Source organism: Crinia signifera, chromosome 6 (genome assembly GCF_055691185.1).
Source record: "Crinia signifera chromosome 6, ASM5569118v1, whole genome shotgun sequence".
NCBI classification, from domain to species: Eukaryota; Metazoa; Chordata; class Amphibia; order Anura; family Myobatrachidae; genus Crinia; species Crinia signifera.
In genome coordinates, this window is record NC_139222.1 from 173,940,173 (window position 1) to 174,084,113 (window position 143,941).

At 41.9% G+C, this 143,941-nt stretch overlaps 1 protein-coding gene across 1 annotated transcript; it reads right to left on the reverse strand.

Moving 5' to 3' along the window:
• Positions 1–3,441: 3,441 nt before the first annotated feature.
• On the reverse strand, positions 3,442–76,398 carry LOC146009678 (uncharacterized). The gene is made up of 75 exons (XM_083150135.1): positions 76,195–76,398; positions 74,371–74,514; positions 71,152–71,308; positions 69,429–69,456; positions 68,174–68,282; positions 67,793–67,885; positions 67,086–67,149; positions 64,966–65,064; positions 60,242–60,345; positions 57,901–58,039; positions 56,192–56,310; positions 55,217–55,366; positions 54,890–55,060; positions 54,466–54,775; positions 52,184–52,254; positions 50,706–50,793; positions 50,250–50,367; positions 49,097–49,220; positions 48,863–48,999; positions 44,690–44,945; positions 44,295–44,537; positions 43,576–43,752; positions 43,349–43,494; positions 42,041–42,131; positions 41,571–41,960; positions 40,457–40,583; positions 40,133–40,251; positions 39,389–39,585; positions 38,145–38,328; positions 37,852–38,017; positions 36,247–36,371; positions 35,613–35,921; positions 35,322–35,525; positions 34,777–34,902; positions 34,155–34,325; positions 33,962–34,066; positions 33,520–33,615; positions 33,027–33,172; positions 23,149–23,365; positions 22,916–23,059; positions 22,498–22,654; positions 21,758–21,785; positions 20,550–20,661; positions 19,642–19,734; positions 19,140–19,203; positions 18,953–19,051; positions 18,047–18,150; positions 17,809–17,947; positions 15,878–15,996; positions 15,629–15,778; positions 15,345–15,515; positions 14,246–14,567; positions 14,061–14,128; positions 13,886–13,973; positions 13,692–13,809; positions 13,217–13,340; positions 12,971–13,107; positions 12,627–12,882; positions 12,283–12,525; positions 11,912–12,088; positions 11,679–11,824; positions 11,155–11,245; positions 10,671–11,060; positions 9,477–9,603; positions 9,266–9,384; positions 8,987–9,183; positions 8,468–8,651; positions 8,150–8,315; positions 7,551–7,984; positions 7,259–7,462; positions 7,045–7,170; positions 6,797–6,967; positions 6,554–6,658; positions 4,544–4,639; positions 3,442–3,615 (listed from the first exon to the last, which is right to left on the reverse strand). Exons 1-75 carry the CDS (start codon positions 76,396–76,398, stop codon positions 3,442–3,444), a joined length of 11,667 nt encoding a protein of 3,888 aa, XP_083006261.1.
• Positions 76,399–143,941: the final 67,543 nt, after the last annotated feature.

Below are 143,941 nucleotides of genomic sequence, written 5' to 3' on the forward strand. Positions count from 1 at the left end.
CCAGAGGTGCTGCACCAGTGGTGCACACCTGGACACCACTGGCGCACACCTTTTCTATATTAGTGGTATGCCCGGAAATTTTCCGGGCATACCACTCAAGGGGTTAATGGATGCTTCCAGAAAGTAAATATTGTAATATTGTAACTACAGAGGGAAAACTACTTTTCTGTTATATAATGTCATTTGGAATTTTGCAAATTAGTATAAACATTCCTGAAATATCCAGCACACATTCTCTTATTACATTTTTAAAGTGATTGCCTGAAAATTGCCGGTAGTCATATTATACATGACAATTGCAAGAGGGCACTGACAAGAATTGCTCCCTTCTTCATTATAGACAACTAGTTACAAGCCCGGAACAGCGGAACAGTAATGTCAGGGTTGGGTACTGCTGGTGCACAAAACACTTGGATTCCCCCATAATGTGTTAACATTTTATTATATAGGATATTAGCCTACTATATAATATTGATGCAGTACTACAGATTTGTATCTAAACATATTAAATCACATAATCAAATTCTTAGTTGTATGACGTTTTTTATTTGCATCTAGAGCTAAACATGATAAATACATAACAATAGTTAATTACATAAGAGTCCATATTATATGAACTTCTTCTGCAAATTTGTCGCTTGTTGTTCTTACTCTTCCGCTTTCTGCAATAAAAAAGTATTCATTTTTAAATTTCATATACAGTAGAACATTTCACACATATACAGTATTTAGTTGTTTCTTTTGTAGTTTGTTAATGTTTATATTGTGACACACTGGTTTCTACTAGAATTCTGTATATTTCAGTACTCTGCTTGGAACAGGTTGTTTCTAGCTCTGGGCCTTAGGGCGGGATGTACTAAAGGGAAAATGCGGTAAAACCCCTGTTTTACCGCATTTTCCTATGTATCATCACCGGTTCGCCCCGTTTTCGCTGCCCAGAGGGTGGCGATACCCTATAGAAGCCTATGGGCTTCTTTCGTCATACGCCGTCCGCGCGCCGCCCCCCCCTCCCGTCCTCTTTTAACCTCCTCCTCCCCCTGGTGTGACAGCCGGGAGGACATCCGGCTTCAGGGGGGAGGAGGAATTAGAGGAATTTGCCTCTAAGAGTGAACCAGAATAAGGCCCCCTGTAAGAACAGCAATGCTTTGATCACACAGGCATTTCTATATTGGGTGAAGGGTTTACACAGGCAGCCAGGTCCAGAGAGGCCCATACACTGCACACACAGCATCCATATAATTATACTTACTGCTCTGTCTGCCCTGCACAAGTCACTGGGAAAAATAGGCACATACAGTTGAGATGTCCCTGTATGACTGCACTTGTTCTATTAATATAATTATTTTTTAGTTGGCTATGGGTAGGTCAAAATTCTGTAAAAATTTCAAATTCTCAAACTAGTTATTAGATTCCTTGTGGAACTATCAAAGTGCATATTTTCACATCTTATAGATCAGGGGTGGCCAAACAGGTCCTCGAGATCTACCAACAGTCCACATTTTTCCAAATCTCTTAGCTGGTGCACAGCTGTAGTCATTGCTAGCTGTCACATTTTCAAACATGCTGCATTCCTACTATAGATCAACAGGTTGCTTGAAACACACAAACTGTTGGTAGATCTTGAGGACAAGCTTGGCCACCCCTGATCTAGATAGAGCACACCGTGTAAAACACCTCATGTCTTGGAGGTTATTGCTGCAGCCTGACCCTTTCCCCCCATCAACATCATTCTGCAGCCTGACCCTTTCCCCCACCACCACCCCTAAAAAATCACTCTGTAGTCTGACCCTTTTCCCCCTCCACCATCACTCCAAGCCTGACTATATACCCCCACCACCATCATCACTCCGCAGCCTGACCCTCTTCCCTCCGCCACCATCACTCCGCAGCCTGATCTAATTCCCCCACCACCATCACCCTGCAGCTTGACCCTATTCACCCCACCACCAAAACTTTATAGCCTGACCCTACACCCCCACCACCATCAGTCCGCAGCCTGACCCTATCCCCCCCACTACCATCCCTCCACAGACTGACCCTATAGCCACACCACAATCACTCAACAGCCTGAGCCTATTCCCCCCCCCCCACCACCACCACCACTCCACAACCTGACCCATTTCCCACACAACCATCAGTCCGCAGCCTGACACTATCCCCCTCCATCACTTCACACCCTCACCCTATTTCCCCACCATCACTCTACAACCTGACCCTGCACTCCCACCACCATCAGTCCACAGCTTGACCCTATTCCCCTCCATCACTTCCCAGCCTCACCCTATTCTCCCTACCATCACTCCACAACCTGACCCTACACCTACACTGCCATCACTCCACAGCCTGACCAAATATCTGCTAGGTGGATATCTCACCCTATATTATTTATTTTACATTTTATTCTATTTTAGTATTCACATTTTCGACTGTTTGAATGAGAAGACTTGTTGTCATTTCTTTGTTTTGCCCTGCATTGTTAAAACTTAATAAACAGAAAATTAAAAAAAGGCTACAATGTATTCTGTGTTTGCAAGTATGCTTAAATCAATCTACTGCAGGGGGAAATGTCTAATTATTGCTCATTATTCTTTTTATACTGCCTTTATTTTTATTTATTTTTAGAAATGTTGAATGTAGAATATAAAACCTTTACTAGTGTTAAAGCTAGAGTCATTAATAATAATAACTAAGAAAAAATTACCCAACGGGTAAATCAGGCGCAAAAATTAATATATGTAATATATATGTATTTTATCTATACGGTAAACAGCTCAAAAAAATGCTGCTCCCAAAAAAAGACAAAGTCTTTTTAACCAAGAAAGAAAAATATAAAAAGAGAGAGAGCGCACTGTGTTGATCAAGTTTATATTTTTACTGGAATAATGAAAATTCATATAAATCATATAAGGTTCATGGTCGGATTTTAAATGAATGTCTAGTGCTTATTGCACATATTTTTAGTAATTTATTGTTTGTCTGTTTTTTTATAATGTATTAAATGAATTTTCATTATTCCAGTAAAAATATAAACTTGATCAACACAGTGCGCTCTCTCTCTTTTTATATTTTTCTTTCTTCAATAATAATAACTACCTGAAAATTGGACTATTCAAATATGCAATGAGAGGACAAAGTAGTTTTTTTATATTTTTTAATCATTTCCCCTGAATACGTTACTGTAGATGTATTTATACCAGTAAAAGTTGTGCATCTCATTAGATTTTTTAGCTCATTTGAGATTAGAAAATAAATTTCACTATGACTTTATATCATATTATTATTATTAATGAACCCATAATATTTTAAACTAACTTACTACTTTCAATAAATCTCAGTGTACTTCTTCTGTTGATTTAATTTCAAATGGAGAATAAAAATATTCAGATTATTGTTCTGTAATTTAAATGTATTGTATGTCCCCATGTTTATAGATTTGAAGCTTTATCTTAGTATTGAAGACTTCTTTGAAAATTTAGACCTCACCTTGCCAATATCACGGCTCTTGGCTCTTAGCTTGTTGACCTGGGATTCTGCAATGTCAGCACGTTCCTCAGCCTCCTCCAGCTCATGTTGAGTCTTCCTAAATCTGGACAGATGCCCGTTTGCTTGTTCCTCCTAAAAATATAAATATACAATATAATAAAAAACTCGGTACTTGTTTCCTAGCACGGCCACCCCGATTTCCATCGGGGTGGTCGTGTCGGAAAAATAGCGACCGACGCGACCGACGCGACCGACCCGATTTTTTAATTGAATCAAATGTGAATAGGGTCCCTGGGACCCGATTTTACATTGGATTCAATGTAAAATATTCCCTAGACCCCCAAATTTTACACCGTAAACCCCACCCCATGATTGACGCCAACCCTGCTATCCACGTCGGCGTGGAGTTGAGAATATAAAGTGTGGCGAGCGCAGCGAGCCACCGAGCCCGAAGCGTGGCGAGCGTAGCGAGCCCCGTGAGGGGACGCGTATAACTTCACAGGTATACACGTGCGCTCGCCACGCTTCGGGCTCGCCACACTTTATATTCTCAACTCCACGCCGACGTGGATAGCAGGGGAATGAAAAGGTCGGAGGACGCGCACCGCCGCCCCTCGCGGGCTCGCTGCGCTCGCCACGCTTCGGGTTCACATCAATTGTGGGGTGACGACGGGGCCATATATAATGTGAAATGGGTCATATTGGCCCATTTCACATTTTTTACTATGTCAGATGGACTTAATCAAGTCCATCTCATCTTGTGCCATTATAATGGCACAAGACCGACGCGATGCTCCCGATTTAAATGTTAAAAATTATTTTAACATTGAAGCCTATGGGGAAATAGCGGGCATCGCGTCGGTGGCGTCGGGGCCAACGTTAATGGTCGCGACCGACGCATCGTGTACCTTAACTTAAAGGTACACGATGCCCAAGATTGTGGCCGTGCTAGGAAACAAGTACCAAAAACTCTTTTGTGGTTTGTGTTTATTGTGCAGCTGAAAATACAAAAAAAAACCTCTAAAATGTTATGACTATTAATGTAATAAGTTCTACTTACAATTTCTTCTGTTTGTCTCTTGTATGCTTTGACTTTTAGCTGCAGTTTGTCAACTAAGTCCTGAAGCCTGATAACATTCTTCCTGTCTTCTTCTGACTGTAATGTTATAAAGAAACAGTGGGAAAGAAAGATTGTTTATCTGTCCCTTTCTTAAATCTAATTAGACAAAATTTCTAACCGAAACTTTTATATACAGTATACATATATATATATATATATATATATATATATATATATATATATATATATAGAGTCACTGTCAGTCCGGCACTCGACCTCTCGTCCAGCAGCAACCTGGGTGCCCTCCGGTGGTTAGATGTAGAGAGCTGTAGCAAGCAAGCAGCGGCACTCAACAGGATTTGCAAAAAAGTCAAAAGTGGTTATTTATTGCTCCAACGTTTCGGGGCTCCAAACTGCCCCTTTGTCAAGGTGTACAAACCAGTTTATACACCTTGACAAAGGGGCAGTTTGGAGCCCCGAAACAGTGGAGCAATAAATAACCACTTTTGACTTTTTTGCAAATCCTGTTGAGTGCCGCTGCTTGCTTGCTACAGCTCTCTCTCTCTCTCTCTCTCTCTCTCTCTCTCTCTCTCTCTCTCTCTCTCTCTCTATATATATATATATATATATATATATATATATATATATATATATATATATATATATATATAGTAAAGTTCTCCCATCCGGGAATGTGCACCCCCCACACTATCAAAGAGACATGCTCTGATAAAATTCAAAGTGGGTCTTTAATTCATAGGAGAATATCAACAGCTTGTGTCAAAATCTGTGAGCCCCTGTGGGGCTCACAGATTTTGACACAAGCTGTTGATATTCTCCTATGAATTAAAGACCCACTTTGAATTTTATCAGAGCATGTCTCTTTGATAGTGTGGCGAGTGCACATTCCCGGATGGGAGAACTTTACTACATTTGACGGCACGGATCCTTCCTGTACCCTCTATGCGCACCCCACCAATACTTTATTCCACAAGTGAGAGTGCGGTCAACCCACGGAACTATATATATATATATATATATATATATATATATATATATGTGTGTGTATCCACAATATTCCAACTCGCGCTGAAGCCTATTTCACAAATATGTTTACAAATATGTTTACAATGTGACACGATTATGTGCTCGGCAGCCTCACCACTAGGTTCCCTGAGGGATAGGGAACAAACAAAGCCCAATATTTTTACCCAATAGTGGTATGGCGCCTAAAATAAAGTCCAAATGCACTCTTGCAAGATCCACATCCAGTGAAGTAAGCAGGAGATGTTTTTCCAATAGTTGTTTATTAATCTTCACAGGATTGTCAGATAGAAACGCTTGTAGAGAAACCAACGCGTTTCATCTCATAAAGACTTCATCAAGGGAATACAACAGTCTTGTGATCATGAATTTGCAAGGTCTGTGGAACACTTCCTTTTTTATAGAGATGTTTCCCAGAATTTTTTATATAAGGACATGGTATTTTTTGAACCTATGTTTAAGAATATGCACCAATACCAATTGATTGGTTTGAAATATGCCAATTCTTGTGGCCTCTAGTATAACAGGTCTTAGTATTGCTGTCAGCCTCCTCTGTGTCGGAGTTAAAAGAAGTTTACCTAAAACGTGGATGACAATCCTTCATCCAAATAAAAAGAGCAAATAAATATCCAATCAGACTTTTGACTGCTTCAGAGAGGCTAGCATATGTGTGTGTGTGTGTCTTCATTTCTATGGATTAGTCATATTTTGCAGTGTTTCCCAGTACAAAAATGTCAATAATTTGCAAATTAATTATTTATATTTACTATTTAGTTTTAAACAAACTCCTCAATAGCCCAAATACATTTACCAAGTTCGTTTTATTATCCATTGGATGTATTTCATTTTTGGATCCTTTACAAATCAAGAATATCAATGTAGCGTAAATACTGTATATTTGTGTGCAATTAGAGTACTTTTCTAATTGTGTCATAATGAAATATGTTAAATGAAATCTGCACTCACCTGGAAAGTCAGCTCTTTAACTCTTCTTTCATACTTGCGTACGCCTTTAATGGCATCAGAACCTCTCCTTTGTTCTGCATCAAGCTCATTTTCAAGTTCCCGTACCTGCAATTTTAAGATAAATTTAAGAGACAAATGTGTATAGTGTACAGTATATAGATTTATCACCTGTCCAGAAATTTCTTAATTGTCTATTGGTAAATAGATTTCAGTAAAAATTCTTCTTAGCCATTGCAGACTCACTCTAGCCTCCAGTTTCTGAAGTTGCTTTTTGCCACCTTTTAAAGCCAACTGCTCAGCCTCATCCAGGCGAAGTTGCAGGTCCTTCACTGACTGCTCAAGGTTCTTTTTCATCCGTTCAAGATGAGCGCTGGTGTCCTGTTCCTTCTTCAGCTCTTCAGCCATCATGGCAGCCTTGTGATATCGGAAAAACACTATTTAGTAAAGAAATGTAATATTTTGTTGGTGTTTACATTGATATAAAATCTTACATCTGTAATGGCCTTCTTAGCTTTATCCTCTGCATTCCTAGACTCTTGGATGGCCTCTTCTACTTCAGTTTGCAATTGAGAGACATCCGTTTCAAGCTTCTTTTTAGTGTTGATAAGACTGGTATTCTGATGAGCAAATAATGGCATACTGAGTTCCACAATTATCAATTAATGCACATAGCGAACAAAATTCATGAGAGCACATATTCCCAACCTGAGAATGGAGCAGTTGAACACGCTCTGTGACATCAAGCAGCTCTTGTTCAGCCACCTTGCGTGCACGATCTGTCTGTTCAAGTGCAGACCTCATCTCTTCAATTTCTGCAGTCATGAGATTGTTTCTTCGCTCAGACATAGCCAGTTGTTCCTTAAGATCTTCAATTCCTCGCAGAGCATCGTCAAGATGCACTTGGACATCCTAGTTAGTGAAAATGTCAAAATAATGTTGTAATCATCAATATTTTTAAATAAAATAAATAGCATTTAAGCATCTTCACATTACATACCTTGAGTATTCCCTGTACATTTCTGAGTTGTTTCTGTGACTCTGCAGCCTGGCGGTTGGCATGGCTCAATTGGATCTCCATTTCATTAAGATCTCCCTCCATCTTCTTCTTCAGTCTTAGTGCATCATTCCTGCTTCTGATCTCAGCATCCAAAGTACTCTGCATTGATTCCAGGGCTCTCTGACTATTCCTCTTAATTTGATCAATCTCTTCATCCTTTTCTGCCAACTTTCTCTCAATATCAGATTTGACTTGTGTAAGCTCAAGTTGTACACGGAGAATCTTAGCTTCTTCATGTTCCAGAGATGCCTCTGCTTCTTCAAGGGCTGATTGCAGGTCAGCCTTCTCCTGCTCAACCAGTTTCTTACCTTTTTCCAACTCGTGAATGGTTTTTCCTGACTCTGATATCTGTTCTGTAAGGTCGGTAATCTCCGCTATAAGAATAGAAAGTTAAAAATACTTTTAAAAAATTGATTTCATCCTATTTGAAAACTCTGAGACATATCAGTCAGAAACTGCAAGTGTTGGGTAAATATAATGTTATCACAATCTCAAACCTAGATAATCTTCAAAATGGTGTTAAAGAAATGTATACTTACATTGGAGATTTTTGTTTTCTCTCTTCAGGGTTTCCAGTTGGTCTAATGCTTCCTCATATGAGTTCTTCATCTTGAAAACCTCAGTGCTCAAAGACCTGGACTCCTTCAGAGAAGATTCTAGTTCAGCCTGGGTTTCCTCATATTTCTGTTTCCATTCAGCCAGAACCTAAACAGTTAAAGTAATATAATAAATCACTGTGCAAGTATGAGTTTTGTGCCACAGGTCAATATTTGGATTAAATATTGTATTTCAAGACCTATGAGTCATTTTCACTGCTCAAGCAGACTATCAATATCAAAGATTTGTTTAACACAAACCTTGTCAAAGTTCTTCTGCTTCTTATCAAGTGCAGCACAGGCTGAGTTTGAACGTTCTACATCAACCATGAGATCCTCAACTTCATTTTGAAGTCTCTGTTTGGTCTTCTCCAGAGAGGCACACTTTGAATTACCAGCCTCAATTTGCTCCTCAGCTTCTTGGAGACGCTGTGCAAGCTTCTTCCTGTTATACAAGTAGTCCATTGTTGAAGGTTGCACTTAATTTATTCTTAATAGTTATATATGTTTATTGTAATTGTTTTATCATATAGTTTCCTAAGTACAGTACTAGCTATATTAAACTAAATTACAGCCCCAATTGCTGCCATACTAAGTAAACACTTAATAGAAATTCATCAAACATACTTTTGTTTAAAACTGCATGCTTCATACATAAGCTACAAAATGATTATTATTTAAACTGCTATTCATTTTTTTCTTTAGGACCCCAATAATATGAAACACAACTATTCCATTCTTTGATCATACAGTAACCAATGTGTTTAATGCGACACCTACTTAGCATCTTCCAGTTCCTCTGTGCGCTGAATGGCATCTGTTTCATATTTTGTTCTCCACTGTGCAACTTCACCATTAGCCTTGGACAGTGCCCTCTGAAGTTCTGCTTTGGCTTCCTGCTCCTCTTCATATTGCTCCCTGAGTAGATCACAGTCATGTCGGGCGGATTGCAGGCCATGAGCCAGCGCATTCTTGGCCTTCAAAAATATCACACAGAAAGCTCTTAAAATGTCTTCAAAGTTAGACAAAAAGGTTAATTGCTTAAAAACATATTTTTACCTTTGTCTCTTCTTCAAGATGCCTCTTCAGCTCTTCAATTTGTTGGGTGAAAGCTTGCTTTCCTCTGGAGAGCTGAGAAATTAATGACTCTTTCTCCTCCAGCTGACGAGAATATTCACCTTTGTGGGGAAATTAAAAGCAGCACAAATGAGGAATTTGGGTTTACAAATATGAAATGAGCTAACAAGATATGTTCATTGTAGATAATTACCATTCTCTGTTTGAAGTCGTGCTTTGTGTGTATTTATGTCATTTATTACTCTCATATGTTCTTCTTCTTTTGTTTTTATCTCACTATATTGGTCCTCTAGAGTCCTGCAAATCTTTTCCAGGTTTGCCTATTAAATAAATACAATGGTTATTTCTTATGTCCTGGTAAAATCTTTCTTCATTTGATGACTTGTTTGCTAAAGTAACAGGGAGCAATCTCAGTGTATTGTCATCTTCAATGTATTGTACTGATACAGATGTGTCCTCATACACCTAGCCTCAATATGCAGTACAGCGTGAGATAGCTGGCACAAGTGAGAAACCAAATCCTTTGCAAGTATGCTAGTGTCTGCTATATTTTATTGCCAGAAAAATGCACCTTAGTCACAACATGATTAGGACTTACCAGGAGACAGTGTTGAATAATTTGATATGTGACACTAGTATATTGAGTGTGTGACTAAGGGGGTTATTCTGGTTCAATTGGTCCTCCGCATGCACGCATTGAGGGCCGATGTTTTGTTTCTAAGCATTTATGTGCATGTGCATGTGCCAGGTGCGTGTGGCCATGGCAAACAGAGTGTTCACCGGGGGCACGCACCCAAGACTGCGGGGGCCAGGGGGGGGCATGGAGCAGTGGGCCAATGGATATGGCCATGGGCACGGCCAGCATTTCATGGACGTTTCTATAAAAACGTTGTGATGGTGACCTGTCGAGGGTGTGCGCATATCTAAGGGTCCTGAGAGTTACTTAGATATGCGTGTATCTTCCACATCATTCGATGGTCGGTGACCATCGAATGATGTGAGTGTCGCCTCTTAGTCTGCGAATGGTTGTTTTGCCAAAACATGCATTTGCGGCCATGCAGGCAACGTGACGTGCACAGAACTTGTATTGGAAAGATGCTGCATCTGCTCCATAATATTATTATTTTAACATTTTCGTTATAAGATGTCACAAGTGGTTTTCAGTGCTGTACATTTGGCACACATTAGACCAATATAGGGTACACAGAACTAGACATTATGGTAACAGAAAATCTAAAACAATGCACAGGTAGCAATAAGAACCACAAGGACTATGACTTCAAAACAACATAGTCCTGGTAGGAGTACAGTACATGTTACATGTAGCATTATTTATATTTTAATGTGATTCAAACAAAATCACCAATAAAATTTCAAATATACTTACTTTGGATTTAGAAACAGATTCCAGGTTACTGGCAAGATCATCCACCTCCATCTTAAGTTCACTCTTTTCTTTCTCCAGTTTCTGTTTGACACGTTGAAGGTTATCAATTTGTTCTCCATACTCAGCTACACTATCAGCATGCTTTTTCCGCAGAACGGCAGCAGTGGCTTCATGCTGTAAGGTTGCCTCTTCCAGGTCACGCCGCATTTTCTGGAAGTCCGCCTCGCGCTTTTTGTTCATCTCAATCTGAGCAGAAGTTGCTCCACCGGCTTCCTCCAGGCGCTCACTGATCTCTTCAAGCTCCCTAGAGAGATCGGAACGTTGCTTCTCTGCCTTGGCACGAGCTGCTCGTTCTGCCTCAATTTCTTCCTCCAGTTCCTCAATACGGGCCTTTAATGTTCAAAATTATAAACAAAAAATGTTAAATATAAAAGGGTACTTTATCAAACTAGAAATGTAGTTCATTTGCAAACTGGAAATGTACCTGGAGCTCCTTAATTTTCTTCTGTAATTGAGCAGCTAATGCCTGTTCATCTTCAATTTTACTCTGTAGCTGGTTTATTTCAAAATCCTTCCTGTTTTTAAAAAAACAGAATTTTGGAAAGCAAAAAGACTTAGGGCACATTAAAGTCAGTGGGCATCGAACTTTTGGGGACCCTATCAAAAAGACGATAAAGTAGCGAAGTTTTAAATAAAGTATAATGCCATATTAAGGACATATGAGCAGTATGATGGCATAAAGGGACATGTGGAAATATTAAACTATTTTATCCTTACAGATATATGTAGCTACAATCATTGTGGCTGCCATATGTCCGTTAGTGTCTGTTTGGTGCAGCAAGTCATACTGGCGACTCAGTGCGCTGCGCTGGGTGGCCAGTTACTGTATTTTCATTGAGTCTTGGAATCGACTTCCAAGAGGCCCTGGGAATTTACCCCATCCCCCCTCCTTTAACCCAGCCCTGATAGTGCTTCAATGGCCACACATGGTTAGTAAAGATAACTAACTTTTTAACTTTTTCATCCAACTGCTGCCTATCATTTTCTAAATCCATTGTAGACTCCTGGGCCAACTTCAAATCACCCTCCAGTTTTCTTTTGGCTCTCTCCATGTCCATGCGAAGTTTCTTTTCTTGTTCCAAAGATCCCTCAAGCTGTAAGGATATTTATTTGATGGGTGATTTGGATTACTAAACTACAATTAAAGTTTTTTTTATAATACTTGTCTTTATTCTACTCACATCATCTACTTGCTGTTCAAGCTTAGTCTTTGCTTTGGTTAAGGTGTTGACTTTGTCTTCCTCAGCTTGCAGATCATCCAAGGTTTGCTGATGGGCTTCTTGTAGAGCTTTCTTCTCCTTGGTCAGTTTGGCTATATTTTCATCAAGCACAGCCATCTCTTCCGTAAGATTTTTAACCTATATTATATGTGTGTGAAACGATATCATGTAGTACTGTATATTTAATGTCACTGACACAGAAAGATACTGTACATTTGGTAAGTTTGTATCAGCACAATGCTAGTTAATCTAATCTAATTGATATGATTAATTTATTAAGTGTAACTTAATAAACATATCAACAAATTATATCTTGCATATAAGTAAAATACCTTGTTTTCTGTTGCATGTTTTTCCTTTTCTACTTTGGCCAAAGTCAGCTCAAGATCATCAATGTCTTTTTTCAATTCAGAGCACTCATCCTCCAGCTTCCTCTTCTTAGCTGTTAGCTCAGCATTTGATTCTTCTTCATCTTCTAGTCTCTCATTAAACTCCTTAATTTTAGCTTCCAGCTGAATCTTGGCTTTGATGAGACCTTCACATCTTTCCTCTGCATCTGCCAGGCCCTCAGATTCCTGTAAAATACATTTATTATATATGTTAATGATACTGAATCACTCATATTTTGCGTTTCATGTTTCAGAAATTATAGTATGTTTATAAGGACCACACTTACAGATGTGACTTGAAGCTGCAGATCATTCTTCTCCTGAAGAATGGAGACCATCTTTTCTTCCAGCTGTTTTCTCTTTGCTTCTGACTTTGCCAGAGCTTCCTTTGTCTTCTCAAACTCCTCCTTCATGTTGGCCATCTCTTTTTCAGATTCAGCACTCTTCAGTAGAGGCTTGATCTTGAAGTACAGTTTCATCCATGGCCAATGTTTAACATTCATGAATGAGCGAACATTGTATTGAATGCAGAAGATAGACTCCCTAAATTAGAACATATTTAGATCTGTTACATTTCTAGCAACTACGGGATATTTTGTAGCTCTTTTAAAATGTAAAAAAAATACTGCACCTCCTTTCCATCATCTTCCTAAACTCAACTCTCATGAGATATCCTCTGCACATAGCCTGAGTACGAGTAATCAACATTGCAAGCTTGTCATCTCGCATCTCTTCAAGGGTACCCAACAGACCAGCTTTGAAGAACACCTTAACAATAATACAATGTATTTACCTAATGGTAACAACTTAAGTGGCTGGTTTAGATAAATTAAAACAAAATGTGGTATCCCAGCTATCCTTTGATTATGTACTATACCTTGGTGTGTCCAAACTTGTACTGTGTATGGTCAACATCGATAGAACCAAGAAGTTTCTCTGAAGCCTTCTTACTGTCAATAAACTGGCCTTCAGGGATTGCACTTGCATTTAGAATCTTGTATCTGAAACAAATTTAAAAAAGAAAAAGAAAATATGTTTTTAAACCTATTACACTAAAAATAATTTGTTCATTTCCAAAATAAATTGTATAAGATTTACGTTTCATGGTTACATTTTTCTAGTATAGTGCATAGAATATGCAAAGTTTCTAAAAGGCTTGTGATCATGGTTATGGTTATCGATGTAAATAAAAGCATATTATTAGAATAGAGGTCCTAGAAGCAGTTAAACTGAATAACTGATTAGCTATTTTACAGAAATTTGGAATAGATTGGTAGAAAATCATGACATACATTAACTCTAATACCTAAAAGGTGCACATTTATAGAGGAGTTGGAGTAAGTGACCCATACCTTTGTTTGAAGTCACCATAAATGATTCTGCTGGGAAATCCTTTCCTGCAAATCCTGATGCCTTCAAGTACACCATTACAACGGAGCTGGTGCATGACCAGATGATGGTCCATAGTACCTAAAGATACAAATTTATTAGCCATTTAAACTAGACTTTCTCGTGACTAAAAGTTAAAATAGTTTAGTTTACTTACCTGGGGTCTTTGTTTCATTGGGGATCAGACAACGTACAAAGTGGGGATGAGTGCTTCTTAAGTTGCTCATCAGCTTGTTCAGATTTTCCTGTACATATATAATTATAAGTATGGATACATACAAGAAAATACATTAAGATATGTACATTTTGGCATGAAAGACAACTACATTTACCCTAAATAGAGCAGACACAGTCTGGAAGGAGGAACCCTTCTTCTTTGCACCCTTCTTGCTTGCAGCATCTACCAAAGAACAAATTATATTTAGTATATTTTATATGGAAATTTAGCAATTGTATTATATGTGTGACTGTTATGACTGTAGCTTAATTTACAATGAAGATTTTATGGTTTGTCTACTGAATATAATACCTGCATCTGTAGCAGCATAGGAAGAATAGAGGAAAGACAAAAGCTTCACTGAAGACTTCTGGTAGAGCCCAATAACGGTTTCATTCAGTGGATCCTTGTTCTTTTCAAGCCAGCCAGTGATGTTGTAATCTACTGTCCCAGCATAGTGGACCAGAGAGAAGTGGGCCTCGGCCTTTCCTTTACCAGGTTTAGGTTTCTGGAAGTTGTTGGACTTGCCGAGATGTTGGTCATACAGCTTGTTCTTGAATGAAGTGTCTGTTGCCTTGGGGAACATGCACTCCTCTTCAAGGATGGAGAAGATGCCCATTGGCTGATCACAGAAAAGCAGTTATTAATTCTTAATATTCATAGTAGTGTGATGAAATTTTGAACAGTATCATTACTACATTATTGTATGTTTACATACATTTTACAATTATGTATTTTGTCATTACATATACAGTATAGTCAGTTTCTAAACTCATGAAACAAACACACACTTGATGTAAATCTAATATATTAACTTTGTATTAACATATTTATCACTGTCAGGAAAATTGCCAACTCTTAGTTCAATAGTATGACATGATATTGAGCTATATTGCTTATTTGAGGGCAGTATAGAAAACACTGCATAGTTTAGGTGAGGCAATTCTACCAGTGTACTGCTCATTTTATTAAAAAGCCTTTTTGATATACATCCTGCAGAAATACATATGGAAGAGCGGAATTCAGGATGCTGTTGGTCAGAAGACAGCAATATGGTGATTAGAATCCGGAACGGGATGGTAAGAATACTTACAGCACCCTCTCTCCCTACCCCCCTAACTCTCCCTATCTGATGCCAAACCCTCCTCCCCCTACAGCCTAACACTTACCATCCCTATTAGTGCCTAACCCTCCACCTCCCAAAGGGTTAGGGTTAGGGTTATAATTGGGATGCCAGCTGTCCGGATTCCATTGTTGGCATCTCCATTGATGTTGGGATTCCTGCACCTGTGTTGTGGTAGTCGCCCGTTTAGATATTTATAACAAAAACGTAAAGTAGCCACATTTGAGGCTAATTTAATGACTGTACTTTGCATCAGTGCCATAATGTATACTGTACCTTCTCAATTAGCTCAATGCAGGCAGCCAAGTCCATGCCGAAGTCAATGAACTCCCACTCAATTCCTTCCTTCTTATACTCCTCTTGCTCCAGTACAAACATGTGATGGTTGAAGAACTGTTGCAGTTTCTCATTGGTGAAGTTGATACAAAGTTGTTCTAAGCTGTTATACTGTCCACAAAAAGGCAATGTACCCGATTAAAGTTACATAAATGTAAAGGATGCACATGTCATAAAACACGTCATATTTCACAATATAAGTTAAAGTACTGTATGTTACTTACATCAAAGATCTCAAAGCCAGCAATATCCAGTACACCAATATAGTGCTGTCTTGGCTGCTTAGTGTCCAGCTGCTGGTTAATACGGATGACCATCCACAAGAACATTTTCTCATAGACGGACTTGCCTAAGGCCCCAACATTGTTATTAACCTTTGCAGAAGATATAACATTGTTATTATTTTGTTAAAGCATAACTTACATTAACTTTACATTAAAACATCCTGTAATACAACCAAGAAAGATATTTACCTGCTGGACAGTTTGACCTTTGGTCACATACTCATTTCCGACTTTGACTCTAGGGTAGCACAAGGCCTTGAGAAGATCAGCGGAGTTGAGACCCATCAGATAGGCGCATTTGTCAGCAACTGTGAAACAGGTGAAATAATTAATAAATAAAGCAGCTATTAAAGATATTTAATCTCCATCCACAGTATTGCATCTATTAACTGCAAGTATGGTAGTCAATATGTGCAATTAACAGCTGGACTTTGCTATTTGTGTGAATGTCGTCCACAACAATCATTCCATCTAATGCTGCTTTACATAAATCACAAACCTCATTTGATATTTTTTTATAACATTGCAGTAAAATACATGTAGAAGAGCACAGTATGCTAATATAAAACATACAAATAACATTTAATTATTTTCAGCAACTATTGGCACATATTTCTTTATTTGTAAACGTGTTGAAAAGAGCAATAGACTTTTTACTTTTTATGAATTATATTTTAAATGTTCTTATAGACAGTTGATTTTTTTTTTATATTATTTAGGCTGTATTTATCATTGTTAGTCTGCAAATGGAATCCTTGAATTCCTTTAAATAACTCAATATGGGGTGGGATGCACTAAACTCCAAAATAGGGGTCAAACCTCCAAATACTGACATTTATGGAGGTTTGCAATTATCCCAATATGTAATAAGGTGTATAACAGTGGATATCAGTTATATGAGCTGTTAACCGCTGACACTGCAGTCCCTATAGAATTTTATGGGGCTGAGAAGTGCTGGTATGCGTCAAGATCCAGAAAGCAAAACTTTCCAGATCTTGTGCATAGGGATGCCAATTCTGTGCCAAAATTGTGGCAATGGCAGGCAGCAGCAGGACTGCATCCATATGTCTCTCCCCTTATCACTCAGTCCTTCTCTCTCACTGTTTCTCTCCTACTTATTTCTCTTTCCCCCAGTCTTACCTATCTCTCTCTCTCCTACCTACAGCTGCCCCTGACAGATTTTTAGCAATTTATCTCCCCCCTACAGCAGCCCATCCCGAGTACCAGCCTCCACTTGTGTCATTATTTAGCATCTGTCTAGTCTGGCTCCCTGAATACTCGGGTGGGTGATCATGGCTGGATGATCATGGGAGGACAGCTTCCAGGCTCTGCTGAAGACTGTAGATGGGTGAGGATGGGAGGTTGCTGCTCAGCACTGCCTGGCATTTAAACACCAACTGTGCATGCACTACCAATACTGAAATCCTAGGATTGCAAACACCAATCCTGGGATTGATATCCCGGTGATTTTTTCACAAAATCCTAGGATCCAGCCAATCCCAGTCACAGGATTTGCCACCCTAATTGTGCCCAATAGGCGATGCCATCTATTGCATGTGCATAAGGTCTCCTGGGCCAAGAAGTTCTTTCTTCACAAGGGACAGCTCATATGTGGGAATAATTCAGGTTTGATCGCATAAGTGATTTAACCCACATTATGGCGGTGTTTTTATTATGAGCATGCATAGGATGGCTCCTACGATCACAGATGATTGACAGACAGGCATTTGCAGGAAGGGCCAAGTGTGAAGTGGCTGCCGTTTTAGTAAAATGGGGCTTGTTGCCCCCATTTTCAGGAGGGCCAGGCCAAGGAGGTATGTACCTTGTCCTGCATTTGCACTTCTTAAGGATCACATATCATAGTCTGCAGCAAGCAGCTTATCATATGGGATCCTATCTGAATCAGGCCCAGTGTGCTATAAGATAAGATGTATTGCATAGAAAAAACAATACATGATACATCCTGCCCTGTAAATGTATGAAAACGATGAATGAATCAATGATTGGTGTTATAATATTATGATATAGCTAGGAGGCGTTACTCACCTCAAATATGTGGTATATTTAATGTATATATCAACAAGGTGACCCTTAAATATGCCACAGGAACCCTTACTCACCTTCTGTGCCATCAGGCTCAGCCTGCTCCTCTCTTTGCTTCTGCTTGAACTTCATGTTACCATAGTGCATTACAGCACCGGTCATTTTGTAGATACCGACCTTCTCATCTGCATTGAAACCCAGGATGTCAATGGCACTCTGTAATCACAAACAGAGCAACTTAGTAACATAATTCCACTACCACCTTTAAAAACAGTGTGTACGTGAAAAAAAAGTATTCCAGTTTTATGAACGTACATCTGTAGCCATCAGTTCCTCTTGGTCATCAATGCTGGCCACAGTAATCTCTCCTTGGCTCACAAAAGGGAAGTCATATGGATTAGTTGTAATCAAAAGCATGTCTAGAGGAAAAATAGAATGGGAAAATTTGATATAGGAAAATTCTTCCAATATAATGGGTTATTCCATAAATACTTTGAGGGAAGGGCTACTTTAGACCTGGGGAATACACAAACAGTAAGTAGTGAAGGCACTTGTAATAATGGGGCAGATGTATTAAGCCTGGTGCAGAAATAAGGTGGAGAAAGTGAAAGGAGATAACACACCAGCCAACTAACTGCCATGTTTCAAACACAGCTGATTGGCTGGTGCATTATCACCTTCCACTTTATCTCCACTTTATCTCTTCACTAGACTTAATACCTCTGCCCCAATGTATGGACAAAGATGTTAACATATCCAAGTTTGTGTTGTATGTCTTTGTGTTGTGTGTCTTTTGCACAGAAAGGAAATACAGTATATACATTGTTATACTATACGTAATTCATATAATAAAAAAATCATGCTGTCCTACTTCCCCATTATTTAAAGGACACTAAGTCTAGTGACCTCTATACAATATAGGGAATGACACTTAACACAGAGAGCTTTCTCACTTTGCATAGTACATACTAGTATCAGGACTAATTTAGTCAGAAGCCAACTAACCTACCAATATGTACAGTATTTAGATGATGTCTGTAAATGACACAGACATAGGTAAAACATGCAATTTGTAAGAATTTTTACCCTGGGTCAGAACATATCCCAAGTGCAATGCTAACCAATGTGCGATTATGCACATTATGGGTAACACAATTACAGCCTTTTAACTCTTTACAAGGCTTAAGTATTGTGGGGAAAATCCTTAAAATAATGAGTTACCAATAAGCTCTGGCCTCTTGTTGGACATGATCTGATAGAAGATGTGGTAGCTCCTTTCTGCAGACAGCTGGAATGTTACTCTGGATTTTTCCAGAAGATCTAAAACAATCAAGAAAAGTGTTCATGATTGGAATTCAGAGTTCCTTCATATGGCTTAACACTTAGCTTAATCACTCTTTAAACTTACATGTTTCAATATCAGCTGAGGAAAGTTTTCCTGTTGTGCCAAAATGGATTCTGATGAATTTCCCCTAAATGTCATACAAGATGTATTACTGTTGTATTGCTGTTTAGGAGATGACATTGTGCTCTCAAAAAGTGAGATACTAACAGTGGCAGCTCCAGAGGTGTGACTGCAGCACAATCCAAAATTCAAATAGGAGAGCCACACCTACTGCTAGTGAGTCAATCTGGAATGGCAGTATTTGAATTTTGAACTGTGCTACGGCCCCACATCTGGAGCCTCACCTGGATATTAATGTTCCATGTACAACTGACCCCACACCCAATGAAAGACAACAATAAATTAGCAATAAGCAATGAATAATAATAATAATAATAAAGAACATTTGTCAATAAAACTCATTCATAAGTTCATTCATAATAAGATTCATATAGGTAACTCATTCAATGCTGCTAACATGTTCCGCAAAACCCATTTGTCTGCCCAAAAATATAGAAAAACTTACAAAACGTGAGGAATTGTCATTCCTGACAGTCTTGGCATTGCCAAAGGCCTCCAGCAAAGGGTTGGCAGAGATAATTTGATCCTCCAGATTGCCCTAAAATGTTTTAAAATACAACTTATGACTCATGACAGGTTGATAAATATTTACTTATCGTACATTTTAGACTTTATTTGAATATAATATATAGCAAAACAGGACTTGAGTGCCAAAGTTGCTGTGAGAGATGTGCAAAATATCTGTTAAAAATGGCAGCCTCACCCACAGCAACTGTTTTATTGGCTTGCAATATTTAACCAAATTTGAATTAATTGACTTCAGATCATTTGCCAGCAATAACTTGACTACGGCCCTGGCATTTTTAGAGGATATTTTGCACATCTCTTACAGCATCATTGGCACTCAATGGGTTAAACTGCAAGGAAGGTTACAAAATGTAGGGATATGATGAATAATCTACCTTGCCTCCATTAAAGTATCTAAATTAGGATCTTTTCCCTTGTTTATTCGTCTTATAAAGACTAAAATTACAATACAGTATGTGTCTCTAGTAATATGAACAACACTTATACTAGTATAAATGTATATTTGCATTTGTGTTAGAGTTGAGTTGTACAGTATATATATATATATATATGCTTCACATACTTTTTGTGCTACATCTCATCTCATTGCATTGCAAAACCTATGCAATGCGATGAGATGCGATATTTTATACAATAATTGTAACTTGTATGGGCACCTTAAGAGACATCAGAAGACCCACTAGATCTGAAATTTTGGTAAGATTGGATAAATAATATCTTATTGTTTTATCCCAAACAAAAAATGAACTTAAATTATGTTAGTATGGTTCACACAGCTATATATACTGCCTTAATCAGGGTGTAGTAAATAGTTTTAACACTCACCTGAATCTTTCCAGGAGCTTGCTCTTTCTTCTTATCACCAATAGCTGCAATTGTAGCAAAGTACTGGATGACACGTTTCGTGTTCACAGTCTTCCCGGCACCAGACTCTCCCCTGGGACACATAGAATACATTAGCCTTGTATTCCAGAGGTACATTTTTATTTTCTGTTCAATCTGATTAATTCATATAACTGAATTTTAATTTGCTTTCCCACTATGGAAGGTATTCAATCCCCGCCGCTTTTTCTGATGGGGGAAATAGTGGTGGGCTCCTATTCAATACTGTCTTTCCCGACAGCATTGAAGCCACAGTTTACACAACTTTAAAAGCAGTCGGGCTGTTTTGCTGAAAACAGCCGTGGATTGTCGAGACAAAAGCCAGATCTTGACAACCCATAGCTGTTTTCACAGACACACCCCTTTTTTGCAGATAGGAAGGCGGGACATCCCGTCTGCCGATAAACCGATGAGCAGACTGAAAACGAACCAGGGTTCTGACTGTCAGGACATCCCGACAGTCAGGACCCGGAATTGAGTACCCCCCTATGCCTGTATTTATATTTATCATACAAATATTGGCTTTCTAAACTGTCCCCTATCCAATAATCACATCTCATACACAGATAACGCTATATATTCAACACTTTTAGTATACAACATGACAGAATACTGTTACCTTACACAAATTATCCCACCAATGCCATACCAACACCCTTTGTAGTATCTCCATAATTTCCGTACTTCATGCAAAGCTAAACTATATTGTGTTTATTGTTTTTATATTATATAATGTAGTATGTTCCTTTTATCTGTTAAGCATCTTGTGATCTATTCCAGAAAGAGCACTATATAAATGTAATTATTATTATTTATTTATAAAAATATGGGCATAATGGTAATTTGAATATGGCTTGAGGATTGAGGCTATTTCAGTTGCCTCCTGAAGATGTGAGCCAGGTTAGGGGATCATTTCCCACTATGTCTACATACATACATGTAGCCAGACTGGACAAAATGAATCCACTAGTGAAGAACCTGAATAATTTGGCCACAATTAGGGTCTATTACTGTGGTCTGGGAATACCCACACCCACAGACGAATAGGCAATATCTGTCAATAACTATTGCCTCCCAGTTGAATATTACAGCATATGACACTTCTTAATAGAGATTTATAAGCATTTTGTGAATATGGTTGTTTTACTCACGTGATCAATATAGACTGGTTTTCCCGATCTAAATATAAAAAAATTGAATATTTCATATTAAATAATACCCTACGACAATAAAGTTCTCAGGACAGTTCCCACCATAATAAATATTTTTTAGTTGAATAAAATACTAAGGTGACACTACACAGACTTTTTTTATAATTAGATTTTTTTTTCTTTAATTATTGGTATATGTTTAGACGAATTTTACCTCTTTACAGAAAAGTAAAATGTATTAATCTAAATATATATAAATATATATATATATATGCAAAAAAAATAGTCACTTACTAATAAGATTGCAATTCAAGCTGGGTACACACTGGACAATGCTTGCACCCAGCCAATATCATAACTGATCAAACAATAGATCTGCCATGCTGTGCGCACTGAATGATTTATAATGCAATATATCATTCAATTCCTTATTTGCTGAGTCATCCTATTGGCTACACGGGACATCCAACAGGACAACCTGGCAAATGAACCATGTGAGCATGCAAACATGGGTACACATTGGACAATGTGCCCGATATGTCACCGTGTACCCAGCTTTGGTAAATAATTTCCCTGCAAACTATATGTGCTGGCCTAGGTGACTTTATGATACCAATAGATTCAGCTATACTTCATTGCTGTTTTGTATGTTGTTAATCATTGTCGCCAAGTGTTCTGAAGCTTATTGCTGTATTATGCATGACATAATACATACTGTATTAACACTTGGGTAAACTCACCAGTTAACATGGCCTGATAGGCATTATCAGAGATGGAGAAGATGTGTGGTGGGGCCTCCTGACGCTTCTTCCCTCTGTATCCAGCCACCACCTCGGGGTTGTACACAGGCAGCCACTTATAAGGGTTGACTGTGGCACAAAAGAGGCCAGAGTAGGTCTGTGAGATACAAATCATGCATCATTTAGAGAGCTGTGCTCTATTTTGACCCAGTAATACAGACATAAGACAATAAAGAAAGTATCATAACAGTAGAGGAAATATTGCTGTTGCAATTGGAAAGAATTGATTTAATGGCAATAAATAATAATAATAAAAAAAATAAGCTTATATAACAACTTCAGGGTACCTTGTAAATTTAGGAATATATTTATGATAGACCTGTTATATATTGTACATTTAAAGTGCATATGAACTTACGTAGATCATCCAGGCTGCATAACGCTCTTTGAGGTTATACAGGACAGCTGGTTCATTCAAATGGGTCATCATCGCCATGTCTTCAATTTTATCATACTTGGGTGGGTTCATGGGGAAAACTTCATCTTCTTTCACTGTTACAGTCTGGAAATAACAGGGATGTACTTTATGATAAGATGCTAATGCTCTGTAAATCCTTTTAAGAAAAGCATTCATTCCAATTGTAAACTCACGGTGTTGTCTTCCTTCTTTACGGTTACTTTGCCCCCCTCTCTAGCTGTGATGGATCCCTTTACATACATTTCCTTTTGGTCAATCACAAAATAAGATGTTTTGGCATCAAAGGGGCGATTTTGTGCCTCAATCCTCTCTTTCTCTGATTTTCGGAGGAAAGGGGCTGCGACCCCAAAAATGGCCATCTCAGCGTCACTACTCATGATTGCTGATTTTCTGTGAACAAAGGAAAATGGCTGTTAATAAGTGACATTAAAGGACACCTATCCTCAGTGGCATGATCTTTCAATCCTACTGAAACTAATCCTGTCAACTTAATGTTATGAGAATTATTAGTATGGCAACAATCAGAGTCCCATATTGATATTCTAAATCAATACAGGATCGTACTGTGTATATACAAAAATATGCATACATTTTCTTTTAACTTGTGTATAATATTGATATTCTTGACTATCATTAGTCTATACCTCACGGGGGGATGTAAGTGCAAGAACCAGCAATTGAAAGAGTTTGTAGAAGATTTAAATCAGATATCAGATATAGAGCAAAAACAACCTTATTTTGCCATGTAACTGATTGGCGCTTTAACAATAATTGAGAACTTCCTGGTTCTCACACTCTATTGCATCCCCCCCTCATGGCCAGTAGCAGTCAAAACCAGGCCCCGTGCTTGGGAGCTACTGCTCTGAGATTCTCAGAAGACACTAAAAAGTTCTGTAAAACATTCTGTCTGCAACTATTAATTTGATCTTTCTAAATATACTAACACAAAATTAAAGGGAAACTACAAGCAAATGTTTCAAATATAGAATGCTTTGCTTATGACAGAGACACTCTTTAATGATCTTACTGTACATTCATTTTGCAATGAATATTGCTGTCTTATGCCTTATTGTACAGTACAATTTCATAATAAATAATTTTACTCTAGACTAGTCACTCACCTCTAGTCCTCCTTCAAGATGTAAAAATGAAGCCAAGAAAATGTCAAGAAAAAGAAGCTGAAGAGAAACAAGATACATGAGTACAGATTCTTACTTTAATCTTCCAGGGGGCTAAAAACTTCATCACATAGATTGTCTTACAATACATGAATATAATCACTTTACAAAAGCGAGTAGAGTTTAGAAAACATATCCAGACTAGGGTCTTAATATTCAGTAAGGACTTTTTTTTTCCTGTTGGGAGCTAATTTTAGGTGCTGAGGCCTGACAGCTGGATCTTCATTCTATCTATGCTATTTCTGTATTGCTAATTAAATCATTTAAGAGTAAGTGGTCTTTGCGTAATTGCAGAGTAGAGAATAAAGAAAATGACAGACAAATGGAGCTTATTTAATGTCATGGTATACTGGTATTTTAGCCCAATACAGTATAGTAGCACAGGGAGAGGATACCCTTTACCTGAGATAAGACTTCTACTCAATACCTAGCCCCGCAGGCAATGATAACATTTGGCTGTTAGTGGCCATATCTGGTGCTCTCCTGCAATATCTTCCCTATGCAAGTAGGGAGAAGCTACTTTTTGCATATATAAGTAAAACCAGATGTCCTCCTATGCTATCGCCATTTATGATACGGAGGAAAATACTTTAATATTCAAATAAATCCTTTTTTTTTTGTGAAAATGCAAATTTACAAGATTACAACTAGATCGCCCAAATGTAAAAAGCCTCCAAGTATGGCGGCCTTGTGGGATACTGGCTGAACTTGGATTTTTTTTTAAAGGGGCAGTCATTTGCAATGCATGGGTTTGCCTTGTAAATGACTGCCCCTTTAAAAAACCCTATCTAGGCTATTTACATTTGGCTGGAAATGTCATACACACAGTTATAGGTAGTGTACTAGGAGCACATAAGAAAAAATAGCTCCATACAGACAAATGAGACAGCTCTGTGGGTGCTTGAGCACCTCCATTATTTGTGCTGCCCCCAGCCATAAGTTTGCAGTCATATAGTGGATGTAGAATAAACACCTCCATTCATTTTAAAAGGTTGGAGCCTTTCAATACAGATGCATTCATGGAAGTAGCCAATCAGATTTTTACTCATTCATCTAAGAGTAATCTTGTTGGTTGCTTGCTATGAGCAAGATAACAAGAACTTATTCATCTTTAGAGGTACCATATTTTACCCATCTGCACCAGATTTGGCTTCAAGCCCATATATCTGGTAATCATTAAACAAAGTTCCAGGATTTCTTTTATCTAATTTTGATGTTATTATTAAAAAATGTAATTCCCAAAAATGAGTATTCCACGACCTATTGCACTGTGACAAAATTGGCTGCCAGGAGCATTTCTATAATCCAGGAGTACATCCACACAGGTCTGTTGTCTCAGTGGCATTCTGGGACCTGTGATACACGCTTACCTCCAGATGCAGAGCCAGTGAAGGATAGGTGTTACCTTCAAGCCAAGTACTTTTATATTCACACAATTGCTAACACAGCAAATTCAATCTCTATATTTGGAAAATCAAACTCGACCACAGCTGTAAAAATGTGTTGAGGCTATGATTTCCCGTCTGTTTAGGATGGGTAGGATATAATTGGCTGTCAGTTTACACACAGCCATATGGTCAAAACATTTTGCAGGGATTTGATGTTAGTCTGTGTTACAGCATCCTAGATAGACAGCCCCTGAAACAGGAGAGGGCAACGAAAGCAGCACTGAAGTCAGTACAGAATCCATTCAGTGGGAGACTTTACACACCGGCTGCAATGGTAATTCCCAGCAACAACTGCAAATATGCTTATATTACTAACATTACTTTACACATTAACTCAAGATATATATTAAGTGGTAGAAGCATTACAGTTTAATTAGAACAACATCATTTAAAGTAGATAAGAGACAGGTCAATAGTTTATAGATAGATAGATAGATAGATAGATAGATAGATAGATAGATAGATAGATAGATAGACAGACAGATAGATAGATATGTATCATGAAGGGACTTGATGGTTATGCATATTAAACTTTTTTCTGTAAATCTTGATGAAGAGCACAGCAAAGTCTTTCATTAAGTCTATGATATGCTTAGCCAATAATGATATCATCAGTTGATTTCTATCATATATATTATTTCTAAAAGGGGATTTTTGGTGTTGATCCCTTTTTCTCCCTTCATACTTAACCAAAATGAGGTACCATTTTAAAGATTAAGTTCTCTGCTTCTGAGGAATTGTTCATTTAGAACTGCAGCTATAAAATTAGTTGTATTTTATTCACATGCAATATTTTCCCACGGACCACCTAGTAATAGTATATTTAAGATGACAAACCAAAATAAAAAAACTCAAAGAAAAAAAAATGAAAACATGGCCAGTGCAGTGAAATAGGAATTAGAATATTAATACAGACTCTCTTATCTACTCCCTTTTCTCTTTCTTGCTCACTTTCCTTGAATTCACTCTCTCTAACCTGTGCTCTCTTTCAGTGTATTTTTCTACTCTCTTCCTTCTACTTCCTCCCTCCCTCCCTATGCCCTCTATCTCCTTTCTTTTCATTTCTGTCTAGCCCTTCTTTTCATCTCTCTACCTTTTTCAATACCCTCTCTCTCTTACTCCCATCTCTATCCCGTTTCACTCCTTAATCTCTCTATCTTGGATTATCTCATCCTCGGCAGTGGGACCAAGAGTTCCCCCAAGGTGCAGAACTGCAGTTTGATTTGCTGTCCCAGTATTTTGTGTTCATCTCTTCCAGTATGTGCACTGCTGCTTGAGGACTGGTCAAGTTTATCCTGTGTATCTGTACTAATGTGTGCCTGTTTGTGGGATAACAATCCGCTGAATATTTGTGGCGTAAAGTATGACAGTAAAAGGTGCTTGAGGTGAAACCAGATTCATATATTCTTTTTATATGGTCATATACATTTCTGTGCATATGTAGTACATTTATATTGAACTAGAGGTACCTGTTTCCTATAGGGTTTATTTTTTTGTACAATTCCTCCTCTCCATGTTCTAAGGGGGTTATTCTGATTAACTCGGAAAGGCACAATCACTCTCTAATGGGCAAAACCATATGCACTGCAGGTGGGGCTGATGTGCAGAGTGAGTTACATTTGGGTGTTTTATTGTTTCTGTGCAGGGTAAATACTGGCTGCTGTATTTTTACACTGCAATATAGATATCAGTTTGAAGTACAAACCCCTCCCAAAGCTAACTCTCTCTGCACATGTTACATCTGCCCCAACTGCATATGGTTTTGTCCATTAGAGAGTGATTGTGCCTTTCCGAGCGAAACAGAATAACCCCCTAAGTTAGGAGATCCTTATAACCAACACTGCAAAGATGTCTCCAAACAATGGTAAATGGCTCAGTCACATTGACCAACTTTACACATCAATATTAGAACTTCTGGGGCCATATGTAATTGGGTACGAATTTGCCGTGGGTGCAGGATCCCAGAAAGTTTCTAAAGTGGAAATCATTTACAAGGCAAAGCCATGCCTTGCACTGATTGCCTCTTAAAACAAAAGAAGCAGAGATCAGCAAGTATCCTGCACCTCTGGAGAACTTGGACCATATTGCATATGCTCCTTAACATTTATCATATAAGTGACTTCAATTATGTACACCATGTATTCACACCAGATGCTTTAAGTAAACTGGTGTTACACTGGTACATGCTTTCAGTGCAGAAAATAGTAATAGTTACAGAGCACATAATACATTTTTTATCTGGAAATACATTAAATGCTAAATAATAAGTTTGTAGTCATAAAGTTTTGTGCAGCTATAAAGATCTATTTCATAGCGTACCTGAGAAGTACATTTTGCCAACCTGGATGTATTAAACACTAGTAAGCAAATGCTTCGAAAGCTAGTCTGCTACCTAGTGATTGCGTCTGTGTTTGTGCATGTGTGAGAGAGAAAGAGATGTAGTTTCACTCGCTGCCAACAGATGGCAGTGTTTCGGAGACACACAATCAGACACTAGACATATATAGATAATAATAATAATAATAATAATAATAATAATAATAATAATAATAATAATATTTTGTACCATGGAATAAATAAAATATCCCTTATTTAAAAATATCACTCCTGTCTCCCCATTTAGGCCCATATTCAGTGAGAGGATTAAACTGTGGGGATCGCCGAAAACAAGCGACCCTTCCCACTTAACCCCTGTGCCGGCCGCTCACCCTATTCTCTATTCCCTGGGAATCCTCGCTGTCAGAGGACGGCGAGGATTCCCCCAAACAACGAGGTTTGCGGCTATTGCAGGGAGCCCGCTGCATTTAGCTGCGAGCCTCGCTGTTCTGGCGGCCGCACACGCTGTTTCCCCACTGCTGCAAAAACCTAACGAGGGAAAACAGGCGCATGCAGGGGGTCAGTTAAATACTGACCTTGCAAGCAGTGACAGCGAGCAGGCAGCCCTGCTCACTGTCACAGCTTGCAAAAATCATTGAATATACCCCTATCTCTTATGGCTACAGTTATTTTCTATTTGTTCTACTTGGTTTCTAGAATTGTATGGATGACAGGTTTCTAGATTACATATCCAACTCTATGTTTGTAATTCTTATTGCGTTTGTTGTATGTATATATTAACATATTTTTTCTATCTTCCCAGACTAATCTGGAAACCTGCTACAATTGCAATACAACAGCTAAAATGTTTTGCACCTTGGTACGTCTAATACAGTATCTTGCTAGAGTTAATGGTGATACAGTAATAGATTGTGGCACTGTTTATATACAGTTACAGTAATGTACAGCTTTTAAAGTAACAACTGGCAGAGCTTATGTGGTATTATATTTGGTCCGTAAGTTAAACTTTGGTTCTCCTTCTACCCATCTATTAATAATATACCTTCTAATATGACAAGTCCTGGCACAGAGGAACATCGCTCACCCTTAATGCTTCATTCTCACCTTGGGTAACATGGACTGCAGATGCAAATCACTGTGCCCAATATTACACCTGGCTTTATCACTAGATAATATCTTTATGCTGAACATTTATATTCTTCTTGATTGAAGTTTACTGTACAGTCTTAAATAAAAACATGTCTGAAATCAATGTGTCATGTTTTTTTTTTTTTTGGGGGGGGGGGGGGCATAGAGGGCTTTGGGAATAATTTTATATGTAACCATTGCTATTTTATGGCCGATATTGGGATTTGTCAGCAGACAATAATTTTTCATTATGACTCATGACTATGTTTAGTTACATGAGTAATCCCATTCTGACATAATTGCGTGCTAAAAAGTGGCGTAAGTTCATATTAGTTGCCTGGAGGCAAAATATAATATATATATATTTTCTATCAAAGTCACAAAAAATTGTGAGAGATAAAGTTCCAGTCAATCAGTTTCTGCTTTTTTGAAAAATTACAATTAGGAGCTGAATGAATAGTACATTATCTCTCACACTTTTGTCTCCAAACATTAATTAAAAAAAAAAAGTTTTTTTTTAATTAATGCATTTCCTTTCGACATCAGCTCTTTGTTCTTTAAGATACAACAGCAGAGCTGTAGCTCACTATATAAACACTTTGATCTGTTCACATTCCGGGACTCTTTAGCTCAAGGGTACTTCAAAGAGGGTTTGTGAGTCAGCAGTAAATGTAGCAAATCTCTATGAAATGAGTGGAGAGAGGTCTGTCCTATTTCAACTGGAGCTCGGTGAACAATGCCTCCAATGTTTTTGGGAGTAATGCCCACTGGATGTATACATAGTACATAAACACACTACAATGATCAACTTGATTACAATTCTTTACAGAATTTTTGACAAAAATATGAACAAGCTCAGTTACAGAAAATATGACAAATACTTTGTTCTAGATCTATGTTTCCCAAGCTCTGGCTTGCAGAATATCCATGCTTGAGAACAGGTCACTTAATTAGTATCTCAATAAGGTGTAGATTTATTAAGCTCGGTGAAGTGATAAACTCTCTGGTTTTTATCACCGGCCAATCTGCTCCTACCTATAATTCTTTATACCAAGCCTGTAACTTCACAGGTAGGAGCTGATTGGCCGGTGATAAAAACCAGAAACTTTATCCCTTCACCGAGCTTAATAAATCTACCCCTTATTTTGATAAAACCACCTGTGCTAAAGAGTGGATTTCCTTAAAGCCTGGACTTTCAGGCACTTTTTAGGTTAAAACTTTTGAATCACTGTTCTAGACTATACACTAAACAACATATTTGTTATTTGAATTGTTGGTTTATTAAATTGGGAGGTCAAAATGTGTATTACTGTAAACAAGTAATGGTCTATCACTGTACAGATACACAATAACACAAATTGCATTGCTGAGATCAAGGGACATCTACTTATAGTAAAATATTTAACACCACAGATCCGGTAACATAATATTCCTTGAGTCAATGAAGACTGACATACTATACAGCATTTGACATTATGTGTTGGTGAAATCACCCTTGTAATTAAAGAGTATTAGGTGGTATAAGACACCTCCAGATATGTAGAATATATATATATATATATATAAATATGTTGTCATTATGTGTATATATATTTGAGTGCCGATGTTTAGTGTATATATTATATATATATATATATATATATATATATATATATATACCCAATGGACCTGTCATTCAGGACTTGTTTAAATAGCCACAGATAGCCGGCTCCGGTGCCCTCACTGTCGAGGTGGTAAAGACTCCTTTGTATATTAGAGAAAATAAGGTGGCACTCGGAAACTTGGAACAGGTGAAAACTCAGGGATTACTTTTAATCCATGTGCTCAGGATATATATATATATATATATATATATATATATATATACACAGATCCACAAAGCCTGCACTCGCACTTTTACCAAAAGACAATTGGTGGGGTGCCTCAATGGAGCACAGGTGTGGCCTGTGTCCAAAAAATAAGAACAAAAGTCTTACTGTGAGGTAAGACAAAAGCACTCTCCACAATATAAATATTTAGGGTAATAATCAGGAAAAAAATGTCTGATAAACCAAAACAATGTTAAGCACAATCCTGAGCTCTTAAGCTCCAACGTTTCGGTCACTAACCGTGACCGTTGTGAAGGAGTCTTTTAAAGTCCAGCAGCAATCAAAGGTGGTCACCAGAATAAATGTTGAGAAAACAGGGTAATATCCACAGGATCAGGGCCTGTGGCCGTGGCCCTGATCCTGTGGATATTACCCTGTTGTCTCAACATTTATTCTGGTGACCACCTTTGATTGCTGCTGGACTTTAAAAGACTCCTTGTCAAAGGTCACGGTTAGTGACCGAAACGTTGGAGCTTAAGAGCTCAGGATTGTGCTTAACATTGTTGTTTTGGTTTATCAGACGTTTTTTTCCTGATTATTACCCTAAATATTTATATTGTGGAGAGTGCTTTTGTCTTACCTCACAGTAAGACTTTTATTCATATATGTATATATATATATATATATATATCTATATAGATATATAGATATATAGATATATACACATATACACATATACACAGCAACAAATCAGGTGGCAGAAAAGCAGAGAGGGGAGGGCACCTGGTAAGTTATGTTTGCAGATTTCTAAATGCCGGATTGAAAGCTTTTATATATATATATATATATATATATATATATATATATATATATATATATATATATATATATATATATATATAAATGTCCGATATGGCACAGCACAACCGATAACAAAAGTGACCTTTGCCCGGTGCCAGCTGTAAGCCCCAGGTAGGGCTGATATAATATACTCACGCTGCCTTAGGAAGCAGCTACAGCAGCACCCGGGATTCAATAGACGCAGATAGGCAGGTACACTTGCAAGTGTACCTGCCTATCTGCGTCTATTGAATCCCGGGTGCTGCTGTAGCTGCTTCCTATATATATATATATATATATATATATATATATAGGAAGGTGAATGAGGCGGCACTCAAATGGGTTTTTTCAAAGCGTGTATTTGGCAAAAAATAGGACCAAATACACGCTTTGAAAAAACCCGTTTGAGTGCCGCCTCATTCACCTTCCTATCCATTTGACCTGGAGGGCACCGGGGTAGTTGGACCCAGCTGCGGGAGTGCCAGGCCATCACCTGAACCTATATATATATATATATATATATATATATATATATATATATATAAAGGTTCAGAGGGCGCTATGAAGTAGTTAATGGGAAAACAACTGTAGTAAAAAGTATTTATATAAATTATTTATTTTCATGTAATAGGCAAAACCAGTGGCACCATTCATAAAATTTGTGGACAAACAGTACTGAATCTTGTTCCTCACCACATAACTAACATACCAACACAATTAAATTATATAATATTTTTTTCTACATTTTTCAATAAGAATCTTTTGGCTTAAAGCTTCTGTGAAAAAAACTGATACTCTAAATCGTCTTAAATCAAAACATTTGGGAACCAGTGATTTATGTAGTTGAATTTTGAATTATTACATTTAAGCTTGTAGAGGTTATATTTTTCTTGTGCATAACGTGGATCACACAAAAAAAAACTACATTTTTATTTGTTTGTCCTAACAAATAACTGCTTTGTAACATTGGGGCAACACATTAATCAATAGAATATAGTTCTAAACATAAAGTAATCATTTAAATGTAAGTAATTACCAAGAATGAAACATCTGTGCAGCAGTATTACTCCATGATGTGCTTCAGTCATTTCAATTGTCTACCCATATTGTATCGCAGAAGGACCCAGGCTATCTACTATATTTATATGTTTTTTTTTAAAGTGTACAAATGTTGATAAAAGACAGAAACTTCCAGGTTCTTGCAAAGGACTAAATATTTATTATTACTACAAACTTAAGACATCATTTAGTGACAAAGATTTCACATTATGTGCATTTCTTCATTCACCATCTGGCTCAGTTGCCACTTCATTCGCTCTTTGAGATCTTGGTGACTTCTCGTGTTTTAGCCCGAAGTTTGTTGACCTGGGACTCTGCGATATCGGCCCTCTCTTCAGCTTCCTCCAACTCATGCTGGATTTTGCGATACTTGCTCAGGTTGACATTTGATTGCTCCTCCTACGATTTTGAACACAAAAAATAAGTACAGTATGTCTTTATTTCATGACATTATCTAAGCTGTACCTAAGATCTAACATACTGTATAAGGATCTAAACGTAGTTAGTTTTACCATATATGGTCTGATTACATAATACATTTCAAATGAAAAGAAGAATAGAATGAGTGTCCAAACTATACTCATATATTTTCTAAACTAATAATAAATATACAGTATTAAAAGTTACCACAGATCTCTATGAACATATAAACTCATTGTTCAAAATAAATAATTACATAAACTTACTATAGTCATATTAATTACATTATTAAGATTATTATAAAGATATTATTTATAGTTACTTACAATCTCCTCAGTCTGTCTCTTGTAGGCTTTCACCTTCAGTTGGAGTTTGTCTACAAGATCTTGGAGTCGGAAGATATTCTTCTTGTCTTCTTCAGACTATAGACAAATGTGACAGATTGTCAATTGCAGCTAAAGTGCATGAAAGATTGAAATTAAAGGGTCTCTTTAATACACCAGTGATTTCAATTAACATTTATATAAAGACATTAAGGATCATTTATTAACTATGGTTTTAGGTACATAAATTGCACAGCAGCTATTCAGATATTAGACATATAAGAGATACGCGCTTTATGCAGTGTTAGTAACAGTGTGTTTGTAGGGAGTTTTCACTTAGAGCTATGATGAGGATGATATTATAATTCAAAAAGGCTGTAATTAAGGGAAAATACATCAGGATGTTATATAATTTATACCTAATATTGTTACAAAAGATACACACCTGATATGTGAGCTCCTTTACCCGTCTTTCATATTTACGAACACCCTTAATGGCTTCTGTGCTGCGTTTCTGCTCAGAATCAACTTCATTTTCAAGTTCCCTCACCTAATAATAAAGTTTAAAATTATATACTGTACAGTTAATGTTAAAGTTGGGTTTACATACACAACGTGTCTCATATCGAGCTACACACCCTGGCCTCCAATTTCTGGAGCTGTTTCTTTCCACCTTTAAGTGCCAATTGTTCAGCTTCATCAAGACGAAGCTGAAGATCCTTCACAGTCTGATCAAGATTCTTCTTCATCCTTTCCAGATGAGCACTGGTGTCCTGCTCTTTCTTCAGCTCTTCAGCCATCATTGCAGCCTAGAAGTTCAAAAGAAAGGTCATGTTTCAATTTTATTATTTTGGAAGGTGGAGCTGTTCAACCAAAATTGTATTATAAAAATGTTCTAGATCATTATAGGTAATATATGACAATGGCCTTTATTTTTAAAAGAAATAAAGACCTTTTTTTATGCTTTTTAGCAAAAGAAAATGTTTCCTGCTATTTAAGTCTATGTCGGATTGCCACTATTTTCCCCCAGTGTCTTTAGAAGTACCAGCTCCGTCGCTGGCCACTTCTGCAATTTAAGCCTGAAGATGGTGTTACAGGTACAGTATGTGCACTAATTCCAGAGAATTGCAGGAAACGACCATTGCCTTCACAATATCTCCCATGGTACTTCAGGTATATGAATGTATTTTTATGTCACTTTTCATTTTTACGTGTCATGCAGAAAATTGGGTTAAATTCCCCTAAAATGATTTCACTTACATCAGTAATTGCCTTCTTGGCTTTCTCTTCTGCATTGCGAGCTTCTTGTATGGCTTCCTCCACTTCTGTCTGTAGCTGACCAAATTCAGTTTCTAGCTTCTTTTTAGTGTTGATCAGGCTAGTGTTCTGTAATGAAATTGTGGATTGGTTCAAAGTTAACAAACATTCTTATAGGGGCATTCAATCTGTGCCGATATTTCCGACAGATGGAAATATCGGCACTCTCCTATTCAATAAGGCCATTTCAGGCAGCATTGAAGCCTGACAGATTTGACTTTTTGTTTTAAAGTTGAATCTGTTTTGTCGAAAATGGCCGCTGGATTGTCAAATACTTTCCACAATCCGCCACCATTTTCAAGTAATTCACGGCCATTCTCACACTCAACGGTGGAAAATACTGTGACTACCAACTGTAGTTAGCGGCGGAAGCCGGCAAAAAAAAGCTGTGATTCTGTCGAGAGCGTCCCAACAGTCAGAATCCAGATTGAATACCTCCCTTAATTTGACACCTGTTCCAGCCATGTGAGTGAGGATGTGATTGTTACCTGTGAGTGTAAGAGTTGGACACGCTCATTTACATCCAGCAACTCTTGCTCTGCCACCTTACGGCTCCTGTCTGTTTGTTCTAAAGCTGCCCTGATCTCCTCTATTTCAGACTGCATGAGGTTTGCTCTGCGCTCAACCATCGCCAGCTGTTCTTTCAGATCTTCTTGGGTTCTAAGGGAGTCATCTAGATGAATTTGTACATCCTGTGGGAAGTAAACATAATGGAATATGAAATAAGAAGATGGGTGGTCCCACTAACATCTAACCCCTATTTAGAAACATATGTCTACCTTAAGCAAACCTTGAACATATCTCAGCTGCTTCTGTGACTCTGCAGCTTGGCGGTTGGCATGGCTTAGCTGAACCTCCATTTCATTAAGATCTCCCTCCATTTTCTTCTTCAACCTCAGAGCATCATTTCTGCTCCTGATTTCTGCATCCAATGTGCTCTGCATGGACTCAACTATCCTGATATGGTTCCTCTTCAGCTGGTCAATTTCTTCATCCTTCTCTGCAATCTTCCTGTCGATTTCTGATTTTATTTGGTTGAGCTCCAGCTGAATTCGGAGGATCTTTCCTTCCTCATGTTCAAGAGATGCCTGTGGGATGGGAGGAAATTAGGACACAGTGTGGGTTATGTCTGATGTTCATTTCCTGCTTATTATATGTAACATTTAGAAGCTGCTTTTTATTTATCAGAATTGATATCATACAGCTTATTCTTGTGTAGAACTTATTCCATTATACAGTTGTTCATAAAACGAAAACACATAGAAACATAGAATTTGAGGACAGACAAGAATGATTTGGCTCATCTAGTCTGCCCGTGTACATGCACACAGTTGCACACAATTGTGTTATTGTAAAAGAAAACTTAAAATTAAAATGAATCAAACAGGAACACAACATGAACTAAATAAGTACCTCAGCTTCTTCCAATGCTGTCTGAATTTCAATCTTTTCTTGCTCAAGCTGCTTTTTGGCCTTTTCCACTTCATGGAGGGTCTTTGTGGTTTCTGATACTTGCTCAGTGAGGTCAGAGATCTCCTCTGGAGAAAATAAAAATGATGATTTATATTAGTGGTAGTAGTGTTATTTATGCTATGTAAACAAAGGAAATTACTTTGAATTACACATAAGGCACGTTTGCATCAGGTATGTGTAACATCTGAATAGTTAATGTCATATATTGTGGTCAGTGATGGAACTTGTGATTGGTGGACCCAGTTGCAAAAATATAATTTGGGACCACTTATGGTTGGAGCAAGTGGGGAATAGGCTTTTGCTGGGTTCCCAATGTTGCATCGGGGAATGTTGTGCTGTCAACATCTATAGATGGCATTAGAGGTACAGTCATAAACAGCAGTAAGCAAAGTGTACCACTGTTTACTAAATGCTGAATAGATGTGATAATATCTTTAGCCAGTGCTAAAGGGGTTATGACGCAATGTTAAATGGCGGTCACACTATTTTATGAACAAATCTCTAGGGCTTATTTGCAGGATTTAAATGTAAGACCAGCATATAGATCAAACAGACATTTTTTATGCTCTAAGGGGTGAATTCAGGACTGATCACATTTGTGATCAGCTGCACAGTTTCACAATAGTCTGGAAATTGTGAAAGCGTGGGACGGTTCCTGCAATCACATTGCATTTTTGCAAACGCCTCTGCCTGTCAAATAGGCAGAGGCGTTCAGATGGCGAGACAGATGTGGGGGAGGCTGGCATTTCCAGAAATGGGGCATGTTGCCCTTGTTTTCCGGGAGTAGCCAGGCCAAGGACTGTGCATCAATTTGCAGTTTCCTTAGCCTCATTAGCCCCCCCAGTGATGGCCAGCCTAAGTAAGGTCAGACAGGCATCACAGAGCAGCATTGTGACCGATGGTCATGATTTTCCTCTAGAACTTTGATCGCATCGCCGTTTTCAGCTATAGCAAATGCAGGCAGGAGGTGGTATTGCTATGGACTGCATATGATAAGCTGCTGCAAGCAAGTTATCATATGCAATCTATGCTGAATCAGGCCCTGAAGTATAGGTAAGGCAATGACTGATAATTGGTTACTTTGGTTCAGTTTACATTTTGCAACTAAGTTTATGAGACCTGACCAATGTAGCTGTAATTAGCATAGAATAATGTTAATATGGTGAACACCTATGTTTATGTATTTTTTGGTATTATTATGAAAGACTATAAAGCTGCCCTCTTAACAGGTCTGATGTAAATCATTCTCAGTGAACTTTAAACTCTTACAAAGTTATTTCTGTTACATTCTGCTCCATTATTAGTTAGCCAAACTGGTCACAGAAGTTAATTTAACACAAGCAGAACTTTAGATTGGACTTTTGCCTGCCTTATATATTATTCTAAACATAAAAATAAGGCTAATACAATAAAGAAATGTAATACTTTAAAACAAATCTTTTTTAGACAAAATAATAGAACAATTGTATATGGAAACAAATCTAAGAATGATAATGAATTATTATGGGAAAAAACAGTGGCACATCAAAAAAATAAAGTTATTACGTTGTAGATTCTTGTTCTCCCGCTTGACGGTTTCTAAGTGATCCAGGGATTCTTCATAAGCATTCTTCATCTTGAACAGTTCAGTGCTCAAAGACCGGGATTCCTTCAGAGAAGCCTCCAGCTCAGCTTGTGACTCCTCAAACTTCTGCTTCCATTCAGCTAGAACCTATAGCACATGTCACCAAGGACACCACAAATTTATTAATTTAATAACAGTCAAAACACAAAATACACAAAATAGCAACACAAATACTGTAGTCCAGGTTTATGGTTTATGGGGTTTATGGTCTCACCTTGTCAAAGTTCTTCTGCTTCTTGTCCAGAGCAGCACATGCACTGTTTGACCTTTCCACATCAACCATGAGATCCTCAACTTCATTTTGCAGCCTAAGTTTGGTCTTCTCAAGGGAAGCACACTTAGAATTCACAGCCTCGATCTGTTCCTCGGCCTCTTGTAATCTCTGTGCCAGTTTTTTCCTGGTTTTAAAAACATATGTACATACATATGGGATCTATGCAACCATGAAATTAACCTTTATTTTAATTTATTTTAAATATATATTTTTGAACTTGTCAAAGCTATAGACATATTTTTATATCATATAAATATATATGTGTGTCAAAAAACACCATTGTCATCTCCTTACACGTTAAAACAGTATTATTGTGGTGGTCTCAGGGTACACCAGCAACTTCTCTTTGGTCTGATTTTGAATTCTTCTAACTAACTAGTTCAAAAATATTTTAAAAATGTATAAAATAAGCATCTACTATACACACTTATACGGAATATGGAAGCTACTACAATATCTTCTATCAACTTGGGGAGTACCAGCACCTTTTTTTCAAGTCATTTTTTTTTAAAGAAAGAGAAGCACTGCTGTATGGTATTGAATGAATTTGTATTGCATTTGCTGCGAAATTGTATCAAACAAATAAAAGCAGCCCTTTTGTGGGTTAAACCAATGTTTTGGAGAATGCTAATTAATCTGGTCCAGTGGCATCACTGTGGTATAGGACACAAAGGGGGAAATTTACTAAAGGAAATTTGTAAAAAATAGGTGTATTTGTATCCAGAAATATACTTATTTTTGACATTTACTATCCTGAAAATACGGCAATTCGTATTCGTATTGATAGCACATCAATACGAATACGAATTGCCGTATTTTCGGTATAGCAAATGTCAAAAATAAGTGTATTTCTGGATACAAATACACCTATTTTTTTACAAATTTCCTTTAGTAAATTTCAAAGTGACAAGTAGGTGATGGGAAGACTTTAAGGTGGCAGTTAACACCTCTATGGTAAACATCTCGCAAGGTAAAATGTGCAGTAGTCAAATCATTTCTCAGGCAACCAGTGCCATAAACTGAATGAAAACTTTATTTTTTTTAATGTTTTTAACTGTTTTCCCACTAATAGATGCAAACGCTGTAAAAACATCTATCTATCTATCTATCTATCTATCTATCTATCTATCTATCTATCTATCTATCTATCTATCTTTGCTTTCAAATAACATAATAGCACATACTTGGCATCTTCCAGCTCTTCTGTTCGCTGAATGGCATCTGTCTCATATTTTGTTCTCCATTGAGCAACCTCACCATTGGCCTTGGACAGTGCTCTTTGAAGCTCAGCTTTAGCTTCCTGCTCCTCTTCATATTGCTCCCTCAGTAAGTCACAGTCATGGCGGGAGGACTGCAAGCCATGTGCGAGGGCATTCTTGGCCTAACAAATAAGTATTTTTTTATTATTATTTTGGTTTCACACTGAAAAGAACATGAATATGAGTTATTAACCCTTTGAGAAACAAAATATAATACATTAAATTGCTTGCTATAGGTTCAGTATCCCTGTCATTTGCAATGAATTTCAAATCTATATGTATATCCTTTAGCAGAGTGCAAGTGGCTGTGCAAGTGTTCCAATTTTACAAATGTTATAAATGGGTGCCGGACGGGGTCCCAACAGTCTGGATCCCGACAGGCATTAACCCAACGTCGGGATCCCGACTGTCAAAACACTGACAGCCGGGTTCCCGACGGCCACCTGCTATTTTCCCTCGTGGGGGTCCACGACCCCCATAGAGGGAGAATAGAATAGGTGGCGAGCGTAGCAAGCCACCGTGCCCGCAGCGAGCCCGCAAGGGGCTTAGTTGCGCTCACCATGCGACATCGGGATCCCGATGTCGGGCTAATGACTGTCGGGATCCCGACTGTCGGACCCCTGTACCACACCCATTATTAATATCCCAGCTTTTTGCTATATTACACACCTTTACTTCCTCCTCCAGTTGTCTCTTCAACTCTTCAATTTGCTGCGTGAAAGCCTGTTTGCCTCTGGAAAGCTGAGAGATAAGGGCGTCCCGTTCATCCAGTTGACGGGCGTATTCACCTGTTGAAAACATTTATCCATTGCTTACACTTAGTGCATTGCTTACACTTAGCAAATAATGTATATCATTTAAATTTTGTAATAAACTATCCAGCGGGTAAACTAAACTTCCTAGCTTCAATGTAGTTATCTGTTATTCTATTTAACCTAGAAATAGTGGAACTTGGTAATATACCCAATACTCTGAAGAGTTACTTATACTTACCATTTTCAGTTTGTAGACGGGCTTTTTGAGCACTGATGTCATTAATTTTTCTTTGATGTTCTTCTTCTTTAGTCTTAACTTCACTCAGCTGGTCTTCTAGTGTGCGGCAAATTTTCTCATAATTGGCCTGTACATGACATAAAGCTTCTAATAACACTGCAGTACAGCAGAACAACGTATTTGCAGGATAATAAAAAGATGCTATATTTATTTAACTAAATCATTTTTTTCAAAATACTTGATTTTTTCCCCTCTTGTTTAATACTGGCCTTACCATTTTTGGTTTTAATGACAGATGTCTATTTATGTGATAAACAGTTTACAGTCTCTAACTGAAAATAGGAGTTACATTCCACCACATAGTAGTGTTCCTTATTCGGTTTTGGTCACGCAATAGTGCCCCATATACATGGTATGCTACACAATTATCTGTCCAATATCAGCACAGTCTCTGTGATGGTCCATGCAGTGCTGCCGGTGTGACCTCCGTAGTGCGAGTTGATCTACAACAGGCCTGGCCAACCTGTGGCTCTCCAGCTGTTGGGAAACAACACTTCCCAGCATGCATTGTCACAGTTTTAGCATTCTCTAATAGAAAAACTGTGGCAAGGCATGCTGGGGCATATAGTTTCACAACAGCTGGAGAGCCACAAGTTGGCCACACCTGATCTACAGGGTGTGCACTGATGTTCTCAGTCACTGGTCTGTGACTTACTGATGGGATTAGAAGTTAAGAGTTCTGCTGTATTCAACATACTGGCCAGGTACCCTCAGTGCTAGCAACTTCCTCAATGTCATCCAGGGGCATGGCTTAACGTGTTTTTTATCTCTCAGATCTAGCCTTCCCATTCCTCCTTGCTAGGTAAGTGTCAGTTGTCCTCTCAAATCTGGGCTCCTCCTACCGCTCAACATATTTGTGGCCCTAGCAACACTTACATATATTAGTAGTTTTGCCTGCATCAAAAAAAAAAGCACTATTGGAGGAACACTATAAAAAGTGTCTGTCACCAGAGGCATTCTTAAAGTGGTCAATTACTATTCACAAGAATAAAACAAACTATCTATAATATTGTTAACACTGTGACTGACATCTCTAAAAAAATCTCTGACATACTTTTGCTTTGGAAACTGACTCCAAGTTGCTGGCAAGATCATCAATCTCCATCTTAAATTCACTTTTTTCTTTCTCCAGTTTCTGCTTGACCCGCTGGAGGCTTTCGATTTGCTCTCCAAGCTCAGCTACACTATCAGCATGCTTCTTTCGGAGAGCCGCAGCAGTGGCTTCATAGTGTAAGGTGGCCTCTTCAAGATCACGTCGCATCTTCTGGAATTCTGCCTCACGCTTTTTGTTCATCTCAATTTGAACAGAGGTTGCTCCACCGGCTTCCTCCAGGCGCTCACTGATCTCTTCAAGCTCCCTAGAGAGATCGGAACGTTGCTTCTCTGCCTTGGCACGAGCTGTACGTTCTGCCTCAATTTCCTCTTCAAGCTCCTCAATCCGAGCCTTGGTTTAACAATATGGACAATGAGTAAAATTATTTTATGGTGACTGTAAGTGACTAATACTATTGAAGTGAATTATACCTGCAGCTCTTTAATTTTCTTCTGTAGCTGAGCGCCAAGTGCTTGTTCATCCTCAATTTTGCTCAGAAATTGGCTAATTTCAAAATCCTTCCTGTGGAAACATTAGGTATATGTTAGTTAGTTAGTTAGTTAATTGAAAAGTTGCAAAATATGCACACTGTCAGGTGTCCATAACACAAAAGCATTCAATAATAACAGCAATGAATCTCTGCAACAAGGTACTGCTGTCACTGACTAATTGGGGATCTACCAGCTGGGGAAAACAGTGCAGCATGGAGGAGACACATTGTCTCTGGCTGTGGCGGGGGATAGTCCAAAAGCAGCAGGACCAGCAGCAGTGGGCACCGGCAGGCCCCAATAAATGGTATGGGACCTAGGGTCATGGCTGACATAGGCGGCTTTAAGGAAGAAGGACAGGACTAACACTTGGAGAAGGGGGACAGGGCTGACCCTGAGGAGAAGGGGGGCAGCGCTGACACTGGGGAAAGGGGGACATGGCGGACATTGAGGGTAATGAGGAAAGAGCTTACATTGAGGGTAATTGGGACAGGGCTGACACTGGGGATTTGATGTTTTGCAGAAATTTCACTTATGGTGGTCCTAACAAAGTCAATGTCCATGGGCCCCCTCCTGTCTTGATCTGGCTCTGGATAAGGACTTAATATTCATTCCCTCTGTACAGAGTTGAATTTTGGAATCCTATAATATTCCACACAGCAGTGCTCCCAATGGGAGCTTATTATGCTGTGACATGAAATGTATAATGCAACTACATGTTGTGAGTCACCATGTGACTCACTCACTGACAGCTAACAAGAGATGGCACCCAACATCATAGTGTACTCAGGAACATTGGTACAAAGGGGTTTATTCTAGTTCATTCTTTCTGACAAAATCCTTCTTAGATGGACAAAACCATGTGCACTGCAGGGGGGCAGATGTAACATGTGCAGAGAGAATTAGATTTGGGTGAGTTATTTTGTTTCTGTGCAGGGAAAATACTGACTGCATGATTTTACACTTCAATATAGATCTCACTTTGAAGAAAAACCCCACCCAAATCTAATTCTCTCTGCACAAGTTACATCTGCCCCACCCGCAGTGCACATGGTTTTGTCCATCTAAGAAGGATTTTGTCAGAAAGAATGGACTAGAATAACCCCCAAAATGTGATCACTCCTATGCTGAAGATGTGTATGAGCTCACAAAATATTTTTTTTATAAATCTGCAGTAAAAACTTTTTCAAGTGTTGCTGCATATAAGATTTAAGATGTGTTTTATTTTGGCATGCCTGTACATATACTTACTTTTTAAGTTTTTCATCAATCTGTTGCTTATCATTTTCTATATCCATGACAGTTTCCTGGGCTAATTTGAGATCACCTTCAAGTTTTCTCCTAATTCTTTCAAGGTCCATGCGTAGTTTCTTTTCTTGCTCCAGAGATCCCTCAAGCTACAAGCAATTTTGGTAAATTTTTTTAATCTGACTATAGAGCTTTAAGTAAATTATATTAAGTCCCACTTATCTACTCACATCATCAACTTGCTGTTCAAGCTTGATCTTGGCTTTGGTTAATGTGTTCACTTTATCTTCTTCAGCCTGGAGGTCATCTAGTGTTTGCTGGTGAGCTTCTTGAAGAGCTTTCTTCTCCTTTGTTAGTTTAACAATGTTCTCATCCAAAACAGCCATCTCCTCTGTGAGGTTTTTAACCTATTTTGGAAAAGAAACATGACTAAAGGCCCATATACACTGGGTGACTTTCATGTGAAAGCCACACAGTTTTCTCGTCTGTGCGGCTGTCAGCATCAAAGCCGCCCAGTGTGTACAGGGTAGCGATGAGCGGTACTGCACACTCCTGCATCATCGTTGCCGATGAGAGGCTTTGTGGACGGCTTTCCATAGTGCTGCACTATGGAAAGCCATCCGCCCCCCTGCTGACAGTGCCGGGCAGGGGGAAAGCCGCTCAGTGTGTATGCACTGAGCGGCTTTCCCCCGCAGCGATGACAGTGATCATCGCTGTCGATACATGCTGGGCATAATGTAATCAGTGTTTTTTACCTTATTTAAACTCTATTGAAACCACAATGGTATGAGATTACTTTAGCTGGTACAGATATTCTACAATGTCCATAAAACAAATCTTGTTTAGCTATAGTAAAAGTGTCCACCATGTTTTATATCATATGTTATTTCTTTTGTACAAAAACTTAAAAGCATCATACGTAATTGTTTGGTGTAGTAAATGTACATGCCTTATTTTCAGTAGCATGTTTCTCCTTCTCAACCTTGGCCAAAGTCAACTCAAGGTCATCAATATCTTTTTTCAACTCTGAGCACTCATCCTCTAGTTTCCTCTTCTTGGCGGTTAGCTCAGCATTTGATTCTTCCTCATCCTCCAGCCTCTCATTAAACTCTTTGATCTTTGCCTCCAACTGGATTTTGGTTTTGATCAACTGATCACATCTTTCTTCTGCATCTGTTAAGTTTTCAGATTCCTTAATGGTAAAAAAAATATATTGTGTTTACAAATTATTGTTTATTTTAGTACCCTTCCCTTGTGACATTTATTGTGCCAAAACTTCCTTTTCATTGTGCACATGTTAAATATTCAGTATCACATTCAAATAAAAATGTAGTGAAAACTCACAGACTGCACTTGGATCTGCAGATCATTTTTTTCTTGGACAATTTTAACCATTTTCTCCTCCAGCTCTTTCCTTTTTGCCTCTGACTTGGTCAGAGCCTCCTTTGTCTTTGTAAACTCTTCCTTCATATTCTGCATTTCTTTCTCCGACTCAGCGCTCTTCAGTAGAGGTTTGATCTTGAAGAATAGTTTCATCCATGGCCAATGTTTGACATTCATGAATGCCCGGATGTTATATTGGATAGAAAATATTGCTTCTCTATAAAGCAAGGCAAGATTATTGTTTACCATAGTAATTTTTTTTTAAACGTAATGAGATTTACAATTATTTAAGTTCCCTTAATATTTTTGTAGGGCAAGGCAGAGCTAGTTATTACAAAAAAAAAAATATTCAAAATCTCAAAAATCTTTCATCACAACCAAACAGAAAAATGTACATGGAAAACAGTATTCTTTTTTCTATTTATATTGGGTATAAGTAACATCCATTAATTATTTTTAACAATAAAAAGAGATGTTTTTACAGAACAAAAATAACTGCCACCTACAGAGGTAAGTTGTTAGGGTTGGGGCAAGTTGTTACTGTTAAGTTAATCAATCCAAAATCTTAATATAAAAAAGTGTTCATTAAAAAACTTCTTTGGTACTTGTTTCCTAGCACGGCCACAACGATCATAATCGCGGTCATCAGGGGTAAAATCGGGGCCATCGCGGGCATCGCGGCCGCTAAAAAATCGGGTGCGATGGGCCAGACGCGATGCCCGCGATTTCCCCATAGAGAACAATGTTAAATGGCTCAATTTACCCGCGATGACCCCGATTTCCCATAGGAAACAATGTGAAATGGATCAATTTACCCAAATTATCATAGGGAACAATGGTAAATGGGCCAAAAACACCCCTGAACATAAAAATGTCCCCCCAAAAGTACTATACGCCACCCCGCAATCAACGTGAACCCGAAGCGTGGCGAGGGCAGCGAGCCCGCGAGGGGCGGCGGTACGCGTCCTCCGACCTTTTCATGCCCTACTATCCACGTCGGCGTGAAGTCGAGAATAGAATAGTGTGGCGAGCGCAGCGAGCCACCGAGCCCGAAGCGTGGCGAGCGCAGCGTGCCCCGCGAGGGGACGCGGATACCTTCACAGTTATACGTGTCCCCTCGCGGGCTTCCCAGGTGTCCATGGCGACGCGGACACCTGGGAAGCCCGCGAAGGGACGCGTTTACCTGTGAAGGTATCCGCGTCCCCGCGCGGGGCTCGCTGCGCTCGCCACGCTTCGGGCTCGGTGGCTCGCTGCGCTCGCCACACTATTCTATTCTCAACTCCACGCCGACGTGGATAGTAGGGCATGAAAAGGTCGGAGGACGCGTACCGCCGCCCCTCGCGGGCTCGCTGTGCTCGCCACGCTTCGGGTTCACGTTGATGGCGGGGTGGCGTCAACTACTTTTGGGGGGACATTCCACTGCTCTGTGGGTTTTTTTGGGGTTTCTGGCCCATTTACCATTCTTCCCTATGCTGATTTGGGTAAATTGATCCATTTAACATTGTTTCCTATGGGAAATCGTGGTCATCGCGGGTAAATTGAGGCATTTAACATTGTTCCCTATGGGGAAATCGGGGGCATCGCGTCTGGACCATTTAAGCATTTTTAGGTGCACACGACGCGACCGACCCGATTTTTCACTGTTTTCAATGCATTTCAATGGAAAAATCGGGGGCATCGCGTCGGTCGCGTCGCAGGCCACTCAAATTACCCCCGATGGCCAAGATTTGTGGCCGTGCTAGGAAACAAGTACCAAAACTTTTTATAATTTCTAACCATGGCGAACCTACAGTATATAGAAAAGAGAAAACCTACCTGTGGGTAGCAGTTTTACGTGATGGTGGGCAGTTGGGAGACCCCCTGTCACTCACTTGCACACAACATCTATTCACAACAGACAGATATAATGGAGGCATGCCAGCAGTTTACAGATTGCTGGGCATGCCCCCATAGTAATGACAAATGGGCATGTATTTTGTGAATGTACCATTATTGTGGTGAAGCCACGCCCCATTTGCCAAGGCCACACCCGCTTTTGGAAGCACACGCAAGCCAGGTGCAGGAGTCCCAATTCCATCATTCTAGGGCCTTTGTCAAGAAAGGCCCTAGTGGCTGAAACGCGTTGGGCCACTTAATTCTTATCCAGGACGTCAGCAACACACCCCCCATCATCACCCCCGCTCTGCCGCAGCCTCCTCCCAGCCGGGAGTCAGAGCCCGCAGCACACTGTAAGCCTGACCAAGGAAGCCGCGATCTCTCGAGAGCGGAACCCGGAAGTCACGGATGACAGAGACTGTGGAGCCGGGTGACAGCGCACGGCTGTGTGTTCACCCGTGCACCAAGCAGCAACAACACGGCGGCAGCACCTGAACTTCATCCCGTAAGAGACTATAGCGGGATGCCGCTCACTGCCCTCCACGACGGCTACATTTATTTTGTTTCATCACACGTTACTGGACATTCATCCATTCCTGTTACAGTTCTGCAATACGTGACTATTACAGAGATCCATAGGATCACTCCCCAAATTACCCACCCTGTTGTGGATATTAACTATTTGACATTGCAGGAGTCCATTCCCTGACCCCTTTGCCCACTACAGACCGCTGCGGTCACCCACGCAGTGACATACTGTAGGTTCCTTATAGGGACCTATGGTTTTAAAGGGACCTACATAGGTCATACTTATACCTCAGCAATAGGCCTCATGGAGTGATACCCCGCTGGCCTATTCCTGTTTAATCAGGACTCCATACATTCTCCCACTGCTACAATACTTACTTTATTGTGACAAATAATAAATTCCCTTGAACTTTTACACCATCTCTCTATCTTCATTTATTCATTCACTAACTTGTCTCTAGATTGCTAGTCTCACACACACCACAAGTGCCTCACAGGTGAGCGCAGTATAATCCATCTTTTTTCTAAGATGACCATAGTTCAATATCCATACTGTACTTCAATTTACAATTATAACAATAATAAAAAATAAACTAATGGTCTGTGATTCTAACACTGTGAATGATAAACCATTACCTTTAGCAGTCCAGACAAGATATGTCTTCAAATATAGGTAAAAAATATTATTTTGGAACAAGAAAAATTAGTTTTTTTAAGTACCTACTATATGTACATCTGTGTTTTGCTGAGCACTGATGGTTACATATTCAAACTTGTTCCTAGTTGCATGAGCCACTGCATGACATGGGTGTGGTTTGAGATTCATTGTAACAATTTACCTCTGTAACAACTAACCCCACCTTCCCCTACTATAAATAAGGTATTCATTATGGGGCTGATGAACAATTAAATGCAATTTAGATGTTATTGCTGACACAATGCCTGCACATAATTAAATATACAGTATACTGTATGTTTCACTGTATGCAGAGATGTGCATATCTCTGCATACATGACCACCCATATCAGTATGTTTGATTTTATAACCATTACACTGTATATAAGATCTATAAAAAAAAAAAGACATAATTATGTACAATGCTGTGTAGACTGCAGTTCCAAATATTTTGCATCGCAGATACTTGCATATACTCATATCACATGTGTACTGCAAAAACGCATAACACACAGTCAGGGGTGTAATTTGCACCTACAGTATAACAAGCGGTGCAGCACTCACAAATCTATAAACCAATGCATAAAGGGGTGTGATTTCATGGAAGGGTGCATGGTCTCATTGAGGGGGCATGGCCTCGTGTCACAAACCTCCATTATTCATAACTCTGAGGGTCTGGGAGGAGTGGGCTGCCTGTGGACAATGCTGAGGCTGCTGTGTCAGTTCCTACACAGTGGCAGGAGCCGGGTGCTGTTAATGTTATAGTGCAGCACCCAGATCCTGCCACTGAGTAGGAGCTGCCACTTTGGTGTCAGCCCTCAGTGTGTGACACCGGGGTGCAGTCCGCATCCCACTTGTGCCGGTTCTGCACATAGTACATCATCAAACTCTGCATCAGCCCCTGAATGTTTGCTAGTAACTAATCTTACAGTATTATTCATTGTAAAATACTGGGACAATCACTTATTTGAAAAAAATATATATATATATATATATATATATATATATATATATATATATATATATGTCCAGTATATCCTTAGGTAATGTAATACCTCCTATCCATCATCTTCTTGAATTCCACTCTCGCAAGATATCCCCTGCACTGAGCTTGAGTACGAGTGATGATCTGTGCCAGTCGGTCATCTCGCATCTCCTCCAGGGTCCCCAGCAGACCAGCTTTAAAGAACACCTTAAAATGTTGTAGATATAACATGGTTTTTAGAACTAAGTTTTTATGTAGTTAATTACGCTATAAAATATACACATGCGGAGCTACAAATATATACCTTTGTATGTCCAAATCTGTACTGTGTGTGGTCAATGTCGATGGATCCAAGAAGCTTTTCTGAAGCCTTTTTGCTGTCAATAAACTGGCCTTCGGGTATAGCACTGGCATTTAAGATTTTGTATCTGGAAAAGCAGGTACAAATGTCGGATTGTTGAGTTACAGATGTGTCCTTATACATCATTGCTGCATTTGCACCAAATAAACCCTCGTGATGTGCCAGGTCATGTGAGACTGCTAGCGTCACATGTCTTTTTTTTGTGTGACAGCCCTACAATGTGACAATGTACTGTAAGCTAGAGCACTACTATGGGGGAAAATTACTAAGATGGGAGTTCTATTTCAGATGGGATAATGCTATGGGAAACAATCAGAAGCTACTTCTTATTTATTTAGCACCTACTAGAAGATAATAGACTCTGATTGGATGATATGGGCAGCATTCCATCTTAAATAGGACTCCCATTTTGTAAATTTACCTCTATGATTCAATACATAAACTTGGTCCTTACTATGAGGCATAACATTAACTGGGGTGCTACTATGGTTCAGAAATAAACTTGCCGCCTACTATGAGGCATAACATTAACTGGGGTGCTACTATGGTTCATAAATAAACTTGGCGCCTACTATGAGGCATAACATTAACTGGGGTGCCACTATGGTTCAGAAATAAACTTGGCACCTACTATGAGGCATAACATTAACTGGGGTGCCACTATGGTTCAGAAATAAACTTGGCGCCTACTATGAGGCATAACATTAACTGGGGTGCCACTATGGTTCAGAAATAAACTTGGCGCCTACTATGAGGCATAACATTAACTGGGGTGCTACTATGGTTCAGAAATAAACTTGGCGCCTACTATGAGGCATAACATTAACTGGGGTGCTACTATGGTTCAGAAATAAACTTGGCGCCTACTATGAGGCATAACATTAACTGGGGTGCCACTATGGTTCAGAACCAAACTAGGCCACCACTATGGGGCATAGCATTAATTACTGCTTGTGACAGCATAGGGACAGGGACCACTTTGCATTTCTATCCTTCTTTTATACATGTCCGATTTCATCTTTGCATTTCTATTGCTGCACTATTTTTGCATGACACATCTGTTTTCTACATTACCAGAACTTCTGATGTAGAGTACCTCTGCTTGAAGTCACCATACTGGATTCTGCTGGGGAAACCTTTTCGGCAAATCCTGATTCCCTCTAGCACACCATTGCACCTCAGCTGATGCAATACCAGATCATGTTCCATTGCACCTTTAGGAAAATATATTACAGACTTTAGATACATTTCTAGAGGCCTAATCATCCTGCTTTGCTAAATTTCCTCATAAACTATCATTTTTATCAGTGCATAAAATGTAGCCTATTGGCATTAGCCATCAAAGCAATGATTGTAAATTGTCCATTTTTGCATACATTGCAAACAGAAAGCTATGTGGCTGTTTTTACAACCTAAAACCGAGAGTATGGTATCTCCAGGAGTACCCTCAACATGAATAAATGCTGCATAAAATTACCATTGGAGGATTGACTGCAAATTTATCTGAATAAATAGACCTCCCAGTATACTTGTATGTGACTGAGGCTCTTACCTGGAGTTTTGGTCTCATTGGGAATAAGGCAGCGTACAAAGTGAGGGTGAGTTGTCCTAAGATTAGTCATCAATTTATTTAAATTCTCCTGCAACAAATGGGAACAAGCATTACTTATAGGCATGGTCTTTTAGCAATTCAATTCTCGATATTTTACCCACATATGGTAGAGGAGCAGCACAGATTGTCCTGTGCATCTCTATGGCCTGCTAAGGGAAATCTGTGATTTGTGGGGAAATGTTCCTAAGACCAGCAACTCACAGACATAGCTTTTAATGGTTTAATGGAACTGCCCCAATAGAAAACTGGGTACTTGTGTACTTTCACGGCGGCAGCCTAAGCTAGGTTATCAGCGTAGGCTGCTGCTGTGAAACTACACAAGTAACTACCGTACTGTTGCCGGGAACTGCATCTCGGTCCCCAGCATCCCTGGCAAGCCTAGTCAGTGCCTCTCTCACACCACCGGCACCAGCATGATCCCCTCTCTTTGGCGGAGAGGGGATCATGCTGGCGCCAGCGGAGAGGCGCTCCATCTATTTGACACGCAGGAGCATCTCAGACGCTCAAGCAATGAGACGCGTCTGAGTAGCTATTGCAGCAGGATACAGCAACCCTGCCGACAGGGTTAGGGGTTCTGTAGCGCGTGCGTCTCCTGTCCAAAGAGGGAGTACAGACGCAAGTCCATGTTACATACTGGCAAATGCCTCCTTTTCGAACCCCCACTATCCACGGCAGCCCAAAGTGTGGGGAGCGGGCTCGTTACGCGTCCTCCCAGCCTTTTCATACCCCCACTATCCATGTCAGTGTGAAGTTGACTTTATATAGTGTGGCGAGCGCAGCCAGCCACCGAGCCCGAAGTGTGGCGAACGCAGCGAGGACCGCGAGGAGACGCGGATTACATGCTGCGCACGCCATGCTTCTGGCTCGGTGGCGCCGCTCTCGCCACACTATATAAAATCAACTCCACACCGACGTGGATAGTGGGGGTATGAAAAGGTTGGGAGGACGCGTAACGCGTCTGCTCGCCACACTTCAGGCTGCAGTGGGGGATTGAAAAGGCGGCAGGTTAATTAAAGTTAATTTGTCGGCAGCCATAACTCATATAATGTACTGCTGACTGACTACAATACCGCTGACTGACTACGCTGGATTTGACAGGGACGCTTAAGCGGCCGCGGGAACACTATTTCCTTCTTACCACTATTTACTTCCTACTTCTGACTGACTACGCTAACTATGCTGGCCGCGGGAACACTACGCTGATTCTGACAGGGACGCTACGCGGGCGGCGTAATTGCCGCCGTGAAACTACACAAGTACCGAAAACTGTTTCTCTGGTACTTTTTGACCATCATGGGCGAAGCAAATATGCTAATATACTCCATAGTAACCAAGTAAAGCTTAGTATTTAGAATGCCCGAGGAAGCAATGTAGTTTATATTATACATGTAATAGTGTATTTTGCAGTGCTGACTTACCCGGAAAAGGGCAGATACTGTCTGGAAAGAGGAACCCTTCTTTTTACTACCTTTCTTTGCACCAGCACCATCTGAAGTATAAAAATAAATGTTATATATATAGTCCATAGAGCAAACGCACACGCTGACTGTTATTAGAGACCGTGCCAGGTCATGAAGGGATATAGGTTAAAGTCCTGTGTGTGATCCCCAAAGGGTAACAGAACTGACAGCACCAGTAATGAAAGAGATCCAATCCACCAGATAAATAAATGACCCAAGAAATCAGTGATCAGATAAATAAATGCAGGTTTTAATAGATCCAAGCTCACAATCATCCGGAGCATAAATGGACACCCAACAGGCTGATACAATGCTTAAACAACTGATACATTGAGGAGACGTGTAATGTATCAGTTGTTTAAGCATTGTATCAGCCTGTTGGGTGTCCATTTATGCTCCGGATGATTGTGAGCTTGGATCTATTAAAACCTGCATTTATTTATCTGGTGGATTGGATCTCTTTCATGACTGGTGCTGTCAGTTCTGTTACCCTTTGGGGATCACACACAGGACTTTAACCTATATATATATATATATATATATATATATATATATATATATATAGTGTTGCATTTAATGGAGACTAGGAGCTCATTCTGTCATTTTAATGCTGTTTTATCACTGATTTCTTGGGTCATATTTATCACAATTCACATTTTAAATGTGATTGTGGCATGAACATTTCAGGCCATATATATTAAGTTTCAAAAAGTGATAAAGTGGAGAGTGATAAACAACCAGCCAATCAGCTCCTGCCTGTCATTTTTCAGACCCAGCTGTACAATGGCAGATAGGAGCTGATTGGCTTGCTGTTTATCACTCTCCACTTTATCACTTTTTGTAGCTTGATACATTTGGCACTCTGTCCCAACTCGCAAAGCGGGCCTCCTATGTGCTGCCAGAAATGATCATAGTTGTAGTGCTGGGACAGAGATCGCCAGAGAGTATGGAGATTTTCTCACCTATAGTCAGTCACATTTGTCTTTCACAATTTCAAAAGCCTTGATACTGTATGTACATAGGCCAATATCACTCCGGCCATGCACAACAGCTGATACCTTACAATATAACAATGAGATAGATCATATAAATAATATTATATATAGGAATATACATTCCTTAAATATGTGTGGAAAGAAAATGATATGATACATATAGACAAACATCATATCTATAACATTTATAACAATAAATACATAAATAAATAGATTAGTTAAAGATGTACCCCGGATCGGTAAGCAGCTGAGTCGGCTGCAGAATTAGTCGGTGCAGCTTGCTGGTGTTGGCTGTGCTGGGGGATGGGGGGGGGGGGGGGGAACAGGCAGAGGAGGTGCATTCGGGGGGGATCTGAATAAAGCCTTCTCTGAAATTAGTTGAAAGCCTCTACTAATGCTACTGTATTTGAGGATGGTAAATTCATGCTGACAACATTTCCCATTAGAACTATAGGAAATAATTTCAGCAAGCGGCACTGATGCATGTTTTTGGTGCATAGAAGAGATTTTTGCGAAATTTCCTCCAAATTACTATGATGCATCCTGGCAATACTTCATTGTAATTAAAACAATGTGAACACATTGGTTTTGACAAAATACTGGTGTTAAATTGAATGGAAAAAAGTGATCCTTTAATGGTAGCATAAATTGTCATTATCGAATTGAATTCAATACTGCATCCAATAAAACTTCTCCCAAATGATATACAGGTTGAGTATCCCGTATCCGAATATCCATTATCCGAATTATTCCGAAAACCATACATTTCAGAAAGTGTACAAAAAAAATTTTTTTTTGCTAAAAACTTACTGGGGACATCTGTAACAGCACTAATGAGGGAATGATATGTAACTGGCACTATATATGTGCAAGACAATGATTGCTTGGCATTTAAATTCAGTGCCTGAGATTGTACACAAACTTTGTTTCATGTTTTGAAACCTTGTTTTATGCACAAATAAAATATATTTGTGTTTATTTCATGTGTTTGATGTATATGTACATTATAAATGCAAGAAACCTCAAGATACATCATTGAAATATTAAAATATTCCGAAATACGGAATAATCCGTTATCCAAAATTCTCCTGGTCCCGAGCATTTTGGATAAGGGATACTCAACCTGTACAGTACACACTACGTCATAAATCATTGTAAAGCCAAGCCAATCACTACTGAAAATAAAGCCGTTAGACAGTAAACTGTATATCATACTCAATGTAAAAGCATGCAGAATATTTTAACCTGCATCAGTTGCGGAATAGCTGGAAAAAAGATAGGCCAAGGTTTTCAGAGAAGACTTCTGGTAGAGCCCAATGACTGTTTCATTCAGTGGGTCCTTGTTCTTGTCTAGCCATCCACTGATGTTGTAGTCTACTGTCCCAGCATAGTGGATAAGAGAGAAGTGGGCCTCAGCTTTGCCTTTGGTTGGTTTTGGTTTCTGGAAGTTGTTGGACTTGCCAAGATGCTGATCATACAGCTTGTTTTTAAATGAAGTGTCTGTTGCCTTAGGGAACATGCACTCCTCTTCAAGGATGGAGAAGATGCCCATTGGCTATGGGGAAAAATAAAATTGAAGTTTTTTAATAATACAATCATAACTAGTTCAATATATTTAGTAACACATGAGAGGAACAATAATCATATTTACAAAGGACACATACAGTACCTTTTCAATAAGCTCAATGCAGGCAGCCAAGTCCATGCCAAAGTCAATGAACTCCCACTCAATTCCTTCCTTCTTATACTCCTCTTGTTCAAGCACAAACATGTGATGATTGAAGAACTGTTGCAGCTTCTCATTGGTAAAGTTAATGCAAAGTTGTTCTAAGCTGTTGTACTAAAGAAACAGATGACATTTAGTTGATGATGATCAATATCATTTAACCAGGTATTCAAGACACTGACTGTGCAAAACAGTATCAATATCAGAGTTTTTATTTTGTGTTGATATCACTAAGGTTCATTGGGTTAATGTAACAAAACGATCACTTACATCAAATATTTCGAATCCAGCGATATCCAGTACACCAATGAAAAACTGTCTTGGCTGCTTTGTGTCCAATTGCTCATTGATTCTTGTGACCATCCATAAAAACATTTTCTCATAGACTGCTTTTGCCAGGGCCCCAACATTGTTGTTTACCTGGTTAAAGAATCAAAGGCTCAATTAACTCCCTTGTCATGATGCAAATACTATACAGGTTGAACATCCCTTCTCCAAAATGCTCGGGACCAAAAGAATTTTGTATAATGGATAATTCCGTATTTTGGAATATTTTTATAATTGAATGAGGTATCTTGCATTTATGTTGTATAAGCACATCAAACACATGAAATACTGCACATCCAAATATATTTTATTTGTGCATGAAACAAGGTTTGTGTACAATCTCAGACAATGAATTTGAATGCCAAACTATCATTTTCTAGTACATATTTAGTGCCAGTTACATATCAATTCCCCAGTAGTGCCAGTTATAGATGTAGCCAGTAGGTTTTTAGCAAAATAATTAATAAAAATACATTTTGGAGACACTATGGTTTTCAGAATAATTTGGATAACAGATATTTGGATAAGGGGTACTAAACCTGTATTTACACAAAAATATTAATATGGCTTTGTGTATATATATATATATATATATATATATATATATATATATATATATATATATATGACCCAGCATTAAATAAACTTTCTGAGTGTTCCTAGTCACAATATTTATTCAATTCCTGTTCAAGAATACAAAGTATTCCCAATATTACAGCTGGGTACAGCTATTGTTTCAGCAAATGTTTCCAACTGCTTTTTACAGACCCAGTAGTTAGCCACACACACTCCAATCCGGTCATAGGGACAACTTAATCTCCTTAAAATATGGACTGTCATACCAAAAGTGGGACAGCAGGGAGTGATGGTTTGGTGCTACTTACTAAAAGAGATTATACTAGTAAATTGAATACTTGCCTGTTGCACAGTCTGGCCTTTAGTGACATATTCATTTCCAACTTTGACTCTGGGGTAGCAAAGTGCCTTAAGAAGCTCAGAGGAGTTTAGATTCATCAGATAGGCAATCTTGTCGGCAACTAAAAGGAAAATAAACACCTTTATCTACAGCACAAGAAAGATTCACTGAGACCTAAAACACAACTTTACTGAACAAATGACTAAATGCAGGGAAAATCCATTACAAAAATATTTTCTCCTAGTTAAAGACAACAACATGGAAAAAGATTATACAATACATTATGGGCTGTGCATGAAAATATGTACAGCTAATTCATGGTAATGTCATGTACCTAGATATCTGTGAATACATTCACTACGAGGTGAATCACTGTAAACACTCTTGTTTGGAAATGTGAAAAAACTTTAATAAACATATAAAAAAAAAAATATGTACAGCTAAATAGAATGGAAACAAAAATGCAGAATTTGGATATATTTTTTTAGCTTAGTTAATCACCACTGAACTGAACCGTTCTGACATCGAGAGCTCCAGGATTAATCCATATCTGTCTGGTCTCCTGTGATGATCTCGTTTGTGAGGTGAACCCGTCAATCGAAAACTAAGGGATTACGTTACCCGATTGGATTATATGCTTGTTTTTATATTCCATTGTAAGTGTATTTAATACATTTTAGTGTTTTGTTATGCAACAATATTGCACTTTAGATTTCTCTATCAAGTCCCTTTAGGAATTTAAGGACTTTTATTGATTGGAGGAGCAAAAGAAAAACAGGAGGAAAAGAATTCAGTTGATATGCGCTCTTATCTCGTTTTAATCCGAGTGGATTGTATGAAATTAAACCATCTCCAATAACAAGACAATATTGCACTACGGTCCTTGTCTTTGTTCTGAGTTATTCAGATAATGATTTTCTATATCCATGAACTCCCAATCATTTTTATTGTTGTGTAAGTGCTATACCAGCATATAACTTTCGCCAGTGGGTACACATAAATTCCTTATCTGTTCATGAGACCATACCACCTAATTTTAAGCAGCTGTCCCTCTTTCAGCGTGGCCAGTGGTTACCCAAATTTCCCTCCCAATCCGCTGTTCAAATATTGTGATTAGCAGGTCTTCGGGGAGGGGCTGAAATTATGTAAATTGGCATTTTAGCCATGCCCCTCCTTGTAGAAATGTGCTGGGGGTGGAGCTTGATGACATCAAGATCAGTACCTTCCCCCATGGTGCTGCTGACAGTCTCCTCTCCAGGCTTCTCCCAGAGAGGAGACAGAAATATTAGGTAAGTATGTGGTTACCGATTTCTGTTGTAGAATAACAAATATCCAGTTTAAAATTTATAAAGTGAAACTACATAGATCCTAATTAACACTTGAAAATGTAATTTGTTCTCTTTATCTATGTTATGTGTAGTATTACTCCTCCCCTTACATGGTACAAATGGGTTCCGGATGACCTCCCGACAGTCAGGATTCTGAGGGTCAGTAGATACCGAGTGTTAAAAGCACGAAAGTCGGGATCCTGACCTACAGGGGCTATTCTCCCTCATGAGCAAGGGGCTTCTTTGTGCTCGTCAGAGTATTGGCAGTCAGGACTCCAGCATCGGTCTAATGACTGTCGGAATTCCGACTGTCATACCCCCATACCAAACCCGTACAAACTCTTCATCTATACTGTGCATGCATTCTGCTAGAATCTCCTAACCTTCTGTGCCGTCAGGCTCGGCTTGCTCCTCTCTTTGCCTCTGCTTGAACCTCATGTTACCATAGTGCATTACAGCACCTGTCAGCTTGTAAATGGATACTTTTTCATCAGCGGAGAATCCCAGGATATCAATGGCACTCTATGGATTAAAATAACATATCACAAACTCAGCCCCATTCATTTAGAGTCTATCCATGTTGAGTTTAAAATCTACATGCAAAGATTAAGGTTGAAGGTGTAGGAGGGTGAAAGAGCAAGAAAAACATCTAATGCACAATTTATTATATACAACTGGCGAAAGCATCATGTTTAATGCTGTATAATTAGGAAGTGTTTCCCTATCTTGCACTACCAATGGGATAAACAGGAAAAAAGGAAGTGTCGACCTTTTGACTGTCGCCCTTCGCATTGTTGACCTAATGCTTGTGTCAACTTTTGACCCTGTCGACTCTAGCCATGTAGACCTTTTGCATGTGTCAACCTAAGGCCTGTCAACCTTCAGTGGTTGACCCAATGCATGTCGACCTTAATGGTGTCCACCGAACTACTGAATACCACATTCCGCACCTCTCCCAGTCCTGCCATTTTCATCTCAAAAATATATTCAGGATCAGACTCTCTCCCCCAGGATGCTACTAAGACACTTATTACCTCACTGGTCATCTCCAGATTGGGCTACTGTAATCTCCTCCTACTGTATTTGGTCTCCCTGACAACTGCCTCTCTCCAATCCAATCAATCCTCCATTCTGCTGCCTGGCTCATCTTCCTCTCCAAACGTGCTATGAGCCTGATTCAGACCTGATCGCTGTGCTGCAAAATTTCGGAGCCCAGCTATCATGTAAACACTGCCCCGTCTGCATTTCCCCAGCCCATGTGCATGACTGCGAATGCAAATGCAGCCATGCACATGAGGGGAAAACCATTCAAAACTACTCACCATCGAATGGTTTCCCCTCTCGACGCAGCGACTTATTCAGCGCTGCGATTGTCATGGGCAGAAGGAGGCTGCCGTAGAGTGAGAGAGGCCGATGGGGATGAGCAGGCCATGGGGAGAAGGAGGCTGCTGCTGATATCAGCAGTCCTCCTTCCCAATGGCCAGTGAACACCTGCAGTTTCCGTGCCACTCCTGGGAAACACTGCGTGTCCGCCCACAAATGCCGGCAGGGTGTCAATCACCATGTGGGAAGTGTGCTCCAGGAAGTGTGCTCCATGGAACGCACATCCATTTTGTGAAGTCTTGTACAATTGTTAAAGCGTTCCATGGAACGCACATCCATTTTGGATTCGGGTCCGTATATAATATTATAATCCAACATGAAATATAAAGTAAAGTAAGACTTGACCAAAATGGAGGTGTGTTCCATGGAGCACACTTCCTGATTCTAAACAGGATAGAATGCCAAAAGAATGAACTATAGTTACCCGGGAACCCTAGGAGCACCAAGCATCACTTCCGCCCTAGCGGCTCCCAACTTCAGAATGACGAATTACGGGCGTATACAGCTGTAGCCGTTTGTATATGATATGTGGGGTTTAAAAAGGACCCCGCTCGGCATCACTGAATATGCTTCTGATGAAGGGCTATTTGCCTGAAAGCACACTCAAGCCTATCACTGCTGCAGACCGGACCCCTCTGGGCTGGATGGAATAAAGATTGCTGCCACTTCTGTTGGTGTTCATCTGCTCCCAAGAGGGATTCCTATACCCCATTGTGAGTTATATGCGATTTTATTTAGATGGAAATGTGATTTTGTTTAATAAATGTATTTTCAGATTTTGTCTACAATGTTGCACTAGATGTCGTTTCTTTAAGCCTTCCTAGAACATCTTTGGATCGCTCTGTGAATTTAATGACCCTTGACATGCTATTGAAATTTTACTCCCATGTGAGTGCATTTATTAACCATTACATTTCCCAATTGTGGATATGATATTTGCACTATGGTCTTTTTTCTTTTTTAAGTTTTAAGGTTACTTGGAAATTAAAGTGACTCATTTACAAAACTGTGTAAGTGTGTTTGATGTGTATTATCGCCAGGGCTGCATAATATATTTGTTGTCTAACTGGTCAATGAAAAACCATTTTGAATTTTTTGTTTTCTGTAAATATTTAGCGAACTACTGCAAGTTTACATTTATTTTAACACATTTTGCAAGTCTCTTCAAAATAATTAGCATAAAGAGGTTTGCACTTTATTTATGGACAATTCTGAAACTTGCTTAGAGTGATTTATAATACTATAATTTATAGGTGGTATAAATTGTAGCAAGTGCTACATTTTATAATAGCGAATGTACTGGAAATGCTGCGGAATTCCTATTATAGTTCTCATACTTACATCGGTAGCCAACAGTTCCTCAGAGTCATCAATGCTTGCCACTGAAATCTCCCCCATGCTTACAAATGGGTAGTCATACGGGTTAGTGGTGATCAGAAGCATATCTGGAACAACATTAAATATAGGAACAATGTTAGAGTTGTTGCTGGTGATGCTGGATTCCTGTAAAAGAAAACACTTTATTTTAAGTCAGGTTTATGAACAAACAAACAACAAACAAGTGACCTTAAAAAAAGGCTCTATCACAGAGCCGAGTCAGTGGTGGGCAGTAAAAAATGGCCACCTTCCCTGTAGGAGGGCTGCTTTGCATGCACAGCTGCAGCAGATCCCCACATGGCCATTTGTGGAGTCCAGCAGAATGATCTTGCACTGACTGACTCTCTGCAGCCAACCCAGGCTTTAATATCTGCAGAGTCCAGGCCAGGTAATTGCTGCAATTTGGTGGAGGAGGGGGTTATTGGGTTGCAATAATATGTGACTTATGTATAAGCGGCATTCCTGTGTGGCATTATGTGTTTAAGGATATTACTATTGTGTGGTATAATGTGTAAGGGGCAGTACTGTGTCATTATCTGTATAAGGGTCGCTATTTCTGTGTGGCATTTTGTGTAAAAGGTGCACTACTGTGTGGCATAACATGTATAAAGGACATTCATGAAGTGTGAATAAGGAGCACTTCAGTGTGGTCAGATGTAATTAAGGAGCAATATGGTGTGGTGCAATGTGAACAATGAGCAATGAGTCAGGGGTGGAACTAGTGACAATGCATCAAATTAGCTAGGGCTGGCTAGGCTGTATCATTATTATTATTATTATTATTATTATTATTATTATATTTTATGTATATGTGAAACTACAGATGGAGCGCCTCTCGCTCTTGCAGGGGATGGCGGAAGATTCGCCAGCCGCCATCCCCCGCCAGCTACCGTAAGGGGACACACGCGCATGAGATGCGCGTGCATCGCCTTACAACGGGGCTCCCCCCGGGTCCCGCCGCCTCGCCTAGGTTCACCCGGGGTCCCCACCGCCTTGCCGCCCCCCCCCCCTCACCCCTCAACCCTGTCCGTCTCCCTGAAGCGGAGACGGACAGGGTTCCCATCCCCCAGCCACCGGGAAACTGAGACACGCGCGTCTCAGTCAGATGGGGCGCCTCTCCACCAGATTCTGGCGCTTGCGCTGGCCCAGCAATAATGAGAGGTGCTCCATCTGTAGGTGCAGTATAGAGATTAAATAACATAATTATAGATTTACATTAATACATGCAGGTTTGAACTGTCCCACAGGGAAACCACCAGTTAGCCCCACTGCCAGGGGGTCAACACCCTCATCTATCAATCAGGTTCAATACTGTGTACAAGAATTAAATATTATACTGTACATGTACCCTTATACTGCACAGATCTATGGTGTATTCTCTACAGTGCATGACTAGTTGATCTGGTGTATACTGTATGAGTATTATCACACCTTTCAACTATCCTGATTACAGCAGGACAGTTCCACTAATTTAACACTGTCCTGCTGTCCCACCAGCAGATCAGTGTCCCGCGGGCAGGGGGGCAGGATGTGGTGCGCCTTTGATAAACCGCAGCACTGCAGAGCAGCCAGTAATAACTGAATAGATGCCGTGTGCATGCGCATGACATCCATCAGTGCAGGGAGGGGGGTCACAGGTTGCCCAGCTGTTCAGGGAGTGCTGGGCATGTCCCCAAAATGATGAAAATGGGGGTTGAGGTGCTAGACCAGGCCCCTTATATGAAGCCATGCCCACCCTTCTTGTGGCCCCACTCTTCTTTTGAGCTGGCCATGCCTCCAGCTGGACAGGTCCAAAATCAAAGAGGCCTAAAGTTTAGAGGTATGTATTATAAATGCATTAGTAGTATTTACTATACATATCTTTATCAAGGGGTCCAGCATATGCTCTCTTTAATGGTTACCCAAGTCTCTGTGGTGAATGGTCATAAACCTAAACAAGAGCTTTTACATTCCACAGTGTACTCTTCATGCCACAGACTGACATGAATACATAAAATAAAATAACAAAACTATTAAACCCCCCAGGAAGAGCTCAAGGCCAGATTAAGGGGGAGGGGTTTAGATGGTCAGTTCCCTTGGGCCCCCTCTATTTAGGGCCTCCTGTGGAGCTAAAGGGGTACTTGTTTATTATCACGGCTCCCACGATTTCCATCTTATGGGATCTTATACAATTTAAAATTGTATACCATTGTATATGGCATACAATGGCATACAATGAGATGAGATGAGATTTTAAATTGTATAAGCACACTAATGGGTTCTTTCAAGGTCAATTGGCCCCCTATAAGATTTTTAATTGTATAAGCACCCTAATTGGTGCTTACAATGTTAAATGCACCCCCACCCCACCCCCACTATCAACGCCAACCCGAAGCGTGGCGAGCGCAGCGAGCCGGCGAGGGGCGGCGGTACGCGTCCTCCAACCTTTTCATACCCTCACTATCCATGTCGGCGTGGAGTTGATTTTATATAGTGTGGTGAGCGCAACGAGCCACCGAGCCCGAAGCATGGCGAGCGCAGCGAGCCCCGCGAGGGGACGCGTAATACTTTACATGTATTACGCGTCCGCTCGCCACGCTTCAGGCTCGGTGGTTTGCTGCTCTCGCCACACTATATAAAATCAACTCCACGCCAACATGGATAGTGGGGGTATGAAAAGGTCGGAGGACGCGTACCGCCGCCCCTTGCTGGCTCGCCACGCTTCGGGTTGGCGTTGATAGTGGGGGTGGCGTGGGAGTGCATTTAACATTGTAAGCACCCATTAGGGTGCTTATACAATTAAAAATCTTATAGGGGGGCCAATTGACCTTGAAAGCACCCATTAGTGTGCTTATACAATTTAAAATCTCATCTCATCTCATCGTATGCCATATACAATGGTATACAATTTTAAATTGTATAAAGGAGCCCATACACGGTCCGTTGTGTATGGCTCCGTTCTGTACTATGCGATGCGCGCTCCCGCGCATCACATAGTACGGTACAAAAAGTATGTGCTGCACATACTTTTTGTACTAGCTATACATCGGATCGGATCGCAGTGCATGCACACTGCATGCACTAGGCATGCGATCCGATCCGATGTGTGCTGTTTAAGCACACAACGGATCCGATTACTGGACCGTGTATGGGGGGCATAAGATCGGGTCCCATCGCAGCACATCTCATCTCATTGCATACCATCTTAAGCCTTATGGTATGCAATGAGATGGGATGAGATGGGAGCCGTGATAGTACACAAGTACCGCTAAAAGGTTTTGTGCATGGGAGTGGGGTAGTGCTGCAGCTTCACTTATCTGCTGATGTGACAATAATTAATGGTGCTGAGCATCGGGAGCTGAGGCACACTGAGTGCACAAGTGTGTAATGCATTACTGGAAGTTGAGAGGCTTGTGCTGAGCTCTGATTGGTGGAGCTCATCACACGCTTCTCAGGCCCGTGGAGGACAGCAGCAGCAGCCTTGGCATGGCAATTTTTTATCAGAGGCAGTGCTGAGCCTGTGAGGTCTCCTACAGAGCAAGGTACAGAGGGACAAACACAGACTTTTCATGTGGTGTGTGTATATATATTTATTTATATAGTTACCCATTGACCATTGATCCTTTAACCTGAGACCATTATGGGCACTTCCCCATTAGAGCTTTCAGATTATCAGCCTGTTGTATATTCTAGATCCCGCAAGACATCTAATACCAGTAAGTTTGTATGTACTCTCCCACATCATTTTCCCTATTCTTTCTGACCACCTCCAGTTGTAGACCACATCTATTATGGGTGCAACTCTCTGATAATCCAGATGCCCTGACTAGCACGCTTACCCATGGGGTTTACATATACTCCTCCAATAACTTTGGAGTTTACATGTACTCTCTTAGCACAATGTTCCTACCTTTGCTTTATAACATGTCCTTACATTTGAACTTGCCTCTTAGTTTATTTGAACTAGTCAGTAACATTATGCATATGTATGATCTACATACAAGGCTTTGCTGCTAATATTGTCACTTGCTTTTATCTGCTATTTTAGCCACTTTATGGTCTTTAAGTTTATACTGCCTTTGCTCTCTGTTTTAACAATGTAATATTCTCCCATGCCGTTTACGGCCAGTAAGATGAGATGGAGAGGGCCCCCCTGTCTAAAGTGACTCAGGCCCCCCTGTCTAAAGTGACTCAGGCCCCCAAAGGCTTAATAAAGCTCTGGAGGAGCTATGTTTTTCAGGACACTATGGTCCAAAAACATCAGATTTTATGTGCTGTGCAACCCCTTTTTGCAGTGCATCTTAATGACATGATTACAGGGATCTTTTGTTAAACTGCACGAGTCAATGGTGACAGAAAGTCAAGTCATTCATAAAATATCACTGGAGTAGCTGAGTGACACTGGCTGCCTTATAACATTTTTTGGATGTCAGTGGATCTAGACAGGTGTGACCAAGCTTTGCACAGATAAAAATAAAATGATATGGTCTCCCAAATAGAGAAAATGCCTTTCTTAAATACAAAAATAAAAAATGTTTTCTTCTAAAATCATCTATCTTCATTTTATGATGGCAATTGCAAATTAACTGTGTTAGTACATTTATACCACATTACTTGTTAAATAGGCTTCTAGAAGAGATAGCACTAGATGGGGATAGGATTTAAAAGTTCCCATCAACTGAGAATTGATGAAGGCTAATGTTCCTTACCAATCAATTCTGGCTTCTTGTTGGACGTGATCTGGTAGAAGATGTGATAACTCCTCTCAGCTCTGAGCTGAAACGTTACTCTGGATTTCTCAAGCAGATCTAACAAAACCAAAAAGTTATGGGTAACATGAACATTTCATTGAAATGTATTTTACGTGAAAAACAATATATCTGATTATTAGGATACCAGCTAGTATTTGGTATGTTTGAGAGATATTTTGTTTGCTATTCTTTGGCATATATTTTGCCAATTTAAATGCACTATAGCTCTAATTTAACATCCAGATTTGAACAAATAAACCAAAAATGTGTAGTTATTAACATCACACAATAAAATTATTATCCACTCTAACTACTATGTGGGGCAATTCCCCAATGCTGATGCAATCTACTGACCGGCTGACATTGATGATCAGTGAAATCAGGGAAATTCAGCATGTTAAAAGTCCCTGACTCCCCAATTCCAATCATTTTTTTGGCTAGACTCAGTGAATTGTGGTTTTCTGTACAACATGTTCGGTGTCTCTGATTCCCCAGTGATGGCTATGGTAGAACAGGGATTGGGGCAATCTGTTGCAGATATATGTGCACCATTACACAAATACATGCAGAAGTAGTAGCTAAACTTACATTTTTAGGAAAATATAGTGACAAAAAAATATTTCAATTAGTTATGCTTTTACCATTAATGTCACGAGCCACCGCTGTGTCTCATTATTATTATGTCAGTTTCTGTGAGCTTTCCAAGAGTCTGTTTTTGGTATGGGACTCTCTGGTGGACTTCTGTGGTGAGTCTGTGCTATTGCAACTCAATCCTGTGTGTGTGTTGCTCTGTGCATAAGGCTGTCGCTTAATTAGCTCGTTATCTTTGGTCTCAGCTGCAGTAATTTGTGCTTCAGGAGGCTGGTTCCTGTCCAGCAGTGCTATTGGTGCTTGCTCCTGTTAGAGTCACTGCAGGCACAGACTCTGATGCCGGGTATAGCTTCAGCTTCAGCTACTGTGTCTTGTTCCCAGCTTCTAGTTCCAGCTTCTTGCTCACAGTCTAGTTCCACCTTGGTGGTATTCACTTGCCCTCCAGTTTGTTCCAGTTTCCTTCAGCAGTTTTTGGTCTCGTTTGCTCCTGGAATTTCCTGCCTGCTTCCAGTCCCAGTCCTGCGACACTCTAAGTGCTTCACCTGGAGCCCTAATTTATTCCTTTCCTACTTGTTTTTGCCTTGTGGACAGTATTGTTATATCTCTCTGGTCCATATTGGTACATACAGAGGATTGCCGCAGGTCTGCGCTACCTATTGGTTTATTTCTCAATAAATTGGTTGGTACTTGTGTACAATCACGGCTCCCACGATGTGCATTGTACAGGGAAAATCGATGTGCATTGTACAGGCAAAAATCACATCGCATGCCATCGCATGCCACGACATAAGTACCAATTGGTTTATTGGTTTATTTCTCACCACTGCAGGGTGGTTTCCTTGGTATTGCGAATACCTGACTCTTTGTGGTCGCTTATACGTTTTGTTTACTCATTTCCCTTGGATTGGCTCAGGAGCAGTTAGTGTTTTTCCCAGTCATGCACATGTTAGTCAGTTTCACCTAATTTGCCCCCGCAAACATGGCGATTATAGGTGTAGTCTTAGTTATTGTAGGTGCAGCCAACTATCAGGGGAGGCCAACAGAGGCAGCATAGGGTTCGCTCTGGCCGTCCTAAACAGTGATCACGGCTGCGGGATTACACACAAACCGTAACAATTAAAGCAATGATATACAACTACACACTCATTGATGCTACGATGCATACGGATGAGAGCACGTTGCAGGGTGCACCGAGCTGCCACTATAGGCACTCAGTGACCGCCAATGCATTTCTATGGATGTTCGCACATGGCCCATTCTTGGACACACTAATCGTGCCATCTATGCGCATCTTGTCATGGATAAGCATTGCTACATCTGTATGTAATGGAAAGTTAGCTTGTAGCTCGCCAGATGATGGGAATACAAGTTCCAGTGTGTGTGTGTGTAAAAAAGTTCATATCTGGCTGATACTGGGATTTAAATTTCCACAGCATTTGGTAAAACAAAGGTCTGCTATAAAACAATTTCCATTTAATGTTGCTTACATGTTTCAATATCAGCAGAAGAAAGTTTTCCAGTTGTGCCAAAATGGATTCTAATGAATTTACCCTATAAAATAAAGAAGGGAAAAAAAATCAGAATAAACGGGTCAGGACTGAAATCCCCCTTAAGCAACAATACTGGTTGGCAAAAAGAAACACAGTGCAATGCCATCTGTGGGCAAGAGCTGGGAATATAAGTGCAAATAATTCTTCAATTGTTCATTTATAATATACTGTTAGCCAGCTGTAGGCTATTTTAGGGCAGAATGAGCATACAATTTTAACTAAAATGTGTTCATTTATGTTTGCATTCAATTTCAGGGGAAGCAGAGGATTGGTTTCCATTTTATTGAATTTATTTCAATATACAATATGTATTGTGGCCTTTAAAAACACAAAGGGGAAAGGGGTGTTGGATAGAGAGCTTTTGTTTATTGGGAGTTCTATCAACAAGTTAGAGACTATCTGCCTACAATGCTGTGTCAGCACTAATGTCGCCCTTTCTACATGCCGTTATATATTTCAAGAAAACAAATTGTTTTTTCAATAAAGAAACTTGAGATCTCTTTAGCACTTCAAATGGATATAACATCTTTTAAACATGTAATCCACAAGAAATATTTGTTTGGGGGGTTTTATTTTGTTCATTTGATTGTTTTTCCTACCCCACACTATAAAATACGTATGGTTTTTATGAAAATCCAACTTACGAAACGGGATGAATTGTCATTCCTCACAGTCTTGGCATTACCAAAGGCTTCCAGCAGAGGGTTGGCAGAGATAATCTGATCCTCCAGAGTGCCCTATAATAGAGCAATTGAGTTAGATGGCAATGATATAAACAGTCAATGACCAATGAAGCTACAGTAACTTCTATGTCATTGTTGAGCAACTACAGCAGATGGTACTACTCTACAGACGTGGAAAACTATGATCACTGGAGATACAGTAATTCGTTGGAAAGTTTTCTACCTAATACTGTGCCAAAAAAAGCCATTTATGGAAAATAAGTACAATACTGTAACACTGTTCTACAAAATATCGTATTTTTTGGTGGGTTAGGTGTGATTAAAGATGCAGCATAGCTATACCTTGCTTTTGGCAGCCTCTTCTTTCTTTTTGTCAGCCACAGTTGCAATTGTTGCAAAATACTGGATGACACGCTTCGTGTTCACAGTCTTCCCTGCTCCAGATTCTCCGCTGGGGAATGAAAATGAAATGACATCAATAAAAAGTAAACTATGGCAAAACTGGTAAAAAACCTGGACTTGTCCCCCCTGAATAATCAGCACCAGGCACATAACTTGGTCCTGGTTCCCAAAATAGTGGGGACAAGACAAGAACCTGGTGCTGGTTACCGAAATATGGGTGACCCCTGCTCGTTCCCCATATTTTGGGAACCAAGACCAGGCCATGAGCCTGGTACTGGTTATAGAAATTCAGCAGGACTCCATCTTCTCCCCCCCCCCCCCCCTCCCTGTATTTCTGCAACCAGGATCAGCTCAATGAGCATGGGGCTGGTTATTGCAGGGCGGGGGGACCGCAGTCTGGTTTTTAAAATGTAATTATTTTTTTTTTCTACTTTTTTACAAGTAAAAAAAGGGGAGCAAGAAGAATTGCAAAAAGTGGTTGCACAGGTTGAATGCACACCTTCTTATTATGATCATCATAATAAGAAGGTGTGCATTAAACCTGTGCAACCACTTTTTGCAATACTTCTTGCTCCCCTTTTTCCTTGTGACCAAAAGAGTTGCCCTGAAAAGCACCCCCGCTTACAAATTAAAATCAGCGGACTATAGGTCTATAAAGTAAAAGACCTCTAACTTGAGTGTGCAGACTTGTATCCTCCCTGTCCTTCCTGTTTCATTACCGATTCTACTTTTTAAACTAAGAAGCCTGAATGGATCAGTCAGATCCGTACAGGCTTCTTAGTGTAAAAAAGTAGAAACATAAATAATTTAGCCAAATACGCCATGAAAATGAGGAGTATTTTCCAGTCGTATTTTCGGACAAATTCAGCCTTGCAAATGATAGTTAATTAGCACACCACTGTAGAAATCATGGCCATATATGGCCGTATCCTATAAATGGAGTATTCATTCATAAAGCCGAATTTGCCTGACCTTGCTATATATATGCTTAAATACGGCAAATTAGCCAAATTCGGTTGATAGTAAATTAGCAAAGGCTAAATTACCAGCCGTATATCACATAGAATTGCTACGAATATGTGCATTCGTAGCCATTCAATCTTAGTAAATTTTGCCCTTAATGGTTTTATGGACAAATTCTAAACTGTAATGTAGAAAAAAATTAAATAAGTAAATAAACTAGAATTATACATACGTGATCAGGATTGACTGGTTTTCACGATCTGAAATAAAAAAAGTATGTGAAATATTTTTGGGTCTATTCATTAAATTATTTTAACTATAGAGTAAGTACTTTTCTCATTCTCTATAACACTACAATACATAGCATTGCGCAGTAGCATAGCAATAGCCCCTCAGACTCCACAATGGCTTGGAGGTGCTGGGTGGCTTATGGACACTAGGGGTCTGCAATGGCTATTGCTAGACCACTGCCTCGTTATGCAGATCCTTGTCTGTGGTACCATTGTGCCTGCCTCCACTGAAAATGTCCCTCCAAAAATGGCCACTGTCACAGTTATTAAGTATGTGAAATATTCCTTAGTGACTTCCCTAGTGACTAAAAGGAAACGGCAGATATTTTTTGAGGGGCATTTTAGACACAACAGACCGGTGGCAGCACAGAATCTCCTGACAGTTGCAGGACAAAAAGCAGACCCACGGCCGAGGTAGGGGGGAATCCCCTGACAAGGAGTAGGACAACAAGCAGACCCACATCAGCTGGAGGAAAGGGGGAATCCCCTGACAACATGAAAGTACCATGTGGTGGAGGAGGTGCCTGAAACTTTTTGGTGTGGGGAGGCGCCTATAAATTAACATCAGTATAAATTAACATTCAAAGTATTCAAGCACTCATATCTCCATCTTCATCTCAATCACGGCTACTTGACCTTTCTGCTCATAGGCGTGCGCAGCCCATTTTCTTAGGGGGTGCACCTTTTTAGGGGCGTGGCCATCACCACCTACTGGGCGTGTCCATCACCGCCTAATGGGTGTGCCCATCACCAATGGGCACACCCATCACCAATGGGCTACACTGCAATGTCCATTACACATAGTGACATACACGCAATAACCATTACACATAATGCCCTCTCTTCCCTAATAGATGCCTGCAGCACACACTCAGTGACTACTGCTGCAGCAGCTCCTTCCCACCACAGTTAAATCAGTATGTCATATTTATCACATTTACTCACTTTTTTTTTATTATCACCAAGCAAAGCATGACTGTATCTTGCTTCCTCTTAGGAGGAGCACTTGTTGTGGCTCAGGCTGGCTCCTGCCTGGTGTGCTGACGATGGCAGTGTGGCGTGTGCTTCCCCGCTCAGCACTGGAGGCGGGATGGAGTGCGGGCGGGAGGACAAGTGTGCCCGCTGTGGTTGGTGTCACCGCAATACGCTGTGTGCAGTGACGTCTATAGAGGCAGGGACTGACATATGAAGTCAGGTCCACAGCGACAGTCACAACATCCGGTCTGCTGCCTGCAGCTTCAGGAAGGTGAAGAAGTCCTGACCGCCGCCGGCCAGTAACCGGGTGCTGCTGTTACGGGGCTGGAAGCCACCTATTGCGTGCCATTGTGTGGGGGGTGCCAGCGGTCATTAGAAGGTGCCTGTGCACCCCTGGCACCCCCCTTGCGCACGCTATTACTCTAATTGTGGGCTTTCATCTGCACTGATTACCTCTTCCAATTTTTACAACTAATACTTCTCTATTGCTGCTTCACTGGCAGTCCCATGTAAATACAATATAATAACAATTGCCCATCTTTAGTTACCTCTACTATGTGTATTTATATCTACAGCCATTTGGCATAAAATTCAGTAAACCTTATCTACTGTATGAATCTGACAGATAATACTGTACATCACATAGATACAACATGATCTCTGTACAGGTGTAATGTTTAATTGGCTCACCAGTTAACATGGCCTGATAGGCATTATCAGAGATGGAGAAGATGTGTGGTGGAGCCTCTTGACGCTTCTTCCCTCTGTATCCAGCCACCACCTCGGGGTTGTACACAGGAAGCCACTTATATGGGTTGACAGTGACACAGAACAGGCCTGAATATGTCTGTGTGGGAAACATAATGAATACAGATTCAAGAAATTACCTGTTGATCGTTTGATATTGGATGATGAAGTATATCTATTATACTGTATATGGAATATAAGGAAATACAACCTTTTTCACATGGCACCTATTTTATTTCAACACAGACATAATTAAGCCAGACTTTGGGGGTTATTCTGGTTCACTTTTTCTGACAAATTTCTTCTTAGATGGACAAAACCATGTGCACTGCAGGGGGACAGACGTAACTTGTGCAGAGAGAATTAGATTTGGGTGAGTTATTTTGTTTCTGTGCAGGGAAAATACTGACTGCTTTATTTTTACACTGCAATATAGATCTCACTTTGAAGTAAAACCCCACCCAAATCTAACTTTCCCTGCACAAGTAACATCTGCCCCACCTGCAGTGCACATGGTTTTGTCCATCTAAGAAGGAATTTGTCAGAAAGAGTGAACCAAAATAACTCCCTTTATTCTGACACTACTGGATAACATAGGCGTGTGCACATTCAGTGTCAGGGGTGCACTGGCATACCCTTATGAACACCCCCCTGTCGCTAGCAATAACAGCAATAGCTTTCATCAAAGACTTTGCTTTTTAAAACTGTATTCCATTAAAAGAAGCACCCATCAATCAATTATGTGTTTTTTGCATTGTTAATTGTACTAGATCATTGTCATATAACTACATATCTGCTATATCCATATATATTTTTTCCTTTTTTGTATTTTATTTATGTACTGTTACACAGAGTAATTAGAAGATTTAAACTGAAATAGGCAGGAGATTATGGTGTGGCTGAGAGATGTTTTTTATTGTAGCGAGTGCCAATAGATGATTGTAGACACGCCTGATTGGCAGTGTTAAACACACCCAGTGGGTGGTGTTAGACACACCCAATGGGTGGTGTTAGACACACCCAATGGGTAGTGCTAGACACACCACTTTGACGGTGCACCCCAGAATAAAATGCCTATGCTGGATAATATAAGGTTACTGCAACTGACCAAAGTGTCTTCATATCAGATTATGGAACTCAAACATAACATTAAGTTATGTAGCCTTATAGTATTTCTACAAGACCATATTAAGATACCCAACATTAAATAGTTAATGTGTGATTGTAACACTTAGGAGGAGATGTACAATTTCAAGCCTTCTAAAGATTGGAGACGTGGACAAGTGAATTAGTTGCCCATAACAACCATCAGTTTCTACCTATCATTTTAGAGAATATGCTTGATAAAGGGTTGAGTATGATATCCTGGTAGTTAAAATCCCATTATTCAGAATATCAACAGTGGCATCCCGATGGTCAAGATTCTGATAGATCCCTGGAAGTGTTTTAACCCTTTCCCTAATTTTAATTCTTACCCTAACCCACCCCTCCTGCAGCATAACCTTAACTGTCATACCCTCCTTGCAGCTTATTCCAAACCCTTCCCTAGTGACTAACCCTAACCCCCTATACTTGCCACCGATATTCTGTCTGTTGGGATACCGCTGTCGATATTGTGACTATCGGGATCCCGACTGCATTCTTTGATAAATGCTAGCTAGAAACTGATGATTTGCTATGGGCAACATATCCACTCTTTACAAGACTTGAGACATGTCCCCCTTAATTCTAATCTTACCGATAAGTAGCATGTACTGTACAGTATGTTCTCTACATGGTCTTGAAGATAATAGTGAAGGGTAAAACTTAAATGAGAAGCTCTTTTTATATGCTGGCTACATTAATCAACTTTTGCTAACACTCCTTTGTCAAGAGTTAATAATGTAAATTAATAAACAATCTAAGTTCTTGATTAAAATTAATTTCGCATCATATTCATTCAGTATGAATTCAGCTCATTTTCCTTTATAGAAGGCTAAGTTACCAGGGTACTTGTGTAATTTCATGGCGCCAGTATGGCGCCGTGCGTCTGAGTCCCCTTGCGGGGCTCGCTTCGCTCGCCCGCGCTGCAGGCTCTGTGGCTCGCTACGCTCGCCATGCTATTTAAAATCAACTCCATGCCAACATGGATAGTGGAGGTATGAACTATCCATATTGGCATGGAGTTAAGTTACTTTTTTTAACATAGTTTGTGGCGAGCGTAGAACCCGGAAGTAGCACTACACGAAACTACACAAGTACCGTTACCAGCTCTACATTAAAAAGGGTGAAGCTAAGTGATTGACCCCTGAGAGGAAATGTGTACTGGAAATAAATATCACGTGTGTGCGTGTTATGAAGTCCTTTTCAAGGGAATCTTTTGGTTGGTACAAAACCAATGCTTTATCTTTTTAGCTTCTTTTGACTTAAAATTTTCTTGGAATTTGATCCAAAGCTGTTGTGCACAATGTAAATACTGTAGCACAAGTTGTGTTGTGTTATACAAAGCAACACAAATAACTGTGATAATCTGACTGAAAATCCGAATTACAGTCACCCAACCTTCACATCTTTGCCATCTCTATCGTACTTACTTCCTGCCCTCCTGTCCCCATCCAAATGCTCAGTCCTCATCTGTCTCCCCTCTAGATTGTAAGCTCCTATGGGCAGTCTTGTCCTCCCATTTGCTCTTACAGCCCTACTCTTTAGCACTTCAATAACAGTTTTCACCTACTCTCTGGCCATGTATCTTAGAATTCCTCCCACTCATAGCCATTCGTCTCTTCCGGCGGCTCTACATCTAGTCATGCTGTCACTCTTGGAGACAGGATCAACCCTTTGCCGATTACTCGCTTGCTCACCTTACTTCCTAGCTGTATTGTGAACTAAGAATTTTAGTGCTAATTGTTAGGTGTTTATGTTTTGGTTACAGTAAATGAATATTCTATTTTCCCAGTACCATTGTTCTCTTTTTGGCTCCTCAAACAAGTGTTATATTGTAGTAATAATCATATGTGAATATCACAAATAGTTTGATAAAAGTTACAGGAGGAGTAAATAAGCTAAGAACGTTGACAGAATGTTAAAAATAGAAAACCCCATTTACTGATATACAGTAGTTTTTATTCGTACAACATTCCTTTGCCACATTTTCCCTTTGCCCTTCCCAAGCAGTGAACTTACGTAGATCATCCAAGCTGCGTAACGCTCTTTGAGGTTATACAGGACAGCCGGCTCATTCAGGTGAGTCATCATCGCCATGTCTTCAATTTTATCATATTTAGGAGGATTCATGGGGAAGATTTGGTCATCCTTCACTGTTAAAGTCTTCATAGAATGTTTTACAAGTACATTGTCAATTAGAAAGTAAAGTATAGTTTTTTGTTTTTTTTTCAGAGTACAATATAATATTTACACAGTCAGTACTATAGAATTAGTGGCAGCATAATTAGTCTATAATATCTAAAACAAAGTAATGTTTATAATTCAGACTACCTAGATAATAATATATACACAAATATGTCAAAGAAATAACTATATCTAATTTGGTAAAATATTTACTTTTGCCAAATTTTAAGCAAGTATTGCACCACTAGTCAATATATGTATAAGCAATGAATCTGGCTCTGGAGTCATCTCTTGAAAATGAAATGAAATGGAGGATGGACTGTGCAAACTTTGTGGTGTTCCCTTAATATGCAAACAGAAGCAAACATTTGGGGTTATTTGTGTAATCTGGCATACGGGATTCAATGAGAACAATATTTTATGGCCAAATGAGTATTGAGAATCGGGGCCTAATTACAAAGCCTAGGAAGTAGATAAAGTGGAGAGCTAGTACCAGGCAACTCACTCCTAACTGCCAAGTTAAAGGCCTTGTTTGAAAAATGACAGAAGGTGATTGGCTGATATTTTGGGGGAAATTTAATAGGATGAGAGTTTAAGAAAGTGGGCCAGATGCACTAAGTTGCAAAAGTGATAAAATGGAGAGTGATAAACAGCCAGCCAATCAGCTCCTACCTGCCATGTCACATACTGTATTTTAAAAATGTCAGGCACGAGCTGATTGGTTGGTTGTTTATCACTCTCCATTTTATCACTTTTAAAGCTTAGTGCATCTGGCCCAGTGAGAGATTTGGTAAGAAATCTCCAGTTTTTTTTAAAGCGGAAATCATTTACACTGCGAAACCAGTCTGATATTGCAGTGTAAATGATTGCCGCTTAAAAAAAACCTGATATTTTCTTACCAAATCTCTCACTTTCTGAATCTCTCATCCTATTAAATCCTATTAAATTTCCCCCTTTATGTCTCTCCATGGCTTAGTAAATCAGGGAATAGATCCATTAGTTTAAAATCCATGTATGGACAATCATCTTACATTACAGTGCCTCTGATTCCATAAGCTATATAAAAGCTTAAGCTGTCTGAGGCTCTATTGCCACAGTTGTACGGATACAGTAGTAGGCACATTATCCTGCATATATTCCATTTTCCTTCTCATTGCATGCCTATTCTTGTTGTTATCATAAAAACAAATGTATTAATGGTTTTTGCTATTGTTTTCAAATAATAAAATAGGTCTTAAGGTGTCCATACATCATTGAGGGCAATCCTTCAATCCGCCAACTAGAAGCCCCGGCCCACCCACAGGATGCGCCAGTCGGCAGGCATCGATAATCGGCGATCCATTGAATGATCAAGGAAACTAAACATGTTAAAAATGTCTTAAGTACAGATGAGTAACTCAAATTGACTGAGGTACTAATTAAGTCACTTAAATGGAAATCCTTAGAACCTGTAATAGTGTAATTTGGAAAACTCTGCAATAGAGTGAGTAAAACAAATATCTTCAATATCCCTTAGTTAATGTTCTGTTTATCAAGAAGAACACCTTATTGGAAACAATTATAACTCTAGGTAACATTTAATACTTAATTTACATTTTTTTCAGTTTTAGAACTTGATCCTATACCTGAAATATGCATTGAGAGACCTACAGCACTTACCTGCCCGTCCTCTGTCTTTACAGTTGCCTTCCCTCCTTCCTTGCTCTGAAGCGTACCCTTTACATAAGCTTCTTTAGCTTCTGCCACAAACACGGATTTCTTTGCATCAAATGGTTTGTTTTGGGCCTCAATTCGTTCCTTCTCCGATTTTCTGAGAAACTGAGCAGCCACCCCAAAAATCGACATCTCCTGGTCCGAACTCATGGTGGTGGCTCACAAGATAGAGTTTTGTGATAAGAGAAGATGCTTTGCCTGTTTAAAGAAGAAAAGGGAAAATTATTTAATTGAGCAGCTGCTCCTTTATATGTTCCAGTTCTGACGTGGGCAGGATAGAACAACTTGCAGTCTTATCACACTTTAAACGCATTGCAGAGAATTTCAGGAGAAGAGAGGTTGTTATCTGTCAAACCATGTGTTTATGTTATTGTGGTCAGGACTAAAAGTGACAGGGGCAATGTCACAGTGTCAGAAGGAACATGGAGACTGTGAGTATCATGACAAAAGAAGCAAGGTCTCCCAACAGCACAGAGGCCCTTATTCTGGTTGGTGCGGCCAGAGCCGCACACGGTGCTCTGGCCGCACAAACCAATCCCCGCCCACGAGACGGATCGCCACGGCCGTCCGTACACGGACGGCTGGCGATCCGCATAAAAATGGTGGAGGCGTACGCCTCCACCATGGTGGGAGCTGCCCCCTGCATTCGATGGTCGTCGACCATCGAAGGCAGGTCCGCACGCCCCAGCAGCTCCCGCAAGCTGAGACCACACGGACAATCGTCCGTGTGCTAGCTTGTATGGGGGCTGAGAGCTGACATCCGGCGACGTCAGCTTTCCGCCCCCATGAGTTGCGTCATACCCTCATTACCATGCATACGCCCCGCGTTTGCATGGGAACGCCCATGAAACGCGGGGCGTACACATAGGGAAATGAGGGTATGAAGCCCCTCACGCCCCTATACGCCCCCTTTGCGGCGGACGAAATACATCTGCGGCGAAGGGGGCTGCACATGCGCAGATTGACCTCTGCGCATGTGCAGAATAAAAACATCGGCGGTACGGCCGCACGCGGGCCGTACCGTCCGAATTAGAATAAGGGCCAGAGTACTTTCACACCTGCAAGGTGGGTTAATGGTGCTGTGGAGATGCAGTGTGAAAGCACCAAAGCTTATAACCCAGTTCAACCAACCCAGCAACTTGACAGGTTATTTGAAGGGTTAAACCTGAGTCACCCTCTTTATAGAGGATGACCCAGGTTTAGTGTGCAAGCACCAGATCCGTCAAGAGAAGGAAGTAGGCAGGGAGAAGAACAGGGGTTGACAGGGAAGAAGTGAATGAAAGGGTAGTTAATAAAAGCTACAATAGTTGCAGATGGATAAGTAAAGGAGAGGAGTAAGAGTGTTACATAGGATGAAGGGAGGGGTGGGGCCCTCACTTCAAATCCCCCCCCCACACACACACACACTTCTGAGTTCCCACTTCAAGCACTGATCGGGCAGATTTGGGGCAATGAAAATAAACACCTCTACCTAATATAATTGGGTAGTAGAAATTGGGAGAAGTAATCTAGAAAGATCAAGGTAGTCGACTTATAAAATGGTACAGGAAGGCAATATATTAAATTAGATTTGATGAAATCATCTCAGGATGGAGAATACTTTGAAGCATTTTCTTCAATGGCCTATGAAGGAGCCGAGTTATGGAATGTTGCTTGGAATGTTGTCATGTGTCAGCTGCTGGATCTGTAGCTGATCCCCATCCTTTAAGTATAAGCAGCAGTCTATTTTATTTAATAACAAAGTATATACAGACAAACAATTCTATAATCTTTATGGGAGGTTACTTTCTAATGAAGCATACTGATACATATGTTCTATTTTACACCCTCCACCAGGAATTCCATGTATTTCCTCTGCAATAGACAGGGAACACTTAAGATTCTATTCTCTCTACTGAGAATTCTACTTTCTAGCTCTTCTGAGATACTGTAGGACAGATAAGTTTCCATTCCTCTTTTCACAAATGCGCTTAACAAAGAATCCAGTTTGTTTGCAAGTCAGCTAAATTAGATGTTTCTATAATTTTAAATGTGCTGATATATTTTTTTTTTTTTACATGAATATATCATAACTAAACTATGCTAGTGCTTTCACTCCAAGTGGTGTACTGACTAAAGCTAAAGGATAAAAAAATACAATTGTGGCCAAGCAGTAATCATACATTATAAAAGGTTAATTCTGCTCCACATCTCTATGGGGGGAATCAAGTTGTGTGTACACCAGTGGCCACTAGATAGCGCCTGACAGAGGAAGTCACGTGTTGCTCCGTTTCAGCTCGCAGGGACACTGGTGCTGATATTACTTTTATTTCTATATAAATAATTATATATTGTTGTACTTATAAGTATGGACTGTAAATGCTGATCCCATTGATGTGATTTTAGGCAACCTTTATATCTCCGGCTTTTGTAAACTACCAGTTCCAGAATGTTTCCCGCATTGTATTATTTCATAGATCCACAACAGGTGCAAAGATACAAGTAGCTTATATCTGCCTGTTATACTTTTCTCCCTAGTCCAAAATCACTTAATTATTAATTATTTAACCAGGTTTTGTCCTTGCTTACTGCAGGTATTAATATCTTCTGACATATTGAAAGTAAGCCCTACATTTAAAGGGATTTTATTTGCATAATAATTAGTATATATGTATGTCATATCACCATCTAGCTATTTATTTTAAAATTCCCTTTTTTAGTGAGTAATAGCCTGATTCTGTGTTGTGCATAAAGGCACACTGCAGCATTTATTGGTGGTCGCCCCTCTGCGAGTTTATGCAGAGGACCTCTCCTTCTTTTGTGTAAATCCATGCAGCTGAATGTGCAATGACTGGGAGGTCCATGCATGCTGCATCCTTGTACACCACCATTGGTCACACCATTGAAACTTTCCTTATGTTGCCCTATGTGCAGTTTCTCAGTCTTCCCACGGCCTCATATGCCTATGGCTGTGCCGCTGTGAATGCAGCTGCTTGCATTGACACACCCACGACACTCACATAACATGCCCACTAAATGGACCATTTTACATGCATTGGCTGTGCATCCACAGCCAAGGATGTCCATCACTTTTCCACCACATGTCTGATGCTGTCTGTATCCATTGTGACTTTGTGTGTAACCTTTGTAACATCCCAAACTCAGTGCAAACACTTTGCAATGTAAAGTAATACCTGCAGATTTATAAATTCTCTTGGAATATGCAGATCATTTGCCTTGTTTCAATAAACCCTTATAAATGTACAGATACTATAATAGTTATCCCAAAAACTGTAATTATTCAGTATCATGAGACATTTTCATCTAATTAATTTAAAACATAGGAATACAGCTAAACATAAGGTTCCAGAGATACTGTAGTAAGGCTGAAAAATCAGTTTGGGATAACTCGTGTTTTATTGTACACTAAATCTCACCTAGTACTGTCAAACCGGGAATAGTCCTAAAGCTAATTTTATAAACCCTTACCCATACACTAGTGCAATTTGGCCACTTATACCCCTTTCAGACAAAAAAAGTCTGAAAATACTGCGTCATTTTGCCGGGAGCAGCCTGACCCCCCTTCATGCAGAGGAACAAATTACCGGGTTGAATATTTCTGAATAACACGGGTATTTCTTCTGTGTGAAAGGGTCAACTCGGGTCATAAATCTAGTGTCCTCGACCCCAGTCAATTCCAGGGTCGGAGACACGGGATTTACGACACAGGTGTGCCCTTTCACACAGAAAAAGGACCCGTGTATTTAATGAAATTCCCAGGTGCAACTGCTTCACCCGGGTATTTCATTTTCTGTGTGAAAGGGGTATTAATAATTCTGGCAGATCTGGCAGAGAAATCAGATAAAAAGTGCCTATCGCAGGTAAAAGGACCGCATGCGATAATGCGATCCTTCCATCCAAGAAGCTCCTGGCCGGTTCAAGGGAAATCTTGTGTATGATGAGCTGAACACCCTTCTCATCTGCAACTGCATTGCTACATTGAATTCCTTTTGTGATCTCCACCCCAACATAAACTAGAAACAGTTTCCAGGGCAACCAGGTGTCTCTTACCTGTGATGGTTCCAGATACGCAGACAGCTGGCCAGTCCTGTAAATAAAAAGTGTATATATCAGTAAAACTCTGACCATTTACTTTTGATCATTCAATAGAAATGATATGATCACAGTTCTGATCCCTGATACATACCTGAGTATCAGAACAGGAAGGACACAGACCAGAGACATCAGCTACTGATACTTTTATAATTGAGGTAGTCTGCAATGCCACAGAAGAATACACCCCTATTCTTAATAAGGGTAAAACAATGTTGGCAATCTTGTCCTGTAGCATCATCCCTATGTCTAGAATATGGATATGGATATAATTAGATTTCATTTTTTTTTTCTTTCATCTGCCTATCTGAAGTTATCCCCTAAAAATAATTCCACAAGGTGAACGTCAAGGGACTCTTTGATTGTGCCCTTTAATAAGCAATCCCAGACAATCTTTTACTGTTGCCCAGATACCATAGTATGCATACCAGGGACACAAGATACTCTCATTATGCAAAGCACAAGGCACTGTCTTTTTCTCCTATGAAACACTGGAGGAGATGTGTTTGTACATGAAGGGTCCATACAATCTATCTTTATGGGAAAATCTCATAAAAAATCATACACTTTCTCAATGGAAATCTTTAAATTACACTGCAGAAAGCTCTTTAAGGTACAGTTCATCAGCTTTAAGCCTGGGGTAACCTGTCTGTAACTGATAACCCACTAACAGCTCTTCCTAATTACTGATTTAATGTACTTTATTGTGTATATGAGGTGCCAGAGTGTGAAGGAAACAGGATCATGACCTTACAAACTTATTGATAGCTTGTGGTAAACAAATCTTTTGCGAGAGCCTCACATTACACTGCTGCTGCTTGCAGGGAGAGCAGTGGGTCTGGGAAGTCCATTAGCACCCAATTAATGCTTGCGCATTCAATAACTTACACTGTGCTCGCTAAGTAAAAGCCCTTGTGTGTTGTCATTACCCATTCCTCGAAGTCTAATTGAATAAAAAAACTTTATTTGTGCAGATGTCAGATGGAATTCTTATTACAGGTTTCCTCATGATGTCTCCTCCAGCTGATTGTTTTACTAAATAACTGGTACACAATAAACCATGTTATGTTTATCTCTCCTACTGAAGCTTTTACTAAAGCTGTGCTATAATAACATTAATATTATTATTATTATGACTATTAATTCTAGATTGTAAAATGACATTTATGACATTTATAATATATGTACTTTTAGGTATTTGGGAATTGGCATTTCTTTTCTAATTTAATTAGTAGAACAAACAGTAAAGAATGTTTTTTCACTGTGATTGTTACCTGTTCGCGCCCCCCCCCCCCCCCCCCCCAATATACACAATCTATTCTTACAAGGGCTGCATTGAGAATCTGCTGTTCAGTGCAACCTTACAGTATATTATAGTTTTTGCCTACATGTTCAGCTTTTTAAAACGGCATTAACAGAACATTTTGCATGGAGAGAGTAGTTAACCCTTTATTCCATGGAATGATTTTCCCACTTTTTAATTACAATATCTAGGGAAGTAACAATATTTAATTTAACATGAATAACTTTCTGAAATTCTCCTGTACAGTGTGTATTGTAGTTTGAAGGAAATGAAGACAGTGGGATCCAGTCTATTATTACAATATAAGGAGTCAGGTTAGAAAGTTGGCATATGATCATATTATTGACAGTAAAATGAACATAAATACATAGGGTCTACCAATAGGTATAACAAACTCGTGTTATATGTTCCAAGTTATAAACTACAACATGGAAAAAACATGGATACATGATTACACTCACACATTACTCCTCATACACTGGGGAAAATTTACTAAAATACGAATGGCTATGAATGGCCGTATTCCTAGCCATCCCAACCCGGCATCGGCCGTGTCCCGGGATGTTGTTAAATTTCCTCAACTATGGGGGTTATTCTGGTTGATTTGTTTGGATGCATATACGCATCCTTGCGAGTCAAACTAATGCCGCTGTCATGTGATTTGGAATAGCCAATAAGATCTGCTTTCAAATCAGAGTAAATCAGAGTAAATCAGAACCTGCACATCTCTAGAATAAACTCAAGTCTATACTGTAGCCAAACAAAGTGAGTAAACGCCCTAAAGGCTACTTCCTAAAGACCTAGGTCCAATTACGATTTGTACTCAATATTGATGTTCATGCGACTGAGCATTTATCAGTAGACTGTGCATGTGCCAAGGTACTCTTGCAATGTCAATCAAAATCTAGAATGACAATGTAGTGTTTTGGGTTGTTTGAGGGAGGGGTCCCCAAACCGGTATCTTTTCTCAGGCCCCATGAGATCTAAATCCAACTCTGATTTCACTTTACTGCCTTACAATACAGTACTTACAGTTATCTTTCTGGGTTAGTTTATTTCTACTGCACTATACAAAGTCCTGACTTTGAAGTGTCTAAGTAGACTAACCTTCAGAGGAAACCGCCATTCACAGCAGTGGAGAAACGTGTAAGGGGGATCTCTGAACCCGACACTCCGTACCTGCCAGCGTCCATCAAGATTCCAGCTTTATTTGGTGCCCTCCCTCCACACCTGGGACATTGAGACTGAGCCACACACTGTTGAAAATCCCTAGGCGGCTGTAGCCATGGGATACAGTCATATTGTCGACCAGACTCAGGACGACAGTCATTAGGTCGACACCTTTGGGTCGACAGGCAACTAGGTCGACAGGGTTCTAGGTCGACATGGATGATGGTCGACAGGTGTCTAGGTCAACATGGGACTAGGTCGACATGGTTTTAGGTCGAAAAATGTGTTAGGTCGACAGGTCGCGATGTCGACATGGGGTTTTTCACAGTTCTTTTGAGCCGACATGTGCCAACAGGCGGTAATTCATGCCCTACCATCAACTAGGGGGTGGTGGGAGAGTAAAATAGTGCGATGAGCACAGCGAGGCACCGTGCCCGAAGCATTGCGAGCGAAGCGGGCGATGCGAGGGCCTGCTGTTGACTTCCAACTGTATCCATGTCGACATTCGTGTAAAAAAACAGTGAAAAACCCATGTCGACCTCGCAACCTGTTGACCTAACGCATTTGTCAACCTAAACCCATGTTGACCTTGTCCCATGTCGACCTAGACACCTGTCGACCTTCACCCATGTCGACCTTGCTTCCTGTCGACCCAACGGTATCGACCTAATGACTCGACCTAAGCCTGGTTGCGCAGGTTCGCCCACAAGGGCTGCGAATGGATGTTTAGCATAAACATCCATTTGTATGCCGTGGGTAACCTCCCACATCTTTCGATGGTTGCTGACCATCAAAAGATGTGGAAGGTACATGCATATAAAAGTGACTTTCAAGTCACTTCCATATGCATGCACACTGGGTCATATATGGGCGGCAGCTGACATCCGGTGATGTCAGCTGCCAGCCCGCCTCACCCACGTCACAGTGGTACAGAAAATATTTTTGTATTTTTGATACACTGGACTCGTATGGATATTTTCTGTACCACTGTGTATCAGTTTGTTATGTATTTTTGTTCTTATACAATACCTTATTTGTTTCTATGTATTTAGTTGGATAAGGGGGCTTGCTCTGGGAACGTTCCATAATTGGTCTGTTTCCAGAGGGTGGGCCTCACTGACACGTTGGTGCGTGAGTGGGCGGTTCATTGGACCAACCCACTGACGCATAAGACACCTGCACGCTATAAATGTTGTTTGCATCACTTGTATTTTTGAGCCTGAAGATAATACACCCGTATTGAAACGTTGCTAATAAAAGAGCCTTTTTTCACTGGTTACATTGGTTGGAGTGCCGCTTCATTCTACAAGTCTATATATATATATATATATATATATATATATATATATATATATATATATATATATATATCATGAAGCATGACTGGTAATGTTTTTTATCAGTAAGTAGTAGTAAGCAAATAAATTTAATGTAGTTATCAGGACATTTATGTTATCCATACACACTCAGGTCAATAACAACTAAAACTTTACTGTGGTACAGTTGATGCTCGCAATTGCACGTATAATTATAGCAGAAACGCCATAGATCATATAAGGCATGTGGTATAAAGAGGGCAATATAGCTCAATCCATATCTGTGCCCTTGAATCTACTGTATATTACAGAGACAAAGTGAAGCTGTATATTTATTTCATGAATTCATACATGACTGGCTACAAGATCATAAGGGTATAGGGGGTATGGATAAAAACCGGACCAAACAGAACCATGGAAAGTCAGACCGGACAGGCTCCATTCATCAATTTCTGTCATTCCTGAGCTTGTAGTGTCCCGTCCGGGGGGTGTCCTGTCTGGGGGGCTGCCTGTGTCACCTGTCACCAGGGAGAGTAGGAGGGGAAGAATAAAGCCTCCCTGTATGGTCTGGGTATGTAGCAAAATCCGGAACGGTCCGGACCACACAGGAGGCTGTAATCTCCCCTTCCAAGTCCCAAGAAAAAGCTAGCACAGGGACATCACCGAACGGGACAACCCCCGGACACTACAAGCTCTGGGATGCAGAGTTTGATGTCCGGTCCGGTGTTCCAGGATCTTGTCTGGGTCCGGTTTTCACTGAGTCCTGGGTAAAGGTATAATAAATGTTACTATCTCTATTTAATTAGTATAATAAACAGAATTAAATCACATGGACAATATGAGCTGACGGGTGCTGGGTTTAGTTCCATACCTCCCAACATGACCCTCTCCAGGAGGAACACAATGCTCTGTTTCTGGATTTTCCTCTGAATGTACGATTGCCGTCACCTGTGCCAAACAGGGTAATTGATAAGAAAGGTGTTTTTAAACACCAGAGATGGCAGTTATTCATTCAGAGGGAAGTGCAGGAGCAGAGCATTGTGTCCGTCCTGGAGAGGGTCATGTTGGGAGGTATGGAATTCCCTTTGATCAGTCCTGCACTATCTATCTGACTGGGAGCATACAGAGTGTATAGTTTGCCTACCAGTTTGTGCTTAACTCAAATAGATCAAATAGACAGTCTGTGTCTGGAACTGATCACTGGCCAAGTACGTGCTGAGATAAATCACGTTAAACAGTTCTGCGCTGCCTGTCACTGAAGCTGGAGATATGCGACATATATACAGTATGTAGGAGTGCCTGTCAGTTGGTATCGGTCCTAATGAGGTCTAATAAATAATGTAAAGGTGCCCATACATGTTACAATTATTGTATACAATATCGCATCTCATTGCATCTTGGTTTTGCGATGAGATGAGATCTAGTACAAAAAGTTTATGCTGCACATACTGTACTTGTTGCATTAGATCTCATCTCATCGCAAACCCGAGATGCGATGAGAGGTGATATTGTATACAATATTGTATACAATAATTGTAAGGTGTATGGGCACCTTTAGTTTAGCAATAGTCTCTAGTCTTGTGGGTACTGGAATATATTCGCATTACTCAGCCCTGCACTGTCATTCAGGCTGAGATAGGGTTACCACCTAGTCCCTTTAATTCCGGACACATGTTAATTACACAGGTTCTGTGGCAGTTTAAAATCAGGTGAAGTGGAGTCTTGAAGTCAGCCAGCCACAGAACCTGTGTAATTAATATGTGTCCGGAATTAAAGGGACTAGGTGGTAACCCTAGGCTGAGAGCAAGCAGCGCATAGAATATTCCTGCCCTGTTAGATGAAATTGACAGTCTGAGTTTAGCGCTATTAACTTTGCCCAGTAGATACTGGGTTAAAATCCCATTAGTCAGACCTACACTATCTCGCTGGCAGGGAATATTCACCATATATATAGTATGCCTGCCAGTTCATATTTTCAAAATGAGAGCACTTAAATGATCTGAGTTTAGCGCTAATTAGCCTGGCAGGTGCTGCAATGGATTCTCATTAATCAGCCTTGCACTATTCCCCAGGCTGAATATACACAGCGAGTATAGTGAATCTGCCCATCAGGTGCTAGTCACTTTATAAAGTGCTGGTATAGATTCCTAATAATCAGCTCTGTGCTGTCACTCAGATTCAAAGCTGGCCTAATAACATCGTACAGACAGCGACATATTACTACTATCAGGTCAGACTGGTCACCCTCTCACTGTGTCCCATGTCTGCCTGTCCCTAACGCACGGTAATCACAAGTCCAGGTTCAGGTGCCGGAAGCTGGAATTTAGGGCCTTATTCTGGTTCGGTCGGTGCAACGTATGTATGGTCCATTTCACCGTACGTTTTTCCGTACGCGGACGGTGAGTGTAAGTCCACCCACAAAACATCCGCATACGGACGGTCACAAACACCGACAATGGGGAGTGGCGTACACTTGATCGTACGCCACCGTATACGGACGGGTCTCCTCTTAGACACCATTAACTGGCGTACAACAGAGCGTACGCCACCGTATACGGACGGGTCTCCTCTTAGACACCATTAACTGGCGTACAACAGAGCGTACGCCACCGTATACGGACGGGTCTCGTCCGTTTTCACACCGACATCTTCCATATATCTGAGCGTACGCCACAGTGCATGGACGGGTCTCGCCTTTTTTCAATGGAAAACAAAAAATATGTAAGCAGGTCTTAGAATGATTCTTACCTAAAATTAAAACAACCTTTACATGTAGAGAAGTGTAGAAAGATAAGCTTCCAATGTGTTTGAGGGCTGTGTGTGGCTTGCAGGTAGTGAAATCATGGTTTTCACTTAATAGGCTGCAGCATTGCTTATTACATTCAGGTGTAGTAATCAGCGTTAATTAGCAGACCCAGGCATTCGCTCTCATGCGGTATCTCTAGGGGTGGTCTGGAGCTATCTTTGGCGTCTGCCTGTTTTTGTCCCAAAATGCACAGTGCGTTCGCCGATCGAGCGGTTGTAGCAACGTACATTTTTGGTGCACACCCCCGTGTACGCCCATGTTTACGCCCAGTTTTCCTCATTATTACGGCCGCTCCCCTAAAAACGCCCCCATGCCGCCCACAATGACCGTACTCTTGCGGACAGGTTTTTTTGCATGGAGAGACCCGTCCGTGAGCGGTGTGAGGTCGCCGCACCTGCGCATTGTGAAAGCTACGCATGCGCAGTTGAAAAAAAACCCCGATCCACCCGTATACGGTCCCACCGTATCGAACAGAATAAGGCCCACAGAATGTAGCGGTCTCGCGAGATCTGACGCAAGCTGATGACGTTTTAGCCTCGTTTTTGGACCGGATTTTCGGCGGGATAGATGCGAACGGCTCGAGAACGCCAAGTTCGGGGGGTATGTATATATATATATATATATATATATATATAAAGTTGCTGTGGGGGTTGCTGCGGCACAACGGAGACTGGCAGTTTAGCAAAAAAACTATTTTAATGTGAAATACACACACATCTCAATGTCCGACATTTCGGGGTCTAGTGTGCCCCGTTTTCAAGGTGATATATATATAGAGAGAGAGAGAGAGAGAGAGAGATATAAATAGACAGCGGCAACTAATTATTGTATACAAGAATAATTAAAAGGATATTTAATAGGATGACAATAAAAGAGTATGACAGTAATAAAAAAAACAATAGGTGTATACAAATGGACATATAGTAAAAGGTTACATAGTAAAAATGAGCGGACGGTAAAAGTATATATAAAAAACGATAGTAGTATAATGAGTAGTAATAACAAAAAAGTTCTAGAAAGTGCTTAACTTAAGAGATGGTAGGAGGTAGGTTTCCAACGCGTTTCGTCGGTGTGACTTCATGAAGGGGCCCCTTGATGAAGTCACACCGACGAAATGCATTTGGAAACCTACAACCTTTTCATACCCCCACTATCCACGTCAGCGTGGAGTTGATTTTATAAAGTGTGGCGACATGGATAGTGGGGGTATGAAAAGGTCATAGGTTCCAACCAGTTCCAAGCATGCCACTTGTGGGTCAGTGAGATTGTGTATACAGATGATTATATGGGTGATATGTTTCTTGATATTTCTCATGTTTGAGAGTAAGCAAAACATATGTGGCTAGTTAGAGTTGGTGATTGATGAGGTAGAAGTCAGATGGCCACATATATTATATACAGGGATCGTCCATTTCTCAATGAGTGATAAAACTCATCGGGGCAGATGTATTAAGCCTTAAAAAGAGATACATGTGAGGGTGATAAAGAAAGATAAACGTCCAGCCAATCAGATCCTACAGTAACTGTCATATTATAGGCTGTGTGTGAGAATGACAGTAAGGAGCTGATTGGCTGGATGTTTATCACTTTTTATCACCATTGCTCCAGCCAATCAGCTCATAACTGTCATTGGCAGGAGTTGAACACATGATAGTTAAGAGCTGCCTTGGCTGATTACCAATTTATCATACACAATGAGTATTATCCTTCACAATGAGTTATATCACTCACTAGCTGAAGGACTGGCTTTGTCCAGGTTTACATTTTTCAGTTATCAATGAGGATGTAACTGTCCACATATTAGTAGCTTAGTAGCTTTTCCTACACACCCGTGAGGTGGCTGTCCAGTGTCATTATTGTTTTTGGGGCCTCACCAGTAGCACTGATACACAGCGTTTCCATTGCAAGATGGGTCTAATGCATGTAACCCCTTCTGGCAATGTGCATGTAACCCCCCTTGGCAACAAGAATGTAAGCAGCACTTCAGAGGGAATTATGTGTGTAAGCAGCACTAGTGGGAGGCATTATATGTTTAAACGGCACTACAATGGGGCATTAAATGTGTAAATGGCACTACAAGGGGGCATTATATGTGAAAACAGCACTACTGGGAGAATTACGATGTGTGGCATAAAGCAAATTAAGCCTTATGGTATGTGGCATGTGCAGTGGGCATTACCTTGTGTGGCATAATGTGAAATGGACATTATGGTGTGAGGCAGAATGCGTAACGTCCATTATGGTGTGTGCCATAATGTGTTACAATGTGGCATAATGTGTAAGGGGCCTTACAGAGATTGGCTAAATGTGTACTGGGCATTACGGTGTGTGGCATAATGTGTAATGGGCATTACAGTGTGTTATAATGTGCAATGGACATTACAGTGTGTGGCATAATGTGTAATAGGCATTCAGGTTTTTGTATCATAATGTGTTAGAGGCATTTCTATAAGAAGGAAAAATGACTGGGGAAAAGGGGCGCAAACACATACCCTTGCTCAAGTCACCATGTGCAATGGGAATTACGTGTGTGGCATAATGTGTAATATGCATTACGGTGTGTGTCATAATGTGCAACGGGTATTACAGTGTGTGGCATAATGTGTAAGAGGCGTTCAGGTTTGTGTATCATAATGTGTTAAAGGCATTTCTATAAGAAGGAAAAAGGACTTGGGGGAAGGGGGGAGGGGGGGTGCCGAAGCATACCTTGCTCAGGGCACCATGTCACCTAGCTACTCCTCTGGTTCTCTGGTTACAGTGGTGTATATTTGGCAGCTATAATATTTTCAATGATAGGGGGTGACTTTTAAAGAGATGTCTCAAATACTTTGTACAGTAAATGAAGTCCATTATGTGTAGAATATAGGTACACCTTAACAAATAGAGACAGTGGAGTACTGTTCTCTTCTTAAGATTATGTGTCTAGAACTCTAATCATTCTTCTTCCCATATGCTGTAGATTTCAGTAAACTGCTTAATTTTTACTATTTTGTCTTTATATCAGCCCCAAACTACTGTACACTAGCAATCAGACACAATTGGTATTAAATGTATCATTACCATTAGAACCTGTGTCATAAGGAGACAGGAAAACAGTGTACGTACAGTATTGCTTGCTATATTCTATATGGTGGTACTTCCTGCTATCACACTGTAAACACACACTAATTAAAATATCAATATGCTGTGTTGAACATTTGAATGGAATGTGTCCCTTTAAACATGATACGGAGTGAGAAGCATGTTTCTTGACCCGCAGACCTTACAGTGTCAAGTACCAATTTCACACTCAACACCTAACCGCAGCGTGTGTCCCATCTTCTACAGCATGTGCTGTAGTACTGTACATGGCACATTCATTTTATCTGTACAGAATACAACTTATTAATGGATTTGTAATGTCTTTAAAAAAAAAAAAATTGTTTACAATACAATACATTAGTCAGTGTGCAGTACTGTAGGTCAGATGTGATGTTACATTATTTCATACTGTTACATAGTTACATAATATTTAAGGCTGAATAAAGACTCACGTCCATCCAGTTCAACCTTGGTGTATTAGCTTCATCCCTTGTTATACGTTGTGTAGGATTCAGTATTGAATCCCGGCGGTCGGGATCCCGGCGTTCAGAATCCCGACGCCGGAATCCCGACAGCCGAAATGCCGACAAGGGGGGGACGTGGATCGCCCCCCCTTGCGGGCTCGCTGCGCTCGCCACGCAGCGGGCCCGGTGCCTCGCTACGCTCGGCACACTAATTTATTCTCCCTCCAGGGGTGTCGTGGACACCCCAGGAGGGAGAATGTGTCGGCATTTCGGCGGTCGGGATTCCGGCATCGGGATTCTGAATGCCGGGATCCCGACCGCCGGGATTTTAACTGCATCCCGTTGTGTATACTGATATATTTGAGAATAGATTATGATTATTGCTTGTACCCCTGTATGTTTTTATCCAATAGATGTTTGTCCAACCTTATTTTAAACGTATTTATAGTGTCTGCCGACACCACATCTCCAGGAAGAGCGTTCCATAGTTTGGCTGCCTAACTGTAAAAATAGTTTTCTTCTAACTGAATGAAATCTTCTTTCCTCTAATCCAGTGGTTCTCAAACCCAGTCCTCAGGACTTCACATTTTCCAGGTCACCCAACAGGTGCACTCATTACTGACTGACACATTTTAAAAGATCCACAGGTGGAGCTAATTACTTAATTTGTGATTCTGTGAGGAGACCTGCAAAACATGTACTGTGTGGGGTCCTGAGGACCGACTTTGAGAACCTGTGCTCTAATCTAAACTCATGACCCTGTGTCCTTCCTTACAGTAAAGAGGGCTGACAGTTCCATATATTAGCCCCTGATATATTTGTACATGTTAAGCATGTCCCCCCTTAAACGTTTCTTTTCTAGCGTAAACAGTTCTAAATGGTTCAATCTATCATAGCTCAAATTCTCTAATACCTTGCTCTTCTTTGGACTTTTTCCAGTTCTAAAATGTCCTTTTTACAGTGTGGGGCCCATAATTGTACCCCATATTCTAGATGTGGTCTAACTAATGCCTTGTACAGTGGCATCGTTACCTTTGAGTTCCTAGTCTCCATTCCCCTTTTTATGCATGCAAGTATCCTGTTGGCCTTATTTGTTGCTATATGACATTGAGCACTACACCCCAGTTTGTTATCTATTTGGACTCCTAGATCCTTTTTGAGTTCTGAATTACCCAGTGCCTCCCTGCTTAGGTTATAACTAGCACATTGGTTATGTTTCCCAAAATGCTAAACCTTGCATTTATCTACACTGAACCTCATTTTCCACTTTTCCGCCCATTCGTCTACTTTATTAAGATCGCTTTGAAGTGTGGAGAAATCTTCGATTGATCGAAATACTCAGCTCAGTTTTGTGTCATCAGCAAAGATTGAAACTTTGCTGAGTATACCCACCCCAATACCGTTAATAAATATATTAAATAAATGGGGCCCTAGCACCGACCCCTGTAGGCACTCCACTTAGTAACGGTATCATATTTGATACTGCGCAGTTTAAAACCACTCTCTGTTCTCTATTGCTCAGCCAATTCATTAGTCATATACAAATTCTTACCCCTAGTCCCAGATCTTCCATTTTATTTATCAACCTCTTATGTGGAACCTTGTCGAAAGCCTTAGCAGAATCCAGGAAGACCACGTCTACTGCATTTCCATTATATTTATTATTTATTTATTAACAGTTTCTTATATAGCGCACACAGATTCCGCGACACTTTACAGAGCATAGTTATAATCAAAAACACATAACAAATTACAGTACAAGACAGTTTAGGACAAGTACATGGTTAATATGGATAGTTGCACCAGGGGACAGGACACTGAAGCAATTATCAGGGTGGCAGAGGTTTATATATTCTAAGAAAGGCACATAAGGAGAGAGGGCCCTGAACGTGAGAGCTTACATTGTAAAGGGGAGGGTTAGGCAGACTGGGGTGACACAGAAGGGAAAGAAGTGAGCTTAAACAGGTTAGGTTGAGAGATTGTCAGGTTTTATGCAGGAGGGTGGGAAGAGGTCAGCTTAGTCTTTAATATTTTAAGTCTAAAAAAGCGCTGGGTCATCCAAGAGTAGACAGCAGAGAGACAGTTGGAGATATGAGTGAGGATATAGGGAGAGAGATCAGGAAAGGATCGGTAGATTTTAGTATTATCAGCATATAGGTGATAGTGGAAGTTAAGTGAGCAAATAATCTCACCCAGAGAGGACGTATAGAGATAGAGAAGAAGAGGGCCAAGAATAAAATGTTGGGGGACACATATTATCAATGGAAGAGCAGGAGAGGTGAAGTCATTAGAGGTACAGCTGTGCATTTTCAAATCAGACAGTGCATATGCAAGTAGAAAGAGTAATATTCAAAGTTTTAGCAGTTAAGAGTTGCACTTATGTTGATTGTAGTTTCCTTCAGTTTCTGTCCAGTTTAATTCCAGGCTAAGTCTAGGCTGACAGTATGCGGTTGTATATTCCTACTTAGAATCTTACTACTTTGAATTCTGACTAAATTTCTAAAGCCAGATTTCTATAGCCAGCCAAGGCTTAGTCAGCCTCCTATACTCTAATAAGTAGGTCTGAAAAAGCTGTTTCTAACTTCAGTAATTAAAGGCCCCCATACACTATGCGATTTTGGGACGATTTCATCCGATTTCGGCACTTTGTGCCGATAATCGGGTGAAATCGGCCCAAAATCGTAGGTGTGTGATATCTGATCCGATGCGCGGTTCTGTACATACGATCACGTCCGACCTCCCTGTATGCATATGCCTGCCACCTGACAGGCATATGCATGCAGACACCGGGGCAGCGGGTCCCTGAGCACCGGCGAGTGCTGCTGACTGACCTGGCCGGGCGGTGGTGGGGGCGGGCGGTGGGTGCGGTGAGCGCTGCTGACCTGGCCGGGCAGTGTACTTACACATAGCAGCAGCGGGGACGGGCAGCGCAGTGGCGGCTATTATACTTTTAAAATACTTGTCAAATGACCGGCCGCTCTCTGATTGGCCGGAGAGCTCTCAGCCAATCAGAGAGCGGCCGGTCATTTGACAAATATTTTAAAAATATAATAGCCGCCACTGCGCTGCCCATCCCCGATGCTGCTATGTGTAAGTACATTGCCCGGCCAGGTCAGCAGCGTTCACCGCACCCGCCGGCAGCCCCCACCACCGCCGGCCGCCCCCACCACCGCCGCCGCTGCCCGCCCCCACTACTCCTCACCGCCCTGCAGCTCCCCGGGGTTTTTTTGACATGGGATAAATCGCATACTTTTAACTAGACAATGCAGTATACTAATCACAGCGATGCTAGTTCAAATATGACTGTTGCATGAATGGTATTTAATTATACAAGGTTGTTGCTGCCCACTATTTAACAATTTAACAATTGAGACAACACTCCGCATTGGTGGAGTTTGTTGCTCATGCATCATACTGCAACAATGCAGAACAGGAAACGGCAATACTGAGTTATGTAGGTATTAATAAATGTTACGTACAGATGTACTTACAACATACAGGAATATGAAAACAATAAGTTTTTCCCTATTTACATAATTTTGCCCTGCTGATAAAATAAGGTGCATAGTGCGTGTGTACAGCTTGTGTCCACATTCTTAGCAGCAAATATCAGATACAGATACAGAACAAGCTGATAAGGGTGATCACATGCATGTGCAGGATCATCATTAAGGCAATGCAGATAAAAATCACCACTTTGCGATTTTATTTGTCTTGCAAGGTGGTTCCAGGGGAATACATACGAAATCCCGGCGGTCAGAATCCCGGCGTTCAAAATCCAGACGCCGGAATCCCGACCGCCGAAATCCCGACAAGGGGGGGCGATCCATGTCCCCCCCTTGCTGTCCCCCCTACGCTCGGCACGCTAATTTATTCTCCCTCTATGGGTGTCGTGGACACCCATGGAGGGAGAAAGTGTCGGGATTTCGGCGGTCGGGATTCCGGCGTCGGGGTTTTGAACACTGGGATTCCGACCGCCGGGATTTCAACTGCATCCTGTTCCAGGGCCTCTTAAATCTCTGGGCCCAATAGCATTGGCACCCTTGCACCCACTATACAGTAGTTACATATCTGTAATAAACAGCTATCTTTATTAGCAGAAATTTGTAACTAAATTAATATTAAACTGAAAATAAATAAATATATTAGATCTGTGCACTCATACAACTGACATCCAGAACATCAAGTAGATGCACAGAATAATTGTTTGTTATAAGATTATTTGTTATCCATAAAAAAAAAAAAACATAATCTGCATAAAACAACTAGTAGAGGAAACACATACAGTTCATTGTATTATACAATCCGGCTAGTTCCACAACGTCCACTTATATATACTTAATCTCTTACAATGTATTATCAATTAGCATAGTAACGAATACCTGTCACAATCCGGGTTATCAAACAGAAATAATTTACAATTACAGTGTCTCCTCAGGCTGTCTCTGTGCTCCAGACCTGGCTTCTGTCTCGAATATCGAATGACAGAATCGTATATGGCGCTATGCAGCCAAAATGTTACAGCTCCCACAAGTGTCACCAATACTTCATTATCATACAGACAAAAAAGAGAATATGGAACTGATATACACTGAGGCGCAAAAAATACTCAGAGATTTTATAGGATGTGATCCTCCTTTTTGATATCTTGAGAAAGGTCCAATGACCGAAACGCGTTGATGCCACTGGAGAGGAGTGAACAGCCACCACCCCTTGGATGTATGTATTGGACTTTGTTCTGTCTTTGTCGTTTTTGTTTTTAATTGTTTTTACACCTTTGGGTGTCATATTGGACCTGTTTTTAAAAAAAAATAGTTTGGAGCCCTTGATGGGTCAGATGTTTTCTATGGATTGCCTGGATTAAAGCTTTTTTTCTAAAACTTTTTAATACTGACTTGCATAAAAGTCCCTTTTTCCGGAATTAATAGTAAAGAAACAGCTACAAGCTTTGTGCCGCCACCTAAAGCGGTGAGTAAGGTACGCCATTATCCTTTGGCCTACCCCACAATAAGATTAATGTCAAGGAGTTATCTATACATTAGACATATCTTCTTTTTATATGTATTCTGGACAAGGCAAATTAACTTGAAGAGCCTTTGAGGTCCAACTTCTAGAATGAAACCTTGATGAGTGCATTACCGACACACAAGTGTGAGTTGGGGTACGCCCACTTTTTTTGGTTATTTTGGCTGTTTAGAAATTATCTTTGAAAATTATTTATGGTGAGTGAGGAATACCACTAATATTGTGAAAACCTCACCACTACTACTAAAAATCTAAGTATCTGATATATGCTATATCAATCTTGTTCCGAGAATATCTGGAAGATTGACATGTGAGGACAAGAGATACACAAAAGAAACCTTTATGAGCTTGAAAACCGTTAAAATTACCGTGAGTTGGGGTACGCCCATACTATAAAGATTGTATAAACATTTATCACATTTATATTCTTGATGAGTGAGGTACACTATCTCAGCCCCTCACATAGCACTAAACACACTGTGTATTACAAATCTTCACATGTATATTTTCTTCTTTTCCAAGTGTACCTGAGATGACATTTTCACCTTCAAGTTATCACGAAATATCACTAAAGATACCTTTATGAGTTTTACACCAGCTTACATAAACGTAAGTCTGGCTTCTATCTCGGCTGTTTGCATGCAGTACGCTGCCCAACATCTCCACAGTCTCTCCTCAGTGATCCCAGCTCCACTAACATGACAGCAACTCAGCATATCTATTCTTTCCTGACAGATGGAGTGTACAGCCCTCCGCAGCCTCTGGCACCGCCGCCATTACTGCAGGCCTTTCACCAACCAGATTTTCACACCAGAATCCAAATATGAGCGCAGTCAGGCTGGCCCAGCCCACCTGGGCCCCATCCGGGCCCACCAATTTGGTGTACTACGCACAAGATTAAGGCTCTATAGTAATCAGGGGGCATTACCATAGCGCCTTACTGTGCACTCGCAGTAACCGTCAGGGCAGTTGTACAGTGAGCGGCGTGCTTGCTGTAACACCGGTACAGCCAGGAAAGTGGAGGGCAACATGGATGTATCAGAGGCTCAGAGCAGGTCCTCAGCTATTTCAGAGCTCATGGTCCGGCAGCCAATCAGGAGCGGCAGTGGTGACTCCTGATTGGCTGCAGGGCTGCAAGCTCCAATGGGCTTGCAAGCTGGCATGGCATTTGAAATAGCTGCGCACCTGCTCTGAGGCTCTGTTACAGACGTGTTGCCCTCTGCTCTCTAACTGTACCCAGGTTACATCGAGCGCACTGCTCACTAATGGGCTGAGCTTTGTAATCCCCCATGGCAACGCACATTGTGTTCCCCATGGCAATGAGCATTGTAATGCCCCTGGCATCAAGCATGAAAACCAGTGTCATCTATGTGTACTATGGTTGTCTAACACATTGTTGGATGTCTCTGCTGTCTGTGGTTGTTTTCTGTCTTGCAGTTCCAGGGTTCCCGCTTTTGTGATATTGCTCTGCTGTATTTAAAGAGACCTGCACCAGTTTTCATCCACCAGTGTTGCCTGACACCATCAATGTTCTAGCATTGTTCCTGAGACCATCTGTGTTCCATGGATTCCTGCATTCATCGGTCTGTCTTCATCGATTCCTGTTACCCTCAGTGGTTCAGCCATCGATTCAGGATTCTCTGGGGTAAATTTACTAAGTTCGGAATAAGACTTCACATGTGATGTTGCTATGGGCAACCAATCAGAATCTACTTCTTAATCTATTTATTTAGCACCCTCTAGAAGATAATAGACAGGATCTGATTGGTTGCCCATAGCAACATCACATGTGAAGTCTAATTCACTTCTTAGTAAATGTCCCACTCTGTGTCTCTGTGTCTCTGCCTTCCTCGGTGCTCTGCCATCGGGCGAGATTCACCAAACTAAAAATGCCGTAAAAATCCTGTTTTCTGGGTTTTTACTGCATTTTCATATACAGCAAAGTCCCACCGCTGGGACTTCGCTGCGGGGGGTTACGCCAGTTCTATATGGCGTAACCCCATGGAAGCCTATTGGCTCCCCTTCGCGTCCCCCACTGCCCCACGCGCCCCCGTCGATCTGCGCTGCCCTCCCCTCACCTGTGTCCGGGCAGCCTCCTGCTGTGCTGCCCGGACCAGTGACCTCGTCCTCCCTGCACAGCTTCCGGGTGCAGGGAGGAGGAAATGGAGCTCTTACAGCCGGGTAAGGGTGCAGGGAGGGAGGGGGGAACCCGCTGCACATCGCCGGCCATCACCTTTGAGTTAATAATTGCATATGTTACTGCATATGCGATTATTAAAAATGTGAATGCCGGCGATGTGCGGCGGGGGTTATTGGAGAATCCCGCTCATCGACTTCACACTTCCAGTAATACCATCTACTGGTCAATATCGGCTAATCACCTCAGTGCAGTTGTATGCGTCTTTGGATTTTATAATATCACTGTTCCATATTGATGCCATATCACATCTACAGCAACTTCTTTACTTCTGTGCATGAAGGACTTATACTGAATTGTCATTACGGATACTGTGTAATACTATCAGGGTTTCCTGACTGCTTAACATTTAATTCTGATACCATCTCCCGCTGTGAAATAAGTGTAATAAAAGACTTACCTTTTACAAAACCTCTGTCATTCTGGTCATGCGTTCAGGTACATGCTCCAGAGGTATCTTGCATGTCTAGGAACCCTATTCAGCCACCAAGGTTTAACTTCACGTCTGACCCTATGCCTGAAGGCTTCCCCAGTTCAGCCTCTAAACTTGGGCGTGACAATACCTTTTTGGTTGTGGAGGCTTCTGAGGAATGATGCATGTCTGAACTGCTTTAAGCCAGTGAGATTGTGGCAAGAGGAAGAGACGCAGGAGTAAGGCTGATCATGTGCAAGTGGCAACCCCACTCTGGGTGGCAGGGACCTAGAAGGATAGAACCATTTGCCTGGTGAGATCGTAGACTCTAAAACACCAAAAGCCTCTTCATATACTACAGTATATCATGTGTTGGTGATGATAAGTTGTTTTTTATCTTTAGAAATGTGAGAGCATTGTGAAAAAAAATCCTGTTTCTAGTCTAGAAGCTTTTGCACTACTATTATTTATTTTCTTCACATATCGCCTGACCCTTTATGAAAGAAAAAAATAACTGATGAAAAACACTAGTATAAAAGTACCAAAGAACAGTATAAGTGCCCCCCGCCATCCAATCCCCTCGGTAACATGCAGGGGATGTGTAACGAAAACACATCCCCTTGCATGCCTCTGATGCAGGAGAACTCATTCGATAGTCGCCGACCAAATAGAAGTCAATCTGAACTGACTTTTATTAGATTGTGCCTGGCCAAAGACGGGGCGGGCGGCTGATGTCCTGTGACTGCGTAAGCACGTAAAATGCTTGGCGTTCCCATGGGCGATCCCTGTCCCCGCCGCTATCTGCCTTCGGCCCTCCCCGATTCTTGTGAACAGCTCGGCGACTATGTAAGTGGCCAAAGCCATTCGCAAAGTGGCATATGCATATGTGCATAATAGTATGTGCAGTTCCCAAAACATCGGGACAGGGACAAACTCGCTATAATGCGAGTGAACCAGAATGAACCCCTTACGGAGATCCTGTGATTTACACTGGTGTGCCAACAAAAGCAGTGTTGTGCTGTGTATTTTTGTTTATATCGAATGTTGTGGGTAGGTTTTGGTGAAGTCCCCAACACTTGCATTAACTGCATTTGTATTTTGCACAATTAGTATTCACTGTTTATAGGAGGTTAATCTAGTTAACACGCAGCGAATCGAAATTCACAGTGCTGCGTGTGGTTCTAACACTGCCCGGCACCCGTACAGCCACCTGCCCTCCCCCCTTCCCCTCGTCTAAGATGGGCGTTCTATTTTAGATGTTATGTTGCTATGGTCAACCAATCAAAATCAACTTCTTATATATTTAGCACCTTCTAGAAGATAATCGATTGGATCTGATTGGATGCCCATAGCAACATCCTATCTGAAATAGAACTCTCAGCAAATTTCCCCCAGAGAGAGAAGTAAGGGAGACCATGTCTGAGAGAGAGAGAGAGAGAGAGAGAGAGAGAGAGAGAGGTCAGAGACATAACTAAACATTTTTTTGCCCTGTGGCAGAAAGAGAATTGGTCCCCTCTCCCCCATATTCCAAATTATCGTGTGAGAAGGGGCATGGTTCGAATTCATGTTACACAGCACCAAAGTTTCCATTATTTAAATTATGCCACACAGTGGTTGCACTTATACATTACACCAGTTAGAGCCGCTCATATACATTACACCAGTTAGAGCCGCTCATATACATTACACCAGGAAGAGCCCCTCATATACATTATTCCAGGCCGATCCTCCTTTTACACATTATGGCATGTAGAACCTACTTTTAAACATTACTCAAGGTAGAGAGTCACAGAATTAGGACTCATCGCCCCCCAGCCCTAACACTGCTAAATGCTATGTGCAGTGTGCAGCTGCAGCTTGATGCAAGGTAGGAGGGTTTATACTACCAACAGCGGCAGCGGCGTTCTTTATGTGGTGGCTGTTGGGGAGCAGAGCTACAGACTTTGGAGACTGTCGGTGACTGGGTGCAGGAGGAATAGTGTGCCTTTGAAGCTGCCAAGGCCCAATAGCAGCTGCACCCCTTGCACCCTTGGTAGTTATTCCATTGTATTTAAGATGGGGTTGATCTGAAAGAATCGTTAAAAATGACCACCTAATTGTAATTTTCATTCTAGTGATTAAGGAATCCATGATTTTAGGTTTACACCTTAGGGACCCCTGTTTTAAGACTCCAATTCCCAATCCAGCTCTGCCAACTGGCCAATGTCAGTCATCTAGTGGCTTATGGCACCCAGAAGTGTGTGCTTGCTGTATTAGCTGACAGCTTCCAGCTTGTGTCCCACAGTTGAATACAAATTCTGAAAGTCTGCCAGCTAGTGTGAATGGCCTGGCAGGGAGGGGAGAGCCAGGAGCTGTAAGCCTCTGCAATGAGCATAGGACTGGACCAGAGGGACCTGCAGCTATAGTATCCCTGTGGCAGTTAGAGATCTCACCGGTTGCCAGTACTGTCTGCAGGGCATCCTGCCTTAGGGCCTTATTCTAGTTCACTCATTCTGACAAAATCCTTCTTAGATGGACAAAACCATGTGCACTGCAACTGTAAAATGTACAGAGAGAATTAGATTTGGGTGAGTTATTTTGTTTCTGTGCAGGGTAAATACTGGCTGCATTGTTTTTACACTGCAATATAGATCTCACTTTGAAGTAAAACCCCACCCAAATCTAATTCTCAAGATGTGTCCATCTCTGGAAGGGAGTCATATCACCCGCTTTGTGCATGAGCAAACAATAACAGGATGCTTTATACCGCAGATGTAGATTTATAGAATACTTGCAATCCTTTCCTTTAATAATTCTGGGAGATCTGTCAAAGGGGAGGTACAGGTGGGAGACTTGCAGCATGCCGCTACAATATGCTTCATTGCCGCACCACACCTGTGATGTTATGCTATTATTCACAGCATTATAGCTGGCGCTGTGATATACCAAACTATGTCTTCATTCCCCTTGTCCTACCCATTTAATGGGCGGGATGAACTAAACTGAAAATACTGTAAAAACCCTGTTACTTCATTTACAGATGCACCAAAGCCCCACCACCAGGGCTTCGCTGTGGAGGGTTATGCCAGCTCTATCTCTAGTAACCCCATAGAACCCTATGGGTTTCTATTCATGACCCCGCCGCCCCACACTGCTGCCCCACTTCGGCCCGCACCGCAATCCCTCCCCCCCCCCCCAACCTGATGTCCAGTCAGCCTTCTGCTGTGCTGCCCGGACCGGTAACAACCTCCTCCCTAGCACCTTCCAGGTGCAGGGAGATGGAGGAGGAGCCCAGCAATCCCTGCAGCAGTCTGAGGCACAGGAATAGGGGGAAAGCCGCAGGAGGCTGACATCAGGTGACAGGGGGCGGCACTGGCTGGGGTGTTGGGGGTCGGTGTCGGACGAAAAGAAGCCCATAGGCCAGTGGTTCCCAAACTTTTTGGAATCATGGCACCCTTGAGTATCAGATTTTTTTCACGCCACCCCTAGGCCAAAAGGTTGTTACCGACAACATCAGAAAAAAATTATAATAATTAAATAAGTTGCACTTATATTTCATTCTTAGCTCCAGTTATTTGAAGAGGAACATTATTCACTTCTGTTTATCCATATATTTTATATGTGGAGTCACGTGCACTTATATTCCTTATTACATTGACCACAATCAAATTGAACTGGTCCTGGACCACCAACCAAGGGCACCTCAAGTGCTCAGCAGCACCCCTGGGAGCCATGGCACACAGTTTAGGAACCACCGCCATAGGCTATAGCTTTGGTGCATCTGAAAATGCGATAAAAACCCAGATAATGGGTTTTTACTGAATTTTCAGTTTAGTACATCCCGTCCAATGGGAGAAGTGTGCAGCATGCGTCAGTATTGACCACTATACTAAGATGCAGCAAAATGCCTCCAGACATAGGGGGTTATTCTGGTTGGTGCGGTGGGGCCGTTCGCGCACGTATCAGGTTTTTTTTTTATCTGCGCATGCGTATCTTTCGCAATGCGGAGGCGTGGCGACTTCACACCGCTCACGGACGGGTCTTTCCGTGCAAAAAAACCTGTCCGCAAGAGTACGGTCATTGTGGGCGGCATAAGGGCGTGTTGAGGGGAGCGGCCGAAATAATGAGGAAAACTGGGCGTAAACATGGGCATACACGGGGGTGTGCACCAAAAATGTACGGTGCTACAACCGCTCGATCGGTGAAAGCACCGTGCATTTTGGACAGAAAACAGGCCAACGATACCTCCAGACCACCCCTAGAGATACTGTATGAGAGCGGACGCCTGGGTCTGCTAATTAACGCTGATTACTACTCAAACTCATGCAGCTGAATGTAATAAGCAATGCTGCAGCCTATTAAGTCACAACCATTATTTCACTACCTGCAAGCCACACACAGCCCACAAACACATTGGAAGCTTATCTTTCTACACTTCTCTACATGTAAAGGTTGTTTAATTTTAAGACCTGCTTATATATGCCAAGGTAGTTAGTTTATAACCATTTACACACATTCAGTAAGTGTTTTTATATACTTTAAACAGCAGAACACTCAATTTACAGAAGTCAACGTGTCAACTTTTAACTCTAACACAAACAGCATTTTTTTTTATTTTAATATAATAAATATACATGTAAGGAGGGGTAAAATGTATTTTTATTAGGCTGTTCATTAAGGTAGACAATTGAGGTAATAGAAAACAATAATTGATTAACAATTAGAATAATTCATTTAATTGACTTAATCATAGTTGAAAGGCTAGATTAGCAGGGTCATATATGTGAAGGGTATGCCAGCGTGCACGGACGTACGCTCACTCTCACGATCGGTGACATACGCTGAGTTTTCCATTGAAAACAGGCGAGACCCGTCCGTGCAAGGTGGCTTTACGCTCAGATAGCCGTAACATGTCGGTGTGATAGGGGACGAGACCTGTCCTTTTACGGTGATGTACGCTCTGTTGTACGCCAGTTATCGGTGTCTAAGAGGAGATCCGTCCGTGTACGGTGGCATACACTCAAGTGTACGCCACTCCCCTTTGTCGGTCTTTGTGACCGTCCGTATGCGGATGTTTTGTGGGTGGACTTTCGCTCACCGTCCGCGTACGGGAAATGTACGGTGAAATGGAATGTACGCACGTTTGGCCGACCGAACCAGAATAAGGCCCATAGTTCATATACTGTACATCCCAAAATATGCATCATCTTTCAAAAACGTAAAAACAGGTACTTACAATCCCTTCAACATTCTGAACTCTAATTGCTGGTAATGATTGTATAACTTAATTGGAAGCATGATTTGCTTGTAAAGGGTTATATATTTTTTAACATATGTTAGTAAATTACCCCATCTTATTTATCTGGCATCTTCACAAAAAATGTCAGGTATTTAGATCCCAGTAAATCTACTTGTGACAGGTGAGACAAATTCCCTTTGGTTTGGCTGCCTTCCCAGAGGGAGAATCTGACACCCATAGTAAAATCCTCCAACCATTGCATCTCTTGGCAATTCTCCATGCCAGAGACCATCATTTCTCAAGATGATCAGAAACAAGTTTTTTCAGAGTATGCCACTCTAGTTCTGAAATTATGATATTAATTGAATTATGATTTTCAATTTACTGTGGTTTCTAAGATAGCTCAAATAGTGCAAATGTCAAGGAATCACAATGACACCAAGACAAATGAAAAAGTCTGTATATGAAGACTTCTTGCATAAGTGCTTGCATAAGTACTCAACCCCCATACTGTTGACCAGGTCACTGCCTACAGTATTCTGCCTTGTCAACATTGTCATTGTTTTGTTTTGTTTTCTTCATTTTAGATATTTTCACATTCCCATCTCCCCACCCCTCGCTCTCTCGCTCTCTCGCTCTCTCACGCCCTCTCGCTCTCTCGCGCTCTCTCTCCTTAAGGCCCCCATACACTGAGGTGATTTGGTCCAATTCGGCCGATTTCGACCAATCGGGCCGTTAAATCGGACCAAATCGGCTATCCCTGACATGCCGTCGGGTCTGATGAGCGTTCCCGGTCGGACTTGCTGCGCGTATGACCACCCGTCCTGGGACCTCCCTACTGGCCGCGAGACGGGCTGGAAGCAGGGACGCATGGGAACCATCACAACAAATTGTGATGGATCGCATGAATCCCTGCTTCCATGAGCACAAAAGAAGGTCTGCAGTGACCAGAGCTCCAGACAGTGGATTTCTGGTGGAGCAGAGAAACAGTTTTGATGGTGCTGGGGCCTAGCCAGGTCACTGTAAAGGGGTCCATATACTGCTGCGATGTCTCGCTGCATTGTACGGATACCCTGCGATCCACCCGGGATCTTCCCAATCGCATGAGTCCCTGCCGTTGGGAAGATCCCATCCCACTTTCTCGGACTGCAGCTCCCCTCCAATGATCCCAATTCCTGCGGGGTCTTTTTACAACATCTCCTTCGACAACAAAATAGAGGGGGCGCCTAATAGTGTAATATCGTTTTATTAAAACGTGTATTTCAAATCTTTAAAATGCTATTGCAAACAGTAGTGCCCGTACCGATATAATCATCTGGTGTGGGCTGACTACCACAAGAGATAAAAGATCAACCACTGGCAAGACAGCATACGTGGATACACTCACGGGACCCTCAGGTTTCTCTTTGGTATTCCCGGCTCACGACGGCGTTCCAGACACAGTTGCGGGTGTTAGCTCCGTGTACAGCAACATCTCCAGCATGGTAGCATCACACATGCCATGCCCCTTTGTGCCCCCTTACAACGGAGCTCGCCCCGCAGTTGAGTCAAATGTTAGGACAATTGGGCATTTAGGAACAGATGCACCACAACAGAGACAGCTGACACAAAAGGAACCCCAGGGTTCACAATTTTCACAAAAACAAATATTATTTGAGTTATTGAATGTGGGTACCCCATGGAAAGAAATAGACAGGGTTGGGACTGATGTCTTGTTAAAAATGTGGTTAGAAATTAAGAGGAAGGGTGGTGGTTCAACACCCACCAAGCAGTTAGCAATGAGTGATGTGGATGAGGAAGTAGCAGAGCAAGTAATTCTAACTGCACCTCCACAAAGCCCCTCCTCCTGGTCATCACCCAATGCTGAGGTGAGGGCAGAGTTAGACCCATTTCTGGGGCGCCCTCCAATGGATGCCCAACGGATGCCCAGAAAAGGGAGGGTGGATTGTACCACAGCCTTTATGAGAGGAAGGCAAGTCTCTGGATGCACAAGCACAGAAAACACAGCCTGTGAAATACCAGATCTGCACATTACAACCCAGAGACAAATGCCCTTATGTGAAATGTGCAATTTCCAGTGATAACAGGGCTACTGTTACACACACATCTCTGTTAGATACAGGGCAGAGGAACCATTATTTTACAAGTCCCACCTTCCCTCATGGTATACTAGATGGGTAGATAAGTTTACACAGCCATGGGCAGCTCAGGTTTACTGCAGAATGTGGATTGGGCACTGCCCATGGTTCCATGTTAAAGTGTTGGTCTATGAGTCACCAGACAATATAATTGGTACAAACAAATGGAAGGGACAGTCCATAGACAGCCTGTCCAGCAATTATATGTTTGGCTACTCTGTAAGAAACTTCACAACTTCTGCAATAAGACTGATAGTTAGCCTGGGAATCAGTTTACATACCTCTGCAAGCAGAACCCATGAACTTGAAGTCACATTGCACCCATGATGGTCATAAAGAAACAATGCAGATCATGGAAGAACCTATCCAAGTGAGGGTGTTCAGAGACACATGCAGCCCTTACTACAATGTGACCAGAAAGAAAGCTGAAATTGGTTTGACAGCTGAACAAGAAGATGCCATTCAAGCTGCAAACCAAGATATTCAGGAGCATAATGCCCTGGGCCCCATCCAGGGAGACAAGGCATTCTTCCTGGATGTGACAGTAACAGACCAGTGGCTGAACTACCGTGGGTGCAGGGGATGTAGCTGCTATGGGGCCCGGGGGCTGGGGGGGTCCAGTGGAGAGCAAGCAGTCCCCTGCACCCTCTGTAGTTTCATTACTTTATTATAGAGCCTGGCGGGGGTAGCAGCTACGCGCACCATGCAGTATGAGCCAGGGAAGGAGGAGAGGCAGCGTGCAGAAGGGGCTGGAAGGGGGGTGACGTCACAGTGTAGGAGAAGTCTAACAGGGCGAGTGATGCACAGTGCGCGGGTCGGCGCTACAAGCGCACTCTCCCTGCATTTGCTAGCTAACCTGCAGCTGCTGCCAGGTGACGCTGAGCCTGACAAGCTATAAGGCAGTCAGCGGGGTTAGTGAAGCACGGCTCCTCACTCCTCCCCCCGCTCCCCTATATCAGGTACTCTGGTTCTCCGTTCTCTCACCTCCCCTCTGCTCCCCAGCATCCAGGGTCCCCCCCCCCATTCCCCTGTATCAGGTACTCTGGTTCTCCGTCCTCTCACCTCCCCCCTCCTCCTCAGCATTCCGGGTCCCCCTCCCCCCCAGCACTCCCCTGTATCAGGTACTCTGGTTCTCTGTCCTCTCACCTCCCCCCTCCTCATCAGCATCCAGGGTCCCCCTCCCCCCGCTCCCCTGTATCAGGTACTCCTTGTTCTCCGTCCTCTCACCTCCCCCCTCCTCCCCAGCATCCAGGGTCCCCCTCCCCCCTCTCCCCTGTATCAGGTACTCTGGTTCTCCGTCCTCTCACCTCCCTCTCCTCCCCAGCATCCAGGGTCCCGCTCCCCTGTATCAGGTAATCTGGTTCTCTGTCCTCTCACCTCCCCCCTCCTCCCCAGCATCCAGGGTCCCCCTCCCCCCTCTCCCCTGTATCAGGTACTCTGGTTCTCCATCCTCTCACCTCCCTCTCCTCCCCAGCATCCAGGGTCCCGCTCCCCTGTATCAGGTACTCTGGTTCTCTGTCCTCTCACCTCCCCCTCATCCCCAGCATCCATGGTCCCCCTCACCCAGCTCCCCTGTATCAGGTACTCTGGTTCTCCGTCCTCTCACCTCCCCCTCCTCCCCAGCATCCAGGCATCCTGCCAGAAACAGGCTTCGGACGGCGGCTCTGTTCCCGTTGCCAGTAGCAACTGCCACTGTATACTCCCTTTACAGCTCCTATTCCTTGCAGTAGCTAGTGCTGTATTTCTGTCCATCTACTGTACACATGCATTCACATTTATATATCTGCAGTATATATTTATATATAGGGGGAGCCGCGCTTCACTAACCCTGCTGACTGCCTTATAGCTTTGTGTAGATATATATCTATATCTATATCTATATATATATATATATATATATATATATATATATATCTACAGTGTATGTGTAAATATAAATATATATATAGATAGATAGATAGATAGATAGATAGATAGATAGATAGATAGATAGATAGAAAATGTGTGTGTGTGCACATATACTGTATACATCTATATTTGTCAATTTGGAGAGGCACAAAGTAACTCCCCCTGGCAATGAGCTTGTAAACGGCCATGGCAACTAGATGGTAATCCCCCTGTGCAATGAGTTTGTAAACCCCCTTCCCCCTGTGGCGGAGATCATGAAGCACCTGGAAAGGAGCATGTGACTCTTGAGAGCAATATTACCTGTCATCGAGCAATTAACCCCTGGCAAGGAGCATGTATACTCCTGGCAACAAGCATATAGGTAAGCAGAACTTATGTGGCATAATATGTAATTGTTATTACGTTTGTGCCATAATGTGTAATGGGCATTAAGGTGTGTGGTATAATATGTAATGGACATAACGGTGTGTGGTATAATGTGCAATAGGCATTATGGTTTCTGGTATAATGTGTAATAATCATTATGGTATGCAGCATAATATGTTAAGGGGATCGCGATGGCGGCATAATGTGTAATGGGCATTTCCAGGGGGGCCCCATTATAAATTTTGCTATGGGGCCCACAAAGTTCTAGTTACGCCTCTGTAACAGACTATATTTTTCCTTGGGGTCTATGGCAGAAGAGCTCACAAAGTAGTGAACTGAAAATTCCTATTGAACTTTGGACAAAGCAGTTACCACACCCACATACATGGTACTCCACTTTAGAGAAGATCTTTCTCACAGCATATACTGCAATCCAGTATATGAAAAGCATCATCATGCAAGGGCCCGTCACTATACGATCTGACTTACCAGTAGCAGGGTGGATGAGGCAAGAGGGTCTAGGCACACACTTAGCCATGACCTAAAAGCAGATGCTGCAGGAATGGAAGTGGTACTTGTCGGAAAGAGGTAGAGTGTCCAGACAAGATACTGTCCAAGCAATCCACAGCATCAAGTTCACAGAGGTGTCAGCAACAGTTGTCTCCAGAGGAAGTACCCAAGAACTGATACCTGGGGGTGCTACATGCTGTAGTCATGCTGCTCGAAGAAACCAAAAGCCCTCCCATCATCATCAACACCAACAGCTGTACTGTAATCCAAGGGTGGACAACATGGATGCACCTTGTTGCAGATCCAAGCTGGAAATTGAAATAGGTATTTGTTTCCTACCACGGTGCCCCCTGATTTTGATCGAAGTGCATCTTATCGCATTGCATCGCATGCAATATAGCGGCATGCGATGCATGTGATGCGATTTTTAATTGTACAAGCACCCTGATGGGTGCTTACAATGTTAAATGCACCCCCATTGTCAACGCCACCCCCACTATCAACGCCAACCCGAAGCGTGGCGAGCGCAGCGAGCCAGCGAGGGGCGGCGGTATGCATCCTCTGACCTTTTCATACCCCCACTATCCACGTCGGCATGGAGTTGATGTTAGATAGCGTGGCGAGCGCAGCGAGCCACCAAGCCCGAAGCGTGGCAAGCGCAGCGTGCCCTGCGTGCCCCGCAAGGGGACACAAATTACTTTACATGTATTACGCAGCCACTCGCCTCACTTCAGCCTCACTCAATTCTGCGTCCGCTCGCCACGCTTCAGGCTCGGTGGCTCGCTGCGCTCGCAACACTATCTGAAATCAACTCCGCGCCGACTTGGATAGTGGGGGTATGAAAAGGTTGGAGGACGCGTACCGCCGCCGCTCACCATGCTTTGGGTTGGCGTTGATAGTGGGGGTGGTGTTGACAATGGGGGTGCATTTAACATTGTAAGCACCCATTAGGGTGCTTGTACAATTAAAAATCGCATCGCATGGCATTTGCTGGCATGCAATGCTATGCGATATTTCATTGTACAAGCACTCCTGTTAATTTATCGAGAAGATGGCATTGCATCGCACGCATCGCACGCATCGCACACCACTAAATATGGTATGCGATGTTATGCGATGGGCGCCGTGCTAGGAAACAAGTACCTTGAAATATATAACCAGAGTATTATCAACGGCCATGTCAATTCTCACACTGGAATAGAAGGCAATAAAAATTGCAGATGCCCTGGTGCAATGCAGAAAAACAGAGGTCACCCCACAAGAGATAATGGAACACTTGCAAGCAAGTCAAATATTGGGTAGCTGAGCAGGGGTAGCTGAGCTGGATGTACCAGGTTGCCTATTATAGACACTACAAAGTTAATTGAACATGTAAATGAGCTCCTGAAGGATTAGGAAGATACGCCCATGCAGACTTTGAGGGGTTGGGAAGAAGTCCTTCAGGGGGCTGTGTGCTGTTTGAATGTGAGGTTTCTCTGGGGAGCTATGTCACCCATTTTAGATCATTTTGACCCCAGTACCACCACCTGCACAATGTTATCACATGTGTCAAAAGGAGAAAAAAGTGCCTGCAGGGTTAGGTAGGATTTAGAAAGAGGAGAGACTAACCTAATATATTTTCCTACCCACAGACTATATCCAAGAACGGTACTTGTGAGTTATCCGGGCTGCCGATTTTTTGATTGTATGCCTTAAGTTAAGGCATACAATCAGATGCGATGCGATGCGATATCGCATCGCATCACATCGCATCGCATGCGACCATCGGATGCGATGACCCGATTTTTCCATAGGAATCAATGTTAAAATTGACTGAGTCCATTTTAACATGGAATTCAATGGGAAAAAGGGGTCCTTTTCATACCCCTACTATCCAAGTGGGCATGGAGTTGGATATAAACCTGTGGCGAGCGTAGCGAGCCACCGAGCCCGAAGCGTGGCGAGCGAAGCGAGCCCAGCGAGGGGACGGTATTCTGTGTCCCCTCGCGGGGCTCGCTACGCTCGCCACGCTTCGGGCTCGGTGGCTCGCTACGCTCGCCACAGGTTTATATCCAACTCCATGCCCACTTGGATAGTAGGGGTATGAAAAGGACCCCTTTTTCCCATTGAATTCCATGTTAAAATGGACTCAGTCCATTTTAACATTGATTCCTATGGAAAAATCGGGTCATCGCATCGCATCGCATTGCATCCGATGGTCGCATGCGATGCGATGCGATGTGCCCGATCCGACCCGATTTAGAAATCGGCAGCCCGGATAACTCACAAGTACCCCAAGAACTACATAGAGCTGCAAGATGCCTCTCTTCAATCTGCTGGATCCAAGACCAGATCAAGGCCTTTGGGAATGGTTCAAGGCATCATCTCTATTGGCAGTGGGAGTGATTTTATTTTTGACAATTGTGCAAGAAATGGATGCACATCAACATGGAAATGAGCAAGAAATGAGCACGAAAATCAAGCAGTATTATATTTGAAATGACTGATAATCATTTTAATCAGCTCCATTTTGTGTTTTAGAAAAAGTTAGATCATAACTGACACAAAAGATACTTGGAAGGTGTGTGGTGCAAAACTACCTGAGGTCTAGGGTGGTGTGTAGAAGGACTGATGAAAATATAAAATATATGCAGTATATTTCATTAGTCTGATTTGAGTGATCTCAGTGTCATGGATCTGCTTATTCAAGCTTAAATGACCGAGGGGTCTGCCATGCACAAAACACTCATGTGCCTGTCTTGTCTGAGGCTTCCGTGGTTCCAGTTTTTCCTAAAAGGTCCAAGATTCTTGATCAGCCGAAGCCTTCCAAAACTCCAATTCCATCAAAACCATTTAAAGATTCAAGCAGAGACTATTCGCCCATCTATTTTGATGGGGATCTTGTCCATTATGAAGCCCTGGTGAACCCATATTTGTCCGTATTGAATATCGAACCTTCATCTGGTCTCACGCTAGCCAACATCATCAGTTACTTGTTTTTGGCGTTTAAAGGAGAAGCTTTGGAGTGGGCTAGTCCGCTTTCTGAATCTAACGACTCCAGACTTCGAGATCTGACATCCTTCTCCAAGTCGAAAGGTTTGGTTCAAAGACTCCATGTAAAAATTCTTCTACTACTATAGTTAAAAAGTCGGCTGGTGGCTAAAACCGACCATTCTTTGCCAGCCATCCAAGATTGCGAGCCGTCTCAACAATGCATTAGAACCTCCAAGGTTTAAAAAAATTGTCTATCGATGCCCGAAGCTATGTATGTTAGAATTGGCTACACATCCATGTCCACCCATTGTGTTGGTTCCTCTGGACTGCCCAGTTCTCCAGGATCATCTTCTGAAAAGCAATCTGCCCCGTCAATACCCACCATATCTATTGGATCTTCCGCTTCATGCTACCTCGGTGGTCCTTCAGGGAGTTTCAATTCAACTAAGAGGTCTACAATCCTGACCTTAGACGAAGACTCAATTTCAGAGTATGATTCTGATTATGATGCCACTCCCTTCCTGGGAGGTCCTGTGCTCTCTCGTGCCGGTGTCCGGAGTCAGTGGCGCACGCAGGGGGGGTTCTGAGTACCCAGAAACCTCCCAGCAATCTAAGGGCCCAAGACTGAAAGCTGAGGGTACCCTCTTTCCATGGGTACAAGAAATTAAAAAATCGGCCCTGGGGAACCAGAGAGATATGACTTCAAAGCAGTGGTCTCCATCCAAGCCTGTTAATTGCTATTCCCAGTCAGTTATTTCAGGTTTTGTCTGACTTAGAGTTTTTCTAAGGGTATATTCCAAAAGCTGGGACTCTCCTCCTTTGATGGACACTAGTAGCTTGTCTCTACTGTGCCCAGAACCAGTGATATCAGCCTTCCAGCAGTTGGTTACAGCTCCAGCTCCACACACCTGGTATGTAGTTTTATATTCTCGTTAGCAGATTGCTCTGCCTCCTGAACTCTGATCCCCTAGTCCCTAATACCATTTGGTAGGTGGGATTCTCTAGTTAATTCCATTCCAAATCTAGTTCCGGGAACTGGAGATATCTGCAGTCAAGCAAGCTGTCCTCCCACCAGAAAATTATGAATAATAAGCCCACTCCACTATACACCCCTCCTCTGCATATTAAACATCCTCTACCACCCTGGAAGTTATGTATCAGGGCCCCTTCATTCAGCCCAATACCCCCTTCTCCCACCCCATCTCCCACCATTTGTGCAGTAAAGGGGTAATTAGTGGAAATTAGGCCCTACATGCTGAGCGGTGGATATAATACCCTCTACCACCCGCGGGACATCAAATCTTCCACTCATAGCAACCCCCAGATACTTTATCTGACCCGGCATAAACTGGGTCACCTAAGTGTCCATCTCCGTGCTTTGCTCCGCCCCTCTCTGGAAACCCCCTTCAGAAATTCCTGCGTTTGCCCCTGTCGGGAGTTTACCCTGAAGGAGGGGGTACTGTCATGGATCTGCTTATTCAAGCTTACATGACTTGTGATTCTGCTGTTTCTCAGTCTGAATCAGTTTTGTCTGCATTCATGCTGCAATTCAGTCTATACATTGCTGGCTCCTTGATTGTGCACCTGAGTAGAATCCAGTCTGAAGCTGAAATCACCTGTAACCCTTTGCTGTCCTGCTCCACCTTTTAAATTCAGACTGAAGTCTCCTGGATTCATGCCTCAGTTTGCAGATTGCCCTCTGTCCTTTGCTCCAATCAATGCAAGGCATGGGGGGTTAAATATCCTGCTCACAGACTCAGAAACTGCCTTCAGCAACTTGTCTTCCTGCTGCATGTGCTGGATGCGCCATGCTCTTCAAGCTTGCTTCCTGGAGTCCCTGCGTGAGTCTTCAGCGTTCAGTTCCCAGAGGCTCTGTTTGTCCAGCTGGTCCAGCGCTCCCGGTCCACAAACAGTCCTACTCCTGCTCCGGTTCCTGCTCCTCTAGTTCTTGTGTTTATCCTCTATATTCTTCAGTTACCGTTATATGCCAAGTGGGCCATCCTTAGTTGCTGTTTTCTTCAGTTATCTGTTATATGCCAAGTTGGCCATTTCAGTTTGGTTATCTCCGTCACCTGTTCCTGTATCAACGTCAAGTCGGTCATTTCAGTTGTTATCTCCGTCACCTGTTCCTGTGTCAACGCCTAGTCAGCCATTTCTGTCCAGTTATTTCCGTGACCTGTTCCTGTGTTAAAGCCAAGGCGGCCTTTGGTTTCCATTATACAGTCGAAGTGTTAACACCAAGTCGGCAAGTTTGGTTCCGTTATTTCCTGTGTTCATTCTACGGAGGCCTACCCGGTCATCCCAGTTATACTCCAGCCTGTCGCAGCCAGTCGGCCTTTCATTTGTCCCACTTGCCATCTGACCAGAAACTCCTACATCAAATCCTCAACTGCGCAACCTCTCACCGTCAGTGAACACTTCTAGCGAGGGGCCGCGACCAGCTGTCCAGACGCAGCGAAATCCAAACCTCCTTGCGGGGGTCCTTGGCGAAGACCGCTGGCCAGTTAGACTCATCACCCCTCATCAAGAAGTTCAGCCAAGTCTCACATCCAGGGGGTTTATGCGCAGGTCCTATATCCAATCCACCACGCTTCCAGCTCCCCAAGCGCAGCCCGTCCCGGGACCGCAGCCTGTGACTGATCCACAATAACCATCCAGTGTGACAGTTTGCACCAGCCACCAGAACACAAAGGTCACGACTGAGTCCACAAATCCATGTGGCGGCTATGACAATCTCCGGATACAAATTCCAATATGCATGAGACCAGGTATCAGATTGGAATCAGAAGTAAATGTCATATGATATATCCTTTTTTACACTATTTATCGGCCTTATATGTCAAAATTGTGTAAAAAAGGGCCATATACAGTAATAGTGTATGCACTCATAGAGGCAAGGTCTATTGAGGGGGTAGAGTCTATTGAAGGGGCAAGATCACTCCTCATATGGCCTGATTCTGAGATGGGAACAGTTGTGTCTTGTACTGCAGTTGTCATGGGTGGATTGGGAATTTAAAGTGGCCTTGGAAAAATGTCCAAATATTGGTCCCCTTACATGCCTACATCTCCAGCTTGCCACCTTCTACCCCCCCCCCAACACACCCACACAAGAATGGTACCCCCTAACATAACCAATCTGACACTCTCTACCCTCTCCTGGTCACAGGCAGTACCACAGGTATGCTGGCACACCGAAAATCTTCCCTGTGGCTTCTACTGCCAATGCACCCCTGTATGGGACATTTACCCTTTATTTTAGCCTCCAATACAACATTTTCAATAAAATCTGTAACCTTTTTGTTGTCATAAGTCTCATGTCTTGTCTTGTATGGGTTATATTTGTATGTGATACAGAGCCCCAGGTGGACGGGAGTGCATTGGCAGATCATTGTTTGATTCCTTCATGCAACCAAATTTTCATCAAGCTTCCAAGGCTTTAAGTAGGTAAGAATCATATAACTGGAAGGAGCATCACATGATTGCTCTTAGTCTTCGCACTGAATACATTTGATGTGATATATATCTCCATGCCTGACAATTAATAAACACCTGAGAACAAAGCATGACCTCTACAGGAGACTAAATAAAATCCAGACCCGGACAGACCCCGGAACACCAGACATCAAACTCATCATTCCATAGCTTGTAGTGTCTGGTCCAGGTGATAGCTTTCACCAGGGACATGGGAAAAGGGGAGATTACAGCCACCCCATGTGGTCCGGACTGTCTTGTATTTGCTACATGCCTGGACCATACAGGGAGGCTTTATTCTTTCCCTCCTCCTCTTCCTGGTGACAACTGTCACAGGCACTCCCCAGGGCAGAACACCCCCCAGACCGGACACTGCAAGCTCCGGGAAGGAAGAGTTTGATGTCCGGCATTCCGGGGTCCTATCCGGGTCCGGTTTTTACCCATAACCCCTCTACATTTTGCTGTATCTACTACTGGACCTACTGCTGGACCTTAGTTCCAATGCTTGATGTTTCTAATTACATGGTTGCCTCTGTCTGCCAGGTTCGAGCTTCAGCAACAAGTAACAGGTGATAGCGCACAGACTAACCCCATAAGAGATACGTGACAAGAACTGTAAGTATAAAAAAAATGTGTCAGTTTATTCCAATGAGTGTGTGAACTGATTAGACCATGTGTTCAAAGACAAAGAATCCGGTTAAAGCATGGTCTGCTTTATTCAATTTAGATTCCTCATAACGCTCATAAACTCTTTGTCCATTCAGATTAAAAAAAATATTTGATAGTGGGGGGACATCATTTCAGGTGTCACCCAGTGCTCTCTCTTTATAGCATAATAATTAAATTACACCGTCAGCTGTGTGAATAGAACTTGATTCAATGTAGCTGCAAAGCTCTGGGAAGTTCCATTCACATAACAAAGTGTGGTGTTAGTGATTCAGTCATGCACAGATCACAGGGATGTAATCTAATTGCAATCAAAGTCTCATTAAGCTTAAGCACATAAATGCTAGTAAGTTTTCAATACCAATAACTCTTTCCTCTCACGCCTCAGTGTGTTAGATAGGACGCATTAACTGCTCACCACAGAGGAGAATTACTTGCCCACATAAGACATGGATCAATTCCAGTTCCAGACTTTATAGTTGAGAGGCTACATAACGAGCCATATTAGGGAGAGGTTTATTAAGAGAATTCACTTCGGTCAGCAATTCATCTGTTGTCCGACATATGGTCAGGCATAGATGTGGATGCTCTTTATCAGAACTTATTTTTAATTGCCGTAAACACCCCTCCTTTCTCTATGCAGGTTCTGTTTCAAGCCATGGAAAGACAGTTAGCACTTGCAGCTTATGGCCAGACCAGAGATGTCAGAGGAATAGCTCAGCTAACTGGGGAGGAAACCTGACCCTCTCTAAATATAAAGACATCGGATGAACTTTTATCTCATATATTAGCCAGTGATGTTCCCTTTCCTTGTCTTTACCCCAATAGCAGAGTCTATTTTTTTTTAAAAGCTTTAGAACATCATGTGATAAAGTAATCTACTGTACTTCTGTGTCGTACAGATTTTTTTTTAGCAGACTTAGAAATACTGTGTGTTACTAAACACAGCTCAGACCTTTCAATGACTTTATAAACCCATTCAAGTGGGCTGTCTTCGCATATCTGTCCTTTAAGCCAGAACTCACTTAAGGTTACAGGTTGAGCCAAGATTCATGGAGCCTGAGTCTTAAGGTCCATACACACTGGGCGACTATGCCCAGCGTGTATGGACAGCGATGATCACTATCATCGCTGTGGGGAAAGCCGCTCAGTGCATACACACTTAGCGGCTTTCCCCCTGCCCGGCGCTGACGGAGGGGGGGAGGACGGCGTTGCATAGCGGATCGCTATGGAAAGCCGTCCTGAATGCCGCTCATCTGCTGGTATAACCAGCAGATGAACGGCTTTCCCGGCGATGTTGCGGGAGCACGCAGCAGCGCTCATCGCCGGGCCATACACACTGGGCAGATTTGAGCTGAAAGCCGCTGAAACCTGCTGTTTTGAGCGACTTTCAGCTCAAAGTCACCCAGTGTGTATGGGCCTTTAGGACTCAATGCCGCTATTCAAAAATAGTTGATGTTTTATAAATATACATAGAACAAAGTAACTAAAAAGTTGCACCGTGCATGCATTCCATGGGACCAATCCTATTCGGTGCGGATGATTCGCACTTGCAAATCATCATGGCACCGAGCGCACTTTACAGACTGAATTCGCTTAAAACTTCTCGCACCTCCATAAGGCTGCAAGCAGTTTTAAGCGGATTCGGCTCAGCAAAGGCTTAATTTTGGTGCAGTTTTCAGCGTTTAAACGGCACCCGAATGGCCCCCTTGGGCACTAAAAGGATAAACCCCCATGTGTCCCCATATACATTGGGCAAATTTAACCTTCAATTTGGGTTCTTTTACTGTGATTACGGCAATCAATCACAGTAAACAACCCAAATTGCAGATGACTGACAGAGGGTCCAATGCAATGTGTGGTCCCATGCGCATTGCACCAGACCCTCCGAGTCACCCCTGCAAAAAGACCGTATCCCAAGCACCTCAAGGGAGCACTGCATGCAACTTCTCAGAGGGGAGAAGTCGCCGCAGTGTATGGGGGGCCTTTAGTTACATAACTGTTTGTTAATGACAGCTACTTATTTGCTTACATTAAAGGCCATGCTCTGATCATCTGTAACTAGCATGGGGCAGGTGAAGCTTCAACAGTGTGTCCAATGGTAGCATTTAAAGACATAGCAAGTGGGATTGCTGTATCTAAAGATGCATAAAATGGACAGTCCTTGCACATTCAGTGCCAAAGGTCCTTAGCCTTGAAATGTGATAAAGTGGAGAGTTATAAACTACCAATCCACCAGCACCTAACTGTCCTTTTTCAAACACAGACAGAGAGCTGATTAGCTGGTACTTTGTCTCTCTACGTTTTTATCACTTTTTAAGCTCAGTTCTTAAAGCCCTCAGACTCATACTTGTACACCAGGTGAATGGCATTAATTAACTAGCAATATCATGACCTTTCTAAATGAATGTACACACGGGGGCTATATATTGCTCAGCAATATATTGCTCAGTGTCTTCTTTTCATCAGCGACCAGAGATGGTCGCTGATGAAAGGGAACCTCTGCCGGGGATGCCGCAGAGGGAATCAGCTGGTCGCAGGAGCAAACTCCTGCGACCAGCGATCATAAGGGGGCTAAAAACGGGAGCGCACACCCGGCGACTTATTCCCTGCAATATATGCTGAAATCGCCCCTGTGTGTACACAGCTTAAGGTGACTAGTGCAAAAGGTGGTGCAGTAGCACGTGACCCAGAATCAGCCCTGGCAGCTTCCATAGCTCCGAAAAAAAAGTTGGATGCTTGATTTATTCATTTCTAAAAGCATTTCACTGATTTTTTATTGTTTCCAGAAAGAGTTTTAAAAATTAAAAATTATACCCAAAAACAGCCTACCTTTGAATGTCATAAAAAGAATAAAAAAAGGTCTTCATAAACAAAATCGAATTGAGCTCAATCATTTGGTGTCTTTGGCAACTAATTGAATTAATCAGAGCCCAATGCGACAGGTACATCAAGTCAACATTGTAGAAATGTTGACATGTTTAAAGTTGACATTTAAATTGCCAACATAGGATTTTTTTATAAATATAGATGTTTATAAACCCTTTGAGTGACAATGGGCCTTATTTTGGTTCACTCTTTCTGACAAAATCCTTCTTAGATGGACAAAACCATGTGCACTGCAGGGGGGCAGATGTAAAATGTGCAGAGAGAATTACATTTGGGTGAGTTATTTTGTTTCTGTGAAGGGAAAATACTGGCTGCTTTATTTTTACACTGCAATATAGATCTCACTTTGAAGTAAAACCCCACCCAAATCTAATTATATCTGCACAAGTTACATCTGCCCCACCTGCAGTGCACATGGTTTTGCCCATCTAAGAAGGATTTTGTCAGAAAGAGTGAACTAAAATAAGGCCCAATATCTCTGCGAGAGATGTGCAAAATATTTGCTAAAAATCCCAGCGTCGCTCACATTTGTTATACAAATTCAAATTAAAAATGTTGTATAAAAAAAGATTATATTCTCTATATACAGTAAGGTAAACATTACAGGTGATTATGCTGAATAAAAATGTTTGCTTTCCAATTTTCACACCTTTTTTGACAAATTCCCTTGGCACTCAAAGAGTTAAGATAGAATAGTACATTTCATACATAGCGATGAAAATAAACAAATGCAGTCCGAAGCTGAACAAAGACCATCCAACTATATAAAACAGTGTTAAGACAAGTACATGACAAATCATAAAATATTTAAGTATCAAAAAAAGATATAATAAAATATATAGAATAAAAGTAACACATTAATATATTAAATAAAAATAACACAGCATATAGTATAATGTAGTAAAATAGAAGTGGAGTGGAGCAATAGGTTAGGGGGGGGGAGAAAAGAGTGGGGAGTTGGGGAGTTGGGGAAAGGGGGCTCCATGGGACACTGATAGATTCTATGTAAGGGCTCCACTGTTTATAAGACAGAGGAGCTCCCATCTCTACATCCTTTGAGGTAGATTTCTTATCAAAGTGATGTCTTGGGATGACTGGCTTGTTCTGATCTTTAGGGCCCAATGCCCTATACATGAATCTTAGTGCTAGGGAACCACCAGATGAGATAACAGTTTTTAGGCTCATGTTGTTGGCCACACGTATCCTAAGGACCTCAAATTTTACTATATGTTAAAGTATTTTGTTGATTTTATTTAAATTATTCAGATTCATAGTGTTTAGTGCTCAACTTTTTTTGTGTGGGTGGCGCTACAAGTCTCAGCATGGTAACACCTCTTGTTATGTTTAGAAGTAGGGAATGAGAAAATATATAGAGATTATCAAGATCAGGGATACTAAATATTACTAAATGTTTTATAGGAGAACTCAAAACCTTAATTTGGGAAGAAAGAAAGAAAGGAGAGAACGCAAAGACAAAGAGGGAGGATCTATGATTAATCATAATCAAAAATAGGGCCAGATGTATCAAGCTTCTAAAAAAGGAATAAAATGGAGAGTGATAAACAGCCAGCCAATCAGCTCCTAACTGCCATGTTACAGGCTGGGTTTGAAAAATGACAGGCAGGAGCTGATTGGCTTCTTGTTTATTACTCTCCACTTTATCACTTTTTGAAGCTTTATACATCTGGCCCTTTATCCAATATCCTGAGAAGGATTACAAATTCTACATAAATTGTAAGCGGCTGATATGGAAATTAAAGGGTTAAATTAAAACTTAAAACTTGAGTATGAGGATTCATGTACAGAGTTTGTAAAATGTAAATAAAGTTACTATTGTAAAGCACAACGGAATCTATATAAAAAACTGTAAATAAATAAATAAGTGCCATACCACATTCAGACATGCGACCTGGCAATTACCTGGCCTTTTGAATGCTGGATCATTTTGCCAGGTGCAGTTTGACCCCCTTTCACACTGAGCAGCAAATTACCAGTTTAAAAATGTCAACTCCGGAATTTACTGAATTAAACTAGTATGTCTTCAGTGAGAAAGGATCAACCCGGATAAAGAACAGGGTCGGCAACCCGAGATTTAAGACCAAGGTAGACCTTTTAATACCCCGTTCTCACTGCAGCCAAATTCCCGGGTCTAGCATGTGGACCTGGGAATTTGCCTTTTAACGCTGGATTTTTGGCAGTGTGAACGGGTCGCATATCCGGATCTCAGACACGGGTAAAACCCTTCTTTTTACCCGTGTCTGAGATCCGGGTATGCAGACACAGGTTGACCCGTTCACACTGCCGAAAAACCCGTGTTTAAAGGCACTTCTTCATCCGGGAATTTGCCTTGCAGTGAGAACGGGGGACCAGTGCGGCAGTCCCCGCCATTTTAATGCCGGGTAAAAGCCGTGTCTTTCTCACTCGCAGTGAGAACACGGCTTTACACTGAACAAATTACCGGGTAGAACTGCTTCACTCTGTAATTTGATGTTCAGTGTAAAAGGGGTATTACTCATATTTGTGCATAAATCCAATACTTTGGACAGGGCAGTACGGACGGTGTAATGGTTAGTATTACTGTCTCACAGCACTGAGGTCATGGGTTCGATTCCCACCATGGTCCTTACTGTGCAGAGTTTGTATATTCGCCCCGTGCTTGCCTGGATTTATTCTTTTCCTACCACAACCCAAAAATATACTGGTAGGTTGTTTGTCTTCCAACAAAATTAACCCTAGAATGAACATGTGTGCATGTACATGTGGTAGGGAATATAGATTGTAAGAGCCACTGGGGCAGGGACTTATGTGACTCTTTTATCTAGTAGCCTAAATAACTTTAGTTTGATACACTTGGGTATACAGATGGAGCCGCTCTCTTCTAGCGGGGGTCTGGCCGTCAGATTGTCAGCCGCCAAAAGGAGACGCGCGCACGTCCCCTTACAGCGGAGCTCCCCGCCAGTCCCCACCGCCTTGCTGCCAGTCCCTGCTGCTCGATCCCACCTTCCCACTCCCCCCATAACTCTGCCCATCTCCCTGAAGCAGAGATGGTCATGGTTTGTGTCCCCCGCCACCCGGAAACTGGGACGCTTGTGTGTTCCAGTCAGATGGAGCGCCATCTCACCAGCTGAGGCATTCTGGCAAGCCCTGGTGCTGGCTGAGAGGCGCTCCAACTGTAGATGGATGTTTAGTGTGAAAGCTTCCTTATATCTATACCCCACCAGCCCCTTCAGTTTTAGAATTGTTCCAAGGGAGCTGGTCACAATCAGGCTTGACTATTACTTAGTTTTACTTTTATTTACTTTTACTTTACAACTTTTTCTTCACTAGCACTTGATTAGAATTTGAATATGGGTCTACAGCGACCTACGCTACAGTAAAGGGCCTGTCACCACTTAACTTATAGAAGTACTGGTAGCTTATCCAGAGCCCGCCGCGTCTCCTGAGGCTGCTGCTGCACAAGGTGAGTGTATCTCTCTCCTGTCCTGCACTGCCTGCACAGACATTTCGCCCTCTCCTGCCTGTGCATGCAGCAATATACAATGCACTGTTGGAGGCAGCCCACCATCTATTGTCACATGTGGTGTGGGCCCGGTTGGACGTTAACCATCAGAAGTCACATGGCCCTGCGGGAAATAGTTCAGATTCTCAGTTTGCCGAAGCACATCAAGTGATCCTCTAGTATATCATACAAGAGTGGACAACTGGGAAGCCAATTATTTCAGTCACCAGGATCTTCCTCCAGACATGTTTTAAGCTTTCATTCATGGTGAAATCACGTGCCCTGCTACGTGTCCAGGACAAGAGATCCAACAGTGGAGGATGACCTCATGGTACCCTGGTCTTACAACCTTGTGAATCTGTATCCACCAATTGCCCAAGCCCTTTAAGAACATTTAGCAGGAGGTGGCTTCAGTCATCTTGATGTCTTCAGTTTGGCTTCGGCAGGCCTGGTTCTTGGAATTCCACATGTCACTACCTCTTTGTACAGATCTTTTACTGCAAGGGCAGTTTGTCTACCTCAACTTACGCTGCTGCATTTAATGGGGGGCTATTGAGGCCAACATCCTGAGATTTAAGGGGGTTCCAGAGTTGGTTGTTCCCACCATGTTCTGGGCAGTTAGCTTGTCACAGATGCCCACTACCATCGTATTTGGTGGTCCTAAGTGTCTTGCTGTGAGGGTAAGAAATTCGCAACTGCAGATCTCCCTCCCAGGGTTGAAACTCCAGTGTCTCCTAGTGGATTAAACAGAAAACAGGATTTTGATACTTACTGATAAATCCCTTTCTCTGATTCCACAAAAAGACATGTAAGCCCTCCCAGTGATCTTGGGTGTGGTATAGCTCACTTGCAATGTCTAGTCAGACAGTCAAGTTATAGAAATGCAATAGTTAGACATTAACAAAAGTCAGATATGCATTAGTTAGACATTGACAAAAGTTAGACATGCATTAGTTAGACATTGACAAAAGTTGGACATGCATTATTCTGACAGTGACAAAAATAACGACACAAGTAAAATGTCAACATGGAAAAACAGTATGTATACATGGACATCGTATAAGTCTACTCATCAATCCATATGCATAAACACCATGAACAAGTCCTCCGTTAAGAGGAAGAAACGCGTTGGTGTTTATGCATATGGATTGATGAGACGGACTAGAACTCGGGAGATCGTGACAGGACCTGGAGCCCAGCTGATATACTCCATAGGACTGTACACATAAGCTGTTTTGGAACTGTTCACTTATCAGTTCCCACTCACCCGGTAATTCTCAGTACCTACTCATTTAGGATTCTGCCCATGCACTTTAAAGCAATGCTGTATATTTTTGTGTATTTGAGATTTTTTACATGTTTTTATGTCGTGTTTTAATGGGAAATGTATTAAATTAAGGAGTGCTTTAAAATAACGTACTTCACTATTGCATACATTTTTTCTCATTTCTATGTGAACTGTCACCGGATAGATCCAGGTGAAATCAGGATTCCAAGCGCCGGATAAGTCTGATTCCTATTTTTCTTGTGGTGTTGGTGAAGGTTTAGCGGGACCTTATTTTGGAATATTAGGCTACTGGCTGCTGGATGCGCGATATACCATTCTATTAATCCATCCAAATACTGTGCCCCTAACAGAAGCCCGGGGAGTTCAGGCTCATTCTCTATCTGGTTTCCTAAAGGGGGACACAGTTAAAAGATGAGATTAGTAAGAGGACAGAGCCTAACTATTATACTTTGATGCAGACATCCGGTGACTTGGGTTATTAGGTCAGAGGGCATTACTAGCAAAAACAGATGCAGAGTCCATGTGGAAAATAAATATATTCGAATAAGTGGCTGTCTGCGGTCTGGTTAATCCTGTGTTATTTAGCTACTAGAGACCTAGGGGCAGATATATTAAGCATTAACAAGAGATAAATGCAAGGGTGATAAGGAGAGATAAACGTCCATCCAATCACCTGCTAACTGCCATGTTACAGGCTGTGTTTGAAAAAAGTCAGTAAGGAGCTGATTGGCTGGACGTTTATCTCTCTTTATCACCCTTGCATTTATCTCTTGTTAAGGCTTAATACATCTGCCCCCTAGATTGGGTACTAAAGAGATGAGGTCCATCTCCATTATTCATGAGTCATGAGTCATAATTTGGATTTGATTTTAGGTACAAGTCAGATAGACTGTGTTGTTCCATAAAATATTGGTTCTAGAATTTGCTTCTGTTCAGATGAGCTGTTGGTTCTGTAGTAATAGTAATTACAGAATGCAAGGTCACCTTCAAGCAGCTGCAACCAACCCTTGGTATCCAACATTTTGTTGGAGATTAGCAAGGAGGGCAGCTGATAAGCAGGCCAGACGTCACTTTTATAGACTGGCAGAGTAGAGAAGATTTGAAGACAAGATATTCATTTTTAGACAATTACATTGTGAATTCAGTCTGACAAGTTAATAACTTAGATATTGTATGTTTTACAGATTCTCCATAGGATCCCTCTCGGACACATTGCAATCAAACATTTGTAACCAGCAGACAGTGCATGCATAGTTGTGTACCTGGCCCTGAAGGAGACGTGAACCCTGCCCCTGTGTGTGTACTTTAATACATCTAGACAATTTATCATTTCCTATTGCTGGAATAAGCAGCATTAACAAATTATAATTATCAGATCGACAGCACGATAATTACTAAATATGCTCCTTAATGAGAAATACACGTGTTCTACTGAGCAACACATTCCCAGACCAGTTCTCTCTTCTCCATTTCTTTTACTGACAATTTCCTTGACAGTATGATGCAATGGTTACTTATAGGACAGGCTGTGTTACCATAGCAGAAATTGTTTGGGTGGTCCTATCACTTGCATTATTGGTTGTATGTATACAATTACATAGGTTATTCATTCCCACTGTGATATGTCAACAGCACTTGACCTATGTGTCTGCTACAGTGATATATGTGGGGTCAAGTGTTATATGAGTGAGAGGCTAGTTCATAAATTACTTTCTTCAACCTCTATCTTATTACAATACAGACACTCAATGGGGGTTATTCTGGTTCACTCTTTCTGACAGATTCCTTCTTAGATGCACAAAACCATGTGCACTGCAGGGGGGCAAATGTAAAATGTGCAGAGAGATTTAGATTTGGGTGAGTTATTTTTGTTTCTGTGCAGGGAAAATGCTTACTGCTTTATTTTTACACTCACTCTCACAAATCTAATTCTCTCTACACATTTTACAGCTGCCCCACCTGCAGTGCACATGGTTTTGTCCATCTAAGAAGGATTTTGTCAGAAAGAGTGAACTAGAATAAGGCCCATAGACACACCCTTACCATACATACTGGGCAACTTGAGCTGAAAGCAGCTCAGTTTTGTCTTTTTAACGACTTCTATCTCAAAAGCCACCCAGTGTGTACAGTATGTGTGAGCGGAGAATGCTGATGCACACTCCAGCATCATCGCTGGCCCCATCGCTCATCTGCTGGTATTACCAGCAGATGAGCAATGGGGTGGATAGCTTCCATAGCTGTCCACCCCAGGGAAAATCACTAAAATGGGCGAAAATGGCTCAGTGTGTATGTACTGAGCGATTTCCAGCCCAGCGATTTTACCCATTATCCATACATGCTGGGCAAAATCACCCATTGTGTGTGTAGACTGTTAAACTACTTTTGTCAGCCAAATGATGTTATGATGTGGTTGTTACCCAAAGCCATGACCACTGTTTAGAATGGTCACAGCGGTTCCTTCACTGACTCTGTTGAACTTCTCCATGATGACTGGCTCCTACGTACTAGACTTCACCTAAACTAGCCACGTTTGAAGGCCAAATTAGATCCGCACCAACTCCGGTGCCACCAGGTCCTACAGAGGACAAAGAGCCAGTTATCCCTAGTGAAAGTACAAAAAGAGATCTAACTAAAGGAACCCTAAATGAGGTAAGAGAAACCAAAAGGAGCTGCCAGACCACTGCAAAACTTAAATAAGCAATCTAATAGATCAAACGACCTAGTCGCAGAAACCTCGCTACTGAGTCGCATAGAAGACTAAACACAGAAAACCACACAACATATAAAAACTCCACACAAGAACCGGTCATCTAATAAAGGAAAGAACTTGCCCAAGCAGAACTCATAGAACCTAGATGTGCTGACTGGAACGGGCAGACAAAAGGAACTGGATGCGAGAACAGGGAACAGAGGAACAGGCTGGCAGCATGAGGTATAGCAAACAAGATGCTATCACCGGCAGGGTTGGAATGAACTGACTGCCAAAAAAAGGAAGCACAAGCCAATCAGGAAAATGCCTGCCAGCCCAACCCTCTGGGCCTGAGTAATGCCAGCTGGTAATAGAATTTTCTACTGTTCAGATGAGCTGTTGGATCTGTAGTAATAGTACTTACAGAATGCAAGGTCACCTTCAAGCAGCTGCAACCAACCCTTGGTATCCAACATTTTGGTGAACCCTTAACCACTTTTCAAGGGAATTTACTCAAAAAGAAAACACGTTTAAGGAGGTACAAATGGAAAGTGTTGGCAATTTTAAGAGACTTGGGTATCTGTAACCAGAAGGCCACTGGATTAACTTTCTTAATAATTAGGAATGGACCCATAAAAATAGGGCCAAACTTGGCCAAAGGTTCCCAAAGTTTGATGTCCTAAGTCGATAATCAGATCCGGTCCCCCACCTTAAAATTACAAGTACGTTTTGATCTATCAGAAAACACCTTTTCATGAAATGCCGCCTTCTTGAGGGCAATATGCACTCCTTTTGAGAGATTGGAAGTCACAGAGGAAGCACCCACTAGGACGTCTGGACCAAAGGCAGTGGCTCTAGGATGATACCCTAAGACAGAAAAGAAAGATGCAACTTCAGTGGAAGAATGATATACATTGTTATAGGCAAACTCGGCTAGAGGAAGAAAATCCACCCAGTTATTTTGCAGTTTGGACACAAAACTGTTTAAGGGACTGAATAAGTCATTCTGTTTGACCATTTGACTGCGGATAGTATGCCGAGGTCAGATTGAGCTTAATCTTTAAAGAGGAGCAAAAGAGTTTTCAGACCTGAGCGACAAATTGTGGACCCCGATCTGAAACAATGTTTGTGGGCAGGCCATGGTGTCTGAAAATATGACGATACAAAGATTAGCAAGAAATTTAGCAGATGGCAATTGTGACAAGAAAGAAGTGTATACAGCGATTGGTTGGACTGAATAGACACTACAGTACCTCCTATAAAAAATGTATGTACATTTAATAAATTATATTTTACATATAACAAATAGGAATAAATTAGGGAATTCGCTAAAAAGAAAAAAAAATTAAAAAGTTCCTGCTAGCATGATGACTTCATTGGGAGAAATGACAACATTTCCATGGCACCAATGTAATGTATAGTTACCAGACTGAGTGGAGACAGGATGATGATGTATCCTTGGCTGGAGAATGATGGTATGAAAAGTGTCCCGGAGATTACCCAGTATGTGGATCCAAATTTACTCAGAAGCTGTATGCATGAGGCAGTCTTATAGGTTTATGAATACCTGGCTTGTTGCTGCAAGTGGGTCTGAGGTTGTACGATACTGTTGAATGGAAGTGATCTGGTCCAGATTGATGTAAAGAATGGTCTGGTTTGCTCTCTCAGTGGTACAAGATAAAAACAGGGTAAAGATAAGACTCGTATTCACACATCTTCAGGAGCTGGAATGGAATGGAAACATTTCAGCTCCTGATGAAGACGTGAACACGTTGAAACACGTTGAGCCTTATCTTTACCCTGTTCCAGCTTGCACCATTTTCTGGATGAGACTGTCTTAATTGGCTCACCCAAACCAACATTGAATTGGCTACGTAAGGCGGGGTCAGTCCAGCCGCAATCATTAGACCAATAGTGGAACTCTGTGCAGTAAATCTCTACTGGGTCTTTACCCTGCTTTAGGGCATGCAGATGACTTTCTGCTGAAGCCTCCCTATCAGGATTGTCATATAAGAGCAAGAGATATTAGAAAACTATTCAACTGACTTTAAAGCAAGATTATCAGATTTGAGCCCAAAAGACCAGGTTTGGGGATTTCCCTGAAGCAAGGAAACTACCAAGCCCATCTGATTTCATTGGCTGGTGATGATGATGTTATGATGTGGGTGTTAGCCCAAAGCCATGTCTGCTGTTTAGAATGGTCACAGCGGTTCCTACACTGACTCTGTTGACCTTCTCATGATGACAGGCTCTTGCATACTAGGCTTCATCTAAAATAGCCATTTTTGAAGGGACGAATTAGATCCATCCCCAACTCCAGTGCCACCAGGTACTGGAGTTGGGGACAAAGGGGACAAATAAACAGTTATAACTAGAGAAAGTACAAAAGAAGATCTAACTAAAGGAACCCTATATGAGGTAGAAAGAAGGCAGTACAAGCCATTCAAGGAAGTGACGCCAGCTGTGGTTGGCGCATAAGCCGGCACCCTGGTAAATTTACACCTGCTGGGTCCAGATGCAGAAGTGAGGGAGTAGCATCTCTGGTTGGCGAGTGACCAGCTAACCAGATGCTACAGTTGAGGATGTGACATGTAGGATTCTGCCGCACATCTGAGAAGGAGACCCACCACAAGGGTCTAAAGTGAAAGGGGCTAACAGTTACGATGGCACATAAGGAGTCATCATTGTGTATCAATGTCTCAGGTCTGCAAAGAGGAGGTGCTGGTAACCTCAAGCGGACACAGGAATCCATGTAGAGGCTTAAATATACTGTCATAAGGATAAGTATGAAGCAAGAAAGTGCTGTATAGGGGAATGGGGGGGCTGCACATGATGGAAGAAATGCTATTTGTGGGAGTGGAAAATGAGCAAAGGCAAGCTGGATTATGGGGTGGAGGAAATGAGGGAAGACATGCTGGGGAGGAGGGACTTGAGGTAAGACATGCGAAAGGAGGGGGCATTACTACTGTGGGCATTATATGTAAGCGACACTAATATGGGTATTATGTGTAAGCAGCATTAATATTGTGGGCATTATGTATAGTAATACTATGGGCATTCGGTGTATAAGCAGCATTACTACTGTGGGCATTAAGGGTGACATTCTATGGGATGCGATTTTGCTTTTTTTGCGGTCCCCACTTCCCCAGGACCCCTGCCCATGCTGACCAGCCAGGGGGTTAATGCTTTGGCCGCGGGAGCTTATATAATAAGTTACCCCCGGCTGTGGCATTACCCTGCTGGCTGGTTGTGTCCGGTGCTGGTTCTTAAAATACGGGGGACCCCTAGTCACTTTGTCCCCCATATTTTGGGAACCAGCGCCGGACCTTGAGCCTGGTGCTGGTTTCATGAAATAAAGGGGACCCCTATTTGTCGGGGACCCTGATTTTATGTCACCAGCACCGGCTCAGTGAGCCCGGGGCTGGTTATACTCGGGCGGGGGACCCCGCGCTCGTTTTTTTTTTACACTTTGCGCTGTCCTGCAAATGTGCGATTTTCAGACATGAAAATTGCACATTTTCAGGACTAAATACAGCGCACCACTTCGCCGCAAATCGCCCCTCTTCGCACTTTTCAGCCTCCAATGCGCATCACATTAAATATGCGCATTTTGACTGAAAAAGTGCGATTTGTGAAAGTGCGATTTGCGGCGATGTGGTGCGCGAATAAAACATGCACATTTAGCGCATCCCATAGAATCTCACCCTAAGTGTGAGCAGTGCTACTACTGCAAACATTATTTGTAAGTGGCATTACTACTGGGGGCATTATGTGTAAGCAGCACTGTTACTGGGGGGCATTATGTGTAAGCGACCAAAAGCCCCTGCCCCCGGAAGTATACAAATGTCCAATGTTTGCTGTCATCTGTAATACTGGCAGCAACAGCACATATGTCTAGGAGCTTTTACCACATTCTATGTATTTTTAACCAAGGATCAGGTAATTTTTCCCACATTCTGTGTATTTTTAACTATTGATCATGGGAAAGGGAAAAACTGCACTGGCTGGTGCTATAGCACCCATTCTGCACTGCACTGGCTGGTGCTATAGCACCCGTTCTGCACTGCACTGGCTGGTGCTATAGCACCCATTCTGCACTGCCCTGGCTGGTGCTATAGCACCCATTCTGCACTGCACTGGCTGGTGCTATAGCACCCGTTCTGCACTCCACTGGCTGGTGCTATAGCACCCGTTCTGCACTCCACTGGCTGGTGCTATAGCACCCGTTCTGCACTCCACTGGCTGGTGCTATAGCACCCGTTCTGCACTCCACTGGCTGGTGCTATAGCACCTGTTCTGCACTCCACTGGCTGGTGCTATAGCACCTGTACTGGCCCCAAATGAGACATTCTTTTCTGTCCCTCCTATATATATATTTTTAACCAAAGAACAGGTCATTTTCAGGAGGAAAAAATAGCTATTATTGGAAAAATCACAGTACATGTCAACTTTTGTTCTAACTAATAATGTAATATGCTGAGGGAAATACTTGCAGGGGATCAGGGTTTCTGTTGTGGCTCTCAGAACAGCTATGGCACAACAGCTGCAATAAAACACCAGGGTAATCATTGCAGTACATGGTGATACAGAATATTAGTAAACGCAGCTCTGTAATAAATAGACTCCATGTATTGTAACATTCTGGAAAGTGTAGGGCTGGTTCTAAGACAGTTCCAGATAAGACAGACGATTAAGGTCTCACAAGTGAGAAGTTTGTAACTGAGTCTTCATGTAACAGAAGATCCAAAGGAATATGTGATAATTGATTCTGGCAGCAACAAGACATCTACACTATACAGTACTGTATGTTCCCCAGATTGAATTCAATCTGCCATTTTGATAGTTCACAGTAACACAACATGGAAAGTAACACACTATGACAAAATATGTGTCTGTCTATTAATTGAATTTAATACTCATATAGTAAAAAATAGAATAAAGATAAAAGTAAATAAATAAAATGAAGTTATTCTCTTGCTCACTTAATCTAAAACAAATAAATTGACTTGTATAAAATGAGCAACTTATACCATTCACATACAGTACTGTGTAAAGGTTTTAGGCAGGTTTGGAAAAAATGCTGTAAAGATTGCTCCCAAAAATAGTGTTGATAGTTTATTTTTTAATCAGTTTACAAAATGCAAAGCAAATGAATAAAAGAAACATGTCAATAAAATCAATAGGGTGACCACTCTTTGCCTTAAAAACAGCATCAATTCTTCTAGGTGCACTTGCAACTCAGTATAAAGGTTTCTCCAAACATCTTGGAAAACTAAACGCAGATATTCCCTGCAAGTAGCTTTCTCAAATCCTTCTTTCTATTCATGTAATCCCAAGAGGAATGACCTTCTAAATAAGAGATGAGTTCCCATAAAGGTTTCTTTAACCAAGGCAGTATCTTTATTCAGACATGTCAGGGATGTCTCGATGGAGATAGAGAAGGTACATACTATACTTTTGATAAAGAGTGCAGTGGGCTTTTCCTACTTCCTATATCGGCTGTTGGGCGAGCAGTATGAAGTCTAAATAGCTGTAAGTATACATGATTGAAGTGTCAGAGGCATGTGAAGTACTGTAGGTCTCATGGGTAAATAAACCCCATAAGGTTTCAGCATAGGAAAGGGAGAAAGCTAGTTAAAATGTTGACATAACCTGCTGCCCTCTCTGTATGTAGTCTTGGCCTACAGTGTGTCGTGTATCGGGTTAAGTATCTGTGAAAACCTGCACAAGGAAATAAAACTGTCCCTTCCTGTCAGAGACCAAGACAGCTGAGGGGATCCGATGTCAGGGCAGATGGATGGGTTAAGTGCAGAAATGCAGAGATATATAAGGAGGGGATGAAGACTTGTCTGCTGCAGACAACTGACTCTACAGTTGTCAGACCGGGTAAATTCAAAGCAAGAGGGATTTTCCTACCCTGCACAGCAAGCAAGCTATATATATATGACGTATATTTTATAAGGCTGGATATCTACTCTGATCCACATACTCTTTTATAACCCTTCTAATGTTATTAATGACTATAACGTGGGCCTGGTTTAGTAACTTTTATGTTATTGGCATGCAGGGTAAATAATGGATGCTAATGCATGTAGCCCACAACTACTGGATAACTTATTTTGGTACTTGTGTACTTTCACGGCACCAGCATGGCGCCGTGCGTCTCTGTCCCCTTGTGGGGCTCGCTGCGCTCGCCCACGCTATGGGCTCGGTGGCTCGCTACGCTGGCCACACTATCTAAAATCAACTCCATGCCAATGTGGATAGTGGGGGTACGAACTATCCACGTTGCCATGGAGTTTACAGCCCCGCAGCTGGACACAGACGCACTGCGCCTTGCTGGCACCGTGAAACTACACAAGTACCCTTATTTTTACTGCTGCAATCTCTATTTCAGCCGAGACAGAGCTATAGCTGCCCTACCTGCAGTTCAACATGATTTTGCCATGGTGCAAAAATCTACTCTTTTTTTCTTGCTATAACCCTAATCTGAATCATACCGGTAGTACGCAAATGTTTACCAACTTGAAAAAGTCACTGTATTTGTACATATTGCAAAACCGTTCTATTTGTCATTACTTGATATGGGCCCTTATTCTGATCGGTGCGGATATTCCCGCATTCTTACGGAGCGGTCCGCACGCTACGGTGTTTTGCCGCATGCGGCCATCGTCCGTAGAAACGCCCACGTGTCCTCCGCATTCGGACGGACTCACTCTTTAAGAACAGGGCGTGTTTACGGACGACATACAAACCATGCGTGTGCGGGAGAAACACTCCGATTATGCACGGTATTACAGAGTATTACAGAGTATGCTCGGAAATACCGCATCCGACCGGGAGCCAAGCGGTGCTACCGCCCGTAAGCGGAGTATTTACGCCAAACAACCCACTATTAAGTATCTTCTGCAAGACATCACATGACCCACTTATTCAATTACCTATCCTTTGGTCATTGCATCACAGTGGCATTGACTGTGACATGTATAGAAATAAATTTGTTTACTTTACCCAAAAATGTGTGGTTTCATGAGTACATGTCGAATACACATGTGTATTGCTAGTATTAATATTCTGTCATGTCCATTGTTAGCAGTTTTAAAGTGTCTGACAAGTACAGGATATGTGGGTGTTTAGTAAGGGTTCCTTGAAGCAGCAATGGTTTCAATTAAAGCACTGACAAGCGGCCTATTAGTGAGTAATGAGTAAAGGAGTAGATTCTATTGGGTTCAGGTGTTAATGCTTGTAGTCATTAGGCGTACGTTCGCCTACCGCATGAACGAGTGGTGTCCGCAAAGCAATAGTACACTTGTGGACACCGCACATTTCTTCCCCTTTTGATCGCGTGCATTCGGAGTGGTATCCGAATGTACGCCCCCCAACATAAGTGTACTCCCCCGTGTCCGCCCATGTTTCCGCCCCGTTTTGCCCACTTTGAAACTACGCCCATGTGACATTCCGCATGACGCCCATAATACGCCCATATTTCCCGACTGATTGCGGGGAACAGTTTTGTACGGGATTTGGCCGAACTGGTACGGAGTCAAGGCGTGGCACATGCGCGTTGCGTTCTCCACGCATGCGCAGACGCCGAAAAGACGCGATCCGTAAGAATGCGGTAAAGTCCGCGTCAATCAGAATAAGGGCCATGGAGAGGAAAAGCATTTGAGCTATTGTCTCCCTCTCATGGTACATTGATGTAATTACATGCATGGTTCACATGCTTCAAAAACCACTACTAAACTGTCAAAGAGCAAAACTGCAATGCAAATACTGGCACCTAGATTTTGCATCAGATCGAGGATAAGAGGAATTAGGTGGATCTGGGTGTTCCTTGCTGAAGGCTGATAACTCACATGGGTTATTCTATGAGACTGCAGGGGTGGGAGGGCACAGCGGGCACATACACAATAACATGGGAGTTCCTTGCCTTGCAGGAGAATGTACAGTCTGTTTTTCAAAGAACAATCTTTCTATCCCAGATCATGGGCCCGATTCAGAAGAAAAATGCAGTTGTGTCAGAAAAAAGCCCTAGGCATGCTTGGGAATATGCAGGCGTGCCAATGCATTTGTAACATCAGCTCCAGTCTGAATTTGGCTAATTTTATCTCAGTCAACGAGTCCCTGGCTGGATTTTTACATATTCGCTTGGTTGCGAAGTCCTCACTAGCCGTACACATCTATTCTAGCACAATCATTTGCAAGGTGGAATTTCACTTTAGTGGGGCGGCATCTACCTGTTTGCTGGCCACTGCTAATTCGCTCAGCAGTGATCAGGTGCGAATCAGGCCCCGTGCCTCATCTGATACTTTTAGCGGGACATATTTTGCTCTATTCAGTTGGACTGCAGTAAAGTTTATTTCAGCAAATGTAATATAAAATCTTTAAATACACAATAATTAACCATTAATGAATGCTTTATATTCCAATGTCATAGTCATGCTTAGTATCAGATGGTAAACAGAGCACTGGATCAGAGCCGGCCTTAGGCATAGGCAAACTAGGCAATTGACTAGGGCATTTGGAATGCATAGGGGCTTCAGCAGCTTCTGCTGATTAAAATTATATGCAGCATGCCTATATTCTGTGTGTGAGTGAGGCTGTATCTGCATATGAAATAGTGTATTCATGGAAATCACTGTAACATAGCATTCCGTATGCAGGTACAGCCACAGTCGCACACAGAATATAGGCATGCTGAATATCATTTTAATCATTGGAAGCTCCTTGTGTGTGCTGGTCATAACAATGCAAATAAGATGAATTTTCTGCAAAAAAGGCACCCAGCGTTAGCAGAACTGGCCAGGAGCTGCATGACCTATTGAGGCAAGATGTATGAGGAAACATCTGTATCCAAGCAGAGGCAGAGGACACAGTGTTAGCGGGTGAGTGCGAGTGCTGTCTGCGGGTGGGTTGGTTGTGCAACAGTGTTCGGCATATGTGTAAGGGGCATTATGTGTGTCATTTATAAATGCATTAATAATTAGCGACATATGTGTAACAGGCATTAAGTGTGTCATGTGTATAAGGGCATTAATAATGTGCAACATATGTGTAAGGGGCATTATGTGTGTGAAGCGCATTAATAAGGTTGGCATAATTATGGTTATAAGGATATATGGTTATAATGTGTGTCATGTGTAAGGGGAATTACTGTGTGGTATTATCAGGTGTGCCGAGAGAAAGGGGTAGGGGGTACAAATTACCCAGGCCAAAGTCTGATGGAAGGGCCTAGTGGGGGCCCTGGGCCCTCTCCCCTTAGGTGACAGCAGCAGCTGCAGCTCTTCTCCTCTGCCCAGCAGACACTGCTTTGTGCTGGGTTGCAGTGTGGCCATGGAGGTGCTTAAAATACAATATTTTCTCAGGATTTTTTTCTAAGGGTATAATGTGAATAATGTGAGGAGTAATGTACATAAGGTAAAGTGGTACTACTGTGTGATGTAACATGGATAAGGGACACCATCACATGATATAATGTGAATAAAGTTGCACTACTGTGTGGCATAATTTGAATTGGGGGTACTATTGTATGGCCATGCCCCTTCCCAGCAAAAACACACCCCTGTTTGGGCTGTGCACCGAATGTGTGCGCTGTTTCTATTTAAAATATTGCAGGTAGGAGCACCAAAATGATAACTGCTATGATGAGGCTTGATGGTGCTGGGAAAGGGGAGCAGGGTCAGAGGCGGAACTAGTGGCGGTGCTAGGGGGCAGCAGCCAAAATCTTGCCTAGGGCATCATTTAGGCTAGGGCTGGCTCTGCACTGGATTATACTTTGAAGTAATATTTCAGACTTCCACCACACAGTGGCAGCTGCAGCCCCTGGGCTGCAACACCAACTAGAACAGCATTGCCTAAGCTACCAATGTATCCTGTGGGCCCTGCAGATCTAACAGAGGATGTCACTGATGACACATGGGAGTGTGCATTGTAAGCGACATAGGGCGAGATGTACTAAGCTTTGAAATGTGATAAAATGGAGAGTGTTAACCCACCAACCAATCAGCTCCTATCTGTCATTTTTCAAACAGTCAGTGACATGGCAGTAAGGAGCTGATTGGCTGGCTGTTTATCACTCTCCATTTTATCACTTTTAAAGCTTAGTACCTCTGGCTCATAGTGCATACCCAGTAAATGATATTTCGATTTTGTCATTCCCACCAGTTGGAATCGGCAAAATCTTGTGTAGCCAGCTTAAGAGGGAATTCAATTTGGTGCACTTGTATTGCATTTGTGAGTAATTTTGCGTGTATGTGTGAAGTAGTGCCCTGTGGATCCCGGTTCCTGCTATTCGTGGTCCAATCATGGCTTGTGGATTGGAAGTCAGTAGGAAGCAGCCTTGGTGAGCCATTCAAAGCTCGCTGAACCATAACTGGCCCCACTCCCCCAGGAAATGATGCCAGAAAGTGCAGCCAAATAGAAGACCATCGGCAGTGAGGTAGTGCAAAAGAGCTCCTGAAGACAGAAGAGGATGCCAGCAGATCCAGAAGCAGCTCCAGAAGATGGCAAGGGGAGAAGAACTCCAGCAGCCACCGAATAAGCCAAGAAAGAAGATATCTGGTGCCGGCTAGCAGAAGAAAAGACGAATGAAGCTAAGGACCATAGAAGCCTTCAGGGGTGGAATGCAACAGAGCTAATGAAGCTTCCCCTGAAGTATCTCCTAAGAACATGTAGACCCTCAGTGAGGGCACCTGTCCCCTACCCCCCTCCCTAGACCACCAGGGATCGGGAATTAGGCCCATGAGACAAGTTCAGGCTCTAGGCCTGTGGACACAGTAGATGGGCCCCTTGGCATAGGATGCATAAACTTGGCATTAGGCCCGTGGCCATGTACAGGCATTAAGCCTGAAAGCAAGCAGCCCCTTGCATGTCAAAAGGTGTCTTTGGGCACTAGGCCCAAGTCACCCATCCTGTCCCATTGTAGGCATCACTAGGCCTGAGACTGTAAATCAGGTATTAGGCCTGCAGAGGATTAGGGGGATATAGACCCATTATTCCAGCCATCATTAAGGGAATAAGAGTGATTTGGCCACTAGGCCCAGGTCAATCAGAATGACCCCAATTGGGCAGGTTAACAGGGCCTGGACCCAGTCGAGAGCAGTGTGGGCAGCTCTGTAAACTAGGAGATTCCCCAGGGTACATTTGCTGTTAGGTGAACAGGTTGTGCGACTGGTGCGAGAGTACCAAAGGGTTGGGATCTGAGGCCAAGAGTGGTGAGGATGAAGCCCTGATTATGTGGTACATCACGGGACAGGGGGCATCGGTCTGCATCCAGGAAGGACAGTACACATCTCATCTCCACCCATTGGCAGATTCAGGGGGGGAACTCGGGCCTGGGAACCGGAGATATCGGTTGGCAAAGCTATAACGTTTTTCCCCATAGGATAATATGGTACCCGTTAATTTCGACCCCCCACCCGGTTCTGATGGCTGCCAGTTCCTTCCCCGGCATCACATAGGCTTGTGGTTAATCTCATTCAATTCCAAATCGCTAGGCCTTCGATATGATGCCAGGCTGGTCCATATCGGTCAATCGGTTCCAGAGATATTGCGGATAAACCGATTTTTTTTATATTTTAAATGTAATTTCATGGCTGTTCATGTTCTCTGAGGGCAGATTACTCTGGAACCAAACATTCCAGTTTGGACTGAAATCATTCAAAGCCCACTCAAAAGTTCTTCAGATATAACCAGTTAAATGAGATAACTGGTTAAAGGGGGGAGGGGTGGTTTTCTATCCCCCTCACACCAGAAAATGCAGGGACTAGGCTGGTGTAAAAGGGGCCAACCTGGTGTGAAAGGGGTATTATTTCAATTACCCGGGACCTTAATACAGCCAGGCTCTGGCACTGTCAATGGCTATCACTTCTGCCTGGCGGCGACTGTCCCCCGTTTACTGGGAGCATGTATTCCCCCTTGGCAATGAGCATGTAATCCCACATGGAACCTCTGGCAATGAGCATGGAACCCTTGGCAATGAGCATGTAGATAAGCAGCACTTATGTAGCATAATTTTTAATAGGCATTATGGTGTTTTGGCATAATACATAATGGACATAATGGCGTGTAACTTAACGTGTAATGGACATTATGGTGTAAATGTTTAATGCGCGCCTTTGGCAGACAATATCCCTGTTTATGAGCGTATTGTGAATTTTGGCTTAATCTGTGTGGCATTATGTGAATTCTGGCTCAATCCATGTGGCATGAAGTGTATTTTGGCTCAATCCGTGTGGCATTATGTGAATTTTGGCTCAATCCATGTGGCATTATGTGATTTTTGGCTCAATCCATGTGGCATTATGTGAATTTTGGCTCAATCCATGTGGCATTATGTGAATTTTGACACAATCCATGTGGCATTATGTGAATTTTGACACAATCCATGTGGCATTATTTGAATTTTGGCTCAATCCATGTGGCATTATGTGAATTTTGGCTCAATCCATTTGGCATCATGTGTAAGGGGCAAGTATCATGGGGTCTAGTATTTTGTTGCATAATGTGTAGAAGTTGTATATGGTGTGGTACAACTACATCCTTCAGTTTTGTCGCCATGGTGGGCCTGCATACTTTAAATGCCAGGGCCTATTTTTAATCCCATTCCCACCCTCTCTCTGCCGCTCTCTTAGCATGTACACTGGCACCACTAACACCACTAGCACCGCCCCTCCCCCACCCAAACCCTCTTTTATCATGTTGCCCCCCCCTGTCCTTTTATCCTGGATCTGCCCCTGTCTCCTCTCACGCAGGTCATCATGTTCATCATGTTCAGATCCAGTCAGTGTACCAGGACCATGGGATTATTTCATGGCCTGAAGGTGTGGGTTTGGCGTCAGGTAAGCATCAAGCTACACCTGCACGGCAGCAAGCAATACACCGCACCACCCACATATGCTGCACATAGGGTAACTCTGAACTCACAAATTTTGTTCACTGCCCTGTGAATGAGTACATTTAGAATTACTGAAAACCTCAGGGGGAAGGGGTAAATTTGGATGCCTTTGACAGAGTTTACACACTATCCCATTAGATTCTCTCAAATTCTTACATGGCGAGTTGGTTGAATTCCCCCCTAAATTGCAATATTGAAATACAGCCACCCAGTATTTAAGTGCTACCTGCAATTTCCTCTACTATTTCACCTGTACGGAAAGAAAAGTGCATTTGCTCTCCTTCAATTGCAACAGTGTTTGTCCAGGTAAAAATTTGCAACTTTTGCTGGAACCTTACACAAGGACAGTATGTTACTAGCCATCTAAAGTCTTCTGTGAAATATTACAGCTATATAGGTTAAAAGGTGCAATACCATAACATATCATAAATCAATGAAATAAGTGACCAAAGCTAAGCCATACATCCAACCTTTTTGTCAAGGCAATCCTGATTAGAGAAGACTGTCCTGAATTGGATGGACTGTCCCACCATACCATACCATACCATACCATGATCACCATGTATTTATTTTCGATTTGCAGGAATGTATTTCCCTCATCTCAATGCACAGGACGTTGCCTCCAATAAAATTATATTTTTTGTATTATGGGAGGACATCTAAAAACTTAAAAAATGTTACGCACACCCACTATGATGCAGTTATTATGTCCCATGCCCCTCTGTTCCGATGTACTGATTAGTGTACAAATGCCAGGCCAAACAATCAATGACCAAACAATCAGTGTGACATTTTTTTAACAAGGAAAAAGTTCTCTGCTTAATATAGCTACAGGTTCCATTTGCATAAACATTCATTCTCAGGCTTGCGTGCGGCCCCAAAATCATTTGATGCTTGCCGACCATTGTATGATTTCTGAAGCACTCGCTAATCTAAGTCACTCTCTGGTGCCTTAAATTAGCGGCGCCCTGCTCCGAGAATAGTACTGGCAGCTGACACCCAGTGATGTCAACTGCCTGCCCAGTGGCGTAACAATAAATTTTGCTCCACCCTCCCAAAAAGTTTGTGGATTTTGTGGAGATATCTGTAACTGGCACTACGGGGGACGTGATAATAACTGGCACTACTGGGGACATATGTAAATGGCGCTACTGGGGACATGATATGTAACTGGCACTAAGTATGTGTATAAAAATTTTACATTCAAATTCAGTGCCTGAGACAGTACACAAACTTTTGTTTCATGTTTTGTTTCATGCACAAATAAAATATATTGAAGTGTTCATACAACATATATGCATTGTGTCTTCACATATGGGTCCCTCCCTCAAGATACTTCATTGAAATATAAAAATATTCCATAATATGGAATAATCCATTATCCAAAATGCTTCTGGTCCCGAGCATTTTGAATAAGGTATACTTAATCAGGGTTGCCGACTCTCCCAGAATGGCCTGGAGTCTCCTGAAAATCGGGACCCCCTCCCGGCCCCCCGGAAGGGTGGGCAACCCTCCCGGATTCAGGGGGACCCCCCCGCGCCCCGCGCCCCGGATCGAAGCATTAAAATGCCGCAATCCTCGGGTCTCAGAGGAGGGGGCGGAGCTAAAATGTCACAATCGTGTCATTTTAGCCCCACCCCCACCACGGAGATCCGTGAATTCGGCAGTTTGTCATCATGGGGGCGGGGCTTAGTGAAGTCACCCCCTGAGCGGCTGCTGGAACTCTCCTCTCCGAGAATTATAAAGTCGGCAACCCTGTACTTATTATATTAGCATATGTGAAACCCAGCATTTTATGGGCATTCCCATGAGAACGCTGGGTGTTCTCAGGGCCGGCGCCACCACTAGGCAGCCTTAGGCATTTGCCTAGGGTGCCGGCCGCTGGAGGGCGGCAGTCTGGAGCTGGTCCCCCATGCCACATCACCCAGCAAGCCGCCCCTCCCTGGGGAACGTTCCGTTGCTGCGACCCGCATCATTCTCCCGCCAGCACAGACACCCCCTCCCCTCCCTGGGGAGAGTCGCGGCGGCCAGCGCCGCATAGCTCGGCAACACCCCCCCTCCTGGAACGTCACAGGCTGGACACCCCACCTCCCTGGGGAGAGTCCCAGCGGCCAGCACCGCATCGCACGGCAAGCCCCCCGGAACGTCCCAGCACCGTGCGCCGCATCACTGGACCCGGAAGGCAGCCCCCCTGGAGCGGGTAAGTAATTGAGTGCCGGGGTGCCCCTCCCCGCCTGGGGTGCTCTGGTGCCTAGAACCGGCCCTGGGTGTTCTAATGCTAATGAGGCCGTGACGTGGGTGCTGGGGCGGCCAGATGACATCACCGGATGTCAGGTGCCCGCCCACTTCCTTCTGAACGTGCACGCATCTGTAAGGGTGCCACAGAGCACCCTTACAGATGCGTGCACGTTCCACATCATTCGATGGTCGCTGGCCATTGATAGTGTGGGTGTTCCTCTTCACGCTGTAAATGAATGTTTATGTAAAACATCCATTCGCAGCCAGTGCGAAGGAACACACCTTGCGAATGGTACAGTAGGCTGGTGTACCACCATTCGCAAGGCGGGGTTAGGTTAAATCGCAAGGATGCATATACGCATCCAAGCGAATCAACCAGAATAACCCCCACTGGGTGTTAAGGTTCTTCAAGAGAATTCTAAAAGCTTTTTCTAATTTTGGCATTGTTAAGGTAGGAGAGTGTGTTAGCCTTTTAAGCATACCACCTGAAATTGCTGCATTATGTTGATGGTTCCTAAAAATTGTAGTTTAATGATATTGCCTTACGGTTAGATAAGGCCATCTAGAGTGTTATTCCAATCTTTTTTTTTTTTTTTTGAGATTACTGCCGTTCTTTAATGAATTGTAGCCTGATTTTTTTTTTTTATTAGTCATTAGAAGGTTACATTGTAGCAAGTGAGGCATGACAATTGCTTATAGCCAGGTGTTTTAGCTTAGTGTCATGGTCACTGCTGGAAAAAGTGCAAGGACAGCTGTACCCCATGTTCTGGGAGGAGGCAGAGGAGATTACCAAAGAAGGACCACTGATGTCAGCAGCAATAACGGTACATATCAGTCATAGGTTCCAGCAGCTGAACTGGATGGTATTCGTGTACAACCTTGTCCTTGGTGTGTTGACAGTCCTTGGCACCACTGACTTATTAACCACTGCCTTCACACAGTTTAAATGTTTAATATTTCTGCAAAGAGCTGATTGAAATTTAGTAACCTCTGATGCTGATGAGTACCCCATTTTGGTACTTGTGTAGTTTCACGGCGGCAGCTTACGCTACGTTTGAAGCATCGTTATTAGCGTAGCCCAATGGCTGCCTTACTTGTGTAGTTTCACGGCGGCAGCCTAAGCTACGTTATCAGCGTAGCCCAATGGCTGCCTAGCATAGTCAGCGTAGTGACTCCACAGCAACCCTGCGTAGTCAGCGTAGTGTCCTCGTGAGGCAGCTACTCACCGTACTGTTGCCGGGAACTGCATCTCTGTTCCCAGCATCCCTGGCAAGCCTAGTGAGCGCATCTCCCGTGGAGAGGGGATCATGCGGGCGCCGGCGGAGAGGTGCTCCATCTGTCTAAGATGCAGGAGAGTCTGATACGCTTCTGCGTCAGAGTAACTATTGTGGCAGGGTAAAGCAACCCTGCCCACAGGGTTAGGGGTTCGGTAGCGCATGCCACGCCAAAGTGGGGGTGTTTCAGGAAAACATTCACACCTGCCATATCACCTGAGACAGTAATGATGACATGTGTTAACTGGTAACTGGATTTAAGTGAAGAAGAAGAAGAAGAAGAAGAAGAAAAAGAAGAAATAAAACAATGAAACAGTTATTCTTCTGATTCTGCATTGACAGAAACTGCAGCAGAAGTGGATGCAGTTGTGTCTGCATCTGTGTCTGGCCGCGGGAACAGTACACTGGCTCTGACAGGAATGCTGGCTACATTAAGTGGCCGCGGGAACACTATGCTACGCTGATTCTGACAGGGATGCTTGCAGAAACACTATGCTGCTTTTAACAACGCTGGCCACGGGAACACTACGCTCATTCTGACAGGGACGCTACGCTGACTACGTAACTGCCGCCGTGAAACTACACAAGCACCGATTTTTTTGTCCTTTCCCACTACTATAGAATGTGACTTTAATAGACTAAGGGCCTGATTCAGACCTATTAACTCATCTGCAAATTTCGTCACCCAGACAGAAAAAAACCTGCCCTGTGTAAATCTGAGAGTGAATTGCAAAAATTTTGCAATCTGCTATCCTGTCGCACATCCAAGCTTAATTGACTCACCATCAAATGATTTTCCCAGTCTGTGCAAATGTAAAAAAAGCTGACCTTTCCACAACTCTGCGACAGCGACAGGCTGATCGAAGCCAGCACTGATGTCAGAGACCCTCCCTTGAAATTCCTGGGCACGCCTGTGTTTTTTCTGACATTCCCAGAAAGCAAAGGGTTTCCACCCCCAAAGGTTGACTTCCTGTCCATCAAATTTCGAGGGGATTGTGATTAGATGTTTTCACAGTTTTTGTAGGTAGTTTGGCTCGCGCATGTGTGCTTCGATCCATACGCAGTCATTCAATATTCAAACAGATTTCAAATTGCACATCACCAATCAACTCTAAATCGGGCCATTTTATTATCAGGAAAGGTTGATATATGCAAAATTGTTTTTCATTTGTCTGTTTACATAAACGTTGATAAAAGGTGTAATCGGATTGGCTACAGAACATTGTTGCTATTGGCGGATATTAAAATTACTATATGCACAATACTATATGTATGCTTAACCCTTTGAGTGCCAATGTTGCTGTGAGAGATACAAATGCCAGCGCCGCTCACAGCAACTGTCCTTTTTTTTGGGTGCAATATTTAACTAAACTTCAATAAATTGACTTGGCCGTATTTGTATTTGTTTAGACTAAGATAACAGTCACTGGGCCAGATTCTCTAAGCTTCAAAAGTGATAAAATGGAGAGGTATAAACAGCCAGCCAATCACCTCCTGTCTGACATTTTTCAAACACAGTCTGTGACATGGCAGGTAGGAGCTGATTGGCTGGTGGTTTATCATTCTCTATTTTATCACTATTGAAGCTTAGAGAATCTGGCCCACTGTGAGCAATGCTGGCATTTTTAGAGGATATTTTGAGGATTGCTTACAGCAATGTTGGCAATCAAAGGGTTAAAGTACATAACACATCTGTGGTACATATAGTTGCTGTACTTTTCTTGGGCTATATATTGGTTCCTGGGATATTTTTTTTATTTTAATTGACATCCCCCCTCTTCTTCTATGTTGTATGATTTGAAAAG

What these genes read in the sequence shown, in the direction of transcription:
- LOC146009678 (XM_083150135.1), bottom strand. Translation starts at nt 76,398, where the DNA reads ATGAGTTCGGACCAGGAGATGTCGATTTTTGGGGTGGCTGCTCAGTTT. An exon ending in AGTCAGTTTCCAAAGCAAAA is followed by an intron (nt 40,584 to 41,570) that starts GTATGTCAGAGA and finishes TGTCATGTACAG; the next exon opens with GCCAATTATGAGAAAATTTG. An exon ending in AATCTGTTTCTAAATCCAAA is followed by an intron (nt 9,604 to 10,670) that starts GTAAGTATATTT and finishes TTTATTTAATAG; the next exon opens with GCAAACCTGGAAAAGATTTG.